The following is a 144,179-nucleotide window of genomic DNA, read 5'->3' as shown; positions in this document are numbered from 1 at the left end:
AAATAGTGAGAATCACACAGTTTCATATCTTATCTAATAAGTAAGGTGCATGTCCTTTGGTATGGCTCACATGTTCATTTTTGAACACAAGGAGACAAATATTCTATTCTTAGGGAAATAAAAGCAGGACAAGGCAGTTGTGCCCTCTTCTTAATATTCTATGCACGCACGACCTGCCAGTAGACTGCAATTATACAACAGCCACATTTGCAGATACCGCGTAGCTTGCTATTGGTAGTAGTGAACACGAGTCCAATACTAGTTTCCAAAAAGCTGTAAATAAAGTCTTACAATGAGCAAAAAATGGCAGATAAAACTGAGCACATACAACAAGATACAGCACTTACCAATTTTCATAGACGCTGCACGAATACCGTACTTTAATTCCGCTAAATACTTAGGAATGACGCTTGATACTAAGCTACGGTGGAAAGTTCACGTAAAAAACAAACGCAACGAGCCGGACATGCGACTCAAAAACTATAATTGGTTAATCGGTAACAAATCAGTGTTATCCATCGAAAATAAGTTACTTATCTATAAGCAAATACTTCGACCGATATGGAGCTATGGTGCACAACTCTGGAGATGTACTAACGCAAACAATAAGAAAGTCAAAACAAAGTGCTTAGACTAATTGTCAAAGCGCCTTGGTATTGTAGATGTACTGATATAAAGCGTGATCTAGGCGTAAACTCGGTTAACGCAGAAATATTAAAAATTGCAACAGCACATAGTGTAAGATTGCTACAACATTCTAACGAAGAAGTAGCTATGTTAACTTCTAGAGATGGACCACCAAGACGACTCAAACGCCTCAAACTCAGCGATCTTTCAAATTAGCCAATACTCTCATAGTAGTTTTGTGATTTTATATAATATATAATTTTAAGTCATATTCAAATTGCTTCTTAGTCGTTTCTTTTATTTGAACTAGTTGCAATGTATAAACAAAATAAAAAAATAAAAAAAAATGTCGATGAGTCTATAGAGGCTCTTACGAGGGCTATCATCATAATAATCAGCCTCGATATTCGCAAGATCAGGATGAAAATCTTCCAAGGCGACAAAGCGTCATGGCTCATGATGTTGACAAACCACCGGCACTACTCAGAATAATCGAGGACAATAAAATAGGGTGTGATGTCAACGCAAGGCACACCTTATGGGAAAGCTCCAATATAAATACCAGAGGTGAGTTACTCTTACAATACATTTTAAATAGCAATTTAGGCATATGCAACAAGAGCGATAGGCCGACTATTATTTTCCCAAGCTCTGGTTTCCGCGTTGGGAGGAAGTACTGTACCTTACGATAACAACAGACACATATAGTCACGTTTTGGATGACTGGAGGGTATCCGATGAGCCTTCTATGTCGGGTGACTCCTGGATACTCTTTAGCATTCACGAAAAATTCAGTATTCCTCTTCAATATCGAAATCCTAGAAGAACAGCATGGGAAAAATTTACTAGAATAGCATCAAAGGGCCTAGAAAAAGGAGGTAATAATAATATCAGCAAGATCTTAAGAACCTGAGAACACAACTAAGGAAAACTTTCATTGGCAACTCTACAAAGATATCATGAAAAGGTACAAAAAAACAGTCAGGAAAGCCAAAACTGACTCGTGGCGATCTCTCTGCTCATCGATAATAAATTGCAGAGCCTCCACTAGGCTGAGTAAAATACTATCCAAAGAACTCATCAATACTTCTTTATAAAGGAGGAAGGAAATGCTTGGACCTCCTCTGCAGAATAATCTTTGAAGATACTTATTAAAACGCATTTCCCTGGGAGTCAGCGAACGCCGACAACGGGGTATCAACCGGAACCACTGGTTAACGCAGCTGACTACCTAGGCATGATAGTAGACAAAAAGAAATTAAATACGGCAGGTCCAGACGGGATTATGCCCATAATGCTGCAAAAGCTGGAAGAACCAATGGTTCAAAGGTTTGAAAATGTATACAAAGCAAGCATTCAACTGTTTTACATTCCAAGAAGTTGGAAAAGAATCAAAGTGGTGTTCCTACCAAAACCAGGCAGAAGAACACATGATAAGGCTAAGAATTTTAGGCCTATAAGCCTCACATCCTTTATGCTAAAGGTGCTAGAAAGGCTGTAGAAGTGCTCTCTTTGCTCTTCAATGCAATTCTTAATCTCGGATACCATCCTATGTAATTCATGGAAAAAGTTGCAGATTATCTTAATAGATAAACCTGGGAAAGACTTAACACAGCCGCCTTCATACAGACCAATCAGTCTTTTACCCTGTCTTTCTAAAATATTTGAAAGAGTATTACTATCAAAGATAACTCTTTTCCTCCACGAATATAATATAATACCAATACACCAATTGGGGTTTCGTCAAAAACATAGCACGATAGAGCAAGTAAATAGAATTACTAACGAAATAAGAAAAGCATTTGAGCACAGCACTTTCCAACTATATTTCTAGACTCAGGCGTTTGATAAGGTGTGGCATGAAGGCCTTTTATATAAGATTAAAAACATTCTAACTTTAGAATTGTATAAAACATTGGAGTCTTATTTAAAAAATAGACAATTTATGGTAAAAGTGGGAGATTTCATATCTGATGAACGACAGATAAGTGTTGGTGTACCACAGGGCAGAGTTTTAGGCCTAACCTATACATCATATATACAGCAGATTTTCCAACAGCTAATAACAAATGCCACATAATAGCATCAAGAATATTAGCCGAGAATGGCTAGCCAACTGGCGTATAAATATGAAAGAACAAAAGTGTAAGCATGTAACATGTCGCTTAGACCAAAAATGTGTCCGGCAGTAAAAATGTAAAATATTTTAGTACCCGAAGCGAATGAAGTAACTTATCTTGGTCTTGACCTAGATAGAAGACTTACGTGGAGAAAACATATACATATCAGTAAAACAATTTGCATGAAGCTAAGAGCTACAAGTTTAAATTGGCTTTTATAACAAGAGCCATCGAATTGCGAATTTTTGGTCTCAAAGTTTCAAGCACATGTTGTTGTTATAGCGGATATCTAGACCCAGTTAAGGTGGTAAGTTGCACGTTAGTTGTCATCGAAATCATCTAACGGGAGGCCTAGGAAACTTGCGATGGGATCGGACCACAGAGGTCGGGTTGTTAGATAAATAGAATTCGTAGGGCATACCTTATCTGTACGGTATCTTCAATTTGAGATCACTTATGAGTGGATCGGACTGACGTAATGTTTTGCGCTTGTTTGGTAAAATTGATGCTTCGGCTGGGATGAAGTAAGCTGTAGCAGCCGCAATGACCTTAAGGAATTGACTATAAAGGATTTTAAGTAAATTTTGTGAAGCTTTGTTAATGTAAATAAAGGTGTTGTTTTCCAGAGAAATAACGAGTGCGCATTAAAATTAAATGAAAATTGTGCAACTTCGTTAAGGATATTGTTCTCCTACCGTTCCAGATTTAATTTCGACATACCACATTTATTTACTGCGTACAATTCCCCGCATGACTGGGTCCACTTCATGAATGCCATACGTCTAAAACTCTCACCCACAGTCCCACCCCGTCACGTTTCCTGGGCCTCTCATTAAATGATTTCGTTGCTAACCAACTTGAATCTTACTACCCAAACGAGGAATGGATAACTTTTACATCAACAACATGCGCGTTAAAATTGCCTAGTATCAAATAGTTCTTACCACTAGACCTATTTCACCAGATTAAAAATAATTTACAGGCAAAAACTGTCAACTGTAACTGAAAATGTAATTCAAAATGTCTAACATAGTGAAGATTTATGTATATTTATTTTTTGGTAAAGAATACAAACATATGAAATAAGTTTTAATTTGGTTTTACTTTTATCTCAATACATATCTACAATTATTTTTAAATTAGGTTTGTTTACATTTTCATCTGTACAAATAAGATTTATAGTTATACCCAACTCTTATGAACGAACAAAAAATTATGAACCGACTAAGTACAATATACCAGCAATTATAATTCTAGCTAGCTTAACCGTTGATAAAACTATATTACGCACCTGATACCTAGTTGAGTTTTTGGATCCCTGGATGTCGTTTGATGACCAGCCCACAGGATTGGCGGCGCAGAGCCCGAACTAGGTGCAAATTGCACTGCCAAAAAAGAGGTAATTTGACCGGCTTGACAAATATCCTAGAATTAAATCTTTAGTGTCTTCCTCTTTATTTCCGAAATAAGCAGTCTCTAATGAATGCAATATTTATTTTTTAAATAACAAGCCCAAATTAATACAGCAAACAAAATATGTGCCAAACGTCAACTGGTGCGACACTCTTTCAATACAATGCATCGTGCCGCAAGTCAGTGGAAATTGTTTCCGCATTCATCGTACTCTCCAGATCTGGCCCCCAGCGACTATTTCTTGTTCTCAGATCTTGTTCTTTCTTCGATGGGAAGAAATTTTCGTCAAATAAAGAGGTGATCGCCGAAATTGAGGCCTATTTTGAACCAAAGGACAAATCGTACTATTAAAATGGTATTGGAAAGGTAGAGGGTGGCTGTAATCATCTATCAGTCTACCAACCTTGAAGGGTGATTTCGTCAAGCAAATATTTTTTACTATGGTAGGCCGGGGTTTCTAAATTGATCCGTTAACTTGTGGTCCGATCTCTATATGTATGCGTTAAGGCCTGAGCTTGGGTAAAATTTGGCTGGTCGCCTCGTACATTACAGTGCAACTCTCCGTCCGTTATTGTTTTTATGTAAGTACATTAAATATTACTTTTAAAATTCTGGTAAAGTTTGAGCTTTTAATATTAATATTTTTCATTGCTTTCATACGAAATAATGCTCAAAAAGTCTGCTAAGAATTTGAAGAAGTAAGAATAAAATAAATTTGATTATGTTAATAGATTATACAAAAAAGTAATTCTTACACTGTAAGTGGTTTTATGGAAATTGTCAAATTTTTGTCGAATAAAAACAAGAGCTCTTATTCTTATCAACTGAATTAAGGGTATAGAGTCCGCCGGAGACTCTAGTGAAGTCAATGAAGCATTAGAATAATGCGGTTTTGGAATTAGAACTGTTTTAAATATATTTAATAGAAACAAAGTACCACAGCCAATGTTTAAAATTGAATTGTTGCCGAACTTTAATCAACTTAAAAAAAAAATTAAACGCATCCTATATATAATCTGAAATATTTGTTGCATCATAGAGTACTCAGATAAAAGTTCAAATCCTATTACTTCCAACAATAATAATATGCAACGAAGCTATGCAAATGTGGTGAAAGGCAACATTGTACAAATGCAACTGACGCAAAATCCTTCAAATGGAGGTATGTATTGAAACCATGATTATAAATCTTACACAGTGTATGACATAATTTATGTCTACCATGATCCAAGCTTAAATAAAATCACAAAATCAAATACTGAAAAATGTATTAAGTACAAAATAAACTTACTAAATATCTGTATATGGAATTCTAACGGTGTTAACCAACATAAGTTAGAGATTATTAGATTTTTTTTTTTAAAAAAATTATAGATGTAATGCTTATATCAGAAACTCATCTAACAATCAAAAATAATTTACCGGGATTTTGACTCTATGCTACAAATCATCCGGATGGAAAAGCGCATGGTGGTACGGCAGTGTTGGTCAGAAATCGGTTAAACCACTATGTTCTAGGATCTCATGCTACACCAAAGCTAAAAGCTACAACAATATCTCTAAAAAATCGTGGTTGTGACTTAAACCTTACGGCTATATACTGTCCACCTCATTTTAATAATACAGATAGCGAATTAAAAGACTTTTTTGGAACACTAGGTCAAAGATTTCTAGCAGGTGGAGATTACAAAGCAAAACACACCTATTGGCACTCATGTCTTATTAATCCGAAAGGACGACAGCTATACTCACTATTAAGAATAAGCATAATAACCTGGATATAATATTTCCTAGCAAGCTGAAATATTGGAGCTGAAATACAGAATTTAATGATGTAATAACTAAGGCAGCTGTATTGGCAACACCAAAAATTAACAATAAATCAGTTGTCGCTCCCCTTCAACTGATATCTGCTGTTCAAAAGTTAAAAAGGGCTTAAACGTGAAGAAGAACACAACACTGAAAAGTGTCCAACCTTGCCCAATACTGCTAACGAGTCGCTTGTGTCTATTAGGACTTCTACTTCTGAAGTTACTAGAATCATAAAACAACTGAATCCGAAAAAGGCATTAGGACATGATAATATTACTCCATAAAGGATAATTGAGTTACCAAGTATTGCTATAAATGTACTCTCCTTGCTCTTTAATCTTGGAGTCATATTTAACAAACAGGAAATTTACAGTTAAAGTAGCATACTTCATATCAGAAGAACGAGTACTAAGGGCTGGTGTACCTCAGGGTAGCGTGCTAGGTCCAACTCTGTACATAATATATACAGCAGACATTCCAACAGCTACTAATGTATTGACATCCACACTCGCGGATGACACAGCTCTAGTAAGCCATAACAAGTGTCCCATCAGAGCATCAAGAGTATTAGAGCAGCACTTAACTTTTGGGGAAGAATGGTTAGCCAACTGGCGTATAAATATTATTGAGCAAAAAATGCAAATATGCTATATATATTCTCGCTAAGATCAAAAACGTGTCGGACAGTTAAAATAAACAATGTTCTAGTACCCCAAGCGAATGAAGTAACTTACGTGGCGAAAACATATAGCGAGTAAAATAACTTGCAAAGAGCAGCAAATTTAAATTGGCTTTTAAACAAAAATTCTAAACTTAGCCTAGACAACAAAGTCCTGTTATACAATGCAATCATAAAACCGATGGATGTATGGCATTCTACTGTGGGGTACGACTTGTGCAACCAACATTGATATAATACAAAGGTTCCAATCTAAAATGCCTAGAACAGTCACTGGTGAACCATGGTACATGCGTCATGAAAACATATTCCTATGGTAAAGAAGGAGATAGAGGACAGCAGAATGAGATATATTTCTAAACTTCGGAAACATTCAAAACCATTGGCCAATGCCTTGGTAAATTCCTGCAATCAAACGCGTTTAAAAGGAAATGATCTAGAGAGCAACACTGCTCAACCACATTCTTGAGTTTCTTTAGTTTTAAATAGATTTAAGATTTGAATACTTATTGTTAGGCTTTACGAAGCAGATCCAATAAATAAATAAATATTAAAAACAGACGAGAAACAATGTTAATACATGAATCCGAACTTCTCTCTGATGTTTAATATTTCAGATTTTGTTATTTTCATCATTGCAGATTTGAAACTGTACCTGCTTAAACTTTATATTAAACAAATAAGAAAGATCTAAGTTCGAGTGAGTTAATGCCTACATTACGAACTCTGCACATGAAGCAGCAGCACATAGCAACAAGCGATAGCAGCATGCTCGTCACGCCACTTTGGTATTATAGCCGAGGACCATAAATCTTTTGTAGAAAGATTATCGTCCAAGACTCTGCACCATATAGCAGGACGCGAACTATGAGCGACTTATAGAGTTTGGCTTTTGTTCGTCGAGAGAGAACTTTACTTCTAAATTGCCTACTCAGTCCGAAGTAGCACCTGTTGGCAAGAGTTATCCTGCGTTGGATTTCTAGGCTGAAATTGTTGGTGGTGTTTATACTGGTTCCAAGATAGATGAAATTATCTACAATTTCAAAGTTATGACTGTCAACAGTGACGTGAGATCCAAGTTGCGTGTGTGACGACTGTTTGGTTGATGACAGGAGATATTTCGTCCTGCTCTCCTTCACTGCCAGACCCATTTGCTTTGCTTCCTTGTCCAATCTGCAGAAAGCAGAACTAACGGCGCGGGTGTTGAGGCCGATGATATCAATATCATTGGCATACGCCAATAGCTGTACACTCTTATAAAAGATTGTACCCGCTCAATTAAGTTCTGCGGCTCGAACTATTTTCTCCATCAGCAGATCGAAGAAGTCGCACGATAGGGAGTCGCCTTATCTGAAACTCGTTTACGATCGAACGGCTCGGAGAGGTCCTTCCCGATCCTGTCGGAGCTTTTGGTGTTGCTCAACGTCAGTTTACACAGCCGTATTAGTTTTGCGGGGATATCAAATTCAGACATCGCGGCATAAAGGCAGCTCCTTTTCGTGCTGTCGAAAGCAGCTTTGAAATCGACGAAGAGGTGGTGCGTGTCAATTCTCCTTTCACGGGTCTTTTCCAAGACTTGGCGCATGGGGAATATCTGGTCGGTTGCTGATTTTCCTGGTCTAAGGCCACACTGATAAAGTCCATCTTTTTGACGGTGGGCTTCAATCTTTCACACAATACGCTCGACAGAACCTGTCTAATCTTCTAACCAGTAGATACAATGTCACGCACATCGGGAATAAAAGTACCGGGTTATTTGAGTAGTATGATATAAGATATAATTTATTAGGTATTTATATGTATTTTTACAAAGTTTATTTTGTTATCAATAACTTTTCCACTATTTGGGTAACCAACATAAAACGAGCGTATGTAGATATCGCGCCGGATCGCTATTGATCAAAGATTCCATCAGCTGTGGTGAATTGCGCTGTCGTATTAGGGTGCGCCAGTTTTTTCCCAGGTTGTGTGAGAGGGAGGCTTAACTCATTTAAACATCCTGGGCCCCCTAGGCGAATATTTGCCTAGTATTCCAAACCCATGTAGTTGCACGTATTTCGCCGTACTGCTGATGGAGTAGCATTGATTTGACAGCAAATGTATTTAATAATCGCGTTGTAATATTGTCATATTTGTTCGAGTATGTGGAAAACAGCTTTGGTTTAAAATATATAACATGTACATATTTGAATATGAATTTTAAAATGCAAATAGATTCTTAAGAGAAGCAACTTTATTTTGGGGGTTATTTATTATGCAGCTTTTCTGTGTTATTGGCAATGGTTGCAATTTTTTTATGATATTTAATTTATGATCGGCTTATGAAGGATAGTAACTCCACGTCTGGCTCAGATGTAGCCAGAATGGGTACTCCTTAGCTCTAGATTTAGGACTTTGAAATTAAAGGAATCTTGCGAGAGCGTGGCCGTGAATGGAGAACGGCTTCGATTCATAGAGTAGAAAAATCTTCATTCATCATAATTGATGCTGTGTAGAGCCGATTTCCCTAACTCACCCATATGAGGAGCGCTTGCATAGATGCGATAAGAGCGATCTTTACTTTTTGTAAGTGTAGGTGCGTTACTTTATCGCATTGGGAGTATGGTGACCCTTTAACTTTCTTTTTGATTTTATTTATGTTTGAAAATTTACTATGTTATATTTTATGTTTTTAGTGCGTGTGCACTAATTTGGCGTTTAGTAGCCTGTCACCGCTCTAGGATTTGTTCAGAATTGGTTTTCATTATTGGCGAAAGCCATCCTGCGGGGACGAAAAGTTGTGTGTGCTTTTAATATAGGAGGAGGTTTCCCTATATCTCGAAATTTCCTTAATTGTGAATTAAGGTTTGCATTATCCTCAACTTGAGTTGGTATGGTGGTAACTAGTTCTGTAACTAGTCCACTTTGTGTTTCGCTGTGCATCGTTTGAACTTTTTGTGCCTTTGAGTAACATGGTGTCACTTGGCAATTTTTACAGTTTTGGGTTTCGGAGTTTGCTTTTGCAATTAAACCCGTGGTTTTTTTAATATGCGCCCTTTTTTGGTGTGGTAGGGGATATGTGCTGTAATGAAGCATCGTATGGTGTCTTTTGTGACAATGTAAGCAATTAAATTTGCTTTTGCAATTTGTAAATGTATGCGCATGTGACAGGCAATTTGTGCAAAGTCTTTTTGACCTGACAAAATTATTTCGTTCGCTAACTTTTAAGTTTTTAAACCTCTCGCAAAATTTAAGTTTATGCCTTCTTTTACATAGTTCGCATGATGTATGTTTTCGTTGTTCAGATGTGAACGATTGCGTTTTGTGAAAGTTTTTGTTTAAATTGTTTTTGTTACTAACTTGGGGTCTATTTAAGCATCCATTTTGGTCGTGTTTGTTCTTAGTTTTGATTATTTTTTCTTCTAACCTTTCCGCAATTTCATATTGGGTGGTGAGAAAATCTTTCATTTGTTGCCACGTTGGGCACTTTTTTCGTGATGAGAGCGATTGCTCCCATAGAAGTAACGACTTTTCTGATAATGCGGCGGTGCAAATGTTTACCAGAATTGGGTCCCAGCTGTCTGTGGGAATATTTAGTGTCGATAGAATCGACAAACAATTTGAAACAGTGGATTCTAGTTTGATGAATTCTGCACTTGTTCCTTTCTTAATTTTTGGCAAGTTCATTAGTGTCGTTACTTGCTTATCGACCAGTATTCTGTCGTTTTCATATCTAGCTTTTAGAACTTCCCAAGCCAAATTGAAATTATCGTCATTAAGAGCGAACTGTTTTACTATGACGCCTGCTTGACCTTTTGTCTTGTATCGGAGGTGATACAATTTTTGTGCTTTTGATAGTTGTGGATGGTTGATGTAAACGGCTGTAAACATGTCCCGGAAGGACGGCCATTCTTCATAACCTCCATAGAATGTTTCTGTGTCACATGCGGGCACCTCGAGGTGGATGCCTGAACTTGCCTCTTGATATTGTTGCATTTGTGGCAGCTCTACTCTACTGTGGGGAGTAGATGCAATTGCTTTTATTAGCTTTAATTGATCGGAGATCATAGCTTTCGTTTCTTCATATTGGTCTAAGCAGTTTTCGTATATTGCGTAAGCCGAGGATTTGAAATTGTGTGTATCTGAATCGTCAGCTTGGAGGCGAGTCCAAAAATATTTAAGGTTTTGGTTTTTTATTTCTAATAACGATTCAGAGTTCTCATGAATCGGTGAAGAGGCAAATCTAGTGCAGTATCGTAATATACTGTAACTTTGTGAAATAAATCTAGCAACCTGTTTTGAGCGTATAGCTCCAGGTGTACTTTGATTTTTGTTATTGTTCATTATTTTGGTTGTATGTAGAAATATTTTTTTTTAAAATGAAATAAAGGTTCCTCGGTGTGAACTGAATACTTTTTTAAGTATATAAACCTTGTTTTTTTTCGTAAATGACGGATTATTTGTTTTATTAATACTTAAATTAAATTTATTTTTTATTTTAATTTTATTTTTAAATTATATGCTTTGTTTTAAACCGCAATATTATTTTTAAATATTTTCTATATGCGTATATAGGGCACACCCTAATAATTAGCTTGTATGTACTTGTTTTTGTGCAATTGAGAGCTCGTCAAAGAGATCAATATGCTTTATGTAAGTATGCACGAATTGTTTGTGCTAATGCATGTGGGCAAAGAATATGCTGTAATGTTTTTGCTTTTTTCCCAATTCTGCTTGTTTTTGTTGACAAAGAACATCCCACTTGTTCAGAATAGAATAGATGCCAACGTGGACTTTAAAATAATGTGTATGTTAAAATATACATATATGTTTGTATGTACGTATATTTAAATGTACCATATATTGTTCAAGTTAATAATTTTTTGTATACCCGATCTTATTGTATGGTTGTTTTCACAAACTAATGTATATTTAGTGAATAAGATTTTTTTGTATTCGTTCCCACCAACGTAATTTGTGAGTTTAACTTAACCGTTCCGTTTAGTTATTTACGGAAAGTTACGATTACCTTTTTTTGAAAATTAATAAAAATTAATATTTTTAATAATTTGGTACCCAGTGTAGGGTATATAAAGAAATGCAAATTCTATGCCGTATGTAAGCATAAGGCACGCTTCTATATTTTGCAATAAAAGGAGAACACGAAATGGAATTGAAAAAAGCTACTTTGTGCTCTTATGTATGTATGTACATATGTTCATACGTAAGTAAATATGCACTGCAGTCCTGCTTATTACTTTATTAAGCATAAGGGGTACTGACGGAACTTTGTAACCAGAAAATAATTGAATTTTTCTTTATTTTTGGTAATTTGTTGTGTTTCAATTACGAAAAAGTAAGTCTATACATATATGTATGTATGTATATTTTGAAATATCGGCTATGTTCGTAAATGCATCATGACGCGCATCATGGCGATTGCATAACAAACAGAACGTTCAGAAATGCAATATTGCAACACTGCAATAATCAAGCGTTCAAAAAAGCAACACTTCTATCAACTGTCATACATAATTTCTATCAAAAAATTGTTTACTGCATTTAACTACGATGTCTGACGGAAAGTAAGTGCAAAACTGTTTTATTTTAATTTTTGTATTGGAATTTAGTTAAATTATGTTAATAATAATTGTAGATATAAATTATTATTTTTAAATTTTTAGTGAAAATCTCAGTAATGCGGAGACGCAGTTATTGCTGAGAGTACGGTTGAATATGTCCTCGGGAAACGACTTTATTGTTTTAATAAATGATTCGTTTTTAGGTATTTTTCTTTTCAAAGACAAACATTTGTACCTACAAATTTTTCTTTTTGACTTCAATACCCCTCTTTTTCTTAAATTTAAAGAAAATCTATCATTTCTTTGCTCACAAATTTCGTCTAGTGTTAGATTCAGCAAAATTTCCATTTTAGTACTATACGCGTTCAAAAATGCAAACAAATGTATCTGCAAATTGTCAAAAATTGTATAAGAAGTATCAAACGTCAAACTTGCAGTGTTGCTACTGTTGCTTATGCTGCAAGTCATGATGCATTTACGAACATAGCCATCTATATTACTCTAAACAGTATTTCGGCTTTTACCGTGTTTGGTAAAATTATATTATCTTTGGTCATATATCAATTAAATAAAGCACATAATACGCTCACTGCGTTTTCCCATAAGGGTTTTTTGGATAATATGGCTGTATATATGTATGTGTATTTAGTAAAATGCCTTTGCTCCTCTGTTGTTGGTTTGCCTGTTCGCCTTGTTCTAATTCCTGTTCTCCGCCTGGCCACCTGCTTGCGCTGTTAGGTTGTTTGTATGTTTGTATATTTGTTTTAGTTCGCGCCCGTTTGTTTCGTTTTGTGTTTGTTTTATTGTTTAAGTATTTTTGCTTTTCGCGCCCGGTTTATATTTTAAGTATTTTATTGCTTTTTGTTTCTTTCGCCCGATGTGTGGGTTTTTGTTTGTTTAAATCTTTTAAATTATTTCTGAGGTATGTTTATACATACATACATATGTATATGCGTATATATTGTCACTGCAGTTTTTTTTTGATTTTTGATATTGTTTTGTTAGGTTCACTGCACTTTTTTAGTGTTTTAAACTTTCTCGTTTCTGTAGTATTTCGTCACCACTTTTGGTTATGTAATACATATATGTGTATCTAAGAATGTACATATGTATATGTACCACTAAATTAAATAAATTTATACATATGTATGTATACACTGCACTGTTCCGCTTTTTGTCTTTTGTATTTAGTCCACTCTTTCCACTGTTCTTATTTTCCTTACGAATTTATGTATGTTTTATTTGTCAGTATAATGTGCATTTTTTTTTTTTTTTTTTTTTTGCATAGATATATTATGTGGCTGTTAATATATAGTGCCTGTCTTTGAGGCTCGAAGGACCATGTCTAATCTTCTACCCAGTAGATACAATGTCACGCACATCGGGAATAAAAGTACCGGGTTATTTGAGTAGTATGATATAAGATATAATTTATTAGGTATTTATATGTATTTTTACAAAGTTTATTTTGTTATCAATAACTTTTCCACTATTTGGGTAACCAACATAAAACGAGCGTATGTAGATATCGCGCCGGATCGCTATTGATCAAAGATTCCTGTAGCGCGCGGGACGGGTGTTGACAGCGGAGAGTTATGTTGAACGGTGTCAACGCGGCACAGTGTAGAAACAGGAATTGTGTCAACGAATGTTCTGCTTTCCCGTTGTCAATCCTTTTTGATGAGTGGGTAGGAGCACAGGTGTGGTGAGCTGCGTAAAGTGTCATCAGCTGTGGTGAATTGCGCTGTCGTATTAGGGTGCTCCAGTTTTTTCCCAGGTTGTGTGAGAGGGAGGCTTAACTCATTTAAACAGAACCTTATACGCGATGTTTAGAAGACTTATCCCACGATAGTTGGCGCAGATTTTGGGGTCTCCCTTTTTGTGAATTGGGCAGAGCACACTTAAATGCTTTCGTCCGACCATATTTTAAAAAGAAGCTGATGCATGCTCCTTATCAGTTCTTCGCCGCCGTGTTTGAATAGCTCGGCCAGCAACACATCGGTCACCGTCGCTTTGTTGTTCTTCAAACAGGTAATTGCTATTCGAACTTCTTCATGGTCGGACAATGGAACGTCTGCTCTATTGTTATCAATTGGGGAATCGAGTATGCTCTGAGCTTCGGTCACTAGATCATCTTTGGGGGTTCCACAAGAGTAAGCTCCGGTCTTGAAACCTTCTGTTAGTCCCCGCATCCCGCATTATCCCTGTCGGCCAGCTTATCAAGCTCTTCGTACTCAGGCATTTCGGCCTCTTTCTTTTTCTGTCTGAAAATGCGTCTCGCTTCCCTCTTCAACTCTCGGTATCTATCTCATCCAGCACGTGTTGTGGTCGATCGTAACTTTGCGAGGTAGGCAGCTTGTTTTTTCTTCGCTGCGACACGGCACTCCTCGTCATAACAGTTGTTCTTTTACATTTTACGAAATCCAGTGGTTTTGGTTGCAGCTGTACGTAAGGAGTTTGACGCCAAAATACAGACACACTAGGGAACAGAGAGTCAACCCTATAAATGATGGCATGCAAGATGTCTAGTCATTATACAAGGAGTCAGCGAGCGAGCACACCGACCAGAAGCAATTTTTAATAAGACGACATGGCCTACCCACCTTACAGCGCACAGCACCAGAAGGTAAATCCGTGTATATAATTTTAAACTCAAATACACGCTAAAAAAGTTGTATGTATTTAATAAACCTATAAACGTATTTACATTACACGTCAGTTCAATTATAACTCACAAAAGAGAAATAGATTTAGTTGGACGTGATTTAGAATTTTATGAAATTGATAAATTATAAACCACAAATGGATACTTTAATGACATTTGCCAAACACAACTACAGTTCAAGCAGAAATTGGAACTGAAAGTAACAACCCAGTCTGAGTTAGGTAAAATCCTTACCCATACGCTGATCAAGATTGTGTAAAACAAGAAGGAAGAAAATTATTAGGAAACGGTATAAAGTAGAAGCCCTTACAATGTCTCTATATGGTCAGTTTCTAAAAAAGGAACATATGAGGAAGGAAAGCAAAGAAAAGAGTAGTTATAGATTTCCAAAAATTAAATAAAATTACGATATCAGACAGTTATCCAATACCGGATATAACAATGGCATTACAGAATTTAGGAGTAGCTAGGTACTTTACAATATTAGATTTGGAATCAGGATTCCATCAAATAATAATTAAAGAAGAGGATAGAGAAAACACCGCGTTTTTGGTTAACGTAGCAATATACGAATTTATAATATTACCATTTGGACTCAAGAGTGCACCCTCAATTTTTCAAAGACGTGATGACGATATTATTCGTTCATTCATTGGTAAATGTGCATATGTTTATATAGACGATGTACTGATATACTCAAGCACACCCGAAGAGTATATTAGAGAATCAAAATTTTTTCAAACACAAACATAATTTTTGGCGCATCTAATAAAAAATGGGAAAATCAATGTAGATCAGACAAAGAGAGAAGTTATAGATAGATATAGAATACCGGAAAATCTTAAAGATTTGCGCGTTTTTCTAGGACTTGCTTCCTACTATCGTAAATTCGTTAAAGACTTCGCATAGATTTGTAAGCCGCTAATCATTTTTTTACGAGGATAAAACGGTAGCATTTCAAAAAACAAAAGCTCCAATATAAAAATAAACTCAGATAGTAACGCAATTAAAGCAATGAATACTATTAAAGAGAAATCAAAGGAGCAAGTAGAACTATACCAGACACTAGCAATTATGCTACAGGCGCGGAATTAAGTCAAGGTAAAAACCCAATAGCCTTTATATCTAGAGCTTTAACAAAAACAGAACAGAATTATTCAACTAACGAAAAGAAGATCTGTACGGAATAGTCGATCTAAAAATTTACACAGAACATAAATCAGTGATATTTTATATTTCCAAAAAATCCAAACACGAAACTGAAATAATTTAATAGGAGAATACAGTGCAAAATTAAAATACAAACCAGAACAAGAAAACGTAGTGGTAGATGCTTTATCGCGCCAAATTAATAGTCATCTGATAAATCTATGCACTCAGCGAAATCATCCGACATTAGAAATATTAATAATGCAAAATCACCATTTAACTCATTTAAAACACAAATTGAGATAATGCAAGCTGACGACGTCTCACTAGAAACCAACACACCATTTCCAAAACATGAACGTTTTATAATAAAATTTTCAACAACGGAATAGAGACACCAATAGCAGAATTCTGTAACCAGTCTCTAGTCTCTATTTGAGACATTTTGAGGTAAATTCTCAATTTCTGACTAGTTACTTTTCACTAAACAGTCTCTAGCGTTAGTCTCAAAACATTGCCTCAAATTTGAGATCTGATAGTTAGCAGGTCACAAAACTAAAAACAACTCTTGTTTCCATTTTGAATATACTGAATAGAGATCAACATAGATATTAATTGATTGTCGTTTTTTTATATTTTGTAAGCAGCTCAAACAAGAAAAGGTTAAAAACAAATAAATTTTACACAAATTTCTTTAATATTATGAAACAAAGTAAACATATATTTATATTTTTATTGGTAATTATGTTTTTTGACTACGGTGTAGAAAATTTAATATTTGTTATCGACATATTTATTTTCATTCAAGTGTAAAAACATCTCTGAATAATGAAATGTAATAGATTTTGTGACTGTCACTTACAGAATAGCAAAACCGTCTCAACTCTCAAAAATTGTCTCTAACTTAAAATCTCAAATTTAGAGATTTGAGACTGTATCACAGTACAGAATCGCACGGTAAAACATGTAATGAAACCTAATAGCAGCGGACAAATAAACCTCATCAGAGGAAGAAATATTCCAAGTAGTTAAGGAATATAACAAGACTACACATTCAGTCAGTGAGAAAAAACCCTTTGAAAAATCTCAAGCGTTTTGGAGATGCGAAAAAGGTGAGGGATGCACGTTTTTAAATTAAAACTCCAATTACCTGTGCGCGAGAAAGTTTGGTAAATTATACCGATAACGAAAAAAGCGTGCGTTCGGTTCAACGTATCACATACGAGAGAATTCTGTATTTCATTTCATGTAATTGCTTAGACTAAATCTTAAAACTAACGACCTAAACTAGTGGTAATGCAAGTAAGTATTACAAAGGGGTAAGTATAAATATAATCACGGAAAATTAATACTAGATCCACTTGTGAAAACAAATATGTATCAATAAACAAATGTAAAAAATGATATGAGTAAATAGCCGAGTTAACAACAGCGCGCCAGTCGTTTATTCTTTCCACTACGTGGCGGCAATTGGAATATCCCGGCGAAGCCAGGTCCTTCTCTACCTGGTCTTTTCTACGGAGAGGAAGTCTTCCTCTGTTCCTCCGGCGGGTATTGCGTCGAATATGTACTTTCAGAGCTGGAGTGTTTTTGTTCATACGTACGAGATGACGTAGCCAGTAGGGATGAGCGATATTTCAACATCGGTGATTTTATCACTGTGATTGAAAAATCGCTTATAGTCACTGCTATTGCTAGCCCAAAACATCTGAGATTGGTGATTTTTCTACATGCCACTATTTCACCGCTGATGAACAAAAATTGCGTGTGCTGATTTTTTTGGTGTTAGAGGTAGAAATTGTGATTTTGACTACTTCTTTATTTATTGTGAATATATGTGGAGATTTTTTGGTGTTAGGTTATTTAATTCCGTTGAACGATTGCTTAAAATATGTAAATATTTTGAATTCTAATTTTTTTAAATATATTAAATATTGTGAAAATGTGAATTAAAATTAAAAAAAAAACAAATAAAATGGGCAATTTTTCGAAGCAATAAGTGAAACTGATGCAAAATGCAAAGTTTGCTAAAAAGATAGAGAACATTTCGAATTTAATAATATATTACTGGATTGCTGTCCAATGAGTGGGACACATACTGCCAAAAACTTAGCCGAGCAAATACAAAAAGTTTCAACTGAGTGGGGGGTATTGTATTTGATAAAATAATATTTGCAGAGTCTGATAACGCAAGCAATATAATTGTTAAAGCGAGTACATATAAGTGCCCATGAAGTTAATACAAAAAGTAAAACAAATTGTCACACATTTCTGATAAAGCACTTCAGCAAATGAAAGATTTATGAGTTTTCAACGCAATGATGGTACCGGACCTTTGAAACTACTATCGGGTGATTTTTTAAGAGCTTGATAACTTTTTTTAAAAAAACGCATAAAATTTGCAAAATCTCATCGGTTCTTTATTTGAAACGTTAGATTGGTTCATGACATTTACTTTTTGAAGATAATTTCATTTAAATGTTGACCGCGGCTGCGTCTTAGGTGGTCCATTCGGAAAGTCCAATTTTGGGCAACTTTTTCGAGCATTTCGGCCGGAATAGCCCGAATTTCTTCGGAAATGTTGTCTTCCAAAGCTGGAATAGTTGCTGGCTTATTTCTGTAGACTTTAGACTTGACGTAGCCCCACAAAAATAGTCTAAAGGCGTTAAATCGCATGATCTTGGTGGCCAACTTACGGGTCCATTTCTTGAGATGAATTGTTCTCCGAAGTTTTCCCTCAAAATGGCCATAGAATCGCGAGCTGTGTGGCATGTAGCGCCATCTTGTTGAAACCACATGTCAAGCAAGTTCAGTTCTTCCATTTTTGGCAACAAAAGTTTGTACGCATCGAACGATAGCGATCGCCATTCACCGTAACGTTGCGTCCAACAGCATCTTTGAAAATATACGGTCCAATGATTCCACCAGCGTACAAACCACACCAAACAGTGCATTTTTCGGGATGCATGGGCAGTTGGCCACCAAGATCATGCGATTTAACGCCTTTAGACTATTTTTTGTGGGGCTACGCCAAGTCTAAAGTCTACAGAAATAAGCCAGCAACTATTCCAGCTTTGGAAGACAACATTTCCGAAGAAATTCGGGCTATTCCGGCCGAAATGCTCGAAAAAGTTGCCCAAAATTGGACTTTCCGAATGGACCACCTAAGACGCAGCCGCGGTCAACATTTAAATGAAATTATCTTCAAAAAGTAAATGTCATGAACCAATCTAACGTTTCAAATAAAGAACCGATGAGATTTTGCAAATTTTATGCGTTTTTTTTTAAAAAGTTATCAAGCTCTTAAAAAATCACCCGATACTTTGATACTCTCTGGAATTCTACATTTTATATGATTGAACGTTTTATAAAATAGGAAGATGCTGTTGAAAGTATTGTCGAGCTTAGAGATAAGGTATTACACCGAATTAATCCTGACGAATGGTTGCTGCTAAAGGATTTGTTTACTGTATTAAAACCTTTTGAGTACATCACAAAAGAAATAAGCGGCCAAAAGTATTGCACTGAATCAATGGTTCTCCCTATTGTAAATGGTCTCAAAAGCGTGTTTACTAAGTGGACAAAAGCCAATACTTACATACGTAGATCCTGTAAAATCAGTGAGTTTTGAATTACTAAATGGTATAAATGAAAGACTAGAAAATACCGAAAAGAGCAACTCTAGGTATGGCATCATTCTTTGGTCTTCGTTTCAAAAATTTCGCCTTTTCCAACCCCACAATAGCCGACATATTTAAAAATCGTATCATTGCAGATGTAAGTAGAGTAATTCAGAGTTTTCTATATGGAACTACACATATAGACTCCAATATTGCATCAAACAAGCAGCGAGGTACTTGTAATTCAAGAGCCATTAACGACGTTAAGTGTCATTTGGAAGTGCAGACGCCTTCAAATGGTAGCAGCACAACAAATATAAATATCCATATCTGTCTCCCATAGCTCGAAAAAAATTAAGATGTTTAGCGTCATCGGTTCCTGCGAACGGCTTTTTCTCAAGCTGGACTTGTTAATTTTTTTTAATGCGAATAAGTAATAGTAAAAAGTTTTTTTCAGTTACGATTTTAAAATTTATATTTATAGTGTATGTGAGCTAATTTTTTCCTTGTTCTTACTTAATTACTTTAACTTAATCTTATAATTTGAATCATATTAATCTTATTTTCAATCTAAAGAACGAAAAAACTGTTTATTTTCAAAAATCAAACAATTTTTATTCCATTTTAGATCTGAACATGTGCAATTTAAAATAAGGAGTATTTTCTTATGTTTTCATGACTAATATTAATCAGTATTAATAAATAAAAAATTCTTGTTAATTGAATATTGTTGAAAATACAAATATTCTGTTTTCATTTATGGAAAATTAAAGGTATTGCATTAAAATTTGAATCGGCGCTAGAAATAAAAAGCCAAACAATTGAAAATATTTGGACACGTCTCCAGGCTGCATATGACGCAATTGTAGATACTGACGATTCAGATCTACCAGAAAACTTTAAATCTTCTGCTTACGCCAAATTTGAAAACTGCTTAGACCAGTATGAATACACAAAAATTATGATCGCAGATCAGCTAAAATTAATTAAAGCAGTTGCACCTACTCCACCTCCGAGAGTAGAGCTGCCACAAATTCAAAATCAAGAGGCAAGTTCGGGTATGCACCTCAAGGTGCCCGCATGTGACACTGAAATTTTCCATGGTGGTTATGAACAATGGCCGTCCTTCCGGGACATGTTCAAAGCTGTTTACATAAGCCATCCGAAATTATCAAATGCTCAAAAGTTGTATCACCTCAGATACAAAACAAAAGGTCAAGCAGGCGTCATCGTAAAACAGTTCGCATTAAATGACGACAGATTCCATATGGCTTGGGAAGCTCTGAGATCAAGGTACGAAAACGAACGGATACTAGTAGATAAGCAAATAACGATATTAATGAACTTGCCCAAAATTCAAAAGGAAACAAGTGAAGAATATATGAAACTTCAATCCACTGTTTCCAACTGTTTGTCGGTTTTAGCGACACAAAACGTTCCCACAGACAACTGGGACCCAATTCTGGTAAATATATGCACCGCCGCATTATCCGAAAAATCGTTATTGCTATGGGAACAATTTCTTTCATCAAGGAAAAAAATGCCCCACATAGCAGCAAATGAAAGATTTCCTAACTACCCAGTATGAAATCGCAGAAAGAGTTGATAAAAATATAATTAAACCAAAAGGTATTTCCCAAGACCTTAATAGAAGCTTCGAAAGATCCCAAGCCAATAGCAACAACAATTCAAATAGAAGCTTCTTCAAAAATCAAACGTTCACATCTGAACAATACAAACAAACGTCATGTGAACTGTGCACAGGGGGACATAAACTTAAATCTTGCGAGAAATTTAAGAAATTAAATATAATTGACCGAAACAATTTTGTAAAGTCAAAAAGACTTTGCACAAACTGCTTATCACATGCACACATGCTTAAAGATTGTGAAATCAAATTTAATTGCGTTTATTGCCATAAACGACATCATTCGATGCTACTCATTAGCAATTTTTCCAGCTCACCCCCAAACAGCGCAAACATAAAAAGAGCAACAGGTTTAGTCGCAACAACAAATTCAGAAAACTGCCAAGAATCACCATGCTGCTCATCGGCGTTAAAAACTCAAACACTACACAGCGAAAATGAAAGTAGGGTACTACTACCCACAGCAGTCGTCTCCATCGAACATCGAGGAGAACTGTTTATCCTCAGAGCCCTAATAGACAAAGGATCACAACGATCTTTCATAGCGTCTAGGGCACAAAACAGGCTACAGTTGCCAACAAAACTGGCCAATTTTGAAATTACGGGAATGGGCGGCAGAGTAGTTCAAAACTCTAATAAAATCTGCCCCATTACCCTCTTTTCGCCCCAAGCGGATAAGCGCATACAAGCAGAAGCTATAGTCTTACCGCAACTAACAAATATGCTACTAAGCTATCATATAAATAGCAAGCATTGGCAAAAGGTTTCACACCTAAAGCTAGCAGACCAAAACTGCAACACCCCCGCACAGATAATACTCGAAGGTATTGAGAAAATTACAAAAACACTTCTGGCGCAAAATACCATTTTCGGATGGGTCCTAAGTGGACTAGTTGCGGAACCAGTTGCCACGATGACAACTCAAGTTGAGGAAATCTCCAACGAATACCTCAATTCGCAATTAAGAAAATTTTGGAAGTTAGAAGAACTCCCCCCCGTATCAATCACAACCCCTTCAAATCGGTACTGTGAGAATTTTTACAAAACCACAACTACTCGATCAAAGGATGGCCGGTACGTCGTACGACTACCACTGAAGCCAGAATTTCCACGGAAAATTGATGGAAAAAAACCTACTTTAAAAAGGCGAGCTGAAACCAGAATATGATAGGGTCGTAGAAGAATACCTCCATTTAGACCATATGGAGGAAGTCAGCGCTGGCGAAAAAATCATACAAAGTAAATACTACTCGTTTCATTTGCCACATCATGCAGTAGTAAAGCCAGACAAAAAAAACAACAAAGGTGACATTTTATTTACGGGACCCACGCTTCAGCCAGACCTAATGCTGTTTATCTTAAATTGGCGTATCTTCAAATACGTCTTCAACGGGGACGTCGAGAAAATGTATAGACAAAAGTCGTACATAAAGACGTTCAAGATTTTCAAAGAATTATTTTCAGAAAATCCCCCACTAGTCCACTACGCGACTTTAAATTAAAAACAGTTACCTTTGGCGTCAACTGTGTCCCATACTTAGCCATTCGGACACTGCACGAATTGGCAGAAAACACCAAGTCAGAATTCCCTCAGGCAACCCAGGAACGCAAACGTATGTTGGCGACATTTTGTCTGGAAGTCACAGTCTTCCACAAGCATACGAATCCTTATCACAGGTTATAAGAGCCCTCAAGACCGCAGGGTTTCCACTGAAAAAGATTACTGCAAATCATCCAGATATAGTAAAACATATACCAAAAGAAAACTTGTTGGACACTAGTTTCCTTAAATTCAAAAAGGAAAGTACAACAAAGACTCTGGACAATGGAATGAGATATCTGACCAGTTTTCACACACTACCAAGTCAATATCTGCATAATCTGCCATTACAAAAAGCCAAATTCTATCCTCTGTGGCAAAACTTTTCGACCCCGCAGGATGGCTTTCGCCAATTATGATACAAGCTAAAATCTTGATACAAGAATTATGGCTAGATGGGACCGACTGGGACGAACAAGTAAAACCACTTCGTTTAGAAAAGCGGTCACAGTTCGCGAGCAATGTAAACGATATCTCACAGATACAAATCCTACGGTGGGTAAACTACTCCCCCGAACACAAAGTCGAATTACACGGCTTCTGTAATGCCTCTCAGAAGGCATACTGTGCCACTATATATGTGCGCACACAAAGCGATGACGCGACCACAAGCCACTTTTTAGTAGCTAAAGCTAATGCCTGGTTTTCACTAGGCCGAAATAATTGATATCAAAAACTGCCTAAACGAACAGCTGAGGTTTTGGTGTCAATTGCGTTTTCATTACAACATCCAATCTGACCGAATGTCGATATTGCAGTGCCTTTCAAAAACTATCGTCAAATTTTGGTGTCAGATGATTGACCACCTGTTTTCGTTTATGTCAATTGTGAATAGGCAATTTTGACAGCTGTTAAATTGAAAATGTAATTACTTATAAATAAGTGCGTGAAAGTGTAAAAATGAATAAAAAAAGAAAAATTGCAATAGTAACTGCAGCGTTATGTCTTATAACGTCATTAAAAGTTTGGAAAATGAAAAGGAATCAGCAAAGGAAACCAAAGCAGTGGTGGATTAGACCAGGATTAAGGAATCGTTGCACCAGTGGATTTTACGCCACACTTCGATCCAAGCTGGTTTCTCAGGACCCAAAGTTGTTGAAGAACTTCCTGAGGATGACTCTGGAAGATTTCGATTTTTTAGTGGTGCGTCTTACTCCATATATTTACAAAAGAAATACACGATTCCGTGAAGCGATCTCGATAGGTGAAAGACTGGCGGTAACACTACGCTATTTAGCCACAGGTGATAACTTCTCGAGTTTGATGAGTGTTTTTCTATTGGGAAAAACTACCATCTGCCATATAGTGCATAACACGTGTGGTGCAATTTTTGAAGCTTTAAAGAACGAGTTTTTAAAAGTGAGTATTCATATCTGTTCGTTTTTAGTGAAAAAATACATTGTGGATTCTAATAAGGTTCCCAACACTCATGAGGAATGGGCAAAAGTATCGGATCATTTTTACCAGCGATGGCATTTTCCTAACTGCTGTGGGGCATTGGATGGAAAGCACATAGCGATTCAGGCGCCTGCGAACTGCGGTTCAGAATATTTCAATTATAAGAAATATAATAGCATTGTTCTGATGGCTATGGTTGATGCGGACTACAAATTTTTGTTTGTAGATGTTGGAGCTTATGGTCGTGAATCTGATGGAGGCGTTTTCGCAAGGTAAAACTATTACAAAATAATAACACTAAATGTTAATAATTAAAATGTCTTACTATTTCAACATATTCAGATGTGCTCTTTCAATGGCTCTTGCAGAAAACAAGTTAAATTTTCCGCCGCCGAAACCACTTCCACATGAACGTGATGAAATGCCATTTGTCATTGTAGCTGACGACACTTTTCCCTTAAAAACGTACTTGATGAAACCATTTAGCTTCCGCAATCAAGTTATGTCGTACAAAATATTTAATTATCGGCTATCCAGAGCCAGAAATGTTGTGGAAAATGTGTTCGGCATATGTGCATCACGTTTTCGAATACTCAGAAGACCCATGAATGTTACTCCTGAACATGCTACAGTTATTGTACTCGCGATTTGCATATTCATAATTATTTGTTAAGACGCAAGTCTATATATATATACGATAATCTGATGTAGACAAAGATACAAATGGCATTACTGATCCAGGTAATTGGCGAATGGAGTTGGGAGAAAATGGAATGCTTCCATCAGTTCGGCCAAGCAGTATTTTAGGTAGGCCAGCAGACAGCGCAATAAATGTCCGTGAAAGTTTTATGGAGTATTTCATGACTCCTCATGGAGAGGTTGAATGGCAATATAATAGGACGATATTGCATAATTCGTCTTTGTAGTACTTTCCTCTTTTATAAATATGTAATTCTATAATTTGAGTTATTTTGCAAATACAAAATATTTTCATGTTCCTTTTTTATAAACTTTCTGAAATTTAAATAAAACAAGTTTGAATTCAATTCATTTCTATACGAGTATATGTCATCTTTTATTTTATAATTATAATTATTATTTTTAGTTCAGTTTTATTTAAAGTATTGTATATAAAAAGGTACAAACGACTATCAGATGTAGATGAAATAGATGTGATTATGTTGACCTAAAGAATAAAACAGCAAAATTAGGTTTTATTAACACATAAAATTGTGCAACAGCTCTGACCTAGCTACATTCTGTTGATATTTGAATATCAACTCACATATATCCCGCTTAAATTCTTTGGCCAGTTGTGGAGATTCTTGGGCCAACTCTCGGCCATTGGATAACCCAAAATTTCCCAAATCATCCCAAGCGTCACTTTTGGTAGCTGATGTGAGGGTCTCCAGTGCACGTTCCACCACTTGAATATACTCATCATCTTTTTGAGCTCGACGTCTCCCTAAATTTATTGAAGTGGATGGCGTTGGTTGCATGTCGTCAGATAAATTTATATCTTGCGTCTCAAACAATATTGTTCGAGGGGTCAGGGTCGACGCATTGAAAACAAATAGTATTATTTTTACAGACGTATACTTGCATTAATTAAATTTGTTGTCGTGTTAGTTTCAACACGCAAGGTGGGCTCCAGGAACTTTAGAGAATTATAAAGTGGGTTCATTGTAGGCGTTCTTCCAGCACCTTGACCACTTTTTGTATGTGTCTTTCGTTTGAAGGCCGCCTAAAAGTAATATTTATAATGCAATTTGTTGTGTACTATTTCAGAATTACTTACGCGAAAAGAGCAGCGAAGGCTGTTCCATTTGGCTGCTACTTCTGAACGTGGCATATTTAATATGTCCGCTACTTCATGCCACTGAGCCTCTCGCAAATTTCGGTCTCTATAGTCATGGGAAAGAAAATTCCATGTACCTTCCCTGGACTCTACTTCTTGGATCAGCCGCTCGGTCTCTTCCGCTGTCCATTTCACTTTTATTTTCCGCACCCGCTTGTTTTTTGGAGTTTCAATTTCTAAATTCATTTCGTCCTCCATATCTGAAACTGAAAAGGTTTGGGAAAATAAATTTATTGTATTTTTCATCAAATATAATAAAAATTAAATGTGAAAAATCGTTTTTGCTTTTTATTGCTTTAACATCTGTTTGGGCGGCAAACGTAAATAATTGCCAACATGTTGGCAAATCAAAATTAGTTGTCAAATATTGCCACATATCCAATATTTATTGTTTTCATTTGACTGTCATTTGAAATGACCGTGCATTGGCAAATATGCCGGCAAACGCAAATGACAGCATATGACAACCCGTTTTCATTATTTTGACAACATTTGACGTCAAATATGACTTAGTGAAAACCAGGCATAAGGTGGCTCCTCTAAAAACGCAAAGTCTACCTCGACTTGAGCTCTGTGGCGCCCTACTACTCGAAAAATTGTGGGGTCAGCCATTTGGCGACACGTAGCCAGTGCTGACAATCCTGCCGATTTAGGTACAAGAGGGTGCAAGCCGCTGCGCCTTGCCACCATCTCTGGTGGAATGGCCCCCGATGGTTAACAGAGTCTCCCAATTCTTGGCCAAAATCGCCCATGCGCAATATAATTGCCCCAGAAAGTCGAAAAATCGATTAAGCAACATTGGATGATAATGACATGCTTGAGCGATTTTCATCGTTCCTTCGCGCCCTTCGAGTTATCGCCTACATGCTAAAGTTCATAGAGAGACTCAAAAATAAAATTAAGGGAATTCACCCAGAATCTAACCAATGCGATACATTGACGCGCCTAGAACTCCAAAAGGCAAAAGTCGCACTAATCGCATCCACTCAAATGCGCTACTTCAGCCGGGATATCTCATTATTAAGAGAATCAAAACCCATTGATAAAAGGAGTTCACTCTTGGTTCTTAACCCATTCTTGGACACGAAAGGTCTGCTTCGTGCGAATGGTAGGCTTGCTAACTCAAGCCTGACGTACAACGAACGCCACACTCTAATTATAGCAGAGAAATCCCAACTTGACACATTACTCCTCAATTATATCCACTTAATCATGCTTCACGCTGAACATCGCCTAATGCAGCATATAGTCCGTCAAGAGTTCTATATTACCCGTCTTAAGCCTCAAATAAAGAAATGCATTTTCATGTGCAAGATCTGTATTATGCACAAGCAGAAGTTGCGAACACAGATTATGGCAGCACTTCCACCGGAACACTGCAACTTCGCTCTGCCTTTCACAGTTACAGTTGTCCACTTTGCTGGGCCTTTTCAGATAAAGGCGTCCATGCTAAGGTCCCCCACTCTAATTAAAGGCTATGTGGCTGTCTTTGTCTGTTTTTCGACACAAGCAGTTCACCTCGAGCTGTGTACGAATCTGACAAAGGAGGCTTTTTTCGCGGCATTCGCTCGCTTCGTCGGACGACGCGGCTTCCCATCAAAACTGATGAGCGATAATGGTAAAACCTTCATTGGAGCCCAAATAGCCACTGAAAAGGAGTTTGTGGATTTTATCAAACAAGTCTCACCAGAAATTGTACAAAGGTATGCTCCCCAAGGTATTAACTGGCAATTTATCTCCCCAAGCGCTCCTCATATGGGTGGTTTATGGGAATCAGCAGTAAAAAGCTCTAAATCCCACTTCAAAAAAGGAACTGGAAACTACAAATTTAATTATGAACAGTTCACCACACTGCTAGTGCGAATTGAAGCCGTTCTCAATTCACGGCCACTCACAACCCTCTCGCAAGATACCTCTGACTTCACAGCCCTGACACCAGGGCATTTTCTGGCCACACCTGAGCCAGGCGTGGGGCCGCTATCCTTATTAAATCTATGGGAGAGAATAAAAATTCTCCATCACGATTTCAGCCGTCGATGGAAGGAAGAATATATAAAGGACCTTCATAAAAGGTACCGGTGGAAGAGTCCAGAAGAGTGGAGATTGTGTCATCATCCATGATGACTGTCTACCCCCACCGAATGGCGGCTTGGGCGCATAAAAAAACTGAACTACTAAAATAACCAAAAACCCGACGTAATAAACCCGCAAATAAAAAACTAGCCTAAACTAATTCGAAATCTAAAGCAATGGTCGATCTACGTGACCACCCTTTCATGCCACATAATGTGGCACAATCGCCATACACATTTTAATGACACACATTTATAACCACATTACTCCTCCCACACAGATTACAATGGATGTGGATATGCCAGCAGTGCCACCGCCAACGGTGAGGTCAGCTATAACCGTGCCACGCCCTGGGGCAACTCCAGCGCTACGAACCCCAGCGGCAACCGCCACTGCAACCGCTCCTCGTAGTGGCCCGGGACCACTACCACCGTCCTCATCACCCGTAGCTGAACCTCAGCGCAGCCGATGTCTCCTATGTCGGCGCCCCCACCGGCTACAACATTGCAGCATTTTCCGCAGCATGCAGCCCATGCAACGGCAGAAGGTTGCTCAAGCTCACGGGCACTGCCTTAACTGCTTGGCAACAGTACACACAACACAGGAGTGCACATCCGTCACCCTATGCCAACTGTGCACACCATGCTGCATCGCACCCCAAAACGGCCCGTCACGCGACAGCTTGCCACTAACCGACCGCAGCAGCCCAGTCGGCACCGAAGGTTAGTTGCTCCTCCATCGTCCAGAACAAGGCGAAATGAAGCATCCCCGCGGCGCAGGCAGCATCATTCATCAAACCGCCGCTCCACTGGCCTTGGCAGCGTTGTTGCCACGCTGCAGCAATTACAGCGACTGTTAGGCTAATATTCGCCTAGGGGGGCCGGGATGGCTAGATGAGTTAGCTCTTCCTTTTGTACACCCGACACTGAACAACAACACGACAACACACCACACTAACGCGATCCACATATGAAGACACCACACACTACTACACGCGAATATATTCCACACATGCGGTCATCACACCACAACTCTACACTACCCAACGATCAAAACCGACCGCTCGATAGGACGACCGGCCCTTTTTTACATCGATCTCGCACCGAGCGAACGTGTCACGCAGCGTCCTCATTTACACATTCCGCACATTTATTTCGTTTCTACATCAACGCTAAATAAAACGAAAAAACCCCAAAAGAAAACCATACAGTGTAACTTTTTTGCTTAAAACCAAACATTTTCCGGTGAAGTATCTAGTGGCGAGGTAAGTGGTGACTAAAACCATCAAAAAAACAATTGTGTTGAATCGGCGAAGAAGCAAATCGATTGAAATATTTTATTAGACAGTCACTCGCAGAAATGAATTTAGAGTATGATATGTCTTTCCCCCTTTTCTGTTTCGTAGCACCTTGCTTCGAGCGTGTAGCTTCTGCAGGTGTACATGGACCTTTTTCGTCAGAAATCATCTTTCGGACTTTTAGTAACTGACTTGGCTTAGAGTCTTTTGAGTCAGAGCTCATTTGAACTGAAAAAAATTTTCAATAAAACTTGATTGGTATTATAAAGTTTCTTATATGTATGTACATATATGTGATTTGTCGAAAGTAAGAGTTTCAAAGAAAATCGATAAACAGATACATTACAGCAATTTTTATATGCTGAAATTAATGAATTGAATTTCACCACAGATTGGGTATATGTATGCTCAGACGAGACTCTTTTATGTGAATAAGAGTTTTGAATTACATAAATAAACCAAAAACGCTTTTAATTGCCGCGTATAATCGTGTTTATGTGTAACCGCAAACTCTTTTAAGTTAAATAAGAGTTATTTTATTTTTGCTTCGATTTATGTAAGTCAATTTAATTGAATTTTGAAGTTATACTTCTTATACGAGTTCGGAAAAGGTTGCGATAGATTCAGGTTGCGCAACCTTGCTCAATAAGAATCTACGCAACCTTGTCTGCGGAGATGTTCGAGCAGCAAGCGAAGCGGTGACAATCGGCGATCGCTTGTTCGTTTCTTTCGGCACAGCTCGGCTTTTCTACCAACAACACAATGGTGTCATGCTTATGCTGTTGTTGTTTTAGTAGAACAATGTTTCAATTTTTGGTTGGTGACATATTCAATTAAAAATAAATTCTGTTGGGATTCGAACCTACGTAACTTTTCAAGCGCTTACCACCAACACCACCATTGTCACTTCTATTGCGTTGTCCTAATTATGGTTTGGTTATGCATGAAACAAATATACAATGGATCGCCGATTGTTACCTCTTTCCTTGCTGCTGCTGCGCATATGTATGTTTGTATGCTTGTGCAATATTGAAATTATGCTTCTCTTTCTTTCGTTTGTCTTTCATTTCTGCGAATTCTCAACTATTTTGCGTATATTTTGGTTGAAATACTCTGCGTTGGCCGTTGAAAAATTAAGGCTATACTTTACAGGATCATTTCTGTAGTTAGTCTTCATTTAAATTTTTTGGAAATCGACCCGCGATGACGAGGTATATCGTTTTATCTGACAGCGTGAGGTTTATGAACTTCATTTCTAATATTGTGTTGTGGCATATTAGAAATGAATGTTTATTCGAAAATGCGCATTATTTTTCTTTCATTTGTCTTTCATTTTTGCGAATTCTCAACTATTTTATGTGACTTTATTTCTTTCATCTCTCTTTTTTTTGTGCGAATTCTTTGAATTTCTGAACGCGCACATGCGTATACATACATTTATATGAGCATGTGCAGATACACAAGATAGGATAGAAAGATTTCTGCCTTTTAACATCGTATACTATACTTATAAATATTTGTCTACATTATTGTAAGCTGTTTCCTGACTGTAAGCTGTTTGTTGGGCGTTGTCGTATTGGTCATAATGTTGGTCTTCATGGTATGGATCGTAAGTTGTTTCGTCCGTGTCTATATGAAAGTTCCTTTGAGCTGGGGGGTGGTTGATCGTGGATGCATTCAATGGTCGTTTGCCAGTTTCTTGGGGCTTAGGGCGGTTCACATAATTTACCGCTCTTGTTCTGATGCTTTCATCCACGTCCATGGGTTGAGGAGGTTTAGGTGGCCTTGGGGGAGGATAGTTTGGTTGTTGGTTATATGGATATCTAGAGTGGTTATAGGAGTTTTGTTGTTGGTAGCTATTGTGTGGATTCGAATTTGAATTTTGATATTGCTGGGAGCTATGGGGACTCAAATTTGGTTGGCGATAAGTTTGCTGAGGGTGAGGTATATGGGCTAATTCGGGATAGAATCTTTTTTCGGGAAATCGTGAGTATAATGGTTGTACCTGCCTTGCCATGGGGGGTTGTTGTCTAGGAATGAAAGGGTTGAAACTTTGATGTCTGGGGACTGATGGTGCATTTAACACTTGGTTGTTGGCATGGTGTGCTCTAAAGCTTTGGTTTTCCAGCTTTAGACAAAGGTGTAGTGCCTCTGGTAAAGTCTTGGGTTCTTTTATACCCAGAAGCCTCGGGAGGTCACCGGAAAGTCCTCTCACAAAGGTATCCAGGGCCTTGGCACGGTAGTTGTCCGTTAGTAGATGGACTGCCTCCTCGCCAATTTCCATGCATCCTATTTTGTTAAGTATTAGGGATAATTGACTATAAACCTTCTGATAAAATTCGTTTATAGAGCTCCTTCCCTGAATAAGGCACGTCATTTGATATTCTAGAGTGCCTATGTCGCGTTTATCGGCATAGTGGGTGGTCAGACAACGGCAGATGGCTGTCCAATCCAAGGGGGTGTTATATGATTCTAATGCTATGTCCGCTTTTCCAACAATTTTGTTCCGGATTACATTTAGAATTCCGAAAAAATTTGGGGTGTCCTTTGAGGGTTCATATATCTTTATAATTCGTTCGACACTTTTTTTCCATGAGCTGAACTCAGAGGCGTTTCCTGAGAATTCTCTCAAGGATCGTACGACATCTGGGACTTTATCCATTTCAGCCATATTATTCCTATATTGCTCTTCTATGGTCTGATCTTTTATAATAGGGTTATTGTTATTGCCTAGAGTAGTCCTGACTAGCTCTGGTCCACTGGCTTCTATAGCCTGAAAAACCATAGCTCGTATCATGTTTGCCAAGTCTGGGGAGATTTGTTGGGCAGGTGGGGGAGTTGTGTTATTCCCTAACACGGGTGGTCTTATTAAATTGTTTGGATTTGCCATTTTCTTTTGTTGTTATTATCTGCTTTTTATTTTTTATAATTAATTTATCCTTTTAGATTTTTGTTTAGTTGATAAATCACTAGAGGGTCCCTTGGGTGGTGAATCGCAGTGTTTTTTTATTGTTATAGGCTGGAGGGTCCCCCCGAGGGTGGTGAATCGCAGCCTCAGTAAAATTTAATTTTATAGGCTGTACAAGCCAATTTGTTATTTCTAGATTTTAGCTATGTACCTATTTTTCAAAAACTTCCTTTATTAAAAAAAATTTTTTACTACTTATTTTTCTTTGTTTAAATTTTCCACTATTTTATATTTTTTTCACAAAAACTTTTCTTTATTTAAATTTTTCACTTTTCTGACGTATATCCAAATTCCTTCTCTAACTATTTTTATCTCATTAAATTTAGTTAAGAATAGGGTTTATATGGTATAATTAGTACTTATAATCTATTTTCTTACATTAGTAGCAGCTGCATTGTTGATAGATATGCCGGTAAGTGTGCTGATATCCTTTTTTCTTTACGGTACTCGGGAACACTTGCTTACTCCTTCCTGTTTTACTCCGGGTCGGCTGGTGTCGTGCTGTCGTTGGGGCGTCAAGGAAGTTCCACGTTTCTCTTCACGCCACTTTATGCTGATTTTATGTTGTTTTCAACAATTTCTTTGTAGTGTTATTATCTCACTTTTTGTGTGGAGCCGTTTTTATTGTGGCACACTTTTTCAAAGTCTTTCTTTCTTCGGCGTTTTTTTAAGTGGCACTTTTTTTTAAAGTCTTTATTTGTTTTTGGCACTTTATTATGGCAAATTTCTTTTAAAGTCTTTAGTTTGTGGCACTTTATTGTTGCACGTTAAAAAAAAAGGTCTTTATTTATTTCTGACACTTTCAACGCTCTTAACACTTTCAACGACTAGACTCCGCCGAGCTTATTTGACTCGGGCGCCAGTTATCGGGCTTTTTGTTATAGCTCCGAAAAAAAATGTTTCTTTTTATTTTTTATTGGGTCCGTATGACCTTCTTTATTAAACTGCTAATTGCAACTGATTTTACATTGTTTACTTAAGCTAAAAGGTAACCTTATTCTACCTGTCCCTTAACTTACAATTCTTCGGAATTGTAGCTTTAGCGGCTCGTGTCGGATGTTACTTCCTGTTGACAGCTGTAATTGTTAGCGTCAGCTATAATTTTGAATATGTTTCGTGTTAACTTGTATATTCGCCGTACGGATAAATCGCGAAAAGAAAATTAGCGGATACTTAACGTGGGTAGATATGTATGTATGTATGTGAGTAAATATATGTATAAGTTAGCAACACTAAAGTTAACTGCCATAAGCAGAATAATGCTGGATAAGCAATTAACCAATTAACATCCGGCACGCGCAGTATAAACTATAGCCAGGCTGACCAACAATAATGCAACCATTGCAACAATTGCAACAATTGCAAATCAACATCCGGAATACGCGGAATAACGCGACACAAGTAAATAAGTCAATAGTGCTAGCATAAGTAACTTTTAAGTTATAAATAATGGATAAATTGAAATTTGTAATTAGTCTTAGCAGAACATTTTGACAATAAAGGTCATTTTGACCAAAAATATACATTTTTTTAGCCGTTTTAATCTAACCTGAAAGTCTAAAAGTGCCGTTAAGAAAAAAAAGCCGCGAAAAAGACAGTTTTAACCTTTAACTGGTGACAAGCGGTCTCACGGGCCGAGCGGATTAAAGGATAAGAATAACCAACACAAAAGAGTGTGAAAAGGATAGGAAAAAAGACTTCCAGGACGCTCCAACGATACCAGCAAGGAATAGCAGCGAAAAGCCTACAAAAACAAAAAAAGTGTGAGAAGGTGTACCTCAGTACAAACACGAAACAGGACAAATACACACTCATCATGAAGCTGTATATAGTGTAAGTAGCATAAGAAATATAATTAATAATAAAAAAACAGAGAGAAAAAATTGTGAAAAAAAGTTTAGGGAAAAAAATGTGTTATTAATAATAAATAAATTATTAAGTGAAAGGAAAATTTTAATAAATTATTAAGCTACAGAAAAATTGTAAAAGAAACGTAAATATTGCCTTAGTTTTGCGAAAAACAAAGGAGAGAGATTTTTAAATTAATCAAAAACTTTATGCATTTATATTAATTGATTTATTAAGAACCAAACAGAATTCTTGTTTTAGCTATAGTGTAAGTAAATATGAATAACCAAAAAAATAAAATACGACTTGTACAGCCAATAACATAAACTAAACTGAAAATAATATGGCTTAACTCTAAATCCGGTCATTACGGACCAAACAATAGACGAACAATTCCAAAACAACACGAATGAAATGGATAAGATTTCAGACGTTGTGAGATCCCTAAGGGAATTTTTAGGAAATGCCTCAGAATTTAGTTCCTGCAAAAAAGTGTCGAATGCATTTTAAGAATCTACGAACCCTCAAAAGGGACACCTAAATATTTCGGCATTTTAAATGTCATCCGAAATAAGATAGTTGGAAAGGCAGATATAGCCTTAGAATCCTACAACACCCCCCTAGACTGGACTGGCAATTTTACAATATCCTGATTACAAGAAAGAATTTTACCTAACTACTGACGCCTCAAAGTATGCCATAGGCGCCGTTTTAAAGCAAAATGGCAAACCAATAAACTTTATATCAAGAACATTGAACAAGGACGAAGAAAATTACGCAGTCAACGAAAAAGAAATGCTTGCCATTATATGGGCACTGAACTCATTTAGAAACTATCTATACGGTACAGCAAAAGTTGTAATACATACAGACCACCAACCACTTACATACGCTCTCAGTAATAAAAATAATAACTCCAAACTAAAGCGATGGAAAGCCATACTTGAAGATTACAACTATGAATTAAAATACAAATCTGGGAAAGGCAATGTAGTTGCAGATACATTATCCAGGCCTTTTGAAGTAAACTACCTATCAGTTGCTACACATTCCGACGAAAGCTCATCACACAATCTAATTCCAGCAGTAGAAGGACCCATAAATGCAATTAAAAACCAAATTTGGATCTCGTTAGCAGATGAAGACAGCTACCAGTTTAAAATACCATTCCCGACCTACCATAGACATATAATCACCAAACCCAACTTTTCAACAGAGAATTTAACTTCACTATTGAAACGATACCTTAACCCCTCAGTGATAAATGGCATATTTACCTCTGAAGTAATAATAGGGAAAATCCAAGAAATTTACCCACTTCACTTTGATAATTATAAAAATCGTTACACGCAAACAGAAGTAAAGGACATAACAAGCGAGGATGCACAAAACGAGGAAATACTAAACGAACACAAGCGAGCACATAGGAATAGAGACGAAAATAAAAAAACAACTAATACAAAGATGTTACTTTCCAAAGATGAAAGCAAAAATAGAAAATATAATTAAACAGTGTAGAGTCTGCAAGGAAAACAAGTATGATCGCAACCCTAATAAACCACTACTATTAGAAACCCCAATACCCCAATACCCTGGAGAAATTGTGCATATAGATATTTACAGTACGGAAAAAAATTAGTTCTAACAGCAGTGGATAAATTCTCCAAATATGCTCCAGTTAAAATAATAGAGTCAAAATCAATAGAAGATATCAGAGAACCTTTACGACAAATACTTTTTGCTTTTGGTATACCCAAAACAATAGTTATCGACAACGAGAAATCTTTAAATTCAGCTTCCATACAATTTATGGTCGAAGACCAACTCGGTATTAAAATTTTTAAAACTCCCCCATACACAAGCACATTTAACGGACAAGTAGAAAGATTTCACTCTACCCTGCCTGAAATTATGCGCTGCCTTCAAACGAAACGCACACACCGCTCATTCCAAGAACTCTTAGACCGATGTACATACGAATATAACTACACCATACATTCCGTAACAGGGAAACGACCTATAGAGACATTTTTTGGCAGACGTGTTACAGTTGACCCAAAGCAGTATGAAAATGCACGACAGGAAAATATAGAAACCCTTCGGAGAAGACAGGCAAAAGATTTAGAAAACCAAAATAAAACACGAAAACCTATGAAAATATATACTCCTGGAGATGTAATTTATGTCAGAATAAACAAACGAATAGGGTCAAAACTTACAGCAAAATATAGAAAGGAAACAGTTAAGGAAGACAAATCCAGTGTAGTAATCACTGAAAAAGGACGAACGGTACATAAAAGCAACATCAGACAATAGCAGTTTTTTTTCTTTTACTTTGCAGGTTTTTTGTGCACCTAGTGTACGCAGACTTTAAAATAATAGACTATACAAATTCACAATTAGCAACATTTGATGCAGGATTGACAAGAATACAAACAGGAACCTACCGAATAATACATAAAGTAGACCTAGACGCATTTCAAATGACACTCGACGAAATGGACAACACTATTAAAACCAAGATAACATCAGAAAATCCCTTTCTACCCATCTTGATAAATGAATTAACCCTTACCCAAACTTACCTAAATAGACTCCGACCCAAAAGATTTAAAAAATCTATAGAAACAATAGGAAAGGTCTGGAAATGGATCGCGGGAAATCCCGATCATGACGACTTAGTAATTTTAGATAATTTTAGATAATCAAATAAATAATATAATAAACAATAATAAATAAAATAATTTTTGACAGGATAAACAATATTACGAGAGTATCGAATAAGATTTTAAAAACGGTACAATCTAATGAAGATGTACAACGCAATTTTGCTATAGAATTAAAATATAAATTAAAGATTGTAAAAGAAGAAATTGTTAATATTGATTATGCGATTCATTGGGCCAAAGCCGGAATCGTCAATTCGTATATTTTATTAAATGAAGAACTAGCATTAGCAAAAAAAAGTAGCCTCAAATGAAACAATGTTATTTTATATGATAGGAATACCATTAATAAACGAAGAAATTTGCGATTCAATTGTTATCAAACCCATAAAGAAAAATAAATATATTAATAAAACTCCCTATGAGGATATCGTAACCTGTAGTAAACATAAGGTATTTGGAATAAAACCAAAATGTAATGAGAATAATCATATAAGAATTTGTAACTATAAGAATGTGATAGATATTAGTAACACTACTTGTGTCCCGCAACTACTCAGAAGCGAACCAGCAGAATGCACTCAAATAAATAAACAGCACATCCCATCGATAGAAAACATCTTCCCTGGCATCATATTATTAAATCAGGATAATGCCACAATTGAGATCGATAATCAAAAAATAAATCTTGTGGGATCATACGCCGTTCAATATCGTAGTTCCACAGTCTTAATCGACAACCAAAAACACTCCTTTAATGAAATACTAACTAGCAAACCATTGCCCGCAACCCTACAGTCAAATATCCCTTCGAACAAAGAGGAAGAAATTCTCAGTCTTGAGATGATGAAGGAACTCCACATAAATAACACCAATCATTTACAAACACTGCAGACAACCCACACAGCAGCTCTAATAACAAATTTTTCATTAGTAGTTATTTGCCTGATCAGTCTAGCAACAATAAGCACTGCATCAATCATAAGGAAGAATTGTAAGACAAAACTAATAGAACCATCGAGCTACAATGTAAACGTGAATGTGGCCAATATCAAAGAAGACACATCGGAAACTCCCACGTCAACAGTGCCAATAACCCTAATAGTTTGAACAAACGAGGACGTTCGTTTTTGACGGCGGAGGAGTAAGCAACACTAAAGTTAACTGCCATAAGCAGAGTAATGCTGGATAAGCAATTAACCAATTAACATCCGGCACGCGCAGTATAAACTACAGCCAGGCTGACCAACAATAATGCAACCATTGCAACAATTGCAAATCAACATCCGGAATACGCGGAATAACGCGACACATGTAAATAAGTCAATAGTGCTAGCATAAGTAATTTTTAAGTTATAAATAATGTATAAGTTGAAATTTGTAATTAGTCTTAGCAGAACATTTTGACAATAAAGGTCATTTTGACCAAAAATATAAATTTTTTTAGCCGTTTTAATCTAACCGGCAATAATTTATATGTTTTTCCCAATGTTATGTATAAAGTGCGGAACACATAGAGCGCGACAGACTGCAAACTACATCCGTCAAATATTAAAATACACACGTTCTTATGGGCACTGTTATTTTGACAGCTGCACGACTACACGACTGCAGGCCGACAGTTGTCGTTCTCGCTAACTTCAATATCCTCCTATATTTGCCAACGACAGTAGGACGACAGTAGAGTTGACAGTAGAATGGAAGATAGAAAGGGGAGGTAGAGTGGTGATGCCACTAATATGTAAAATGTAAAATTATTCACAGCTCTAACAAACTTAACGTTATTTTACAAATAAAAGCATAAAATTGCTCTATTATATCATTTGTAATAACAACTGATAATTTATAACAAAAATACGTACCTATTTACTTTTTTTTGCATACAAATTTTCACTTTGAACAAAATATTAAAATTTCATTGAAGTGCAAGGCATTAGTATGGCCACAACGAAATTGTGTACATGCAAAATGGACAGCTGTGTTGTCTTGTGTACATGCCGGCCATTCTTATGTTGCTGCCTTCTTACGAATGTTCATGTAGTAAGATGCACAACGCCATTTTCAGTTCACTGTCGTGCTGCTGCAATCTGTCGCTGTCATTGTGTTCACCACTTAAAGGAGTAAATTTTACTCTTTGTAATTTATATAAATATATATCGGGTATATGTATATGATGTATGTATGTATATAAATTTTATTTACACATATGTATGCATGTATGGCTGGTTTTAAGTTTAAATATTTCCTCTCTTTTGTGTGTTTATGATTTGCCTTAGCTTATTTTAAGCAGTCCTGCTTATACTTGATTAAGTATAAGGGGTACCGCTGGAAATTGGTCCAAGTAAATGCTTGAAAAATGTTTTTTTTTAAATAATTTTGTGTTTTCACACAACTGTAAGCGTTTAGCGGCAATTAATTATTTATTATAAGTACGTATTACCAAACTGTTTTATTTCTTAGCGGTATTTCGGTTTTAACGGGAAATAAACCGAATACTAAAACAGTTTGGTAACAGATTTCTGTTTTTTTGCTAACGTATGGTTAGAATCGCAAATTTATCTTTGTTTTAAATTTTGGCCTTATTTAAAAACCATATATATATATATATAAATACTGATAGGAACGATACAACACACTTGTATTTCCGCCAGGGGTTTTGGGGACAGTTTGAGTGTATGTTTGTTCGTGGTCTTGAGTGTGTGCGTTTGTAGCCTCTTCTCCAAATTTGTGCGTTTGTTGTCTCTTCTCCCAGTACTTTGGCTGTGCTAATGATGTTGTTGTTGATTGTGTTTGGTTAGTTTAGTACTAATTATTAATTCGCACCCGTTTTGTTTGGTTATTTATGTATATTTGTTATTGTATTATTCGCGCCCGCTATGTAGTTTATTTCCTTATTTCGCGCCCGCTTGTTTCTTTTCAGTTTCCACTTTTTGGTTTTTTTTTTTGAGGGCAAATGTTTGCCTATTATTCACAGGTATATAATGTATGTAAATATGTATATAGTTTATATGTATATGGTTTTGATCGTTGGGTAGTGTAGAGTTGTGGTGTGATGTCCGCATGTGTGGTATATAAGTTAAAAAACGTTTAGTTATTTTTACTAAAAAAAATGTTTTCTGGGAGCTATGCTCCTTTATTGAATTCCACTTAAGAACTAAAATTTACAATTAATTATACTTAACTCTAGACCTATGTTTGCCGCTGCAACGGGTACAGAGTTTGCTGACACTGCTCTTCCCACAGGTTGCCACTACACGTGTCGCACTCTCAGCGATTTAGTGGTGTCATATTATATTACTTCGTATCATATGATATTAATGCATCATATGATACTTTTTGAATGTATGGGGTGCTAACTAGTCCCCCCTTGAAATTCAAACGTCCTCGTTTGAATCTTTAGGTGTATTGAAAATTTGGTTGAGTCCTTCTATTGCGGGTTGAGACAGTTTATTGGGTTCATCTTCTTTTTGTTTCATCAAAAGATTCTTCCCGAAAATTAGGGCGATGATTATTAAAATTACGATTAGAGTGATGCTGGTTCCGAATTTAACTCTGTTTGCTGCTTCTAACAGACTTACTTCCTTTGTATTGTTGAAGTTAAGCTGTTTCAGCATCTCCAGCGAGAGGAATTCTTCTATCTTGAGTGGTGCGGATGACGGTTGTAGGATGGCTGGTAGTGGTTTACTTGCTGTTCTTTCTTCGCTATAGAACTTTTTCCCGCTGATAGCAATGGTTATGGAAATGTAGATTCGTTGTTTATTAAAATTTCCCCGTTGTATTTATTTAAAAGTAAAATTCCAGGTCCCATTTCCTCTATAGTTGGGATATGCTGGTTGTTGGCAAACGACTTTTTAAAAGATTAATTATACAAGTATCATTTCTTAGATCTACTACATTATTGCTTAAACATATTCGTAGGGAATTGTATTTCTTACAATAATTTTCTATTCCATAAATTCCCTTTTCGCAGTTTAAAATTGTATTAAAATTTATCTTATTGATCCTCCCGTTATTTTTTTCTGTCCTAATATCTAATGTTTTACAATTTTGCTTATCTACGGTTGGGAGGCTAACAATATAAATTATAATTTTGCCATTAGTTGCAATTTTTATTTCGGAAAATTCGAGTGCATTGTCTATTACTTCTTTCACAATATTTATTTCTTCATTTGATAAAATAAAAGAGTTTATTATGTTGGCTTTTGCCCAATGTATTACGTATGCAATATTTAAAATTTATTCTTTAGTTATTTCTAATTTATATTTTAGCTGTAAAAATGCTTCAATTTCTAAACTTTTTTCATTTTGCATGGTTTTAATTATATTATTTGTAATATTGGTTATTTCGCTAATTTTGCCAATTGTAAGTTTGTTAATTAATACCTGATTATTGTTATTTTGTAAGACATTATTTATTTTATTTGAAATTATTTCGTAGTCTTCATGGTCAGGACTTCCTGCAATCCATTTCCATGCGCTACCCAGGAAATTTAATGATCTTCTTATTTTTTGTTCTACTTTGAGATTGTTAAGTTGGGCTCTTAACTGTGTTATCAAGTGGAATATGAAGGGGTAATTAGGGTTTTTGCGGATAGTTTCGGTTTTGATAGTCGATTCTATGTGGTCAAGTGTGTCCGTATATTTTTCTATGTCAATTTCATGGATTATCCTAAATGTTCCTGTTTGTAATCTAGCCGTTCCCTTTTCTATTGTTATTAATTGGGAGTTCGAGTAGTCGAGGATCTGTACTTCCGCCAGACATAGCGGTAGTAATATCTTCTTCTTAATTGGCGTAGAAACCGCTTAAGCGATTATAGCCGAGTTAACAACAGCGCGCCAGTCGTTTCTTCTTTTCGCTACGTGGCGCCAATTGGATATTCCAAGCGAAACCAGGTCCTTCTCCACTTGGTCCTTCCAACGGAGTGGAGGTCTTCCTCTTCCTCTGCTTCCCCCGGCGGGTACTGCGTCGAATACTTTCAGAGCTGGAGTGTTTTCGTCCATCCGGACAACATGACCTAGCCAGCGTAGCCGCTGTCTTTTAATTCGCTGAACTATGTCGATGTCGTCGTATATCTCGTACAGCTCATCGTTCCATCGAATGCGGTATTCGCCGTGGCTAACGCGCAAAGGACCATAAATCTTTCGCAGAACGTTTCTCTCGAAAACTCGCAACGTCGACTCATCCGTTGTTGACATCGTCCAAGACTCTGCACCATACAGCAGGACGGGAATTATGAGTGACTTATAGAGTTTGGTTTTGTTTGTCGAGAGAGGACTTTGCTTCTCAATTGCCTACTCAGTCCGAAGTAGCACCTGTTGGCAAGAGTTATCCTGCGTTGGATTTCTAGGCTGACATTGTTGGTGGTGTTTACGCTGGTTCCAAGATAGACGAAATTATCTACGACTTCAAAGTTATGACTGTCAACAGTGACGTGAGTGCCAAGTCGCGAGTGCGACGACTGTTTGTTTGATGACAGGAGATATTTCGTCTTGCCCTCGTTCACTGCCAGACCCATTTTCTGTGTTTCCTTGTCCAGCCTAGAGAAAGCAAAACTAACGGCGCGGGTGTTGAGGCCGATGATATCATATCATCGGCATACGCCAGCAGCTGTACACTCTTATAGAAGATGGTACCTTCTCTATTTAGTTCTGCGGCTCGAACTATTTTCTCCAAAAGCAGGTTGAAAAAGTCGCACGATAGGGAATCGCCTTGTCTGAAACCTCGTTTGGTATCGAACGGCTCGGAGAGGTCCTTCCCGATCAGTTTACACAGCCGTATTAGTTTTGCGGGGATACCAAATTCAGACATCGCGGCATAAAGGCAGCTCCTTTTCGTGCTGTCGAAAGCAGCTTTGAAATCGACGAAGAGGTGGTGTGTGTCGATTCTCCTTTCACGGGTCTTTTCCAAGATTTGGCGCATGGTGAATATCTGGTCGGTTGTTGATTTGCCAGGTCTAAAGCCACACTGATAAGGTCCAATCAGTTTGTTGACGGTGGGCTTTAATCTTTCACACAATACGCTCGATAGAACCTTATATGTGATGTTGAGGAGGCTAATCCCACGGTAGTTGGCGCAGATTGTGGGGTCTCCTTTTTTATGGATTCGGCATAGCACACTTAAATTCCAATCGTTGGGCATGCTTTCGTCCGACCATATTTTACAAGGAAGCTGATGCCTGCACCTTATCAGTTCTTCGCCGCCGTGTTTGAATAGCTCGGCCGGCAATCCGTCGGCCCCTGCCGCTTTGTTGTTCTTCAGGCGCGCAATTGCTATTCGAACTTCTTCATGGTCGGGTAATGGAACGTCTGCTCCATCGTCATCGATTGGGGAATCGGGTTCTCCTTCTCCTGGTGTTGTGCGTTCACTGCCATTCAGCAGGCTGGAGAAGTGTTCCCTCCATAATTTAAGTATGCTCTGGACATCAGTGACTAGATCACCTTTGGAGGTTCTACAAGAGTACGCTCCGGTCTTGAAACCTTCCGTAAGCCGCCGCATTTTTTCGTAGAATTTTCGAGCATTACCCCTGTCGGCCAGCTTATCAAGCTCTTCGTACTCACGCATTTCAGCCTCTTTCTTCTTCTGTCTACAAATGCGTCTCGCTTCCCTCTTCAACTCTCGGTATCTATCCCATCCCGCACGTGTAGTGGTCGATCGTAACGTTGCGAGGTAGGCAGCCTGTTTTCTCTCCGCTGCGACACGGCACACCTCGTCGTACCAGCTGTTCTTTTGCACTTTCCGAAAACCAATGGTTTCGGTTGCAGCTGTACGTAAGGAGTTTGAAATTCCTTATACCGAGTTGTTGACGAGTGCTCTCAGAGAGCAGGAGTGCAAGCCGAGTAGAAAATCGTTCGGCTGTCTGTTGTGGTTGCAGCTTCTCGACGTCGAACCTTCCTTGTGTTTGGTGGCGCGCGATTTTTGCTGCACAGAGGCGGGTGCGAATCTTAGCTGCAACAAAATAGTGGTCCGAGTCGATGTTAGGACCTCGGAGCGCACGCACATCTAAAACACTGGAGACGTGTCTTCCGTCTATCACATTATGATCGATCTGGTTGGTAGTTTTTCGATCCGGAGACAGCCAGGTAGCTTGATGAATCTTCTTATGCTGGAATCTAGTACTACAGATAACCATATTTCCGGCCCTGGTGAAGTCAATCAGCCTCAACCCATTAGGGGATGTTTCGTCGTGGAGGCTGAATTTACCGACCGTAGTGCCAAAGACAACTTCTTTGCCCACCCTGGCGTTAAAGTCCTTCATAAGTGCGCTCCAAGCACTCATAAAAGGCATCTTTGGTCACATCGTCCTTCTCTTCCGTCGGGGCGTGGGCGCAGATCAGCGATATGTTGAAGAACCTCGCTTTGATGCGGATTGTGGCTAGACGTTCATTCACCGCAGTGAATGATAGTACTCGGCGACGGAGTCTCTCTCCCACCTCGAATCCTACACCAAACTTGCGCTCCTTTATATGGCCACTGTAGTAAAAGTCACAAGGACCTACTCGTCTCTGTCCTTGTCCCGTCCATCGCATTTCTTGGACGGCGGTGATGTCAGCCTTTGTTTTTACGAGGACATCAACCAGCTGGACAGCGGCACCTTCCCAATTAAGGGACCGGACATTCCAGGTGCATGCCCTCAATTCGTAGTCCTTATTTCGTTTGCCATGGTCGTCATCAAAAGGGGGGTCTCTCATCCGAGGCTGGTTATAGCTCTTCACTGGGGGTGTTTTTTTACGTGGCGGGTCCCAAACCCAGCGCACAACCCTTGTAGGGAATGTTTCGCCTTCTCACTTTAGCTCGCCTTCGAACGGATGTTCTTAGGCTACCCAGAGGATACTTGGTCAAAGACCGGAAGTAGTGAGCTGCTTGAGCCATGTGTAAAAGAATCGTTTCTGGCCATTCCCAAGTGAATGGCGATCAGAGAACTTTCCTCACTTGCGTGAACTTCTACACATGACTCCATCCTCCAAAGCGGTAGTAATATTCTGAAAAAATATCGTACATATTTAGTTACGTATTCTACCTTTGTGAATTATTTGTCCTTTTTCAGTTAACACGGTACTATTTCTATCTTCCTTAACTATTTCCTTACTGTAGGGTTTACATAACTTAGTTCCTAATCTTCTATTTTTCTTAACGAATATTATTTATCCTGGTAGATATGATTTTATTTCCTTCTTATTCTTATTATGGTATTCGATATCCTTTCTTTGTTTCTCGGCTAATTTTTCTAAATTACTTTGACTAGTTCTTTCTATGTCCTCGGGGGTAAATGTAACATTTCTATGAAAAAATAGGTCTACTGGTATTTTAAGTGTTGTGGAATGAACTGAATGATTATACTCAGATACTGCTCTTTCTAAAAGTTCTTCAAAATTTCTGTGTCCACCGTTTTCTTTTATGCAACGCATTATTTCGATTAATGTAGAGTGGAACCTTTCCACTTGTCCGTTAGCTTGGCTTTTGTATGGAGGAGTAGTGTAAGCTTCTACTCCTAATTCGTCTTTCATCATAAATTTTAAAGAAGCTGAGTTTAAAGATGGCTCATTGTCGATAACTATTAATTTTGGTACTCCGAAGAAAAATATAATATCTCTTAAAGGTTTTCTGACGTCTTCTATTGCTCTGCTATTTAGGTTTTTTGTTATTGCGTATTTTGTAAATTTATCTAAAGCTGTCATGACTGTTTTTCCCTCTGTTAAAAATATATCGATATGGACTGTGTGTCCTGGATATGTTGGTAATGGAGTTTCTGCAATTTTCGGTTGATTGGGATGTCTCTCGTACTTATTTTCTTTACAAACGGTGCAGTTGGCTATTATTCGTTTTATTTTATTTAACATACCTGGAAAATATTTTGATTCGAGAAGTTGTGTTTTATTTTCAATGGCATTCCTATGTGCTCTTAAATGTTCTTTTAACATGACGTTCTCTTGTTCTTGTTCGTTATTAATATCTTCAACTAATTTTTGGGTATATCGGCTTTTAACGTTACTAAAATGAATAGGATAGATATTTTGCATCAAACCCATTATCCTTTCTCTCTGGTTCTGGTTCTGTAATTATATGTCTATGAACTGTTGGAAAAATTATTTTAAATTGATATGAAGATATTTCATCGATCTTGAAAAAATTTGGTTTTTGAAAACATTAATTGGAACTTCTGTACAAGGGATTAAATTGTGACTTGAGCTTTCATCGCTATGAATCGTAGGTGTGAGTGAATTTATTTGAATTGGTATCCTTGAAAGGGCGTCTGCAACTACATTTGTTTTACCAGGTTTGTAAGTTAGTTCATAGTTATATTCTTCTAAAATGGCTTTCCATCGTTTCATTTTACTATTAGTATTCTTATGGCTTAAGGCATAGGTAAGATTTTGATGATCGGTGATAATTCTAACTTTTTTTGAACCATAGAGGTAATTTCTAAGTGAATTATACCAAGCATTTCTTTCTCATTGGTAGCATAATGCTCTTCGGCTTTACTTAAAGTTCTCGATATGAAAGTAATTGGTCTACCGTCTTGCGATAGCACGGCACCTAATGCGAAATCGTTAGTTCAAAATCTTTATCGAAATTTGGGTGCGATAAAACTATATCCTTGGATACTAAAGTATTTTTTATTTTATTAAATGCTTCTAAGGCCTCGTTGTCTAATTCTACTTCTATTTTCTTCGAGTTCCGTTTGGAGACATGACCGGCTTCTCCTCTTAATAGTGCTGTTAATGGTTTAGCTACTTTTGCGTAATCCTGGATAAATCGTCGGTAATAACCTGACATACCTAGGAAGGATCTTAATTCTTTGAGAGTTTGTGGAACTGGAAATTTAGCTACCGCTTCTACTTTTTCGGGGTTTGTTTTTATCCCATTTGAACTGATTACATATCCTAAAAATTCTACTTCCTCTTTAGCGAATGTGCATTTGTCTAATTGGATTTTCATATTTGCCTTTTCTAACGTTTGGAATACTAACTCTATATTTTTAAAATGCTCTTCTTCATTTTTTCCAAATATAATTACATCGTCAATGTAAACGTAGCATCTTACTCCTATATGTTGTCGTAGGATATCGTCTAGTGCTGTTTGGAATGTGGCCGGAGCATTTTTTAGACCGAAGGGTAAGCGGAGGAATTCATATTTTCCGTTATTTACGGAAAATGCGGTTTTTTCAATGTCTGACTCGCGAAGTGGAATCTGATGGAACCCACTTTTTAAGTCAATAACAGTAAATAGTTTATTGTTTCCCAGGATATTTATCGGGGATCGTAACCGAATTAAGTTTACGATAATCAACGACCATTCTATACTTTTTTTCACCAGAGGCATCTGACTTTTTGTTAACTATCCATATTGGGGAGTTGTATGGAGATTTCGATCTCCTTATTATTCCATTATCTAGGAGTTCTTCAATTTGGCGTTCGATTTCGTATTTTAATGCCATCGGATACGGGTATGGCTTGGAGTAGACGGGGGTTTCGGTTGTTGTCCGGATTTCACCTTTTACGAGAGTGGTGTAGGTGAGTTTTTCATCAGGATCAGAAAAAAGGTTTGGGCATTTATCAATAATATTATTAACTTTATTTTGCTGTTGTAAAGAGAGGTGTGGAATATTGATTGCCACATTATTCACTTCGTGTGATATTCTTTGCTTTAACCTTGTATTTATACTTTGACAAATTGTCATTAAATTTTTGTCGGTATGAATAATTGCTTTTAATTCTTTAGGTGTATCGTTGCCTACTATGCCGTGAAACGACCTTAAAGTTGGCAATATGAAAAATTTTATTTTCCCTATTGTTGGTCCAAAAATGTCGACAAAGGTGTGGTGGGTAATTTCGATTGTCCCGGCAACTGATTTTACTGTAAAGGGCTTTTCGTTCAGAATTGGAATCCTAATTCTAGTGGATTGAATGTAATTCTTATTGGATCCGGTATCAATAAGAAAATCTATTGTGTCTCCGCGCCTTGTTCTAAATTCGTAATAAGGCAGCGAAGACGGCGCTAATCTAAAAAATTAATAGTATCAGGCTCATTTTTACCTGCATTATCATAATTGCTATTGGAATTGTCATCGTATATCCCGTTCAGGTCTAATTCGACTGCGTTAGTAAAAAAAATTCTATGTATTTTGTTTGGAGGGTGAGTCAGTTGTGCAGAGATAGGACGTTTCGGTGGTCGATTGTCCTGGAATATATTGGGCCTATTTTGATAATTAATTTGTCTTGACCGTATGGACTGGTCTACTTCCATTGGGGTCGGTGGTTTGGGTGGTAGGTTCGGTCTGTTATTAAAGGAGGTATTTTCTCTAGCAATATGGGGATTGTTCGGGTAATTGCTGAACCTCGGCATGAATCCTTGGTTATTTTGCATATAGTTGGGAAAATGTTGGGATATCGGTTTGTTTGGCGACCGAATGCCTGTTGGTCAAAATTTCGTCTGGGGTAATGGGAATACGTAAATTCGGGGTAAAAAGCTCTGTTGTTATTGAAATTATTAAAATTGTTATTTCGGGGAGGTCGTGGTGGTGGTTGGATAATGGGTTTTGTGGTATTGTTTGCATGATTTATTCTATATGTCATATTGTCAAGTTGTCGGTTCTCTCATGCTGAGAAGACGAGGTAAGTCGCCATTTAGTCCTCTAATAAATGTGTCAAGGGCTTTATCCCTATATGAGTTTGTCATAGTCCGTATGGATTCGTCACTTAACTCGAGACATGAAATTTTGTCTAATATAAGTGAAAGGTGTTGGTAAACTTTTTGGTAGAAGGTCGCTATGTCGCCGTAGCGTTGGACCAGAGTGGTCATTTGGTATTCGAGGGTACCTATGTTCCTTTTATCCGAATAATGCATCATAAGGCATTTTAAAGGATGGTTGGAAGTATTTGTAGGATGGGTCGTTTGCCCATAGTCTATCCTCATTTGATTTAATTGTTCAATTAGCTCTTCAGCTGTATCCGGCATTATGATAATCTTTTCTTTTAAGTTAATTAGTTTTCAAAAAAAAAAAAATTCTTTGTAATAGTACTTTCTTTGACGATATTGGAATCTTTTTGTAAAGCTTACGTTAATTTAAAGCTTTTTTTTCTTTTTTGTGTCGGATAATTAATTTCTTTCAATTCAAGTTTCGTATTTTTTTAATAATAAAATTCTTTATAATTTCTTTTTTTCTTTTTTGTGTCGAATAATTATTTTCTTTCAATTCAAATTCCGTATTCTTTATAATAATAATATTCTTTATAATAGTCTTAAAATATAATATTTTATAAATCTTACATTAGGTGTTTCCAGCTTTCCATAGGATGTTGTGATGCGCTCCGGGGTTGTCCCTTTTCTTTAACAGTACTGAGGTCCCTCGGCGGTTAAAAATCCCACGTTGTGCGTTGTAGCCGCTCGTTAGCACAGTATTTATTGTATTTTCCGTTTTTACACACTTGTTTTTGTTTTTAACTCACGGAGCCTTACTTTTTTATTTGCAGGCTTTTCTTTTTTTATTCACAATCACTACCGTTCGCCACTCGCGAAGCCTTATTTTTTGGTTTTCAGGCAATTACCACTTACGCGCGCTGGTCCCTGCTCAGGCGCCAGTTAAAAAACGTTTAGTTATTTTTACCAAAAAAAATGTTTTCTGGGAGCTATGCTCCTTTATTGAATTCCACTTAAGAACTAAAATTTACAATTAATTATACTTAACTCTAGACCTATGTTTGCCGCTGCAACGGGTACGGAGTTTGCTGACACTGCGCTTCCCACAGGTTGGCACTTCGCTGACGCAGCGCTTCCCACAGGTTGCCACTACACGTGTCGCACTCTCAGCGATTTAGTGGTGTCATATTATATTACTTCGTATCATATGATATTAATGCATCATATGATACTTTTTGAATGTATGGGGTGCTAACTTATATTCGCGTGTAGTAGTGTGTGGTGTCTTCATATGTGGATCGCGTTAGTGTGGTGTGTTGTCGTGTTGTTTTTCAGTGTCGGGTGTACAAAAGGAAAAGCTAACTCATCTAGCCAAAATTAATTAATTTTATTTCAGATTATATATATTTTTTGCCTTAATTGCAGGTTAGAACTACTTAACATAACTATGTATGTATGCTATTAAGAAAAGTAGCGATCGCAATAGCTATAAAAAATCACTGTAATTTAAAAATTGCCATCGCTCTTTTCACTGAAACTAAAAAATCGCTACTTTCTCCCGAAATCTAACGTCGACTCATCAGATGTTGTTATCATTCACGACTCCGCACCACATAGCAGGACGGAAATAATTAGTGACTTATTATTAGTCAACAGTACCTTTAAAATCGTCGAAGATGTGGTATGTGTCGATTTTATTCATGGGTCTTCAAAGGTTTGACAATCAGTTTGCCGACGGTGGACTTTATTCTTTCACACTGCACCTTCGATGTGATGTTGTGGAGGCTTATCCCACGATAGTTGGCGAAGATTGTAGGGTCACCCATTTTGTGGATTGGGCAAAGTGCACTTAAATTCCAATCGTCAGGCATGCTTTCGTATTTCCACCATATTTTACAATGAAGCTGATGCATGCTCTTTATCAGTTCTTCGCCGCTGTATTTGAATGGCTCGGCCGGCAATCAGTTGGTAATTGCTATTTGAACTACTTCTTGGCCGGGCAATTGAAAATCTGTTCCATCGTCACCGACTGAAGAATCGGGTTCACCATCTCCAGGTGTTATGCGGTGTTGGTATCTATCTAACATCGCTCATGTTGTGGTCGACCGCGACATTGCAATATAAGCTTTTCGCTTTGTCTCCACTGCCACATTATAGTCCTCATCGTACCAGCTGTTTTTTCGACATTGAGCTTGAAATGCTATGTCACTGTTCCCTTATACCTAGTTGCTGATGAGTACTCTCAGAGGATGTCTGTTGTGATTGTAGCTTCGCAACGTCTAATATTTCTTGTATTTTCTGATGTAGGTTTTTTGCTACACAAAGGTGGGTGCGTACTTTGGCTGAAACAAGATAGTGGTCTGAGTAGATGTTAGGAACGTACGCATGTCTCAAAAACTGGAAACGTGTTTTCCGTCTATCACAACATGATCGATCTGGTTGGATGGCTTAATGAATTTTCCTATGCAGGAATCTAGTACTACAGATAATTATATTTCGGGCCGAAGTCGATCAGCCGCAACCCATTTGGGGATGTTTCTTCGTGGACGCTGAATTTACCGACTGTTGTGCAAAAGATACCTTCTTTGCACAGCCTGGCGTTAAAGTCACCAAGCACGCTTTCGATATCGTGGCGGAAGAAACTCTCATAGGTGCGCTCCAAGCGCTCATATAAGTAATCTTTGATCACGTCGCCCTTCTGTTCCATCGATGCGTGGGTGCAAGTCAGCAGTATGTTGAAGAATTTCGCTTTAATGCGGATTGTGGCTAGACGTTCACTGACAGAGGTGAACGTCGGTACTCGGCGATGGAGTCTCTGTCTCCCCACAAATTCCACACCGAGTTTGCGCTCCTTTATATGGCTAATGTAGTAAATGCCTCAAGGACCTAATCGCCTCACTCCTTGTCCCATCCATCGCATTTCTTGGACGGCAGTGATGTCAGCCATCACTCGAATGAGGTCATCAATCAGCTGGGCAGCGGCACCTTCCCAATTAAGGGACCGGATATGCCCTCAAATCGCAATCCTTAAAACGTTTGCCATGGTCGTCATCCGAGGCAGTTGGAAATTTTTGATTGGGTGCGGTTTTACGTGGCGGGTCCCAAACTTAGCGCACATCCCTGAGGAAGGCTTGACTCTTGAGCCATATGTAAAAGAATCGTTTCTGGCCATTTCTAAGTGAATTTCGATCAGAAAACTTTCTTCTGCATGTGTCTCCATCTTCCTCTTCCTTTTATTGTATATAATAGCGATAGATGTGTGAAGTAGACGTGTTTTTTTGTGTTCTTCAAATTACTGAGTATACTTCTAGTAGTTTATTGAGGAAAAATAGTTTTTTTGTTTGAGACATTCAGGGAAATTGAACCACCTATGCGGACAGCAGGCCTAAAGGAAAAGATAAGTACACTTCGATTTATAATAATACATGATCATTCGCACTTACCTTTTGTGTATGCGCCAATTTGTAAAAATAAATACAGTTTTTGTCCCTACACTTAGATTGTGTTTTTTCATTATTCTGCCGTTTATTTATTTGTGATCGATCAGCTGCTCCCTTTGTCGTGTTTTCGTTTTGCTTTTGGTTTGTGCATTGCCAACCATTGAATCTCAAGTATCAGCTGTTCACTTTTTCTTTTGGTTTTCGCATTGCCAAATATTTTAGTTTTAAGTTACCCGTGCACATCGACGGGTGTTCCCAAACTATATTTTCGCTGAGGTATGGCTTCTGAAAATAGTATTAGGCGAACACCGGATAATCCTTACCGAAGAATTTCCAAAATAATGAGAACGCCACCTAATAGTAAAAATTAGGAGTCCGCAGCTGCTGGACCAAATAAGAAATGTGATTCTGCCGATCAAGTGAGCAAGGAGGGTAAGCTTGAGGAATTACGAAACGAAGAAACGCATTTTAGCAAACTGAGCAAAAAAAATTAAAGAGTTGGAGAGCATAATGGCTGGTCAAAATGGGATTAACCAAGTTATGTGCGAACTTGTGAGCAATATAGTGACATTACACGCCAAATCGGAAAAAGTCGAAAATCCATCAGGAAGAGTTTTGTTTTTTTATATTGAAACGTAATAAACGACGCAACTAGTGATAAATGTAAACTAACAAGCAATATTTTTCTCAATTTATGAAGTAAAACAATAAAATCTGTAATAACAATCTTTTCTTTTTCAAACTAAATTTAACAATTAAATATAATGATATTTGTTATTTTCTTAGATTCTTAATAGATCATGAAAGGTTGTTCTTTTCAGTCTGCGCCTGCTATTTCTAGTCTCTCCTAGTTGTCGGGCTTCACTCTTTACATGATTTTTTTAACCTTTTTAAATGTTTTGATGCTGTTTCGCGAATGACTTCCCGAACCATTTTTAAATGAAGATCACGATGCAGATCCAAATTGCGTATGTACCACTGAGCATTTACCATTTTACGCAGAACTTTGGTTTGAAATCTTTGCACAGCTTCGATGTAAGTATTACGGGCCAGCGCATCCCCATAGTTGAATTCCATATGCCCAAATAGGTTTCAAAGTTTGATTGTAGGCTAGGATTTTATTTGATGAGGGCGATTTTTTGCCGATCAACCAGTTTATTTGTGGAATTTTAGTTTTAGTTCTCAAACTTTTTTTGTATATGCTCCTTCCAATTCAACTTTACATCCAACGTCATACCAAGATATTTCACCGAGGTGGAGTACGGGATTACTTCTGTTTAAATGAGTTAAGCATCCACCCCCTCTACTCGGTAAAACTGGCGCATCCTAGTGCTACAGTGCAATTCACCACAGCTGATGACACTTCAACGCAACTCACCACACCTGTGCTCCTATCCATTAAACGAAAAGGATGGACATCGGGATGGGACTTACAATTCGTTTTAAACCATTCGAGCAACACATTCGCTTCGCCACTGCGCCGCGTCAACGTTTTGCACCTCTAACGCGATTTTCCAGTTCGACGGCATCTCGTTCGCCAGCATCGGAAGATATTACTCCGAATTGAAGTCCCACCGCTTATCTCGCCGATATTTATAATAAATAACTTTATAAAATATACATTTATGTTATAAATAAAAGTTAAATGGCTTGTGCATTTTAGATCCGTACGCATTTTTATTTACTAAAGTGAAAGTGATTAGTATGTTTGTTTGCAAATTTGGCAGCAAATTGTTCATGGTCCTTCGAGCCTCAAAGACAGGCACTATAAATTAACATCCACATATTATACATATGTATGTACACGAAACATAAATTTAGCAGTGCAGTGACACCAAAAATAAAACACATACATATGTATACACATATATAAATTTATACCTAATGCTACATATTTGCGCACATAACAAAAAGTGTGGTGATGAGAAAACAAAAAAACAAACTTATAAAAGTGCAGTAAAACAGTGCGGTAAACAAAACAAAGCAAATTAAAATATATTTATACATTATGTAATACAAAAATTACAAAAAAGGTGAAGTGACAAACACAAAAACAAATTACAAAGAAAATCAAAGCAAAAACCAAATAAAACATAAATCGGGCGCGAAATGGAAAGGCACCTAAACAACAAAGCATAAAAACGGATCAAATGGGCGCGAATAATTAAAACAAATATACAAACAAACAACAGCACAGGGAGGTAGCCAGCTGGAATACAGCACGGAGAACAAAACGCAGAACACAGGCAACACATACACCCTACAAAATACTTATACCATACAGAGTACCAAGTGAGAGTATTATGTACTTTATTTATTTGATATATGCCTACAGCTTATAAAATTTTACCAAACACGGCAAAAGCCGAAATATTGTTTAAAATAATAGATGTATATATCGAGATATGCAAGTGTAAAAATATAGAAGCTTACTTTTGCGTACTTAAAACATACCAGATTTCCAAAAGTAAAGAAAAATTCAAATATTTACTTGTTGAAAAGTCCCGGCAGTACCCTTTATGCTTAATAAAGTAATAAGCAGGACTGCTATATAAGAGCACAAAAGAGAATAACTTTTTTCAATTCCGTTTCGCACATTCCTTCTATTGAAAAATATACTTTATATACCCTACACTGGGTGCAAAATTATTAATAATATAAATTATAATTAAACTTCAAAGAAAAAGTAATCGTAATTTCCGTAAAGACCTAAACGGAAAAGTAAACTAAACTCACAAAATACGTTTATTGGAACTGATAATTCGGGTGGTGGAGCACGGTGCTCGCTCGTTCCGTTGATGTGGTTGGCCGTGGGGAAACGGTCGGTGCAAATTTATTCCACAAAAGTTAAATAAAAACCAAAAAGTTCCATATAATACATGTATTTAAATATAATATAATTGGACAAACACTTACCACGTCTGTATAGCTGTACGGTCGCAAAAGGAGAGAGCGCGCGCAATTTTTATACTCTCGCAACAAAGTTGCTAAGGAGAGTATTATAGTTTTGTTCACATAACGGTTGTTTGTAAGTCCTAAAACTAAAAGAGTCAGATATAGGGTTATATATACCAAAGTGATCAGGGTGACGAGTAGAGTTGAAATCCGGATGTCTGTCTGTCCGTCCGTCCGTCTGTCCGTCCGTCTGTCCGTCCGTCCGTGCAAGCTGTAACTTGAGTAAAAATTGAGATATCTTGATGAAACTTGGTACACGTATTTCTTGGCTCCATAAGAAGGTTAAGTTCGAAGATGGGCAAAATCGGCCCACTGCCACGCCCACAAAATGGCGGAAACCGAAAACCTATAAAGTGTCATAACTAAGCCATAAATAAAGATATTATAGTGAAATTTGGCACAAAGGATCGCATTAGGGAGGGGCATATTTGGACGTAATTTTTTTTCAAAAGTGGGCGTGGCCCCGCCCCCTACTAAGTTTTTTGTACATATCTCGGAAACTACTATAGCTACGTCAACCAAACTCTACAGAGTCGTTTTCTTCAGGCATTTCCATATACATTTCAAAAATGGAAGAAATCGGATAATAACCACGCCCACCTCCCATACAAAGGTTATGTTGAAAATCACTAAAAGTGCGTTAACCGACTAACAAAAAACGTCAGAAACACTAAATTTTACGGCAGAAATGGCAGAAGGAAGTTGCACCCAGGCTTTTTTTAAAAATTGAAAATGGACGTGGCGTCGCCCACTTATGGATCAAAAACCATGTCTCAGGAACTACTCTTCCGATTTCAATGAAATTCGGTATATAATATTTTCTTAACACCCTGATGACATGTACGAAATATAGGTGAAATCGGTTCACAACCACGCCTTCTTCCAAAATAACGCTATTTTGAATTCCATCTGATGCCTTCTCTGTATATGACGAGTATATACATTAGGAACCAATGATGATAGCGGAATAAAACTTTACAAAAATACGGTATTTGAAAAATATGTAAATGACGTATAATGAAATCTCGATTATCACTTTATCATGCGAGAGTATAAAATGTTCGGTGACACCCGAACTTAGCCCTTCCTTACTTGTTTTAGTTAGTGTTTAGTTGCGCGCGAATTGAAACTTCGAAAAAGAAGAAAAGAAATGACTGCTCTGCCGATACAGACGTGGCAAAAGAAATTGGGCGGGGGCGGCGTCAACATTCTCCGCGCCTTGCAGTATTACTGCAAATGCAGTTTACAATAAATTACTTAAAGCTAACTTAACTAACTGGCTCCTGCACTTCCTCTTCTATATCCCAGTGTCGTATTTTGGGTGAAGAGTTGTCCCACTGCCGCTGGTTGTAACTCTGGCAACATGAGCCGGTAGTAAACATCCACTCCCAATATTACATCGACTGGCGCTGCCCTGTTGGAATGGTCTTATAAGGTCTCTATATTGGCGTCGGCGTTATGAACCTGGTTGCAGTTCGAACTCTTATTAAAGCGGTTTGTGACAGCGCAAGTCTTTGTTGCCAAGTTTGTGTTGCATGCCTGTCCTTTATGATACGGCGTGCATCGGCTTGACGACGAACGTCTCTTCCACGCCTTCGTTTTGGATGGGGTGGCCGACGAGACGAATGGAGTCTGGTTCGGTCCGGACAATGTCGCTGAGACGAATTGAGTCTCAGTCGATCGTTGCCATGCCGCCAATCCGAAATGAAGTTACCAGCATGCCGAAGTCGGCGAGACGACTCGAGTCTGGCTCGATCTTGGGCGTGTGGTATGCGGGAGAGGCATCGTTGGTCAGAGCTTTGCGGATGCTTGACTGTTGACATCGGTGGACATGGTTGAATACGTCGGGCCGATTGCCAATGAATTCTCTTCCATTTCTATTGTTGTGCGTGTAGCGTTACGGCTGAAGTCGACATCCGTTCGACTTTAGATTGTGGCGATGCTTCCTCTTCATCTTCTCGTATTTCTTTGCAGCTGATACATGCTGTGCGTTATTTGTGCATGCTGTGACAATTGTATATTGTCATTTGTGGTGGTCGTACTTTGTTTGCTCGTTGACGACGCTGAGGATTATGCATGTGTTAGTGATTGGGGTTCCTCTTGTTTCACCGGTGGTTTTTTCTGGTGTTTTTTGAGCACCTGTATGAGTTCGCCCTTGACATTGAGTCGAATCTCTTCAGGTACACGTTTGATCTCCTCGTATAGTGAGAGCAAGAAGAGCTTGTCGGGATCACGATTCTTCCGTCTTTTTGCTTTTGCGGATTCTCGTTTCATTGCGGCTGCAGCATGTTGTTGGCGGCACAACAGATGCGAGTGCAGGCCGCCGTGGAATGCCCGCAGGTGTGGCATCGGATTGTGTTGTTGTGTCGAACTGATACCTGGTCACCGTTGTGCGATTGCATCCCAACGCCGGGTGCTCGAAATGCGCCACCATGTGTATAGGTGTGATTCGATGAGCCGGGCACATCATTTGTTTTGCCATCATTGCTGGCATGATCCTGTTGTTGCTGTTGATGCTGCTGATGTTGTTGCTGCTGTATAGATATAAAATTGGTATTATTTTTACTACAAATATGGTTTTGAGTTTGTTGTCGAGTTATTATTGAATTTTTCCCGTCACCTTTATCATTTATCTTCGTTTCTTCGAGGGGAACGGAACCTGTTATAATCCAACCGAACACCGTACGTTGTGCAGCGATGGATCCGAAATTTTTCGATTTTAGCGCATTTAGTATAATTTTCGGGTAAAGATCTGCTCCGATCAACAAGTCAACCTTTTGACTCGTATAGAAATTATTATCCACTAAGGGGATATTGGGTAACCATTTTAAAATTGAAGAGTTAATTGACCTGGATGGAAGCAGTCCATTCAATTTTGGCAGTACCAACGCTTCCGCTTTTAGTTTTAAACTTTTGTTACGGGGCGAGCCAATTGTGTTCGAGTATACCGACTGAACTCGTCCTGATACGGTATTATTCAATCCTGAAACTCGGGTGCTGACCTTTTTGCTTGTCAGATTTAAGCGTTTTTGTAGACTTTTGCTTACGAAGGTTCCTTCAGATCCCGAATCAATCAGGGCTCTGACAGTGAAGGTGCCCTCGTTGTGACATATGGTCACCATGGCCGTACCTAAGAGCATGCTTTGACTGGTAGGCACATTTGAAATATTGGCCTTAATAGAGGCCACATGAGATTTAGTAGAAATCTCAGTAGTGTTTGTGCTGTCAGATATCTGAGCTATATCCTCACTCTGATCCCGGTGAATCAAAGAGTGATGTCTTTGTTTACATTTATTACAATTAAACAGACTTTTACAATGTTTGACTTCATGTGAGTCCGATAAATAATTTAAGCAGACGTGGAGTCTTCTGACAGCATTTAACCGTGCGTTAGGCTGCATCTCAATAAATCTTTGACAAGTTTTCAAAATGTGTCATTGAGATGAGCACAGTTTACATTTAATATTGTTTGTTTTGGCGTGATGGGAATTGATGGGTTTGCATCCAATCCTTGACTGCAAGGTTGGAATCCGATCTTCACCATCAGCCGACTTAATCTTGGGTTGAGTACCCAAATCGCCTTTGAGGTTTGATATTTTCTCAAGCGTTTTAACCCGTTTAGTTAAAAACTTGTCTAACTCAACCCATTTTGGGATCTCTGCATCCGAATCCAGAGATTGTTCCCAAAGCGACAGTATATAATCCGGCAGTCGGATAGAACACAAATACGTAAGCTATCTATATATATGCCATGTATTTGTAAAGCTGAAATGCAGCTATTTATCTCCCGCTGTAAATTTCTGAGTTCGGTCTCAGATTCTGAAGAAATGTGCGGAAGCTTGAATAATAAATTTAATTGTGCGTTTACAAGCACTCGCTTGTTTTCATACCTACACAACAAATTATTCCAAGCCAATGCGAATCCGTCAATCGTCAGTGGCGCTTTCGAAACAATAGCTTTTGCTTCACCTCGCGTTTTCTGATTCAGATGGAATAACTTTTCGACTGGAGATAGCCTTGGGTTATTCCCATAAATGGCGGCAAATAAATCCCTAAATGAGGGCCATTGTAAAACATCGCCATGAAATATTTCGGTATCACATGGCGGTAAGTTAATGGTATACCTCACGGGTTCTACCGTTTGTTGTAACCGTTCAGGTTGAATCACCGTTGAATTTGAAGTTGGGCTTTGGTTGAAAGCCGTGAAGTTGTGCATGTGTTCGCCCATCAAGGCCGCGCAACACACATAAGCGTGGTAACTGCTTGAATATTTAAGCTTAATGTCGTCAATTGAGCTTGTGTCGGAAGGATCCACTTTTGGCAAACACAACTTGTATTCTGACTTTACCTCTGCCCACAGAGATTTCAGTTCAGCTTGCTGTACCTCAAGAGAGTAGGCACTTTGGTTATTTGCTGTTAGAGTAAAGGACTCCTCAAACTCCAGTAGAGCGTCTGCAGCTGTGATAAATGCTCTGATGGCTTCCATTGTGCTCGAAAATTGAACTGGAACTGCAAAAATGTTGCACAAAATCGGATCTAAAACTTTGAAATTAAAATTTAAAAAATATTTGCAAATATGTTGCAAAAAGTTCAAAAGTTATAGAACCAATCACGGACAAACTACAAATTAGTAGTGCGTTGTTTCTTAGTGAAGCGTGAATATTCGAAGGCACAAAAAAACATTAATAAATTTAAAACTATTTTCGCAAAGTATTTTTCGAATTTAATTAGAATGAGCTTGCTGGGTAATCGGCCCAATGCACTTGTACTTGCACTTGCAAATTTAGTGAAGTATTTCCTCAAAGTATTTTTCCAAAATTTAAATTGCTGGGTAATCGGCCCAATGCACTTGCAAGCCTAGTCTCTAAATATGTGTGTACGCAAACAAAATTGCTTTGTGCTTAATTGCCTTATTAAAATCCAAATACAAATACAGACAAAAATTCACAAGCACTTCACTTTCACTTTTGTTCACTGGGTTATTAAATTTAACACTACACTATTTGTTTGTTGCTGTCCTTCTGGGATGGCTGCTGCGCTGCTTTGCCTTTGCTGCTTTCCCTTTGCTGCTCTGCCGGTGCTGCTCTCCCTTTGTTGCTTAGCCTTAGCTATTTGGCTTTCTTGCTGTCGCTCACTTCACTTTTTCTAATTTCTCACTTCACTTGTAAATTTGTAATTTTGTTTTTTTTTTTTTTTTGTTTGCACTCGCGAAACTGCAGCTGCGTTATTGCTGCTTGCCTTTATTGCTATTAGAGCAATATATGGAAAGGCAGAGTTGAGCGACTAGACTCAAATTAACCACAAGAAACACACAAAAAACCGAGAGAGATTGTTGACGCTTCAGACGAGGTTCGTGCGTCCAAGAAATTTATACAGTAGAATCGCGAAAAAGTTAACCAAAATGTACGAAGGGTATTTTACTTTTCCGAAATATTAACTTTTCCAAAGGGGCTTCGATTTTGAAAAAAAAAACACGGAAATAAACATAATTTTGGTGATATAATACGTTCAACATAAACTTAGATTTAGTTTGTACTTTTTCACATTATACATATAAGGGCTGGTTTAAAGAAGCGGTCGAGACTTGTTTGTTTCTTTTCTTTTGTGTAATAGCTCCTGACAATTTTCGTACGCATATTAATAAGATGTGATATCTGATTTGCATCATTATTGTTTTCATACCACTTTATCAAGGTATTGATGCATTCAACTGCTTCGGAAAAACTGACTTTCTGTTGTTGCATATCTTCCTCGACAACTGGTTCTTCATCTTCATTGTTAGACACTTCGAAATCTTCATCATCTTCCGTATTTTGATCGTCGTTCCAATTTTCGATGTCTTCACTGCTGACGTTAACACCACCCACCTTGGACAATAACGATGGTACCTCTCGATGTGTATCATCGTGAGAACTATTTGATCTAATCAATGTAAGCAATGGAATTTCGTCTTCGCTGTCGTATTGATCATCGTCCCACTGTTTTATATTTTTCTAAGCTTTTATAAGCACAGCTCTTGGCAATTCATCCCATGCTAATTTAAGCAGCAAGATGGCATCACGAATTGAATGCCCTTTCAAAATATTCTCAACCGGAATGTGTTCTTGTGCTACAATGTTCCATAACAGTTTAGCCCGGTATTCTAACTTGACTAGTCTTATGGGATTTTGATCCATGAGCTGCAAAACAGCTGTCACGTTAGGTGGTAAAAGCATTGCCGCAATGTTTCCATCATCTGACTGTAACTTGTCAATTGGCTTATGTGCAGTACAGTTGTCAATCAGCAATAATGCCCTTGGTGGTAAATTATTTTCAGCAGAAAATTTGCGAACCTGACAAATATTTTGGCACACTTAAAAATTTTAAAGGATAGAAAAAATAAATTTACCTGCTTAATAAAGGAATGATGGAACCAGCGGAAGAATAGCTCTGAATTCATCCAAGACTTTTGCGAGTTAGCATATTCCAATGGGTTTTCAAACCCCTTGAAGCAACAGGGGTTTGCGGATTTACCAATTATCAATGGTTTCAACTTATGCGTTCGCACACAACATAAATGTGATTCTATCCTTTGCTATTTTTCGGCCAGGTGCCGTCTTTTCGTTTGCCGCGACAAATGTTTTATCGGGCAGGAAACGATAAAATAATCCAGATTCATTTGCGTTATAAAGCTGCATGTCCGAAATTTCTATTTCATTCATTTTTGCCCGGAAATTATGAATGAACGGTGTTATTCCTGACTTGTCCCTTGAGAGGCTTTCCCCACAAATTTTTAAGTGGCGAATACCGAATCTTTTCTTGAAATTTGCAAGCCATCCATCACTTTGAAATTGTTTTCCTGTGTGCAATTTGGCAAATTCGAGCTTGGCTCTTGCCTTTAAAATTGGACCACTCATTGCACAATTACGCTGTCTTTGGCATAAGAACCATTTATACAACCTTGCCTCAAGAACGGGATATTCCGATTTATGTAAACTTTTCTTGGTTGCAACTTCATGTGTGTTTGCCACTGCCTCCAAAATTTCATGACGTTTTTTCTTTATTTTTGAGATGGCCGCCTTAGATACATTATAATCCAACGCCAATCGATTTCCATGAATAACTTCATCGAGTTTTCTTAAAATCTCAGCTTTTTGATGCAAATTTAATCTGATTTGCAATGATTTTCTCTGCTTTGTTGGCATTTTTTAACACACTAACCATAAACAACTCGCAAGTTTAAACGCTCATGACACACTACGTATATATGTACCTCGCGATACCGACTATAATTTTTACATAGAAATTCGGGGAATACATAGCAATGAGGGGAATAACCGAGCTTGTTTTTCTTGCCAAACAAACGGTTGGGCTTGAAAAAATAGAAAAGCTCAAAAAAGTTAACCCAAAGTTAACTTTTTAGAGCAGTACGTGGACGCTCAAAATCGGTAAACTTAGCCGAAGGTTTAACTTTCTCGCGAGTTAACTTTTGCGCGATTCTACTGTAATTTTATTCGTATAACAGTGTGTGTGGTTTTTTTTTTTTTACAAAGTGAAATATTCAGTGCATTTGCCAGGTGTATTTGTTGCTGTACTTAAATGAAGTACAATACTACCTGCAATCTTGTGCGTTGATTTTGTGGGTAGAGTGCCAAAAATAAGTTTTGGTCTCCACTTCACACAGCACAATGGGTTTTGTACATAAATGATGCACAAATTAACCAATCTATTGCCTTTAAGCTTGCAGAGCACAAATCCAAAATATGTTTGGATGTAACTTGCGTGTTGCTAAATTGGGCAAATTATGCACTTTCACTTTAAATAAAAATCAACTTGTTACCTGTTATCCGGCTCGAAGGACCAATGATAATTCGGGTGGTGGAGCACGGTGCTCGCTCGTTCCGTTGATGTGGTTTACCGTGTGGAAACGGTCGGCGCAAATTTATTCCACAAAAGTTAAAAAAAAACCAAAAAGTTTCATATAATACATGTATTTAAATATAATATAATTGGACAAACACTTACCACGTCTGTATAGCTGTACGGTCGCAAAAGGAGAGAGCGCGCGCAATTTTTTTAGTTAGTGTTTAGTTGCGCGCGAATTGAAACTTCGAAAAAGAAGAAAAGAAATGATTGCTCTGCCGATACAGACGTGGCAAAATAAATTGGGCGGGGGCGGCGTTAACAGGAATGAAAACAAAAAAAATCAGTTTCAAAAAATACACATAAGTTTGTGAACACAACATACAAAAAGCTCGGATAGCAACAATTATTAATGTGAAAAATATACATTGAAGCAACGTATAAAAAATATATTAAAACATACATACATATATATCTTTTCAAAGTCCACATTGGCATCTATCCGACAATACCTCTTGTTCTTTGGCAAACAAAAACAAGCAGGATTGCTTGCAAAAAGCAAATTGATCTCTTCAACGAGCTCTCAGTTGCACAAAACATAAGTACATACAAGCCAAGTATTAGGGTGTCCATATATACCGACATATGTATATTCATTTTCAAAAAAAAAAAAAAAAAAAAAAAAAAAAAAAAAGAAAACATTGCAAAAATGGTTAATGACGACACAAATCAAAATACACCTGGAGCTACACGCTCAAAACAGGTTGCTAGATTTATATCAGAAAGAGACAGTTTAGCAAGATACTGCACTAGATTTGCCTCTTCACCGATTCACGAAAACTGTAACGAAGCTTTTTTCTGCCCCTGCTTCTTACAAGTATAAATTGCTGAGGTATACTCGTCGTGTCCAGGGTTCGTTACAATAAATTTGTAGATACTGGGGCTCCTCTGCGAATCGTACTTTATTTCATTCAACTTAAATTAAAATGTAAAATGTAACATACATATATTAATCTATGTTACAGAATAGTCTTCTGCGTTGTACTGTCGTCGCCCGGGGACGACGCTGTCAGGGTAACGGTTCTGTGTGGCCCGTTAGGGCAATACCGTTTCCCGCTCTGTTGCGCTTCTGGGCGCTAGACGGCTTACTGCCCTGTACCGCGACGATCACACGCGGCTACTTCTGCCGGCACTCGCGTTGGCTTCGCTGGCACTATCCTCTGATGTACGTTGACGCTTCCGTGTAGCCTTCCTTGCGTACACGTTGACACTCCTCTGTTACGACGACTGCGCCCGGCTATTTCTGCCAGCGCTCCTGTAAACTTCGACGACGATGTCCTGGCTTATATGTACGTTGACGCTCGTGTGCTACGACGACTACACTCGGCTACTTCTGCCGGCGGTCGTGTAGGCTTCGATGACGCTGTCCTGATGTACACGTTAGCACCCGCGTGCTACGACGACTACGTCCGGCTACTTCTGCCGACGCTCGTGTAGGCTTCAATAACGCTGCATTGTTATACCCGTTTACGCTCCTCTGCTACGCTGGAGAGGTCCTTTTAATTACTTTGCCGCGTAAAGATCCCGGATCACGGAAGACTGCGTTAGCGACCGCGATGTTAAAGGTTGAGTTGGTCAGAGGATAAACTCACTACCAAGCTCACCCTTAACAGACGGCGTTCACAAGCCAGGGTACCAAGACTAGCCAGAGGATAAACTCACCGCGTAGTCTGATGCCAAGCGTGCGTACGCTGTCACAGTCCCGTGCTGACTGACTGATCATCCATCACCTAACTCCCCAACAAGCCTGTGCTGCGTGCTAAACATTCGCAACATGTTGCGTTGGGATGGCGTATGTTGCTGGCAATGGCGTGGTTTTACCGCTGCGTATGTATGCTTGTTGTTGTTTTGTCTACTTGTCTGATTTCTCCGTCTCCGTGGTATCCCGTTGTATTGCTTGCGTGGCGTGATTTTACTGCTGCGTATGCGTTGTTGTTGTCATTTCATCTGCATGTCTGGTTTCTCGATCTTCTTGTGTTTCTAGAAGTGGCGTGGTTTTCCCGTTGTGTTATGAACAATAGGGTGTGCCTTTATGGGTTGTGTGGGCTAAATTCTGTATAGATATTTAGTTCTCACAAAACTCGGAATCGTTATTAGAAATAAAAAGTCAAAATCTGAAAAATTTTTGTACTCGCCTCCAAGCGGCTCATGACGCCATTGTAGTTTCTGACGATTCAGATCTACCATTCAATTTTAAATTATCTGCTTACGCCATATACGAAAACTGCTTAGACCAGTACGAAGAAACAAAAGCTATGATCTTCGATCAATTAAAGCTCATTAATGCAATTGCACCTACTCCCCACAGTAGAGTAGAGCTGCCACAAGTAGACAGTCAGAAGGCAAGTTCAGGCATCCACCTCGAGGTGCCCGCATGTGACACAGAAACCTTTTACGGAGGTTATGAGGAATAACCGCCTTCCGGGACTTGTTCACGGCCGTGTACATTAGCCATCCTAAATTATCACATGCGCAAAAATTGTATCATCTCAGATACAAAACTAAAGGTCAACCAGGCGAAGTAGTCAAACAGTTCGCATTAAATGCGAATTTCAATTTGGCTTTGGAAGTTCTAAAAGCTAGATACGAAAACGAAAGAATACTGGTCGATAAACAAGTAACGACACTAATGAACTTGCCAAAAATTAAGAAAGGAACAAGTGTAGAATTCATCAAACTAGAATCCACTAATTGTCGGTCGGTCCTATCGACACTAAATATCCCCACAGACAGCTGGGACCCTATTCTGGTAAATATATCCACCGCCGCATTACCAGAAAAATCGTTACTTCTATGGGAGCAATCGCTCTCTTCACGAAAAAAGTGCCCAACGTGGCAACAAATGAAAGATTTTCGCACCACCCAATATGAAATTGCGGAAAGGTTAGAAGAAAAAATAAACAAAACTAAGAACAAACACGACCAAAATAGAAGCTTAAATAGACCCCAAGTAAGTAACAAAAACAATTTAAACAAAAACTTTCACAAAACACAATCGTTCACATCCGAACAAAAAAAACATACGTCATGCGAACTATGTAGAAGAGGGCATAAACTTAAAACTTGCGAGAAGTTTAAAAAATTAAACATTAACGAAAGGAACAACTTTGTCAGATCAAAAAGACTCTGTACAAACTGCTTGTCCCATACACATAATCTGAAAAATTGCAAAAGCAAATTTAACTGCTTATATTGTCATAAAAGACATCATACAATGCTTCATTACAGCACATATCCCATCGCACCTCAAAGAAGCGCATATACAAAAAGAACCACGGGTTTAATTACAAAAGCAAATCCCGAAAACCAAAATACTAAAAATTGCCAAGAAACACCATGCTGTTCAAAGGCACAAAAATCTCAAACGCTGCACAGCGAAACACAAAATGGACTGGTTACAGAACTGGTCACCACCATACCAACTCAACTTGAGTATAATAAAAACAAATACCTTAATTCACAATTAAGTGAAATGCAAACGTTAAGAAACTTCCAATAACAAACAAAACTATAAAAGATCAGTATTGTGAGCACTTCTCTAAAGCCACAACTACTCGATCAAATAATGGCCGGTACGTCGTGCGACTGCCACTAGAGCCACAATTTCCCAATAATCCACAAAATTGGGATAAAAAACAAATTCAGAGTTACCTCTGACAGTCCAAATTAATTAAAGCACATACAACTTTTCGGCCCCGCAGGATGGCTTTCGCCAATAATGAAAAAAAAAAATTCTGTACAAATCCTAGAGCGGTGGCGGGCTACTAAACGCCAAATTAGTGCATACATACTACAACATAAAATACACAGTTGCATCAAAAAGTCGAAAAATCGACATTTTCATTAATTTTCAAAAATAAATAAAATCTCAAAAAGAAGTTAAGGGATCACCATACTCCCAATGCGATAAAGTGACGCACCTACACTTACAAAAAGCAAAGGTCGCTCTTATCGCATCTATGCAAGCCCTCCTCATATGGGTGAGTTAGGGAAATCGGCTCTACACAGCATTAATTATGATTAATGAAGATTTTTCTACTCTATGAACCGAAGCCGTTCTCCATTCACGGCCACGCTCTCGCAACTCTACTAGCAGTACGCCGAAATACATGCAATAGCATATATATATATAAAACTAGGCAAAATATTCGCTCAGGGGGCCCAGGATGTTTAAATGAGTTAAGCATCCACCCCCTCTACCCGGTAAAACTGGCGCATCCTAATGCTACAGTGCAATTCACCACAGCTGATGACACTTCAACGCAACTCACCACACCTGTGCTCCTACCCACTAAACAAAAAGTATGGACATCGGGATGGGACTTACAATTCGTTTTAAGCCATTTGAGCAACACATTAGCTTCGACACTGCGCCGCGTCAACGGTTTGCACCTCTAACGCGATTTTCCAGTTCCACGGCATCTCGTTCGCCAGCATCGGGAGATATTACTCCGAATTGAAGTACCGCCGCTTATCTCGCCGATATTTATAATAAATAACTTTATAAAATATACATTTATGTTATAAATAAAAGTTAAATGGTTTGTGCATTTTAGATCCGTACGCATTTTTATTTACTAAAGTGAAAGTGATTAGTATGTTTGTTTGCAAATTTGGCAGCAAATTGTTCAATTTCATTTCCAATATGTAAGGGGATAACACTTTTGTTAGTGAAGTTTATATGGATAGACTTCAACTCGTTTAATGTAATGTACGTAGGCATGCCGCTAGTAAACAAAATGTATAACAGTAGTCCCAGGACACTTCCTTGGGGTACACCTGTTTGATTCTGAAGTAGCGGTTGCTCAGGTAAGAGTCAATTAGATCGGTTAGATACTGTGGAAAGTGAAGTCTTAATTTGTGAAGTAAGCCATGGTGCCATACTCTATCAAACGTTTTGGATACGTCAAGAAAAACAGCTGCGCAATTGTGTTTTTTTCCATCGCATCTTCGATTGTGGTATATTGAGATCTAAATCGAAATTGATGAATGGGTATAAGTCCCTTTTCTTCAATTATGTTCTGAAGTCTTCTTATGACTACAGCTTCAAGTAGTTTAGACAAAATAGGCAACAGCGAAATTGGACGAGGCTTCATGTGCGCTTTTGCCTGGTTTTTGTACCATAATGATTTCAGATACTTTCTATGACAGTGGGACGTATCTGAGATTTAAGTAAACGTTTATTATCATCGTAAGCTTTGCTATTGGTTTTTGGCGTTAGATTTTTTAGTACATCAGCAGTCACCAAGTCGAAGCCGGGAGCCTTTTTTGGTTTAAATCTACTTTTAATAACATTTTCTACTTATTTATTTGTTGCTGATTGGATTTCACCCAGGTATTGCGATTCTTCCAGCGGTAGAGTACCATTGAACGCAAAAGGACTAAATGTTTTAGTTAGTTTCTCTTCCGCTTTTTCTTCGTCGCTTCTGGCCCAGGATCCGTTTGGCTTTCTGAGGGGTGCATACGACAATATCGGTTTCCTTGCATTTTTTACAGCTTTCCAAAGGGAATAAGTTTTTTTGTTTAGGAACAGGAGTACTTTTCCAAGCCGATTCCTGAATAGCTTTCGTAAATGTATGAACTTCATCTTCTAAGATATCTTGGGTTGTTATATTTGCTTCAAAATCAATATTTTTGTCGAGCATAACTTTGAAATACTCCCAGTCCGTATGTCTATTAGAGAGATAAGGTGGTATGTCGATTTCTCGTAGATGGCCATTTAAGATTAGATATACTGGCGAGTGGTCCGAAATTAAGGCCAATCCATGTTCCATGGTAATGAATTTCGTAGATGTTTGTCAAGTGATGAAAAAGTCGATCAGGTCAGGTAGTTTTCTTGTGTCGGAAGGCCAGTAAGTCAGCTTGCCAGTACACATAAAGTCGAGAAGAGTGATGATAGAAAATCCCTATTGGCAATTATGGTAAAGTGGACCAGCAAAAATAAATCAAAAGAATACAACGACTCTTCAAAACGCAAAGGAAAGATGGGTAGACATTGTTAAAAAGAAGAAGCCGATGGGAAAAAATTGGAACAAAACCAGATGTCATTATTATTATGTTTACGGTTGTACTCAGTATATTGTTAAACACAATTAAATTAAAAAAAAGATCTGTTTTATGCTGAATACACTTGGTTTTTTTTTAATAAGTTTTATTTGAATAAGCAATTTTATATTTCATAAATTTATTTAATATGAATATCGATGGTTGAGGCCGCGACACTCACATTCCGGGGGCGATTTGTCGGTGCTGGCGAACAAGTTGACGTGGATCGTGGTTGACTTGTATGATTAGGGCAGAGTAGCGTGAGGTGTATAAGCGAAAGTAAAACGATTGTGGCTGGGCGGCTTTTTTTTGAACGAATTGTTGATGTATTAATGAGCGAACTGCAGCTGACGAATTGAAGAGCTTTCCGGTTGTCGATTCCTTTTGTGAGTTGGGTTGCGTACGAGTGTGGTGTGTTGTAATGTCATCAGCTGTGGTGAATTAAGCTGTCGCATTAGGATGCGCTAGTTTTACCGAGTAGAGGGGGTGGATGCTTAACTCATTTAAACATCCTGAGCCCCCTGGACGAATATTTTGCCTAGTTTTGATGCATGTAATTCGGCTTCCTGTTGGTGGAGTAACCGAGGCCGCAGAATATTATCCGTAAGAAGCGATTTTGGTTTTAATAGCCAATTGTATTTTGTGTAAATATTCGTTCTTAAGGTAATAATTTATTTTGCGTGCTTTGACGACTTATTGTATTATTAGACCAAAAAAGTTGTTTGCTTTTATTAATTTTATTAGCTGTTTACAATTTATTATTTATCGGTTTGGCATACCGGTAGTTTATTATATGCCTTGTCTGTATTATCGGCAATGTTTGGACTTTATTTATTATCGGCTTATGAAAGATAGTAACTCCACGCCTGGCTCAGATATGGCCAGAATGGGTACTCCTTAGCCCTGGAGTTAGGACTGTGACAATAGAGGGATCTTTCGAGGGAGTGGCCGTGAGTAGGGAACGACTTCGATTCGTGGAGTAGATATTTTTGTATACATAATTTGAAGATTTGTATAGCAGATTTCCATAACCCACCCATATGAGATATGTGCGATAAGAGCGAGCTTTGCCTTTTGTAAGTAGGTGCGTCACTGTATCGCATTGGGAGTATGAGGATCCCTTCCTTTTGAGATTTTGTTTATTTTTGTAAATTTATGAAAAGTGTCGATTTTTGACTTTTTGATACAATTTTTTATATTTCATGTTTTAGTGCGTATGAACTAATTTGGCGTTGAGTAGCCGGCCACCGCTTAAGGATTTCTTCAGGATTATGTTTTTTTTTATTATTGACGTAAGCCATCCTGCGGGGTCGAAAAGTAGCATATATTTGAGTTTTTAATATTGTTAGACTGGATTCTGACTTTGTTTGTTCTGTCAGTTCGTGGAGTGTTGGAACACGGTGGCTTAAGTGGTAGTCGTACGACGTACCGGCCATTATTTGATCGAGTAGTTGTGGCTTTCGAGAAGCCCTTACTATACTGATCTTCTGGAATTTTGTTTAATATTGGGGGAAGTTTCCCTATATCTTGAAATTTCCTTAATTGTGAATTAAGATATGGATTTTGTTGTTTCTCAACTTGAGTTGTCATGGTGATAATTGGCTCTGCAATTAGTCCACTTTGTGTTTCGCTGTGCAGCGTTTTGGCTTTTTGTGCCTTTGAGCAACATGGCGTCTCTTGGCAATTTTTAAAATTTTGGATTTCGGGATTTGCTTTTGCTAAACCCATGGTTCCTTTTGTGTAAGCGCTTCTTTGGCGTAAGTTAGGATATAAGCTGTAATGAAGCATTGTATGATGTCTTTTATGACAATATAAGCAGTTAAATTTGCTTTTGCAATTTTTAAGATTATGTGTATGGGACAAGAAGTTTGTACAGAGCCTTTTTGATCTGACAAAGTTTTAATTTTAATTTTTTAAACTTCTCGCAAGTTTTTAGTTTATGCCCTCTTTTACATAGTTCGCATGACATTTGCTTTTTTTGTTTAAATTGTTTTTGCTTCTAACTTGAGGTCTATTTAAGCTTCTATTTTGGTCGTGTTTAATGGTCTTAATTTTGATTATTTTTTCTTCTAACCTTTCCGCAATTTCTTATAGGGTGGTGAGAAAATCTTTCATTTGACGACTTTTCTGGTAATGCGGCGGTGCAAATGTTTACCAGAATTGGGTCCCAGCTGTCTGTGGGAATATTTAGTGTCGATAGAATCCACAAACAATTTGAAATAGTGGATTCTAGTTTGATGAATTCTACACTTGTTCCTTTCTTAATTTTTGGAAAGTTCATTAGGGTCGTTACTTGCTTATCGACCAGTATTCTGTCGTTTTCATATCTAACTTTTAGAGCTTCCCAAGCCAAATTAAAATTGTCGTCATTTAATGCGAACTGTTTGACTATTTCGCCTGCTTGACCTTTAGTTTTGTATCTGAGGTGATACAATTTTTGCGCATGTGATAATTGAGGATGGTTTATGTACACGGCCGTGAACATGTCCCGGAAGGACGGCCATTCTTCATAACCTCCGTTAAAGGTTTCTATGTCACATATGGGCACCTCGAGGTGGATGCCTGAACTTGCTTTTTGACTGTCTATTAGTGGCAGCTCTACTCTACTGTGGGGAGTAGGTGCAATTGCATTAATGAGCTTTAATTGATTAATTGGAGATCATAGCTTTTGTTTCGTCGTACTGGTCCAAGCAGTTTTCGTAAATATCGTAAGCAGATGATTTAAAATCTTGTGGTAGACCGAAATATGGTTATCTGTAGTACTAGATTCCAGCATAAGAAGATTCATCAAGCTACCTGGCTGTCTCCGGATCATGTTGTGATAGATGGAAGACACGTCTCCAGTGTTTTAGATGTGCGTGCGCTCCGAGGTCCTAACATCGACTCGGACCACTATCTTGTTGCAGCTAAGATTCGCACTCGCCTCTGTGCAGCAAAAAACGCACGCCAACAAACACAAGGAAGGTTCGACGTCGAAAAGCTGCAATCACAACAGACTGCCGAACGATTTACTACTCGGCTTGCACTCCTGCTCTCTGAGAGCACTAGTCAACAACTCGGTATAGGGGAACTGTGGGACGGCATTTCAAATTCCATACGTACAGCTGCAACCGAAACCATTGGTTTTCGGAAAGAGCAAAAAAACAGCTGGTACGACGAGGAGTGCCGTGTCACAGCGGAGAGAAAACAGGCTGCCTACCTCGCAACGTTACGATCGACCACTACACGTGCGGGATGGGATAGATACCGAGAGTTGAAGAGGGAAGCGAGACGCATTTGCAGACAGAAGAAGAAGGAGGCCGAAATGCGTGAGTACGAAGAGCTTGATAAGCTGGCTGACAGGGGCAATGCTCGAAAATTCTACGAAAAAATGCGGCTGCTTACAGAAGGTTTCAAGACCGGAGCATACTCTTGTAGAACCCCCAAAGGTGATCTAGTCACTGATGCCCAGAGCATACTTAAATTATGGAGGGAACACTTCTCCAGCCTGCTGAATGGCAGTGAACGCACAACACCAGGAGAAGGAGAACCCGATTCCCCAATCGATGACGATGGAGCAGACGTTCCATTACCCGACCATGAAGAAGTTCGAATAGCAATTGCCCGCCTGAAGAACAACAAAGCGGCAGGGGCCGACGGACTACCGGCCGAGCTATTCAAACACGGCGGCGAAGAACTAATAGGGAGCATGCATCAGCTTCTTTGTAAAATATGGTCGGACGAGAGCATGCCCAACGATTGGAATTTAAGTGTGCTATGCCCAATCCATAAAAAAGGAGACCCCACAATCTGCGCCAACTACCGTGGGATTAGCCTCCTCAACATCACATATAAGGTTCTATCGAGCGTATTGTGTGAAAGATTAAAGCCCACCGTCAACAAACTGATTGGACCTTATCAGTGTGGCTTTAGACCTGGCAAATCAACAACCGACCAGATATTCACCATGCGCCAAATCTTGGAAAAGACCCGTGAAAGGAGAATCGACACACACCACCTCTTCGTCGATTTCAAAGCTGCTTTCGACAGCACGAAAAGGAGCTGCCTTTATGCCGCGATGTCTGAATTTGGTATCCCCGCAAAACTAATACGGCTGTGTAAACTGACGTTGAACAACACGAAAAGCTCCGTCAGGATCGGGAAGGACCTCTCCGAGCCGTTCGATACCAAACGAGGTTTCAGACAAGGCGACTCCCTATCGTGCGACTTCTTCAACCTGCTCCTGGAGAAAATAGTTCGAGCTGCAGAACTAAACAGAGAAGGTACCATCTTCTATAAGAGTGTACAGCTGTTGGCGTATGCCGACGATATTGATATCATCGGCCTCAACACCCGCGCCGTTAGTTTTGCTTTTTCTAGGCTGGACAAGGAAGCACAGAAAATGGGTCTGGTAGTGAACGAGGGCAAAACGAAATATCTCCTGTCGTCAAACAAACAGTCGTCGCACTCGCGATTTGGCTCTCACGTCACTGTTGACAGTCATAACTTTGAAGTCGTAGATAATTTCGTCTATCTTGGAACCAGCGTAAACACCACCAACAATGTCAGCCTGGAAATCCAACGCAGGATTGCTCTTGCCAACAGGTGCTACTTCGGACTGAGTAGGCAATTGAAAAGTAAAGTCCTCTCTCGACGAACAAAAGCTAAACTCTATAAGTCGCTCATAATTCCCGTCCTGCTATATGGTGCAGAGGCTTGGGCGATGACAGCAACCGATGAGTCGACGTTACGAGTTTTCGAGAGAAAAATTCTGCGAAAGATTTATGGTCCTTTGCGCATTGGCCACGGCGAATATCGCATCCGAACGAACGATGAGCTGTACGAGATATATGACGACATTGACATAGTTCAGCGAATTAAAAGACAGCGGCTACGCTGGCTAGGTCATGTTGTCCGGATGGATGAAAACACTCCAGCTCTGAAAGTATTCGACGCAGTACCCGCCGGGGGAAGCAGAGGAAGAGGAAGACCTCCACTCCGTTGGAAGGACCAAGTGGAGAAGGACCTGGCTTCGCTTGGAATACCCAATTGGCGCCACGCAGCGAAAAGAAGAAACGACTGGTGCGCTGTTGTTAACTCGGCTATAATCGCGTAAGCGGTGTCTACGCCAATTAAGAAGAAGAAGAAGGTAGATCTGAATTGTCAGAATCTACAATGGCGCCATGAACCGCTTGGAGGCGAGTCCAAAAAATTTTAAGATTTGTGTTATTGTTCATTATTTTAGTTGTATGTAGAAATATTTTTCAGTGTGAACTGAATACTTTTTTAAGTATATAAACGTGTTTTTTTTTGTAAAATACGGGTTATTTTTTTTTAATTATAGCGTTTGTTGTTTACTTGCTATTTAAATTTATTTATTTATAATTTTTTTTATGCTTTGTTTTCAAACCGCAATATTAATTTTAAGTATTTTCTATATAGGTATATATGCACACCCTAGTAATTGGCTTGTCTGTACTTGTTTTTGTGCAATTGAGAGCTCGTCGAAGAGATCAATATGCTTTGTACATAAGTATGCACGAATTGTTTGTGCTAATGCATGTGGGCAAAGAATATGCTGTAATACTTTTTTTTTTTGTTTTTCTTCCAATCCTGCTTGTTTTGGTTTGACAAAGAACAAGTGGTATTGAAGAATATATACTAATATGGACTTTTAAAAAAATGTGTATGTTTAAGTGCACATATGTGTATGTACGTATGTATGTAGGAATGTATGTTCAAATCTATAATTTGATGTATATTTCGTTAATCTGATTTTTAATTTTGCGTACGTTCCAATAAATGTATTTTGTAAAAGTCAATTTTACTTTGCCTTACCGTTTAGTTTTTTACGGAAAATTAAGATAAACTTTTTTTTTTGAAAATTAATTAAAATTTAAAATTTTAAATAATTTAACATATGATACCCAGTATAAGGTGTAAAATTCAAGGCAGATTCTATGGAAGAGAGTGCGAAAGCGAAGTGAGTAATGTGCAGGTATGCACCCGTATGCACTTTGTATATATGTATGTTTGTCAATTTGTACCTATATCTAGTATTTATATTGAAATTATGTATAAAGAGGAAATAAATTTGTATGTATGTTTGTTTTTTCTCTTTTTGTTTTATGTTTATGCCTTTGCTTACTTAGTTTATGCAATCCTGCTTATTGTTTTGTTTAAACATAAGGGGTACTGCCGGAAAATATTGCAAGTAAATCTCGAATTTTTCTTTGTTTGTGTGTTTGAATACACGAAGGTAAGCTAGTACATAGGCAATAAATTAATATTATTTATTATTGATATACATATAGGTTATACCAAACTGTGTTCGGTTTTTTCCGGAAAATAAACTCGAAACTTTGACAGTTTGGTAACCGTTGTTTGCTGTTAAAAAGGATTTTATAATACGGGTTTTATATTAGTATATAAAACGTATTTTTACATACTTATATACATATACGTAGATTGCCATATATATATTTCTGGCCTAATAATATAAATAGGCATATTTATCAACGAAAACGGTTTTTTTAATTTTTTTTTATTTTTTTTGTCGATTGCTGTTTTGTTTCGGCCTCATACGCATAGATCCATGATTCGTCACCTGTGACGATCTTATAAACGTCTTTAGAAGCACCGCGATCGTATTTTTTCAGCATTTCTTTACACCAATCCACACGAGCCTGTTTTTGAGCGATTGTCAAATTGTGCGGGATCCAACGAGAACAAACCTATCAAATATATGCTGGTGGAAGAAATGCATAGGCATGCCTCTATCTGAAGTTCACGTACGGCATCGATGTTTTTTGGCACAACGGCTTTTTTTAGAGGACCTTCACGGAATTCGTCTTTGAGCGAGCGTCGGCCACGATTGAATTCGTTGTACCAGTTTTTCACAGTGCTATAGGATGATGCTTCATAGCCATACAAAGATACGTGATAATCCACGTCGAAAGTTGTGAAAAATTATCGCACGAAAATGTTCACGAGTTAATTCCATTTTTTGGCCGAGATGAATTTTTTAATTCCCTGTAAATAAAACAATTCACGATTAAATGACAAAACGTTCTGAGTGATGTTATGCTAAAAATTGTCAAACTTTCCAATGGAAATGTCAGATTGCACCTGGCACACTTAGTGTTGCCCTAGGCCAGAATATATATAGCAGCCCTCGTATTTACAATAAATGAAATAAATACGCTCACTTTATTTTTCCACAAGGGGCGTTTTAGGTGTATGTATGTATTTATGTACGTGTTTGTCGCCAATTCTCTTTCTCTTCTTCCAGCTGCTTATAGGCTTCTCTAGTTTTGTCCCTCTTTCTGTGCTCCAGCAAGCTCCTTGCGCTGTTGTTTTGTTTGTAGTATATTTGTTTTAATTGTTCGCGCCCGTTTGTTCCGTTTTTGTTTAGGTGCTTTTACATCGCGCCCGATTTATGATTTGTTTTTGATTTAAGTTTTGTTTTTAGATTTCGTGCTCGCTAGGTTTAGTTTGTTAATACCATTTATTTTGTTTTTAGACACGCACTTTTAACATATGGGTAAACATATGTTTGAAATAATTTGTTTTTATTTTTTTGTTCCATAAGAAGGTTAGGTTCGAAGATGGGCAAAATCGGCCCACTGCCACGCCCACAAAATGGCGAAAACCGAAAACCTAAAAAGCGTCATAACTAAGCCATAAATAAAGATATTAAAGTGAAATTTGGCACAAAGGATCGCATTAGGGAGGGGCATATTTGTACGAAATTTTTTTGGAAAAGTGGGCGTAGCCCCGCCCCCTACTAAGTTCTTTGTACATATCTCGGAAACTACTATAGCTATGTCAACCAAACTCTACACAGTCGTTTTCTTTAGGCATTTCCATATACAGTTCAAAAATGGAAGAAATCGGATAATAACCACGCCCACCTCCCATACAAAGGTTATGTTGAAAATCACTAAAAGTGCGTTAACCCACAAACAAAAAACGTCAGAAACACTAAATTTTACGGAAGAAATGGCAGAAGGAAGCTGCACCCAGGCTTTTTTTAAAAATTGAAAATGGACGTGGCGTCGCCCACTTATGGATCAAAAACCATGTCTCAGGAACTACTCTTCCGATTTCAATGAAATTCGGTATATAATATTTTCTTAACACCCTGATGATATGTACGATATATGGGTGAAATCGGTTCACAACCACGCCTTCTTCCAATATAACGCTATTTTGAATTCCATCTGATGCCTTTTCTGTATAATACGAGTATATACATTAGGAACCAATGATGATAGCGGAATAAAACTTTACAAAAATACGGTATTTGAAAAATATGTAAATGACGTATAATGAAATCTCGATTATCACTTTATCATGCGAGAGTATAAAATGTTCGGTGACACCCGAACTTAGCCCTTCCTTACTTGTTAGGTTTTGTGTTATGCCCTTTGGTTACGTAATATGTTTTCTTTTCGCAGACCTCTTTTGATTTTTAATGTTGTTTTTATTAGGGTCACTGCACCCTGTTTTTTTTTTTGTTTTTTCACTGCACAGTTTTGTTATGCACTGCACTCTTTTATTTGGTTGTTTTTTTGGTTGTTTCTGTTCGCCACTGCACTAGTTTTTTGAGGTTTGTATCGTCTTTTTTTTTAATTTTGTCACCACGATTTTAGAGTATTTTTTTCTTTTTATTGGACGGAACCAATAGTGCCATTCGGAATGGCTCAAAGGACCATGTTTAAGGTTGTACTCAGTATTTTGTTAAGCACAATTAAATTAAAACAAAAAGATCTCTTTTATGCTGAATGCACTTGGTTTTTTTTTTTAAATAAGTTTTATTTGAATAAGCAATTTTATATTATATAATATATTTATAATATGAATTATAATATGAATATCGACGGGTGAGGCCGCGACACTCAAATTCCGGGGGCGATTTGTCGGTGCTGGCGAACAAGTTGACGTGGATCGTGGTTGACTTGTATGATTAGGGCAGAGTAGCGTGAGGTGTTATCGCGACGCAGCGTATAAGCGAAATTAAAACGATTGTGGCTGGGCGGCTTTTTTTGAACGAATTGTTGATGTATTGATGAGCGAACTGCAGCTGACGAATTGAAGAGCTTTCCGGTTGTCGATTCCTTTTGTGAGTTGGGTTGCGTACGAGTGTGGTGTGTTGTAATGACATCAGCTGTGGTGAATTAAGCTGTCGCATTAGGATGCGCTAGTTTTACCGAGTAGAGGGGGTGGATGCTTAACTCATTTAAACAATTACGAAGAAGGATGGTGCGCCATATGCAGATATCCTGCGAAAAATAAAAAGTGGCAACGGACTCGGGGAGCTGGGTTCAAACGTAACCTATATTTGGAAAACACTCAAGGGAGACTTGCTTTTAGAGCTGAAAAATCGAGCAGTTACGAAAGCCGAATCTTTCCTAAACGCTTTGAACGGAGTTGTTGGAGAAATGGCTATGATACAGCCTCAAACCCACAATTTTACTATTGCGTGCAAAGGTCTGGACGAAATAACAACTCCCAAAGAAATATGTGCAGCACTTTGCCGCAATCAAACTGGGAAAAATAAAACTTGGGTAGTCGATCTGCCGCCTTCGCGAATACTCGAATTTTCCCAGATGCTTTAAGTGCTTCCACTTGGGTCACGTGGTGCGTAATTGCTGCAGTTCGACTGACAGATCTTCTCAATGTACACGTTTTGCAACCGCGGGACATTTAGCAAAGATATGCACAAACGTTCTGAGTTGCATGCTCTGCAAAGGGGAACACTCAGTATTGAGCATGACTGGCTCCAAGTATCTGGAGATGATAAAGTCTCTAAGAAAATGAGGATAAAACAGTTAAAATTAAATCTTCGCGCAGCAGCACAGTATTTGCTAAATCAGACAATTATAGAGTAGAACACTGACTCGCCCTACTAAGTGATCAATACTCCCAGCGTCCGAAAAGCAAATGGATTGCAGACAGAATCGGCAATGCAGCAATATGGTACTGCAAAGGACAACTTTTTAAGACCTGCTCCAGAAGCTCATAACGGTTTCACATGGGCAAATATACCGGGGATATATTTTGTAAGTTGTTATGCTCATCTCAGCGCAACTATTACAGAATTTAAAGATTTCCTCTTAAGGCTGTCTTTAGAAACCAAAGGCAAAACACTGATTGTAACATCTGGTGATTTTAATGCATGGTCAACTGCATGGGGCAACAGATGTACAAACCATCGCGGACAGCTAATTCAAGAATTTCTGAGTCAAACGAACCTAACAATAATAAACAGTGGAACACAAAAAACGTATCAAAAAGGAAATAAAAGATCCATAATTGACATTATGTTCGCAAGATTCGCAAATAGTGATCATATGGCGATTATAGCCCAAATTTCGTACTCCCGAGAGCCTAAACTCCTCAGCAGAAACACTTCCCGAAAGGGAAGCTGGAACCAACATGAGATCAATGCAGACTGTTTGAGCTAGTCAGGAGTGCATCAAAGGCATCAGGTGACGATGCCGCCCACTTGATATCAGCAGTGCGAAAGGAACTGGTCGCAGCATGCGATGCAACAATTCGTAGAACAACACATCACAACCAGCAGCGGCCTGTATATGTGTGAAATGAGGAAATTTCCACGCTGAGAAAGCATTGTCGCTCAGCTATACGGCGTCTACAACGTAACCAGGATAAAACGAACGAAAATCGCCTTAGAGAAGATTTTAAAAACCACAAGAAACTCCTGAAATCGGCAATTACCGGAGCAAAAAATTATGTTTTGAGAAGCTCTATGGAGAAAGCAACTTTGACACTTGGGGAACTGGTTACAAAATCTGTATGTCTTCTTCTTCTTAATTGGCGTAGACACCGCTTACGCTATTATAGCCGAGTTAACAACAGCGCGCCAGTCGTTTCTTCTTTTCGGTACGTGGCGCCAATTGGATATTCCAAGCGTAGCCGGGTCCTTGTCCACCTGGTCCTTCCAACGGAGTGGAGGTCTTCCTCTTCCTCTGCTTCCCCCCGCGGGTACAGCGTCGAATACTTTCAGAGCTGGAGTGTTTTCGTCCATTCGGGCAACATGACCTAGCCAGCGTAGCCGCTGTCTTTTAATTCGCTGAACTATGTCGATGTCGTCGTATATCTCGTACAGCTCAAATGTTCCATCGAATGCGATATTCGCCGTGGCCAATGCGCAAAGGCCCATAAATCTTTCGCAGAGTTTTGGCAAGAGTTATCCTGCGTTGGATTTCCAGGCTGATATTGTTGGTTGTGTTTACACTGGTTCCAACATAGACGAAATTATCTACAACTTCGAAGTTATGACTGTCAACAGTGACGTGAGAGCCAAGTCGAGAAAGCGATGACTGTTTGTTTGATGACAGGAGATATTTTCTCTTGCTCTTGTTCACTGCCAGACCCATTTGTTTTACTTCCTTGTCAAGTCTGGAGAAAGCAGAACTAACGGCGCGGGTGTTAAGGCCGATGATATCAATATCATCGGCATACGCCAGCAGCTGTACACTCTTATAAAAGATTGTACCTTCTCTATTAAGTTCTGCAACTCGAACTATTTTCTCCAGAAGCAGGTTGAAAAAGTCACACGACAGGGAAACGCCTTGTCTGAAACCTCGTTTGGTATCGAACTGTATGTTGAGATTTAAAAATAAGCAGCAGCAACATTTTTAACATCTTTTATGGGAAAAGTCGTCGAAACATTATTCCAGAAACACGACCAGATTTTCCATGCCAAGCGACGAAACGAAGCAGTGTCATCCCTTTTTTTTCACGAAAAGAGAGCTTGAATAAAATTTATACTCGTTACATTGGGAAGCACTCACCACTGCGTTAAATTAAATAAAAACATCCGGGTTAATTTTCAAACACTTGGGTTTTCAACAATTTTATTTAAATTTAAATTTATTGATTTTATTATATAATATTATTAAATATAATATCGACGGGCGAGACGGCGATACTCCAATTCCGGGACACGGATCGTGGTTGAATTTAGTAATTGGAAGAGCAAAGCGTGAGGTGTCGACGCATCGTGATGTATGAATATAAAGTATCAAAATGAATGTAATGAATCTGCTCAGGGGACCATCCTTTATGCCGAGTGGGTTGATGTAGTGTGGTGAATTGTGTTGTGTACGAGTGTGGTGTCATCGACTATGGTAGTATTGAGCAGAGCTTTATTAGTGTGTGCCAGTTTTTCCGGGTAGAGTGGATGGATGCTTAACTCATTTAAACATCCTGGGCCCCCTAGGCGAATATTTCGCCTAGTATTATTCGTATGTATGTACATACATATGTAGCGTACTGCTAGTGGAGTAGCATGACGACGACCGTCGGATATTTGGTGATGGAGTTCTAATTGATATATGTACATATATTTACACCTTTGTGTAGAAAACGGCTTTTTGTTTGTTATGACTATTAATAGACGTGTAGGTGCTTGAGATAATCACCTTTATTTTGCTTGTTTATTTAATTTCACTGACAAATTATTATATTTGCGATTTTTTTCTTTTATAAGTTTATTGTGCGGTTAATTTATTATTTGATTTTTTGTATTATTGCCGATTGTTGCAGTTTTATTTTATTTTATTTTATTATTATTTTTTTTATCAGCTTATTAAGGACAGCAGCTCTGTGCCTGGCTCAGGTATGGCCAAAATGGGTGCGCCTTTGAAAACATACCCTGTGGTTAGGGCTGTTAAATGAGAGGGATCTTGCGAGCGCACAGTGAATTGACTCTTGTTTACAATGACACAATTTTTCACAATTAATTTGAAGTTTTTTACAGCTGATTCCCATAATCACCAATATGAGGAGCGCTTATGTAGATGCGATAAGAGCGACCTTTGCTTTTTTGTAAGTCCAGGTGCGTCACAGTATCGCATAGGGAACATAGTGATCCCTTAACGTTATTTTTGAGTTGTCCTATATTGTATTATAGGTGTCGATTTTTCGACTTTTTGGAAAATTTGTAATTTGACAAGTAGTAGTGCGCCACCGCTTAAGTATTCGTTCAGGATTGTGTGTTTTCATTTTCCATTATTGGCGAAAGCCATCCTGGGGGGCCGAAAAGTGTTATGTGCTTTTAATATATTGACTGTCAGAGGTAAATCTGACTTTGTTTTTTATACCAATTTGTGGAGTATTGGAAAATTTTGGCTCTAGTGGTAGTCGTATGAGGTACCGGCCATTATTTGATCGAGTAGTTGTGGCTTCAGAGAAGTGCTCACAATACTGATATTTTATAATTTTGTTTGTTATTGGAAGTTTCCTTGACTTTTGCAATTTCCTTTATTTTGAATTAAGGTATTTGTCCTCAACTTGAGTTGGTATGGTGGAAACTGGTTTTGCAACTAATCCACTCTGTGTTTCGCTGTGCAGCGTTTGAATTTTTTGTGCCTTTGAGCGACATGGTGTCATTTGGCAATTTTTACAGTTTTGGCTTTTGGTGTGATAGGGGATATGTGCTATAATGAAGCATTGTATGATGTCTTTTATGACAATATACAGTAGAATCCCGATTATCCGGATCAAATAAAACCAGGGGTAATCCGTATAATCGAAAATCCGGATAATCGATTTCAAAGAAAATCAAACAATATTTAAATTATAATAAAGTTTTATTATGTAATAAGTTTTACAAGTGTAATTTAGAAAATATGTACGATATATAAAAACCAAGCTATAACGATAAATAATGTATTACATAATGCCTATGTAATTTAAAATTTTGGTTGGAAATAACTTGTTATTGGTCTTTGACGTAAAGAATCACATCGTTTCATTGCGGCCAAGTCCCTGATGCGTTTAAGTTGTAACAACTGTATGGGATCCGATACATCTTGTCTTTCAAACCACTTAAAAGCAATATCAAGAGCTTGAAAGCTTCTGCGTGAGATGGTACGTGACATACACCCCCAGTTTCAGTCTCTTCTTCATCTTCTCTCTCGTTATTTATTATCGGACGCGAAAATAAACTTGTCGTAACATGTATCATTGCCCCGTCAAAACATTTTTAAATTAAAAATTAGAGCCGAGACGAACGAGTCAGGATAATCGGATAATCGGGATTCTACTGTAAGCATTTAAATTTGCTTTTGCAATTTGTAAATATATGCGCATGTGACAGGCAATTTGGGCAAAGTCTTTTTGACCTGACAAAATTATTTCGTTCGTTAACTTTTAAGCTTTTAAACTTCTCGCAAGATATAAGTTTATGCCCTCTTTTACATAGTTCGCATGACGTTTGTATTCTTTGTTCGGATGTGAACGTTTGTGTTTTGTAAGACCTTTTTTTTAAATTGTTTTTGTTATTAACTTGGGGTCTATTTAAGCTTCTATTTTGGTCGTATTTAATGTTCTTAGTTTTAATTATTTTTTCTTCTACCCTTTCTGCAATTCACATTGGGTGGTGAGAAAATTTTTCATTTGTTGCCACGTTGGGCATCTTCTTCTTGATGAGAGCGATTGCTCCCATGAAAGTAACGAATTTTCTGGTAATGCTGCGGTACATATGTTTACCAGAATAGAGTCCCAATTGTGGGAATATTTAGTTTCGATAGAATTGACAAACAATTACAAACAGTGGATTCTAGTTTGATGAATTCTTCACTTGTTCCTTTCTTAATTTTGGCAAGTTCATTAGTGTCGTTACTTGTTTATCGACCAGTATTCTTTCGTTTTCGTATCTAGCTTTTAGAGCTTCCCAAGCCAAATTGAAATTATCGTCATTTAATGTGAACTGTTTGGCTATTTCGCCTGCTTGACCTTTTGTTTTGTATCTGAGGTGATACAATTTTTGTGCTTTTGATAGTTGTACATGGTTGATGTAAACGGCTGTAAACATGTCCCGGAAGGACGGCCATTCTTCATAACCTCCATAGAATGTTTCTGTGTCACATGCCGGCACCTCGAAATGGATGCCTGAACTTGCCTTTTGACTGTCTATTTGTGGCAGCTCTACTCTACTGTGGGGAGTAGGTGCAATTGCTTTAATGAGCTTTAGTTGATCGGAGATCATAGCTTTTGTTTCTTCGTACTGGTCTAAGCAGTTTTTGTATATAGCGTAAGCAGATAATTTAAAATTTTGTGGTGGATCTGAATCGTCCGAATCTACTATGGCGTCGTGAGCCCCTTGGAGGCGAGTCCAAAAATTTTTGAGGTTTTGATTTTTTATTTCTAATAACGATTCAGAGTTTTCGTGAATCGGTGAGGAGGCAAATCTAGTGCAGTATCTTATTAAACTGTCACTTTCTGAAATAAATCTAGCAACCTGTTTTGAGCGTGTAGCTCCTTCAGGTGTATCTAGATTGTTATCAACTTTCATAACTTTTTTTTTTGTATTAAGATATTTGTCAAAACGAATTTAATCTTCCTCAGTGTAAACTGATTTATGTATATGAACCGGTAAAATATAATAAACTGTATACTCTTTTAAGTAAGTAAGAGTTAGTTTTTATTTATTTATATTTTAGTTTGAAAATATATTTAATTTTATTTATTTATTTATTATAATTGTGTTTTTCCTAAAACCGCACTTTTAATTTATTATACTTTTTATGTCCTTATGTAGGTATGTAGTTACACCCTAATACTTGGACTTGTATGTACGAGTTGTTGCGCAATTGAGAGCTCGTTGAAGAGATCAATTTGCTTTGTACAAATATAAGTATGCACGAATTGTTTGTGCTAATGCATGTGCGCAAAGTGTATGCTGTAATGTTTTGTGCAATCCCGCTTGTTTTTATTTGACAAAGAACAAGGAGTATTGCTGAATATTTACCAATGTGGACTTTGGATAGAAGTATAGTTATATACAATTGTATGCTTATGTACAAATATATATATTTTTTATTTTTTTTGGTATCAATAATTATTTTTTTATTACTAAAATAATCATTGTTACTTTACCGGATTGTTTAATTATTTAAGGAATAATTCGATTAACCTTTTATGAAAATTGTTTAAAATTTAACATATAGTACCCAGTGCAGGGTATAAATTCGAAGGTGAACTCTATAAAGAAAATGAGCGCGAAAACGGATAGGTAGATGTTTTCCGTATGCACTATTATACATATGTATATACTTATGTTTATAAGTATGTAAATGTTCCAATATGTATGTATGTATGTAAAGAAAATATATTTGCACCAGGTAGATACGCATATATGTATGTTGTAAGTATGTTTTTTTTGTTGCTTTTTCTGGAATAATTTTAATTATTGCCTTCGCTTACTAATTTTAAGCAATCCATAATCAGGTATAAAGGGTATTGCCGGATACTGGTGCAAGTGAATACTTGAATTTTTATTTTATTGGTGCGTTAATACTGTTTAGACTACACGAAGGTAAGCTAGTACATAGGCGTCGAAAATTTTGGTATTTGTATTTATGTATGTATGCATATGTGTATATATATTATACTGAACAGTTTTCGGGTTTTCCGGTAAATTAAACCCAAAAGTTAGCACCGTTTGGTAGGCGCATTAAATTGTTAAATGTGTCATAGGTTTTATATTCCTATATATACATACATACATATGTATGTGCATATCATATATAATATAATATTAAAGGATTTGATACGCTCACTTGGTATTTTGGTATGATATGTTTTGCAGGGTATATTTCTTTTTGCGTTTTGTTCCTCATTCTTTGCTCCAGCTGGCTACCTCCTTCTGCCGTTGTTTTGTTGTGTGTATGCAAGAATGATAGAAACAAGATTGCGCAATGACGAGTACAAATTTTGTTCGTTCTGCGCATCTACGTCACGGTTGACCAACGTACAATCAGATGACTTTCAGTTGCTTGTTTTTCTTTGCAATAAGAATCAATTTTGTATTGTAGGCATACAAAAACATGAATATCATCAAAACTTAACATCAATATATGTGAATATTAATTAAAGATATCAATATAAGTGAATATTTTATAGGGAACATTTACCTACATATTTATTTCATTGTATTTTATTTGTATTATTTAATTTTATCTCTTTGCTGTGTTTGTTTCAACCATATACATTTATGCAAATAAAAATATTGAATACTAGCTGACCCCGCAGCCGTTGTCCTGCGTGAAATTATGTGTTTTGAAATGAAAAAAAGTTGAAATTATGTTGTGTCGAAAATGATTTATTTTCGATTTTTCTACATTTTTTTTAATGTAGCGCAACTTAATAAACATGATTTTTTGATTTATGTTCAGAGAAGATGGGTTTCTAACTCGTCAACACGCCACATATACATATTTGGCCGTGTGAAAAACATAGCATTTCGCGATTTCCTTGTGTCCTGTTGATTGTCAACGCAAAGACAATTTTCCCTGGAAATTGAATACGTTTGAACTGAAATGGCTGTCCCTTCTATTCGATAACTGCGTCATAATCAGTCGGGTTTCCCTACACAGTTTCGGCGCATGCAGATTGTGAAACGTAATAATGACAGATCCAACTGTGAGACGCAATTTGGAAATTCCACTGGATAATTTACGGTTTCGTCTTCTTTGTCAAGACGATCGATCGATTTATATGAGCGCAAACCTCCCAGAATTTGACTTTGAATCTTTCAGTTTCAAGTCATTAACATCGGTATTTTAGGCAGCTAAAATTGCGCGTGCACTCAAGCAATTGCAGTTATGATAATTTGACCAATGTTCGGATAAACATTCGTGATGAATTCATCTTCCGTTGAAGTGAATTGACAAAAGGAAGGTGAAATTGATATCAAACCACTGGATGTATCAACCGAAATTTGCCCTTTTCCAATTCTTAGCGAATACAATGTAAAATGTCGTCGGCAATGCCATTTTTTCGTATCCCATAATTGATGCGAATTTAAAGGCTGATATGTCGAAATGATCTTCGCGAAAAGTATGCGAACTTCAGTGGCGTGCGAAGTAACTATCGCATTGTCCTTCGTCTGTTTCCAGTGATTATCATATTCCAGCAAATGTAAACGCTGGCATGCTTCTCAAAAAGTTGCACACACTGTACCATTCCCAATACGCAATGACTTAAAGGAAGTTGAACCGCGAGACGCACAACAGTCAGAAAACTTTCATGAATTGAAAAAGTAAATATCCTGCAAAGCGCTTTATTGCAGTTCACATACCGACCCATTTGATACTGCTGATCTCATATCGGGCAAGGCCAATAACCGCCATATTTCTTCCTTTGGTGACGTAATTACAAACGTATTCTATCGATTTCACCAATCTGCAATATTCAACATTGACATGAGTTTTGAATGTGAATTAGACAAAAGTGGCGAATATGGTACGATCCCTGTGTTGTCACCTTCGATGTGTTGTTAACGTCGATATTCATGCCTCTAAATGCTAAACGTTCTGCTATTGTCGTCTGGGTAGCGATGCCGATACAGTGAATATCCATCATTTCCCATTTCCGTTTCCGAAAGAAAAGCACATGAGTAGTGTTTCGTGCATTTATTGTCATACATACAAACCAAAGTCGGACTGTAAGGCTCGCAAGGTCCATGAACCATATTGGTTTTCACCACTTCGTATAATTCTGGATCTATCTCTGAATCAGGAATTCTCGCTGAAATGATTTCATCAATTTGATCTGGTTTAAGCACCATCCACATCCAAAGAAGAATGTGTGCGTGCGGCAAGCCTATTTTTTGCTACGCAACAGAATACATTCAGCATCTAACAGCACCAAAACATCGCAGCTATTGTTTAATAAGTCGTGCTGTGATATCGTTACGATCGCTAGCTGATTGACCGCGATCCATAATTCAGCACGTATGTCATCGCATTTTGGGAGTACTTCTTGCCTTTTCTTGGGCTGCCATACGTTGATGGCAAAAAGAACGCCGATCAACATTAGCGCGACCTCTTCGTGGCTTCGTAACAAATTTCAATATGCAATTGATCACATTGTTTGAAACACACATAAAGTTTTCACTGAATAATTTTAAATAATTGTTCCTTTGGATAGCCGGAATAAAAAAGCAAGCGATCAAAATAGAACAATTCAAATAATTTACAAATCAAAATATTGGAAAAAAACAAACAAAAATTGAAAAAAAAATGTGTATGGAAAATGTTACTTTACTTACTCCTCATTAAAAGTATAAGGTATTCTGTTTCTAAACCTTTCCCGATCCATAACAAACAACCTTTCAATTTCAAGATTGGTTCAACCGTTCTCTTCGTGTTACTAATAAACAAACATTCATTTTTATTGTAACGTTTATATGGGGGAAAAAAGGGCTGATTTTAGGGGTTTTCCGGAAATTATTCGAATTTTTCTCACCGTAAAAACCATCTTTGAACTTCAACGAACATTTAAGAAAAAGAATTGGCCAAATTGGTCCAGGCGTTATTGAGTTATGAGCGTACATACATTTTGACGATTCATTTTTATTTATATAGATTTTGTGACCAACTATCAATTTATTGTCTTATTTATTTATTTATTTTTATTTTTTTTTTTTGCTGTACATATTTTCAATTACGTTTTTATTTAAGGAACGAATCCTAAAACACATTCTAGCTCTGAAAACAATTATTTTACTTTGGCGCTACAATTTACAAAATTACTTAAGTCTAAGTGCTTCTGGACGTAATTTTTACATACATAGTATGTATATGCAAATCAGTACCATTTCAGTCGTCAAATACTGCTTGCAAGGCTTTCATATGCTCCATCAACATATCTGTTGGTTTTGAAAGTCCTCCTTCAGATAGGTGATCTACCCAAGTATAAGACGAACAATTTTCTGAATTGGCACAAATTTCGGGGTTGTCTTTACCAAGTTTGTGGCAGATGTACCCTGCCAAATTTTCAAGCCTGTCGTTGTTGAGAATCTTCAAGTCATCACTTTTTTCAATTGGGTCAGCGGAATTTAGATCAACTGACACACGTTGAAAAATATTACCTGCAAAAATATAATAAACACACATACATGCGCATAAATAAATGTAATAAATTGTTATTTAAGATTATTATTACAATAAGGATAAGAAACAGTGGTTAGTATGCAAAAACTTAGTTTGTATGTAAGTACATATTTGCATTTGTTAACTTCAATACATTTTTACATAAGAATGTTTTCTGTAGTTTTAGGTTTATAATACTATATACGTTTAATATTTTCATAATTACCGGTTAGAGATACATATGTAATTCCCTTCGAAATCTGGGGTGTTGTCGACTTCAACATTTCCTTCATCTGTAATCGGTCTTTCGTTGTGACCAAGTATATAGGAAGGCAGCCTATACTTCAACTCCTTCCTGTCAGGGTGATCGTGAAGACCGCCTTTTAACCTAATTACGCCAAACAAATTTTCTAAAACGTCCTGGTTTAAACGAGACTCCATCCTTTTCTGCCGTTCATTAGCCTCTACAGGAGTTAATCTGGTTAACGTGAGAAAAGCGCTAGGTGGCAACTTCGTTAGACTCCGCGAACTTAAACCTGCAAGAGTGTTTGGTTATAAAAGTAAAATTATTGTAATCAAAATGCTATAATTACCCATTTCAAACTGCAAATTTCTTTCGAAGCCGAAGGCTTCTGGCGCGAAGTGCACAAAAATGAATCCACTGTTTTAGTACTGTTTTATCCTAAAGGAAATGGGAAAATCTCCATTTCGTACCACTATTTTTAACACTGTTATTATTGCATCCGAACACTGCGCAACTCATTTTAAAAAATATAAAATTTCACAATTAATACTACGCGCGAAAATACAATTCGAATTTACATTCAAAGGCGCGGGCGAATAATAAGTCAACCGTGACGTCAGCAAGAACAGCGGACTGAAAACAAACATGCGCATTGCGTAATCTCTTTCTCTATCATTCTTGGTGTGTGTTTATATTTGTTGTAATGTGCGCGCCCGTTTGTTTCTTTTTTGTTTGTTTTATTGGTGTTTTAGTTTTTCGCGCATGATTAATTATTTAGTTGATGTTTTGTGTTTAGGTATCGCGCGTTAGTTTGTTGCTGTTGTCTTTGTTGAAATTGTTTTTTATTCGTTTTGTTGTCGTTGCCAATTCCGGGACAGGGATCGTGGTTGAATTTAGTAATTGGAAGAGAATAGCGTGAGGTGTCGACGCGGCGTGATGTATGAATATAAATTATCAAAATGAATGTAATGAATCTGCTCAGGGGACCATCCTTTATGCCGAGTGGGTTGATGTAGTGTGGTGAGTTGTGTTGTGTACGAGTGTGGTGTCATCGACTTTGGTAGGATTGAGCAGAGCTTTATTAGTGTGTACCAGTTTTTCCGGGTAGAGTGGATGGATGCTTAACTCATTTAAACAGAGCTATTACCCATAACAAAGAAAATCAAAAACACCAAAGCGTCTGGATTGGATGGGATACCCAACAGAGCCCTGAAGAAAGCAATAAGCTCAAAACCTCAATTATTCGCTAAAATGTACAACGCTTGTATAAAGGAAGAGGTGTTCCCCAACTCGTGGAAAGTACAGCGTTTGGTTCTGATCCCAAAAACAAAGAAACCACCTGAAGAACCTTCATCGTACCGACCACCGAGTATGCTCGATACAATGGGTAAGGTGGACGTAAATATATTAAGAAACCATTTGGAGTTAGCAATCCAGAAAGTTGGCCGATTTTCAGAGAATTGATACGGTTTTATAAAAAAGAGATCCACTATTGACCCACTACAAGAAGTCCCCGATACAGCGAAATGTACAGTAAGTGGCAAAAGATGAAGAGGTGGCACAAAAAAGTACTCCGCGCTAATTATCCTGGATGTCAAGAATGCGTTCAAGACGGCAAAATGGGCACACATAATCAAAGCCCTAGATGAAATATGATCCCCTTAATTACTCACAAACATTATAACGAGCTATATTAAAAACAGAATTCAATTTCAATTCAATTGGTTCAAAGTGTACGGACGTGTTTTTGAATTCGCTCCGTGATTCTGATTTTTGCAAAAAGTAAGCAAACAATAATAATAAATAAAAACAAAGAAACAAATAAAAAACAGCGCACACAAACTTTTAATAATAAACATTAACAAATAGTGCACAAAACAAATATATAAAAATAAAAAAATAAAACAAAAAACAAACAATAATGAGTGCTTCGCAGCCTCAACCGCAAAACCGTAGGCATTCCTTAAATGCCTACTTCAGTTTTGTCAAGCCAACAAAAGCAACTCCTGGAAAAACAAATGCAACGGCGATGATGAGTCATCGCAGCGATCAGATGAAAGAGAGACTAAGCAAGCGCAGTCAGCAGAAGCAGCAGTAAACAGCAATCGGGCAGCAACAAATCCACTGACAGCAGCCACCATGCAGGTACCGGCAACAACAAATCCACTGACAGCAGCCACTATGCAGGTACCAGCAAGCACCCGGACAGCGAAGGAAAATAATATGCAAGGTGAGAATGTACCAAGCAAAAAAGGGCCATCAGTTCTGACTGGTATTGATCGCTACATTAATGTAAAAAGGAAATTGAGTCCTATTAAAACAGCGGTCAATACCAAAAAATTTCAAGCAAACACGCCAAACACCAAAAAGCCAGAAATTCTTAATGGCACAAGATTTGCCTTATTAAGCAAAGAAGAGCATAACGACGAAGCAAAGGGTACCACCACGGTCGTGAATGCCAAACCTCACTCCAATCTATTTGCGTGAGCGTAGCTCAAATGCGCTTGTTTCAAAAATGAGCAATATAATAGGCACAAACAATTTCCACATTGTGCCCTTGAAAAAAGGTAACATAGATGGAACAAAAATTCAAACATACACTGAAAAAAGTTTCATGGAAATTGTAAAATTCTTATCAAATAATAACAAGAATTACTACTCTTACCAACTGAAGAGTTCAAAAGGCCTAGTTGTTGTCATAAAAGGTATAGAGTCTTCGATAGAGAAGCACTAGAAGAAGGTGGTTTTAGCATTAAATCAGTAGTAAATATTTTTAACAGGAACAAAGTCCCACAACCAATGTTCAAAATAGAATTGATGCCAGATTCTAACAAATTAAAGAAAAATGAAATACACCCGATTTACAATTTAAAATATTTTATCCATCGCAGAATCACCGTTGAGGAACCATACAAGAGAAATGGTCCAGTACAATGTACCACAATGACCACAATGAACTGCCAAGAGTATGGACACACGAAAGCATATTGCACTTTAGGAAGTATCTGTGTAGTATTTGGTGATCTACATTCAACTTCAAAATATACTTTTAAAAGAAAGGATTTAAATAAAAAAATTCAGTAATTGTGGAGGAAATCACACTGCTAACTACAGGGGTTGCCCTGTATACAAAGATTTAAAATCGAAGTTGTCACAGGGCATCCAAGCACGTCGTAACCAAATGATGAATATTCCATCTAATGAAAATATTAAAATCCCCGTCCATATTTCAAAACCAGTAAATCTTAAAGACAATGCTACACAAGGGAGTTATGCAAACGTGGTGAAAGGCAATACTACACAAATGCAATTGCCCCAAAACCAACCAAATGGAAGCGCTGAAACTATGATTCTAAACCTTACTCAATGTATGACACAATTTAGGGCTTCAATGTAAAATATGATTCAAGAGATAATCAAATCACAAAACCAAATGTTGCAAACTTTTTTAAGTAAAAAATGAGTGTATTGAACATTTGTTTATGGAATGCTAACGGTGTTAACTAACATAAATTGGAACTTATTAGATTTCTGGATGAAAATATGTAGTATCGATGTAATGCTATTGTCAGAAACTCATCTTACGAACAAAAACAATTTCTTTATACCGGGATTTAGACTCTATGTTACAAACCACCCAGATGGAAAGGCACATGGAGGAACAGCAGTGTTGGTTAGAAAACGTTTAAATCACCACACATCAGAATCTTATGCCACAGCGCAATTACAAGCTACAACAATAACTATAAAAAATCGCTGTGGGGACTTAAATCTGACGGCCATATACTGCCCACCTCGGTTTAAAATTACAGACATTCAATTTAAAGACTTTTTTGGAACACTAGGCCATAGATTTCTAGCAGGTGGAGACTACAATGCAAAGCACATGTATTGGGGCTCACGGCTAATTAATCCGAAAGGACGACAGCTGTATCACACTATTATAAATAAGCACAATAACATTGACATAATATCTCCTGGTAAGCCGACAAAGGAGGATGGGGTCATGTGTAGAAGTTCACGCAAGTGAGGAAAGTTCTCTGATCGCCATTCACTTGGGAGTGGCCAGAAGCGATTCTTTTACACATGGCTCAAGCAGCTCACTACTTCCGGTCTTTGACCAAGTATCCTCTGGGTAGCCTAAGAACATCCGTTCGAAGGCGAGCTAAAGTGAGAAGGCGAAATATCCCCTACATAGGGTTGTGCGCTGGGTTTGGGACCCGCCACGTAAAAAGCTCACCCCAATGAAAAACCAACAGCAACCTCGGATGAGAGACCCCCCTTTTGATGACGACCATGGCAAACGAAATAAGGACTACGAATTAAGGGCATGCACCTGGAATGTCCGGTCCCTTCATTGGGAAGGTGCCGCTGCCCAGCTGGTTGATGTCCTCGTAAAAACAAAAGCTGACATCACCGCCGTCCAAGAAATGCGATGGACGGGACAAGGACAGAGACGAGTAGGTCCTTGTGACATTTACTACAGTGGCCATATAAAGGAGCGCAAGTTTGGTGTTGGATTCGTGGTAGTAGAGAGACTCCGTCGTCGAGTACTATCATTCACTGCGGTGAATGAACGTCTAGCCACAATCCGCATCAAAGCGAGGTTCTTCAACATATCGCTGATCTGCGCCCACGCCCCGACGGAAGAGAAGGACGATGTGACCAAAGATGCCTTCTATGAGTGCTTGGAGCGCGCTTATGAAGGCTGCCCCTGTCAAAATCGTGCTTGGCGACTTTAACGCCAGGGTGGGCAAAGAAGGTATATTTGGCACTACGGTCGGTAAATTCAGCCTCCACGACGAAACATGCTCAAATGGGTTGAGGCTGATTGACCTCGCCGGAGCCCGAAATATGGTTATCTGTAGTACTAGATTCCAGCATAAGAAGATTCATCAAGCTACCTGGCTGTCTCCGGATCGAAAAACTACCAGCCAGATCGATCATGTTGTGATAGACGGAAGACACGTCTCCAGTGTTCTAGACGTGCGTGCGCTTCAAGGTCCTAACATCGACTCCGACCACTATCTTGTTGCAGCTAAGATTCGCACCCGCCTCTGTGCAGCAAAAAACGCGCGCCACCAAACACAAGGAAGGTTCGACGTCGAGAAGCTGCAATCACAACAGACAGCCGAACGATTTTCTACTCGGCTTGCACTCCTGCTCTCTGAGAGCACTCGTCAACAACTCGGTATAAGGGAACTGTGGGACGGCATTTCAAACTCCTTACGTACAGCTGCAACCGAAACCATTGGTTTTCGGAAAGTGCAAAAGAACAGCTGGTACGACGAGGAGTGCCGTGTCGCAGCGGAGAGAAAACAGGCTGCCTACCTCGCAACGTTACGATCGACCACAACACGAGCAGGATGCGATAGATACCGAGAGTTGAAGAGGGAAGCGAGACGCATTTGTAGACAGAAGAAGAAAGAGGCCGAAATGCGTGAGTACGAAGAGCTTGATAAGCTGGCTGACAGGGGCAATGCTAGAAAATTCTACGAAAAAATGCGGCTGCTTACAGAAGGTTTCAAGACCGGAGCATACTCTTGTAGAACCCCCAAAGGTGATCTAGTCACTGATGCCCAGAGCATACTTAAATTATGGAGGGAACACTTCTCCAGCCTGCTGAATGGCAGTGAACGCACAACACCAGGAGAAGGAGAACCCGATTCCCCAATCGATGACGATGGAGCAGACGTTCCATTACCCGACCATGAAGAAGTTCGAATAGCAATTGCCCGCCTGAAGAACAACAAAGCGGCAGGGGCCGACGGATTGTCGGCCGAACGAACGGCGAAGAACTGATAAGGAGCATGCATCAGCTTCTTTGTAAAATATGGTCGGACGAAAGCATGCCCAACGATTGGAATTTAAGTGTGCTATGCCCAATCCATAAAAAAGGAGACCCCACAATCTGCGCCAACTACCGTGGGATTAGCCTCCTCAACATCGCATATAAGGTTCTATCGAGCGTATTGTGTGAAAGATTAAAGCCCACCGTCAACAAACTGATTGGACCTTATCAGTGTGGCTTCTTACCTGGAAAATCAACAACCGACCAGATATTCACCATGCGCCAAATCTTGGAAAAGACCCGTGAAAGGAGAATCGACACACACCACCTCTTCGTCGATTTCAAAGCTGCTTTCGACAGCACGAAAAGGAGCTGCCTTTATGCTGCGATGTCTGAATTTGGTATCCCCGCAAAACTGATACGGCTTTGTAAGCTGACGTTGAGTAACACCAAAAGCTCCGTCAGAATCAGGAAGGACCTCTCCGAGCCGTTCGATACCAAACGAGGTTTCAGACAAGGCGATTCCCTATCGTGTGACTTTTTCAACCTGCTTCTGGAGAAAATAGTTCGAGGTGCAGAACTAAATAGAGAAGGTACCATCTTCCATAAGAGTGTACAGCTGCTGGCGTATGCCGATGATATTGATATCATCGGCCTCAACACCCGTGCCGTTAGTTCTGCTTTCTCCAGACTGGACAAGGAAGCAAAACAAATTGGTCTGGCAGTGAACGAGGGCAAAACGAAATATCTCCTGTCATCAAACAAACAGTCGTCGCACTCGCGACTTGGAACTCACGTCACTGTTGACAGTCATAACTTTGAAGTCGTAGATAATTTCGTCTATCTTGGAACCAGCGTAAACACCACCAACAACGTCAGCCTAGAAATCCAACGCAGGATAACTCTTACCAACAGGTGCTACTTCGGACTGAGTAGGCAATTGAGAAGCAAAGTCCTCTCTCGACAAACAAAAACCCAACTGTATAAGTCACTCATAATTCCCGTCCTGCTATATGGTGCAGAAGCATGGACGATGTCAACAACTGATGAGTCGACGTTGCGAGTTTTCGAGAGAAAAGTTCTGCGAAAGTTTTATGGTCCTTTGCGCGTTGGCCACGGCGAATACTGCTTTCGATGGAACGATGAGCTGTACGAGATATATGACGACATTGACATAGTTCAGCGAATTAAAAGACAGCGGCTACGCTGGCTAGGTCATGTTGTCCGAATGGACGGAAACACTCCAGCTCTGAAAGTATTCGACGCTGTACCCGCCGGGGGAAGCAGAGGAAGAGGAAGACCTCCACTCCGTTGGAAGAACCAAGTGGAGAAGGACCTGGCTACGCTTGGAATATCCAATTGGCGCCACGTAGCGAAAAAAAGAAACGACTGGCGCGCTGTTGTTAACTCGGCTATAATCGCGTAAGCGGTGTCTACGCCAATTAAGAAGAAGAAGCCGACATATTAGCCTAGTGATCGTAAAAAAATACCAGATTTAATTGATTTTGCTGTAATCAAAAATATAGATAAATCGCTTATATCAGCCCATACATGTACTGATCTATCTTCGTATCACTCTCCTGTACTAATAAAGTTATGTGAACAACCCAAAAGTGGGTTTAACTTCTTATGAAATGAATTGGCTAAAATATAAAAAATACGTGAGTAGCCACATTAATGTTGAGTACGAAATCAATACAGGAAGATATATTGACGAAAGCATAGAAGAACTCAATGATATAATAACTAAAGCAGCTGTCTTAGCAACACCAAACAAAAACTATAAGCCGCTTGGTGCCAGAAAAACTACTAACAGTGATATAAAAAAGCTTGTAAACGAAAAAAAGGTGTGAAAGGCGTGAATGGCAGATAAATCGCTCCCCTTCCACTCAGCTTCAATTGAAATCTGCTGCACGTAAATTAAAAAAAGCGCTTAAAGGTGAGGAAGAATCCAATACCGAAATGTATATAAATAAGCTGTGTCCAAATTCAAGCAAGCAAGCAAGCATTCATCAGCTTTACTATTTCTAGACGTGGCTCAGGCGTTTGATAAGGTGTGGCATGAAGGCCTTTTGTATAATATTAAAAACATTCTACCTTTAGAATTGGACAGTGTTTTAGGCCCAAGTCTATACATCACATATACTGCAGATCTTCCTACAGCTAATAATATATTGACCTCAACTTTTGCGTGTGACACAGCTTTAGTGAACTTTAGTAACTAATGCCACATAATAGCATCAATAATATTAGCCGAGCACTTAAGGTCTGTCGAAGAATGGCTAGCCAACTGGCGGGTAAATGTGAATGAACAAAAACGCAAGCACGTTACGTTTTCGCTAAGACCTAAAATGTGTCCGGCAGTAAAAATGAACAATATTTTAGTACCCCAAGCGAACGAAGTAAATTATCTTGGTATTCACCTAGATAGAAGACTTACGTGGAGAAAACACATCTCTAGTAAAATAACTTGCATGGAGATAAGAGCTGCAAATTTAAATTGGCTTCTAAATAAAAACTCCAAACTTAGCCTAGACAACAAAGTGCTTTTATATAATGCGGTCATAAAGCCGATTTGGATGTAAGGCATTCAACTGTGGGGTACGACCTGTACAACTAATATTGATATAATACAAAAGTTCCAATCAAAAATGCTTAGAACAATCACGTGTTCACCATGGAACATGCGTAATGAAAATATCCATAAAGACCTTGGTATTTCTATGGTAAAGGAAGAAGTAGAAGACATCAGAAATAAATAAATATATCTAAGCTCCGAGATCACCCAAACCCTTTGGCTAATGTTTTGGTACATTCCTGCGATCAAACACGCCTTAAAAGAAGAGATATGCCTGCGTTCTAAGGAGCAACCTATCACCAAAACTGCTCAAACACTTGCTTGAGCTTGTCTAGTTATACTCTCGCAACAAAGTTGCTAAGGAGAGTATTATAGTTTTGTTCACATAACGGTTGTTTGTAAGTCCTAAAACTAAAAGAGTTAGATATAGGGTTATATATACCAAAGTGATCAGGGTGACGAGTAGAGTTGAAATCCGGATGTCTGTCTGTCCGTCCGTCCGTGCAGGCTGTAACTTGAGTAAAAATTAAGATATCATGATGAAACTTGGTACACGTATTTCTTGGCTGCATAAGAAGGTTAAGTTCGAAGATGGGCAAAATCGGCTTACTGCCACTCCCACAAAATGGCGAAAACCGAAAACTTATAAAGTGTCATAACTAAGCAATAAATAAATATATTAAAGTGAAATTTGGCACAAAGGATCGCATCAGGAAGTGGCATATTTGGACGTAATTTTTTTTGAAAAGTGGGCGTGCCCCGCCCCCTACTAAGTTTTTGTACATATCTCGGAAACTACTATAGCTATGTCAACCAAACTCTATAGAGTCGTTTCCTTCCGGCATTTCCATATACAGTTCAAAAATGGAAGAAATCGGATAATAACCACGCCTACCTCCCATACAAAGGTTATGTTGAAAATCACTAAAAGTGCGTTAACCGACTAACCAAAAAATTCAGAAACACTAAATTTTACGAAAGAAATTGCAGAAGGAAGCTGCACCCAGGCTTTTTTAAAAATTGAAAATGGGCGTGGCGTCGTCCACTTATGGACCAAAAACCATATCTCAGGAACTACTAGACCGATTTCAATGAAATTCGGTATATAATATTTTCTTAACACCCTGAGAACATGTACGAAATATGGGTGAAATCGGTTCACAACCACGCCTTCTTCTAATATAACGCTATTTTGAATTCCATCTTATGCCTTCTATGTGTAATATATATGTACATTAGGAACCAATGATGATAGCGGAATAAAACTTTACACAAATACGGTATTTGAAAAATATGTAAATGACGGATAATGAAATCTCGATTATCACTTTATCATGCGAGAGTATAAAATGTTCGGCGACACCCGAACTTAGCCCTTCCTTACTTGTTTTTAAATAGATTTAAGATTGTTAGGCTTTTAAAACAAAAAGCAGATTCAATAAATAAAAAGATATTGCAAACAAAAAAAAAAGGCTGAGTTTTGATACGGACGAGGGTACCAAGAGCTACTCTGTCGCGAGTGGAGACCTCAGGCCCACTATTATGGAACCTCATATATGACGGGGTGCTAAGAAAACAGCAACAGACGTGAAAATAATAGCGTATGCGGACAACCTCATGGTGGTACATAGCAGTGGCCAAACAATTATTCGACGTAAGAATAAAATGCAATGAGTGCTTAAATGGTATACGCTTCTGGTTCTCCTCTGTGAGTCTGGAACTAGTGGAGCAAAAAACTGAAGTTTTACTCATAAGCACCAGAAAGATAGAAGAACAAATAGAGCTTACAATAGGGGAGTGCGAAATTATTTCACAGCCGTAGCTGAAGTATCTGGGAGCAATATTTCTAAATTGTTGATTTTCCAGGTCTAAAGCCACATTGATAAGGTCCAATCAGTTTGTTGTCGGGGGGCTTTAATCTTTCTCACAATACGCTCGATAGAACTTTATATGCGATATTTAGGAGACTTATCCCACGGTAGTTGGCGCAGATTGTGGCGTCTTCCTTTTTGTGAATTGGGCAGAGCACACTTAAATTCGAATCGTTGGGCATACTTTCTTCCGACATATTCTACAAAGAATCTGATGTATGCTCCTTATCAGTTTTTCGCCGCCGTGTTTGAATAGCTCGTTCGGAAATCCATCGGCTCCACCGCTTTGTTGTTCTTCAGACGGGTAATTGCTTTTCGAATAACCTCTCGGGGTTCTACAATCAAAAAGAAGAAATTATTGAATATAAATACGAAAATACATACAGCAGAAAAATGTGTGAAAGTACATCAAATAATAAATTTTCAGGAGGATCTTTATTTCATAAGAAAGGGGGAGCTAAAGGCTACATTACAAACTGTGGGGTCGAATCGTTATATCCGTCCACGAATCTATAAACATACGAAAGGTGATACGTCAATCGTATACGGTGATTAGCATTATATACATATACGATAGCAAAAGGATAGTAATATGTTTTACACAATAAGTTTTAAAATCTTTAAAATCTACTTTATTTTGGATCGTCTTTTAGGTCATACTAGATGTCAAACATACATTTGGTTCAAGCAGCTCACGACTTCCGCTCTTTGACCAAGTTTCCTCTGGGTAGCCTAAGAACACCCGCTTGAAAGCTTGCTAAAGTGAGAAGGCGAAAACACCCTCCGCAGGGTTGTGCGCTGGGTTTGGGACCCTTCACGTAAAAAGACGCTCAAATGAAAAATAACAACCAGACTCGGATGAGAGACCGTCCTTTTGATGAAGATCATGGCAAACGAATTAAGGATTACGATTTGAGGGCTTGCACCTGGAATGTCCGGTCCCTTAATTGGGAAGGTGGTTGATGTCCTCGTTAGAGTGAAGGCAGACATCACCGCCCTCAAGAAATACATTGGACGGGACAAGGACTAAGGCCAGTAGGTCTTTGTGGCATTTACTATAGTCGCTATATAAAGGAGCGCAAATTTGGTGTGGGATTCGTGGAGGAAGAGAGATTCCGTCGGCGAGTACAATCATTCACACCTGTGGATGAACATCTAGCCACAATCCGCATCAAAGCGAAGTTCTTCAGCATATTGCTGATTTGCGCCCACGCCCCGACGAAGAGAAGGCGCTGTGACCAAATACGCTTTCTATGAGCGCTTAGAAGGCGCCTATGAGAGCTGCTCCCACCACGATGTCGAAATCGTGCTTGTCGACTTTAACGCCAGGGTAGGCAAAGAAGGTATCTTTGACGCAACAGTCGGTAAATTCAGCCTTCACGAGGAAACATCTCCAAATGAGTTGAGGTTGATCAACTTCGCCGGGGTCCGAAATGTGGTTATCTGTAGCTACCGGGCTGTCTCTGGTTCGAAAAACCACCAACCAGATACATCATGTTGTGATAGACGGTAGACACATCTCCAGTGGTCTAGAAGTGCGTACGCTCCGAGGTCCTTACATCGATTCGGACCACTGTCTTGTTGCAGCCAGACTTCGTACCTGCCTCTGTGCAGAAAAAAACGCACGTGAACAAACACAAGGAAGGAATCTTTGCCCCTACGGTCGGTAAATTCAGCCTCCACGACGAAACATCCCCAAATGGGTTAAGGCTGATAGACTTCGCCGGGGCCCGAAATATTGTTATCTGTAGTACTAGATTCCAGCATAAAAAAATTCATCAAGCTACCTGGCTGTCTCCGGATCGAAAAACCACCAACCAGATCCATCATGTTGTGATAGACGGAAGACACGTCTCCAGTGTTTTAGACGTGCGTACGCTCCGAGGTCCTAACATCGACTCGGACCACTATCTCGTTGCAGCTTAGATACGCACCCGCCTCTGTGCAGAAAAAGACGCACATCAACAAACAAAAGGAAAGTTCGCCGTCGAGAAGCTGCAATCACAACAGAGAGCAGAACGATTTTCTACTCGACTTGCACTCTTTTTCTCTGAAAGCACTCGTCAAGAACTCGGTGTAAGAAAACTCTGGGACGTCATTTCAAGCTCCTTTCGTACAGCTGCAACCGAAACCATTAGTGCCGTGTCGCAGCTGAGAGAAAACAGACTGTTTACCTCGTTTTGATCGACCACAACACGTGCGGGATGAAATAGATACCACGAGTTGAAGAGGGAAGCGAGACGCATTTGCAGACAGAAAAAAAAGCGGCCAAAATGCGTGAAAATGAAGAACTTGACAAGCTGGCCGACAAATTTGTATGAAAAAATGAGGCAGCTAACAGAAGGTTTCAAGACCGGAGCATGCACTTGTAGAACCCTCACAGGTGATCTTTTGACCGATGCCCAGATTCTTATCTTAGTGTAGCATTACTCATGTATAAATAGAGGTAGCATACATGCTTGCTTCGTCTTTAGTTATTGTTGTTTAGATTTGTTAAGCAGTAAAAGTGTATGAAGAACGTTCCGCTTTTGTGGAACCAAACATATATTGTTTATATTTCAGTCCAAAAATAATTGGCATAGTACAGGCTACAGAATACGACAATTTCTTTGGATCTCTCGGTACTACATTTTCTTGTAGGAGGTGATTAAACCCAGTGGAAGGGTGCTGAAATTGTGATGGTACCTAAACCAGGTATAGCTGAGAACGAAATGTCTTCATATATACCAATCACTTTATGTAAGCTTTCAATCTATACGAACATGTCTTAATGCGCTACGTACAACCTTTCTAAAAAAAAATTAAAAACAAAAATAAAACAAAATAAACAAATATTGAAAGAAGTGCATTAAGTGCAAGCTTTATGCAATAACGCCGAAAGTGTTAATCAAAAAAAAAAAAGTGCGAAATAAACAACAAAAGAAACAAAAACACATGAGCGTAATGAGAAGTACATAAACCGTTTCATCCGATACAATGTATTAACTGCCAATAATATGAGCAAACCAAATCATATTGCACTCTACGCAGTAGATAGAAAAGCGCATGGTGGCACGGCAGTGTTGGTTACAAATCGGTTAAACCACTATGGCTAAATGAGTTAAGCTTCCCGCCCTCACGCGCCACTACACCACACAACACACCACTCACAAGCAACACTGGCCCATACACCACACCTGAAGACAGCAGTTTCCCCACACACCACACATCCATTGGAAGCAGCAGAAAACACCACACACACACCAATACACGCAGCTGCTAATCCACCACCGCCCAACGAGCAAAAAGCTTCGTCCTGGAAGTGAACCGACACTTCGATCACGAATTTCGATCAGAAAACATCGGCGGACGTTCTACCTCTTTCGTTTTTTTCGGCAAGCAGCTCAACCTTCCTTTTTTTGGCATTTTCTCCGTCTTGTGGTCGGCAGCTCAATCATCCGGTTACATCTGGTGATCTTCGGCGCGCAGCAGTAATTTATATTTCATAAATCTACAACCTCCACTGGTATCCGACCAGGGAGTACATTCAGTTCATTTTTTTTACAAAGATACATACACTGTCCAGCCTCCACTGGTATCCGACCAGGGAGAGTTTTATTATAACCTGTTATCAATAAAATTGTAATCTACTTTAATTGAAAATTGTGTTCTGAAACCTTCTTTCCGGAGTAAGGGAAAAAGTAAGTGGTAAATTATATATGGTCCTTCGAGCCGGATCAAAAGAAAATTTGTTGGATACTAATTTCCTTATTTTCGAAAAGGAAAGTACAACAAAAACTCTGGGCATCCAATGGAATGCGATATCGGACCAGTTTTCATACACAACTGAGTCCATATCCGCACTATCCGCCATTACAAAACGCCAAATTCTCTCCTCTGTGGCAAAACTTTTTGACCCCGCAGGATGGCTATCGCCAATTATGATACAAGCCAAAATCCTGATACAAGAATTATGGCTAGATGGTACCGACTGGGACGAGCAAGTAAAACCACTTCGTTTAGAAAAGTGGTCCCAGTTCGCGAGCAATCTAAAAGATATCACACAAATACAAATCCCAAGATGGATTAATTATATCCCAGAGCACAAAGTCGAACTACACGGCTTTTGTGACGCCTCTGAAAAGGCGTATTGCGCCACTATATATGTTCGCACACAAAGTGACGAGGCGACTACAAGCCACTTACTAGTTGCAAAAGCAAAAGTGGCTCCTCTAAAAACCATAAGTCTACCACGACTAGAACTATGTGGTGCATTACTACTTGCCAAACTAGCATCCATAGTGCAAACCCAACTGAATATGGCGAAAAATAAATTATATCTCTGGTCCGATTCCAAGATTGTATTAGCTTGGTTGGAAAAACCACCACATGCATGGAAGACGTACATCTCCAATCGAACGTCTCAAATTCTTGACCTAGTGGGATCAGCCACTTGGCGACACGTAGCCAGTGCTGACAATCCTGCTGATCTAGGTACAAGAGGGTGCAAACCTCTGCACCTTGCCACCACCACCCTCTGGTGGAATGGCCCCCGATGGTTGACAGAATCTCCCGATTCTTGGCCACAATCGCCCATGCGCAACATTATTGCCCCAGAAAGTCGAAAGATCGACTCCTTTCACACAACATTGGATGATACTGACATCCTTGAGAGATTTTCATCTTACCCCGGGCCCTCAGGGTAATCGCTTACATGTTCAAATTCATCGAGCGACTCAAACTTAGAATCAAGGGAATACGCACAGCATATTCCCAAGGCGATACAGTGACGCACCTAGACTTACAAAAAGCAAAGGTTGCTCTTATCGCATCTACTCAAGCGCGCTACTTCAGCCAAGAGATATCGTTACTAAGAGAATCGAAGCCGATTGACAAAAAGAGCTCACTTTTAGTACTAAACCCATTCATAGATACGAAGGGTCTACTTCGTGCAAATGGTCGGCTTGCCAATTCAAGCCTAACGTATAACGAACGTCATCCCATTGTTATACCAGAGAGATCGCAACTTGCCACATTATATCTCAACTATGTCCACGTACTATTATTACATGCAGAACACCGCCTCATGCAGCAAATAGTCCGCCAAGAGTTTTATATCCCTAGACTCAAGCCAAAGATAAAGAAATGCATTTTTTCGTGCAAGATTTGCACTATGCATAAACAAAAGATGCGAACACAGATTATGGCAGCACTTCCACCGGAACGCTGCAACTTTGCTCTGCCCTTCACTATCACAGGTGTCGATTTTGCTGGGCCTTTTCACATAAAGGCGTCCATGCTAAGGTCTCCCACAATGATGAAAGGCTACGTGGCTGTCTTTGTCTGTTTTACGACAAAAGCAGTACACCTCGAGCTATGTACTAATCTGACAAAGGAGGCTTTCCTCGCGGCATTTGCTCGCTTCGTCGGACGACGTGGTTTTCCGTCAAAGCTCATGAGCGACAACGGCAAGACATTTATAGGTGCTCAAAGAGCCACCGAAAAACAGTTTGTGGACTTTATCAAACAAGTGTCACCTGAGATTGTACAAAAGTACGCTCCCCAAGGCATTAACTGGCAGTTCATCCCTCCAAGCGCTAGTCATATGGGTGGTTTATGGGAATCAGCGGTAAAAAGCTTCAAATCCCACTTTAAAAAAGTAGCTGGAAACTACAAATTTAACTTTGAAGAATTCACAACATTATTAATTCGTATTGAAGCCGTTCTCAATTCACGGCCATTGACGACACTCTCGCAAGATCCCTCAGATCTAACAGCTCTTACACCAGGGCACTTTCTAAAAGGAGCACCCATTCTGGCCATACCTGAGCCAGGCGTGGGGTCGCTATCCTTATTAAATCTATGGGAGAGAATAAAAGTTCTCCATCACGATTTCAGCCGTCGATGGAAGGAAGAATATATAAAGGACCTTCATAAAAGGTACCGGTGGAAGAGTCCAGAAGAGTGGAGATTGTGTCATCATCCATGATGACTGTCTACCCCCACCGAATGGCGGCTTGGGCGCATAAAAAAACTGAACTACTAAAATAACCAAAAACCCGACGTAATAAACCCGCAAATAAAAAACTAGCCTAAACTAATTCGAAATCTAAAGCAATGGTCGATCTACGTGACCACCCTTTCATGCCACATAATGTGGCACAATCGCCATACACATTTTAATGACACACATTTATAACCACATTACTCCTCCCACACAGATTACAATGGATGTGGATATGCCAGCAGTGCCACCGCCAACGGTGAGGTCAGCTATAACCGTGCCACGCCCTGGGGCAACTCCAGCGCCACGAACCCCAGCGGCAACCGCCACTGCAACCGCTCCTCGTAGTGGCCCGGGACCACTACCACCGTCCTCATCACCCGTAGCTGAACCTCAGCGCAGCCGATGTCTCCTATGTCGGCGCCCCCACCGGCTACAACATTGCAGCATTTTCCGCAGCATGCAGCCCATGCAACGGCAGAAGGTTGCTCAAGCTCACAGGCACTGCCTGAACTGCTTGGCAACAGTACACACAACACAGGAGTGCACATCCGTCACCCTATGCCAACTGTGCACACCATGCTGCATCGCACCCCAAAACGGCCCATCACGCGACAGCTTGCCACTAACCGACCGCAGCAGCCCAGTCGGCACCGAAGGTTAGTTGCTCCTCCATCGTCCAGAACAAGGCGAAATGAAGCATCCCCGCGGCGCAGGCAGCATCATTCATCAAACCGCCGCTCCACTGGCCTTGGCAGCGTTGTTGCCACGCTGCAGCAATTACAGCGACTGTTAGGCTAATATTCGCCTAGGGGGGCCGGGATGGCTAGATGAGTTAGCTCTTCCTTTTGTACACCCGACACTGAACAACAACACGACAACACACCACACTAACGCGATCCACATATGAAGACACCACACACTACTACACGGGAATATATTCCACACATGCGGTCATCACACCACAACTCTACACTACCCAACGATCAAAACCGACCGCTCGATAGGACGACCGGCCCTTTTTTACATCGATCTCGCACCGAGCGAACGTGTCACGCAGCGTCCTCATTTACACATTCCGCACATTTATTTCGTTTCTACATCAACGCTAAATAAAACGAAAAAACCCCAAAAGAAAACCATACAGTGTAACTTTTTTGCTTAAAATCAAACTTTTTCCGGTGAAGTATCTAGTGTCGAGGTAAGTGGTGACTAAAACCATCAAAAAAACAATTGTGTTGAATCGGCGAAGAAGCAAATCGATTGCAATATTTTATTAGACAGTCACTCTCAGAAATGAATTTAGAGTATGATATGTCTTTCCCCCTTTTCTGTTTCGTAGCACCTTGCTTCGAGCGTGTAGCTTCTGCAGGTGTACATGGACCTTTTTCGTCAGAAATCATCTTTGGGACTTTTAGTAACTGACTTGGCTTAGAGTCTTTTGAGTCAGAGCTCATTTGAACCAACTCCGGCGCCCCGAACAACCACCGCAATAACACCGTCAACTTCCGCTCGTAGTAGCGTACGAGCCCCAACTACAACACCGTCATCACCAGCGGAGCCCCATCGCTTACGTTGTCCCCTTTGTCGCCGCCCCCACCGACTGCAATACTGTGGGCTCTTCAAGGGGTTGTCACCAATACAACGCCAGCAGGTAGCACAGGCGCATAGGCATTGCCACAATTGTCTGGCGCCCACGCACACAACTCAGGAATGTGATTCAGGGGCTTTGTGCCACATCTGTGGCAGGCAGCATCACACGCTGCTCCACCGTACTCCGAGACGTGAGGTCGGTCGGCCACCTGCACCTCGCAGCCGCGGCACAACCAGACCGCAGCCAACTACCCGTGTGGCACGTCGGCGAAGACCGGCACCTCCCCCTGAGTCCCGTCAATGGCGTCAACGCAATATATCCTCGATAAGGCGTCATCAAAGGCCGCCCCATCGACGTACATCCGGGCTCAGCAACGTTGTGGCAACGTTGCAGCAGCTTCAGCGACTGCTAGGCTGAACATTCGCCTACACTATGTTCTAGAATCTCGTGCTACACCACAGTTAAAAGCTACAACAATATCTCTAAAAAATCGGGGTTGTGACTTAAACCTTACGGCTATATACTGTCTACCTCGTTTTAATAATACAGATAGCGAATTAAAAGACTTTTTTGGAACGCTAGGTCAAAGATTTCTACCAGGTGGAGATTACAAAGCAAAACACACCTATAGGCACTCACGTCTTATTAATCCGAAAGTACGACAGCTATACTCACTATTAAGAATAGGCATAATAACTTGGATGTAATATCTCCTAGTAAGCTGAAATATTGGAGTGATAGAAAAAAAATACCAGACTTAATAGATTTTGCTGTAGTCAAAAATATAGATAGATGGCTTATGACAGCTGATACATGTACAGACTTATCATTTGATCATTCACCTGTATTAATAAAGTTATACGAACAGCTCATGATATTTGAGCCAAAAGTTTCTCTAACATCTCATAAAACTAACTGGTTGAAGTACAGAAAATATATCAGCAGCCACATCAATATTTATTGCAAAATAAATACAGAAAGAGACATTGATGAAAGTATAAGAGAATTCAATGATGTAATAACTAAGGCAGCTGCATTGGTAACACCAAAAAGTAACAATAAATCAGTTGTCTTCTACTGAGACCTGCTGTACGAAAGTTAAAAAGCGCTTAAACGCGTAGAAGAACACAACACTGAATATTATATAAAAAAAAACTGTGTCCAAATTCTATGAAGCAAAACTCCCTTCGGAAAGCCCAAAAGTCTTTCAAGCCACCAGTAGATTCCAACATGCCTCTAAGACAGTTGAATTGTAATTGGGCACGTAGTGATGAGGATAAGACAGATTGCTTTGCAAATCACCTAGAAAAGGTATTTCAACCCAATTGCCCAAAGAACAACTTAAAGTTGCCAACGTTCTCCAATAACGAGTCGCTTATGTCTATTAGGACTTCTACTTCTGAAGTTACTAGAATCATAAATCAACTAAATCCGAAAAAAGCATTAGGACCTGATAATATTACTCCAAAAATTATAATTGAGTTACCAAATATCCTTGCTCTTTAATGCGATTCTTCGTGCTAAACATGGCACTGTAGAGCAAGTAAATAGAATTACGAACGAAATCAGGAAAGCATTCGAGCACAAAGTGTACTGTTCAGCTATTTTTCAAGATGTAGCTCAGGCGTTCGATAAGGTCTGGTATGAAAGCCTTTTATGGAAAATCCAAAACATTTTGCCTTACTAATTACATACAACTTTGGAGTCATATCTAAGAAACAGGAAATTTGCAGTTAAAGTAGCATACTTCGTATCGGAAGAACGAGTAATAAGGGCTGGTGTACCTCAGGGTAGCGTGTTAGGTCCAACTCTGTGCAAAATATATACATCAGACAACAGCTGCTAACGTATTGACATCCACTTTCGCAGATGACACAGCTCTAATAAGCCGTAAAAAATGTCCCATCAGAGCATAAAATAAATAAAGTTTCTAAAAGAAAGCAAAGCTGCTATATGGGACTGTTTGGAAAACGCATTCCAAGGTAAGCCACTCTTGGGTAAATCCTACTGTACGCGGGCGAAAATAGGCGGAATCTATTTCTACAACTGCTACCTCCCTCCGAGTGTACTACAAGATGTTTATGAACAGATCCTCGATGAATTAGTCCAGGACGCCCTTACTACTACACCAAATGTGATAGCAGGCGACTTGAATGCGTGGGCAATTAAATGGGGTAGTAGCAAACAAGCGGGGTAATGCTCTGCTCAAAGTGTTCGCCTTACTAGATGCTGTGCTGCTCAATACCGGAGGTAGAAATACCTTCAAGAAGAATGGCCGTGGATCGATTATAAATATTACGTTCGCCAGAAGCTCACTGGCTCTATCTGCACGTTAGAAAGTGTGCGTCTTCTACACACATAGCGATCACCTTTCCATTATGCTTGAAATCGGCAAGCAGCCGCGAAACCAAGGCAGTCTGAAAAAGTCACGTAAAAAGGGACAGAAGGCGGAAACGCTAGATGAGAGCATCTTCGACCTCATGCTGGATGCAATATTGGGTAGCTTGACCGACTTAGACCGACAAGCTGAAATGTTGGTGAGTCACGTAAGTAAAGCTTGCGTCGCGGTCATGTGCAGAAAAAGACAAAACGAACCCTGAAGGTCTGCGCACTGGTGGAAAGAGGAGATTAACGCACTAAGAACCGAGTGTCATAAAGTAAGACGCCTCTCCCAAAGAAGCTTAGGTATGCCAGAAGTCACGAGACTGCGAGAATACTTTAAATGAAAACGAAATGCGTTCAAAAAGGCTATAAAAAGAGTGCGTATCGACCGTTTTGTATGGTCGATAAGATGGCCAAAATATTGAAGAATGTGATCTGAACACTTTTGGAATGTCAATTAGAAGGAGAGCTGCCTGGTATGACTGAAAACGAATTTGGTTTCCGGAGACATCGTTCCACAATAGATGCAGTCGGAAAATCGACGGGCATTGCAGCCAAGGCCATAGGGGAAACCAGGTGGATGCATGGCGATAAAAAATATTGCGCAGTTGTCACACTTGACGTGGAAAACACTTTTAATTCTGCATCTTAGCCACTTATAATTAGGGCACTTGAGGCAAGAAACACTCAGGGGTATCTGCTAAGGATAATTAGTAGATATCTGTCTGATAGACTGCTACTTTACGACACTGATGCCGGCCCAAAAAACAACGTGGTAACAGGTGGAGCACCGCAGAGCTTCGTATTGGGTCTGTTACTTAGGAATGTACCGTCGAATAGTAGCGTTAAGCCTACCGCTGCCAAAAGAGGCTCAAATAATTGGATGTGCGGACGACATTGCTGTGACGATCGTTGTGAAAGAACCCTCCCAAATCCAAAACTTCTGCAATGCGACTACAGCAAAAATTGAGGATTGGCTCACGGAAACTAAGCTGCAGCTGGCCGGAGAAAAAGCGGAAGTGGTACTTATCACGAGTAGGAAAAACTAGAAACGGTCACCTTAAATATCGATGGATACAGCATTACAACGCAGAACTCCCTGAGATACTTTGGCGTTATGATTGATACGAGGCTGAATTTCACAGCGCATGTTGAAAAAGCCTGTGGCAAGGCAGCTACAATGTCAGTGGCCCTGTCAAAAAAAGGCTAAACCTGGTGGCTCTAGTCAAAGTATAAGAGCTCTACTGCCTAAAGCCAGTTAGTCAACAGTGATGTATGCGGCCCCTATATGGGGAAAAGCACTGCGCCAAAAAACAAGTGACAATAAGGCAAAGGCAGTGACCAGGCTACGTGAGATCAGAGTGGCCTGTGCATTTAGAACGGTCTCACAGGAAGTGGCCAGTATCATATCTGGTCTTATGCCGCCGGATTTAACGACCTTAGAGTTAAGTAGAGCCTACCTAAAATCTAAAGCTATGAATAGGCGTCTAAGGGCTGACGAGCGAAAAAAGGAGAGACAGCTGAGCCTGGAAGTATGGCAAAGACAATGGGGCGCGGCAGAAAAAGGAAGATGGACGCATAAGCTCATTAAGAACGTATCAGCCTGGATAGAGAGACAGCACGAGGAGACAGACGCAATTCTTGACAGGCCATGGCTGTTTCAGGGAAAACATCTACAAATTCGGCCACGACGATGACACAAAATATTCATTCTGTAGCAGTGTCGATAAAAACGCCGAGCATATCTTTTTCTTCTGCTCGAGATACGAAGGGGAGAGAACTACCATGCATGCTGCAATCAAAGCTGGTATGGCCGAAAATGAAAGAGTGGGCCGCAATAGCGATTCAAGAACTCAGGAAGAGAACGACAGCGAGGAAGCTTAAGACCTGCCGAATAATCCCACAAGGAGTTTGTGAAGAGGCATTCTTGCCCAGCTTGGTCCTGCGAAATAATACCTAGTGGCGGTCACGCAGAGCCAAATACAAGCTAAAGCAGCCGGAGTTAAGGGTTTAGTACGTAGGCGTACTGCTCTGCAGGTCTAGTAAAGTTAAATAATACTAATTGGGCGTGATCCCGAAAGAAGTGTATCATTAGCGGGTAATATTAATTGTGCGCAAAAAAAAAAGATCTTAACATGTCTCTTGTTAAAACTGAGATAAATTCAGTTTTGTTTATTCGCATATTCGATTCAGTTTCGCATATTTACGCAAGATCGGTTATAATGACAACACTTTGGCAGCCATGTCATTAGATTATAACATTGAAACTATTACAGCCGATTTTACGAAACTATTTTAATAAAAAATAAGAAAGAACGTCAACTTCGGTTGCACCGAAGCTAAATACCCTTCACAGGTGCATTTCTGTTAGAAACTATGTGTTCAGTTTGTATGGAAGCTATATGTTATCGTTAACCGATCTGATCAATTTCTTCGGATATTACATTGTTGCTTTAGAAAATAATATATACCAAATTTCGTGAATATATCTTTTCAAATATGAAAGTTGTCCATATAAGGACTTGATTCCCATCGTTCTGTTTGTATGGCAGTTATATGCTATAGTTAACCGATCTGAACAATTTCTTCGGATATTACATTGTTGCCTTAGAAAATAACATATACCAAATTTCGTGAATATATCTTGGCAAATGTGAAAGTTATCCATACAAGAACTTGATTCCGATAGTTTAGTTTGTATGGCAGCTATATGCTATAGTTAACCGATCTGAACAATTTCTTCGGAGATTACATTGTTGCCTTAGAAAATAATATATACCAAATTTCGTGAATATATCTTGTCAAATGTGAAAGTTATCCATACAAGAACTTGATTCCGATAGTTTAGTTTGTATGGCAGCTATATGCTATAGTTAACCGATCTGAACAATTTCTTCGGAGATTACATTGTTGCCTTAGAAAATAATATATACCAAATTTCGTGAATATACCTAGTCAAATGTGAAAGTTTTCCATACATGCATTTGATTCCGATAGTTCAGTTTGTATGGCTGTTCTTACAAATGAGCAGCTTCTTGAAGAGAAAATGACGTTAGCAAAATTTCAAAACGATATCTTAAAAACTGAGGGACTAGTTCGTATATATACAGACAGACAGACAGACAGACAGACGGGCAGACAGACGGACATCGCTAAATCGACTCAGCTCGACATACTGATCATTTATATATGTACTTTATAGGGTGTCCGACGATTCCTTCTGGGTGTTACAAACTTCGTGACAAACTTAATATACCCTGTTCAGGGTATAATAATTAATTTCAGTATCACCATTCGACTTAATTTTTATTTAAATGGTCTTGCTTCGTAATTTAAATATTAATTAACTATGTTTACGTTTTTTATCAGCTGATTTGCAAGAGAAAAATTTTGACGACAAAAGTGATATGGAGTACGAGGTTATAGTAAATACTATACATATAAACAAAATCTGATGAATACGTTGGTCGATGGTATTCACTACGTTTAAATTCGGTCACAATAGTATTCTTTTTGAAAAAAAAAATTGGCTTTATCGCGAAAAATTTAGCTGTCCTTATGATTCCGATGATTTTCAAGCACCATATCCTCACCTTTTAATATTTTCATCAGTTGAAGAGCTAGAAGGTCGTCCAGAGCGAGGTATGTTTTAAATTTGTTTATAGATGTAATTAGAAAATGTGACATATTGTAAACTATTAGTGATCTCACTCATTAATAAAAATCAGATAATAATTTTGTTATCTAATTTGCTTATTATTTTTTAAAATAGTTTACAAATAAAACATATTAACAAAAATCATTAATAAAAAAATCAAAAGATGATTGAAGAAGTCATCTTGTCTGAAACTTTATTTGGTATCCAACGGCTCGGAGAGGTCTTTCCCGATGCTGATGGGTTATCTACAACTGCGAAGTTATGACTGTCAACAGTGACGTGGGAGCACGATCCTGACGGAGCTTTTGGTATTGCTCAACGTCAGTTTACACAGCCGTATTAGTTTTGCGGGGATACCAAAAAAAGCTTCGAAATCGACTAACAGTCGAACTTTTCACGGGTATTTTCCAAGATTTGGCTTATGGTAAATATCCAATCAGTTTGTTGACGTTGGGTTTCAATCTTTCACACAATACACTCGATAGAACCTTATATGCGATGTTAATAATGCTCTGCCACTCACTATATCACCTCGGGGGGTTCTACAATAGTATATACTCAAGCATTTCGGTTTCTCTCTTTTTTGTCTGCACACGCGTTTCGGGTCCCTTTTCAACTCTCGGCATCTATCCTATCCCGCACGCGTTGTGGTCGATTGTAATGTTGCGAGGTAAGCAGTCTGTTTTCTCTCCGCTGCGACACGGCACACCCCATCGTATCAGCTGTTCTGTTTTTTTTTTATGCCATCCCATAGTTTCCTTAAACCGAGTTGATGACGAGTCAAGTCGATCAGCCTCAACTCATTTGGGGATGTTTCATAATGGAGACTAAATTTATCGACCGTTGTGTCAAAAATCTTATTTTGCCTACTCTGGCGTTAAAGTCGCCAAGCTCGATTTTGACATCGTGGCGGGGGCAACTTTCATAAGTGCGCTCTAAGTGTTCATAGAAGACATCTTGGGTTACATCGTCATTCTCTTTCGTTGGGGCATGGGTGCAAATCATGTGATATTTTAACGAAATTCGCTATGATGCGGATTATGGCTAGACGTACATCCACCGGGGGTATGACTGTACTCGGATATGGAGTCGTTCTCCCACAACGAATTTGGGCTTCTGTGTATTGCCACTGTAGTAAATGCCACAAGGACTTACTTGTCTCAGTCCTTGTCCCGTCTATCGCACTTCTTGGACGGCGATGATTGCAGCCTTTACTTTTACGAGGACATCAGCTGGGCAGCAGCACCTTCCCAATTAAGGGAGTGAAAATTCCAGGGCATGCCCTTAATTCGTAGTCCTTATTTCGTTTGCCATGGTCGTCATCAAAAGGGGGGTCTCTCATCCGGGGCTTGTTGCTTCCTTTCATTGAAGCGTTTTTGTCGTGGCTGGTCCCAAAACCAGCGCGCAACCCTGGGAGGAATGGTTCGCCTTCTCCCTTTATCTAGAGGATACTTGGTCTTAGACCAGAAGTCGTGAGCGGCTTGAGCCATACTATATGTAAAAGAATCGCTTTTGGCCACTTCCAAGTAAATGGCGCTCATAAATCTTTTCTCACTTGCGCGAGCTTCTACACATGGCTCCATCCTCCAAATTCATATATACGGAGGAATATATTTGAATAAAAAAAATTATTAATTAAGAAGAGGGTAAAAACTATCATTTAATATTTCCATAATACCAATTTATGAGAATGAAAGTTCTGAGAACGATCTCTCAAATAAATTAATTACTTTAGTAGAATCGGAAGTAATTCATTCCAAATGGAATGTTTATTTATATCACCAATAAAACAGAAAAAAAAACATTTCCTAAATGATTTATTTGTTTCAAACAACAACAATATATCAAAGCAAACATAATGAATTTTTTAGATATATACACTTTTTAAATAACTTAAGGTCACAACATTCAAAAATATCTTTCAAAGAAAGTAAAGGTAAATATTAATAAAAAAAATTACAGCACAATATAAATAATGAGAATTTTGCAATTTATAGTAAAATAAATTAACATTTACTTTTCCGTATCGATGTTAAAGCAAAAGTTAGAATAAATTATTAAAGACCAAATTGTTCAAACCAATATCCATATCCAATGTAAGCAAATAATTTTATTAATAACGAAATTCAAAACGTGGAACAAAAATAAACAGCTAGGGAAAGTAAATGTTTCATTTGTATCTTAAAAATTGACCTCAAAAAAGAATCTTTAAGTTCTTACCGTTGGTGGGGGAAACATAAAGATCTTTGCTAGAGTGAGAATATATTATTCTAATTTATATTTGATATTTTCATTGCTTATATACAATTTTTAAAACTATCTTAAATAACTAAATATATGTGTATGTGTATATGTTGGTATGTATTGCAGCACATTGTTTATGCTGCTTGATAGTGGGTTGATTTTAAGTTAACAATTTAATACATGTGTGTGTGTGTTTAATATTATTTGTTCCGTAAATTTATGACTTGTGTTTGTATTTTTATTGGATTCGCATTGGATGTAAATGCTTGTGCATGTTTATGTACATATCTATGTATGTATGTATGTATATTAATATATAAACATATATTAATTTTTAATTGCATTTCGGCTTTGCTGATAAGTCAGCATGTTCAATGATATTTGAACGGTAAAAGTCCAAGTTGTAAAAGTTGTTGCAAAAAATCATTAACTGATAGCGGCAGTCCGAAATAAATATTATTAATCGATTAAAAATATGAACGAAGCAAGAAAAAACGTTAACTTCGGCTGCACCGAAGCTAATATACCCTTCACAGGTGCATTTCATTTAGTAACTATGTGTTCAGTTTATACGGAAGCTATATGCTATGGTAATCCGATCTGAACAATTTTTTCAGAGTAATCCATGTCAAATTTCGTGAAGATACCACGTCAAATGCGAAACTCTCCATACAAGCCCTTGATAGCAATCGTTCGGTTTGTATGGCAGCTATATGTAATAGTAAGCCGATCTGAACAATTTCTTCCGATATTACATTATTTCTATGAGCAATAACTCATACCAAATTTCGTGAATATATCTTGTCAAATGCAAAAGTTTTCCACACAAAAACTTTTTTCCGATCGTTCAGTTTGTTTGGCAGCTATATGCTATAGTTAACCGATCTAAACAATTTCTTCGGAGTTTACATTGTTGCCTTAGAAAATAATTTATACCAAATTTCGTGAAAATATCTTGTCAAATGCAAAAATTTTCCTTACAAGAACTTGATTCCGATCGTTTAGTTTGTATGGCAGCTATATGTTATAGTGGTCCGTATATATACAGACAGACGGACATGGCTAAATCGACTCAGCTCAACATACTGATCATTTATATATAGTATATTCTTTATAGGGTCTCCGACGCTTCCTTTTGGGTGTTACAAACTTCGTGACAAACTTAATAAACCCTGTTCAGGGTATAAAAACCAGAACGGATAGATATCCAATGACAAACCCGGAGGCAATACTTTGAAATTTAGGAAAGCCAAAATATTTTTCCAAAATGGACTAGATTCCAGCATAGGAAAATTCACCAAGCTACCTGGTGAAAAGAAAAGCAGAACTAACGGCGCGGTTGATGTGGCCAATGATATCCATATCATCGGCGAACGTCAGCAGCTGTACACTTTTATAAAAGATTGTGGCTTCCAATTTTATTCTGCAGTTCCAATTATTTTCTCCAAGAGTAAATTGATGAAGCCGCATGAAAGGGATTCGCCTTGTCTGAAACTTTTTAAATATTTTTTCATCGTGAGTAGAGCCACTGTAGCCAACAACAACATCGCGAATTTTGAGCTTGTAGTGCCATTTGAGCTTTAATTGCTTATATATGATTTCTGGAAAAGAACGCTTCATGATTTTTTATTCGGGATTCGGCGAGTTTTATTTCAGTGCCATCCACGTAACCTACACAAAATGGTAGTTCGTTGAACGTTTCTCGTACTATTAAAGAGCGCTCAGTATTATCTGGCCAATATATATATAAATGTAGTTGTTTTAAAAATGTTTTCAATACTCTGCGAGTAATAAATATTTGTTAACGTTCCTCCGTCACCAATCCCAAAACTTAACTCAATTTTTCGTGTCGATGCGCTTCCTACAGAAGAGCCCAATCTATATAAAACGACAGCTAGCTGTCTGTCAATCGGAATTTCTTGCTACTACAAGTGAGTAAATTGAGTTCGGTCTACACGCAGCATTTGACGGAATCGATTGTAATCCATTGTGGTTAAAATATCATCGCACCACTGAATTGACTTTGGAACAATATTTTGTACACCTCTACGACAGTTTAGTGTAATGAGCAAATCATCATATACCTCGTCAATGGTATCCTCTACCAAATCTTCATCATCCCTGAATATGTTTTTAAATAATTTGAAAGCTAGTTCCATGGAGGATGGAGTCATGTGTAGAAGTTCACACAAGTGAGGAAAGTTCTCTGATCGCCATTCACTTGGGAGTGGCCAGAAACGATTCTTTTACATATGACTCAAGCAGCTCACAACTTCCGGTCTTTAACCAAGTGTCCTCTGGGTAGCCTAAGAACGTCCGTTTGAAGGCGAGCTAAAGTGAGAAGTCGAAATATCCCCTACATAGGCTTTTGCGCTGGGTTTGGGACCCGCCACGTAAAAAACAGTACCAATGAAAAAGACAAAAACAGCCTCGGATGAGAGACACCCCTTTTGATGACGACCATGGCAAACGAAATAAGGACTACGATTTGAGGGCATGCACCTGGAATGTCCCGTCCCTTAATTGGGAAGGTGCCGCTGCCCAGCTGGTTGATGCCCTCGTGAAAATAAAGGCCGACATCACCGCCGTCCACGAAATGCGATGGATGGGACAAGGACAGAGACGAGTAGGTCCTTGTGGCATAAAGGAGCGCAAGTTTGGTGTGGGATTCGTGGTGGGAGAGAGACTCCGTCGCCGAGTACTATCATTCACTCCGGTGAATGAACGTCTAGCCACAATCCGCATCAAAGCGAGGTTCTTCAACATATCGCTGATTTGCGCCCACGCCCCGACAGAAGAGAAGGACGATGTGACCAAAGATGCCTTTTATGAGTGCCTGCAGCGCACTTATTAGAGCTGCCCCCGCCACGATGTCAAAATCGTGCTTGGCGACTTTAACGCCAAGGTGGGCAAAAAAGGTATCTTCAACATCAGCAGTCGGTAAATGAAGCCTCCTCGAGGAAACATCCCCAAATGGGTTGAGGCTGATCGACTTCGCCGGGGCCCGAAATATGGTTATCTGTAGTACTAGATTCCAGCATAAAAAGATTCATCAAGCTACCTGGCTGTCTCCGGATCGGAAAGCCACCAACCAGATCGATCATGTTGTGATAGACGGAAGACACGTCTCCAGTGTTTTAGATGTGCGTGCGCTCCGAGGTCCTAACATCGACTCGGAGCACTATATTGTTGCAGCCAAGATTCGCACCCGCCTCTGTGCAGCAAAAAACGCACGCCAACAAACACAAGGAAGGCTTGACATTGAGAAACTGCAATCACAACAGATAGCCGAAAGATTTTATACTCGGCTTGCACTCCTGCTCTCTGAGAGCACTCGTCAACAACTCGGTATAAGGGAACTGTGGGACGCCATTTGAAACTCCTTACGTACAGCTGCAACCCAAACCATTGGTTTTCGGAAAGTGCAAAAAAACAGCTGGTACGACGAGGAGTGCCGTGTCGCAGCGGAGAGAAAACAGGCTACCTACCTCGCAACGTTACGATCGACCACAACACGAGCAGGATGCGATAGATACCGAGAGTTGAAGAGGGAAGCGAGACGCATTTGCAGACAGAAAAAGAAAGAGGCCGAAATGCGTGAGTACGAAGAGCTTGATAAGCAGGCCGACAGGGGTAATGCTCGAAAATTCTACGAAAAAATGCGGCGGCTTACAGAAGATTTCAAGACCGGAGCATATTCTTGTAGAACCCCTAATGGTGATCTAGTCACTGATGCCCAGAGCATACTTAAATTGTGGAGGGAACACTTCTCCAGCCTGCTGAATGGCAGTGAAAGTATAACGCCAGGAGAAGGCGAACCCGATTCCCCAATCGATGACGTTGGTGCAGACGTTTCATTGTCCGACCAAGAAGATGTTCGAATATTAATTACCCGCCTGAAGAACAACAAAGCGGCAGGGGCCGACGGATTGCCGGCCGAGCTATTCAAACACGACGGCGAAGAACTGATAAGGTGCATGCATCAGCTTCTTTGTAAAATATGGTCGGACGAAAGCATGCCCAACGATTAGAATTTAAGTGTCTTATGCCCATTCCACAAAAAGGGAGACCCCACAATCTGCGCCAACTACCGTGAGATAAGCCTCCTCAACATCGCGTATAATGTTCTATCGAGCGTATGGTGTCAAAAATTAAAGCCCACGGTCAACAAACTGATTGGACCTTATCAGTGTGGCTTTAGACCTGGAAAATCAACAACCATGCCCCAAATCTTGGAAAAGACCCGTGAAAGGAGAATCGACACACACCACCTCTTCGTCGATTTCAAAGCTGCTTTCGACAGCACGAAAAGGAGCTGCCCTTATGCCGCGATGTCTGAATTTGGTATCCCCACAAAACTAATACAGCTGTGTAAACTGACGTTGAGTAACACCAAAAGCTCCGTCAGAATCGGGAAGGATCTCTCCGAGCCGTTCGATACCAAACGAGGTTTCAGACAAGGCGACTCCCTATTGAGCGACTTCTTCAACCTGCTTTTGGAGAAAATAATTCGAGGTGCAGAACTAAATAGAGAAGGTACCATCTTCCATAAGAGTGTACAGCTGCTGGCGTATGCCGAGGATATAGATAACACCGGCCTCAACACCCGCGCCGTTAGTTCTGCTTTCTCCAGACTGGACAAGGAAGCAAAGCAGATGGGTCTGGCAGTGAACGAGGGTAAGACGAAATATCTCCTGTCATCAAACAAACAGTCATCGCACTCGCGACTTGGCTCTCACGTCACTGTTGACAGTCATAACTTTGAATTCGTAGATAATTTCGTCTATCTTGGAACCAGCGTAAGCACCACCAACAATGTCAGCCTGGAAATCTAACGCAGGATAACTCTTGCCAACAGGTGCTACTTCGGACTGAGTAGGCAATTGAGAAGTAAAGTCCTCTCTCGACGAACAAAAACCAAACTCTATAAGTCACTCATAATTCCCGTCCTGCTATATGGTGCAGGGTCTTGGACGATGACAACAACTGATGAGTCGACGTAGCGAGTTTTCGAGAGAAAAATTCTGCGAAAGATTTATGGTCCTTTGCGCATTGGCCACGGATGAGCTCTACGAGATATACATTATATACGACATTGACATAGTTCAGCGAATTAAAAGACAGCGGCTACGCTGGCTAGGTCATGTTGTCCGGATGGACGAAAACACTCCAGCTCTGAAAGTATTCGACGCAATACCCGCCGGGGGAAGCAGAGGAAGAGGAAGACCTCCACTCCGTTGGAAGGACCAAGTGGAGAAAGACCTGGCTTCGCTTGGAATATCCAATTGGCGCCACGTAGCGAAAAGAAGAAACGACTGGTGCGCTGTTGTTAACTCGGCTATAATCGCGGAAGCGATGTCTACGCCAATTAAGAAGAAGTAGAAGTTGTATGCTCCTCTGTGCATCAATTTTAAGTACTTACCAGTAATAAAGTTGATCTGCTCCAAATAATTTTCAATTAAATGACTGACAATTTTGATTTTGCCCTTTGTTGAGGTATTTTTGCTTTTTAATAAAATTGAATCAGCTGTTTCGGAATAAAACTTACCATACTACAGAGGTAGAACAAAAAGTATGTTCACAGTTAAGCCTCTTAACGAAGTATCAACTAACGAATTACCAAATTAACAGGTTTCGGTCTGAATACTTCTAATATATAGATCAGCTCCATCGATAAAATATTGTTTTTCCCTAACTACTTACGAAAACGAAAAAGTGCCAAAACTGGAAAACAAATTAAATTGTCATGAGTAAACAGAAAAAATATTATCCCAGTATACCCCAATGCCAAACATCTTGTGACTGATAATGAAAATGTGTTGGTAGCAACGTAGCAAAGGCAGTGTGTAGAGCTGAACACATAGAGAGCGACAGACTGCAAACTACATCTGTCAAATATTCAAATAGACACGTTCTTATGGGCAGTGTTATTTTGACAGCTGCACGACTACACGACTGCAGGCCGACAGTTGTCGTTCTCGCTAACTTCAATATCCTCCTATATCTGCCAACGACAGCACGACGACAGTAGAGTTGACAGTAGAATGGAAGATAGAAAGAGGAGGTAGAGGGTGATGCCAAATGATGTAAAATGTAAAATTATTCACAGCTCTAACAAACTTGAAGTTATTTTACAAATAAAAGCATAAAATATCTATATTATAGCTCTATTATATCATTTGTAATAAAAATTGATAATTTAAAGCAAAAATATTGACCTATTTACTTATTTTTTGCATAAAAAATTTCATTTTGAACAAAATATTAAAATTTCATTCAAGCGAAAGGAATTAGTATGGCCACAACAAAATTGTGTACATACAAAATGGACAACTGCGTTGTTTTGTGTACATGCCGGTCATTGTGTTGTTGTTGCTTCTCAAAATGTACATGTAGTAAGTTGAACAACGACGTTTTCAGTTCACTGTCGTGCTGCTGCAGTCTGTCGCAGTCATTGTGTTCACCACTTGTAACAGACTTCAATAGCGTCGTTAACGAGAACGAAACACTATCCACCTCTATACTACATTCATACGCATCTGTATATACTGCAGAAGCAACCGCAGTCTACCACGCTTGTAAAATAGCAACGAAAAGCAAAGGGAAATGGCTTATCTTTAGCGACTCACTCTCAACTCTGCTATCGGTAAAAAACATTAACAATAACGATACCGTGATATCCCAAATCAGAGATATATTAACTTCCAATGCTACAAAAATTAAGTTGATATGGATTCCCAGCTACATCGGTATAAAGGGAAACACCTCGGCAGACGCAGCAGCAAAACTTGCCACCAACTCACCGTTACACATAACAATCAGCTTTAACAAGAAAGACCTAAAAAACACAATCAATAAAGTAAATCGGAAACTTATGGATGAACATTGGCAAAATAAAAACCACAACTACAAATGCATGAACCCAAACTTGGTTCCTCCAATCTTCCCAACAACAATTTCAAGACGAAACATCATAATATACACTCGCTTTCGCCTAGGGCACACACGGATAACGCACAAGTATCTTTTTCAAAGAGGCTGCCCACAAACTTGTCAATTCTGCAACGATGAGATACTTACTATCAAACATATCGTCACAAGCTGTACTGCAGTAAACTCAATAAGACAATCTATAACAAACCGCACAATAAAGAACTTCTTACAGAAGTAAACGAAGAAAACATAAAGAGATTTATATACATTATAAGCAAAATTAGATTGTACTTTGAAATATAAATGTTTTACTAATATCAAAACCATAATAACGTAAAGCTGATGGCTTAACCGCTAGTGCTATATGTATATATACATAAATTGTAATTGTAATTAATTACCTTTTTCAATTTTATTAAAAAAAAAAAAAAATGCGCTTTTTCTCGAAACGACATTTTTTAAAATTTCTGACTTCATAACTCAACGAAAAATTAACCAATCGACTTAAAATTATACAATGACCAACGATCTTTTCGATTGGTTGAAAATTGTTAATTTGGCATTAAAAAAAACGACAATTTTTTACCTAAATAAACGAAATTTTTTTTCTGAACGACGCCATTTTGTTAATTTTTGATGTTTTTCCAAAATCGTAAATTATTTTATAGCAAATTCCTTTAACTTTAATAACTTTTTTGAAATTTTTTGTTTCAGCTACTCATTCGGCTTGAATCATGTCAGCGGTTTTTTGGCACCTCCGAAGACAGCACCCACCTCCGTTAGTTTCAATATTTTGGTAAAAAAAAATTATTACAGCTGAAAATATACGTTATAATGTCCAAAGAACTTAAAAGTATTCTATAGAGTACTTTCTTTAAAAAAATTTCACGAAAATCGCCTTATTTTTCATGGGTTTCACTGGTATAGCCCCTTAATAGAAATAAAATCAGGCTTAAACTTTTTAATAGAAAACAATAACGAACAAAGAAATATTAATTTTCAGTTAGAAAAAATTAAATCCGAAATCTGTTGTTGAAGACTTTTTAAACAGAGAAGTTTACAAAGAGTTATAAGCAATTACAAATACAATTAATTTTCTTAAAAATGGATAATCTTACTCTGGAACTTTAAACTTGAACAATATTCACGAGTTGATTTAAAATAAAATTTTTCATGTTCCTATCATAAATACATTACAATATTCGGATATACATGAATGCGGTAATCACAATTTATAAATATCGTACCATTAATAGTTAATGTAAATTATATAATTTAATTCCGAAAGCCTACAAACATGGAAAATTACAAAATGATATTAGAATAGAAGAATGTGAAAAAATTTGTAAGAGTATCTACTTGTGAAAATTATGTAGGAATAAATATGTACATATATGTAAACAAGAATTGAAAAATAATTGCACCATTCCTTTACTAAATGAGGGCAAGGCATATTGTATTATACATATGTAGTTCAAGAAAAGTATGTGCCATTATTAATATTAGATCGCGGCAATATTATATTTGAAGGAAATTATATATAGACCGTCCAAAATGTTACAGGTTCAAAATTAATTTAGTTTAATATTAGCATCACTTTAGGTAATAAGACATATTTTAGTCATGATCAAAAAATAAAAAATATACTCATGATATTCTGTTGGAATAAACAAATAAAATTATGAGAATACCAGAATCCAAATCCAATTATAAATTTTCTAATATTCTCGAAAATGTATAAATACCTATCAGATTTTAAAGGCAAAAAAAAGGACATCTTTTTTGTTTTGCGGCGACATGAGTAAAATAATTTTATTAAATTTAATGACACATTATGGTACAACTTTTGAAGTATATTAGAAAAAGTTTTCAATGAAAAATATTAATAAATAAGCCTGTGACGGTGAATCTCCAGAAGCGCCTTGAAAAAAGTGGTTTAGCGGTGAATATTATAATTCGTTACCGCAGGGGTGGGCATATTAGCCCTCAGTAGCATTTTGCACCATTCGAGCACGCGTGCACATTTTGAGGGCTAGATGAAGAGGGAAATGAGAGCAACGTATTTACCACTCCATGTTTACAAATGAGAGCGCGCGAGTTAACAAACTGTTGTTTGTCGTGAGTAAAAGAAATTATATTTATTTGGGCAGTACACTTATTTTCGTGTTGCCTGTTTTATTCATAACATGGGTAAACACAAAATTTGACTATAACTTCAAAGCAGTAAATTTCCATTTTTTTAGGTCGTAATTAGACGAAAACAAATATATGCCATGAAAAAGTTTGTTTTTTTATTTGGGAAACCGCTTTAACGATATTTTTTAAAATATGTTGCTTTAATTTTTAATTGAAAATGAAATCACTTAAAGAAACATTTTTATTATTTCTATTAAGTTTTACTATCAAAATAACTTACAAATATAGTATCCCACCATGTTTTCATTGTATTGGCCTTGATAACGTTGTTCGACGCTCATAATGTCCTGGTGAAAACGTTCTCCTTGCACCTCTGAATACGCTCCCATGTTGTTTTTGAATTTATCTAAATGAGCATGCAGCATATTTAATGACATTCTGCAGCCCATGGCCTCAAAATCTTGTAGCGCATTTTCAACTAGGTTTTCGTAGTTTTCGACTGTGTTATTTCCTAAGAATCCAGAAACGACTGCTTTGAAATTGTTTCAACTCGCTTTTTGAATACGATCCAGCAACGTTGGAAATTTTTGATCGCGAAAATCTGTCTGATTTGCGGACCAACAAAAACCTCAGCTTTAACCTTTGCTTCGGATAACTTCGGGAAATTTTTTTTAAGTACTCAAAATCTTCTGAGATTTGATCCAGTTTGTTAACAAATTGTTTCATCAACCCTAACTTAATGTGCAGAGGCGGTATTAACACTCTTTCTGCCTCAACAATTGGCTCAAATTTTACGTTTTCTATTCCGATACAAAGGTCTGTTTTTCAGGCCACGATCGTTGAGTATAATGCTTAACATCCGCTTTACTATCCGATAAGCACAAATATCACGGATACTTTGTATATCCGCTTTGAAGTCCCATAAAAAAACCTACCATTTTAAAATCTCTAATTGGCTGCCAGTTATACTCGCAATACTTTACAGATTCGAGCAAAATTTTAGCACTTTCATAATTTTCTTTAAGATATAAGAGATTTATTTCCGTTATGTAATAAAACAGTTTTTAAGCTTTTGGTAGAACTATCGATAATTAAACGCCATTCGCTAGGAACACAAAGTATGCTAATTCAGTGGCGGATCCTAATTAGGGAAATTTACCCAACCCCCCCTACCACCAGTAATCCCCATGAAATATTATACACTTGTGCCAACGGTTTTTCCGATCTTCAAAGCACTTCAAAAAATCATTTTTTTTTATCTTCTTCAGCTCCTCCTTCGATGCCGTCTTTATCTCGTCAAGAGAAGCGTAACGTCGTCCTTTCATGGGCCTATTCAGTTTAAGGAAGAAGAAAAATTCACAGGGGCCAGATTTGGGAAATACGGTGGCTGCGGCATCATTAATGTGTTGTTTTTGGGCAAAAAGTTGCGCACAAGCAACGATGTGTGAGCAGGGGCGTTATCGTGGTGCAAAGCCAATTTTTGTTCTTCCACAAATCGAAGAAAACTGTCAGCAAACTGTCGCGATACTTTTTGAACACACCTCGAATATGTCTCATACTGTACAATTGGTACTATTAAGTATAAAAACATTCGACGCATGGTGACTTTTCATTTAAATCCGTTTATCTCGCCAAAAATGCCTCAACTTGACTGTCCAATAAAATCACGCTATGCCCAGCTGATCGGGATCATCTATATAGTAACTATAAGTTTCCCAAGTTACCCATTTCATTTTCGTCAATTTCTGTGAAGTTATACCTTATTCTGGAAAATAAAGTGCCCAATTTTGAATACCTAAAATGGTAAGTAATACGGCTGTGTAAACTGACGTTGAGTAACACCAAAAGCTCCGTCAGGATCGGGAAGGACCTCTCCGAGCCGTTCGATACCAAACGAGGTTTCAGACAAGGCGATTCCCTATCGTGCGACTTTTTCAACCTGCTTTTGGAGAAAATAGTTCGAGCCGCAGAACTAAATAGAGAAGGTACCATCTTCCATAAGAGTGTACAGCTGTTGGCGTATGCCGATGATATTGATATCATCGGCCTCAACACCCGCGCCGTTAGTTCTGCTTTCTCCAGGCTGGACAAGGAAGCACAGAAAATGGGTCTGGCAGTGAACGAGGGCAAGACGAAATATCTCCTGTCATCAAACCAACAGTCGTCGCATTCGCGACTTGGCTCTCACGTCACTGTTGACAGTCATAACTTTGAAGTCGTAGATAATTTCGTCTATCTTGGAACCAGCGTAAACACCACCAACAATGCCAGCCTAGAAATCCAACGCAGGATAACTCTTGCCAATAGGTGCTACTTCGGACTGAGTAGGCAATTGAGAAGCAAAGTCCTCTCTCGACAAACAAAAACCAAACTCTATAAGTCACTCATAATTCCCGTCCTGCTGTATGGTGCAGAGTCTTGGACGATGTCAACAACGGATAAGTCGACGTTGCGAGTTTTCGAGAGAAAAGTTCTGCGGAAGATTTATGGTCCTTTGCGCGTTAGCCACGGCGAATATCGCATTCGATGGAACGATGAGCTGTACGAGATATACGACGACATCGACATAGTTCAGCGAAGCGGCTACGCTGGCTAGGTCATGTTGTCCGGATGGACGAAAACACTCCAGCTCTGAAAATATTCGACGCAGTACCCGCCGGGGGAAGCAGAGGAAGACCTCCACTCCGTTGGAAGTACCAAGTGGAGAAAGACCTGGCTTCGCTTGGAATATCCAATTGGCGCCACGTAGCGAAAAGAAGAAACGACTGGCGCGCTGTTGTTAACTCGGCTATAATCGCTTAAGCGGTTTCTACGCCAATTAAGAAGAAGAAGAAAATGGTAAGTATCGATGTTGTTTCGATTTTACTGTTCATTTTTGTGCGTCGTGAAATTTCACTGACATTCAAACTAGTGTTTACATAAAGATTGAGGTTAGGTTTGTTTATTCAACAATAGTAGTAGCCAATTTTGCATATAGAACCCGAGTTTTAACTTGCCCTCGTCCTCGGAACCCGGCGATTTCCGACGATAACAGCTGATCCGGAAACGCCTGGAAATCAGGCACGGAAATTTTCCCGGCTCTGTCGGGAAATGTTCCAGATTTTTATTCACATTTTGTAGAAAAAAAATATTCGGCTGGGCTTGAACCCTAGCCAGTGACCTGCCATCTTAACCACTACGCAACGGGCGACTTTGAAATGTAGATCTCAAATATGATAGACCTTCGCTAAGCTGCTAAGCCGGTTTGACAGACAATGAAGAAAATGAATCTCCGAATGGAGAAATGCACTACGATAGGGACTGGTGGATGTGCGGTCATGCTGTCAGCTATCGGAGCAGTCAACGAAATTCGGAGAGAAGCAAAAAATGCTGGCATGACTCCGTGTTTCTCGCACAAACTCAACAACAGTATTTCAAAGTCAGTGAAAGTACGATTAATCGAAAAACTTGCCAGTGCCATACGAGAAGTCCACAAATTCTTCAAGAACTCATTTCCAAAACGTGTGACTGTATTAGCAAAGATACTTGGTGAAAAAATTGTCCAGTTGTGTGAAACAAGATGGTTCAATTTGTTGCGAAGTTACCGTTGATCATCGAAGCTATGTCAAAAATCAGTGAGTGGAAGAACAGAGAAACAGCAGGCAAAGCAACAATTCTCATATCGGCTTTGTGCAAGTTCGAATTTATCGTCGGGCTCTTTTGTCTCAGCGACATTCTATCGCTCACCCATTCGCTCAGCGTAGTTCTTCAAAAGAAAGCAATTGATTTGGCGAAGGCGTCAAAAATGATTGGGAAGTTGCTTGCCACGTTGGAAAAAAATAGGTAAAAAGTTGATGAAATATTCCGATTGATTTATTCAGAAGCCAAGAAAATGGCGGAAAAACTCGATGTTGACGAAGCGAAACCGAGAACATGTGGTCGACAAACGAAACGCGAAAATTACGACGTGAAAACTTGCGAAGATTACTACAGGGTCTCTGTCTACATAACTCTGCTGGATACCATCAAAGAAGATTTGGAAGCTCGTTTTTCACAAGAAGTTTTGGATGGTTACCAATTGAGTGTGTTGTTCCCAGAAAAAGCAAGTCTTTTAAAAGAAAACGAAATCGATGATCTAATCGGATAACTGATAAAAAGATACAAGAATCTTCTGGATGATGAAAAAAGCGTACAAAAATTGAAATTCAAAGGTGAATTAAGCTACTGGCAATGTCACTGGCAGCAGCAACAAAAAATTGAAGGCAGCGAAACTCCATTTGTCGACATATTCCCAACAATCCACTCCTATCTCCGAGTATTCTGTACACTTCCCGTAACAAACGCGAGCTCTGAACGTTATTTCTCTTATCTTCGCCGCATCAAAACTTGGCTTAGGACGACCATGCTTCAAGACTAGTTGGATTAGCGTTACTTCATATGCAATATGACATCGAAATCACCGCCGAAGAAGTCATCGGAAGATTCGCAAAACTTGGCAGTCATCGTTTTGCGTTATAAAACACGCAATGTAAAAGGATTTTTCTCTTTGAATTTTTAATAAAATGAGCCACTATGTAATGCATGCATATGGTTGACTTTTCGATTATAATCACTTTGTTTACCTAAAAATTGGAATTGATAACTTTTGTTTCATAATTTGTACTGTATTTCTCTCGCAGTAATAAGTTTGAAACCCAAATCGAAGGATAAATTCAATTGCCTCCCCCAAGAATCGTCTCTGGATCCGCCACTGGCTAATTTGAAACCCTTTATGTCATTGCAAAAGCAAAGTCCATCTTCTTTTGTGAAAAATGTTGAGAATGTTTCATGCCTAGTCCGCTGATCCGTTATATTGACATCATCAAGCTAATTCCACTATTTTAAGCAAGAGCCTAAAAGCTCTGCTTTACTTTTTGGGAAATTTAAATCTCCAATCAAATCATTAAAATCTTCTGTGGTGAAGAAATGATGTTTTGGTTGTTCTGGTGTCGGTAAAAACTCCTTATCGGAATTACTTTTATGAGAACTAAGAGATGAGTTACTTTTTTGCGATAATTTTATCGCTGGCTCAGGTACGGGTCGTGTCAAATCGTGTGAAACTGAAGCAGAAGAAGATTCAAGGTCAGTATATTCGATCGGTTTTACATTTTTGCCTCTACGTCTTTTACTCGGATACACAATGCAAAAGTAGCAGTCGTTATCGTGATCTTTTGGTTCTCGCCAGATTCTTGGTATTGCAAATTTCATAAACCTTTTCTCACCTCGATAACAACCTAACATATAGAAATAGAAATTAATATGTCTATTACATTTAATTCACCGTTTAATGAAAATTTCTTTACAATAACTACAAGCAATATGTGGAGCCCATGTCTTGTCTTGATTCCGAACAGGGCAGTCAAAATATGCTTCCTAGGCTTCACAGAGAACGTGAGATGCATTTAGTTCATATTTTACATCTCGAACTTTAATAAATTGCCCACATACATGTATAAAAAAAGGCATCAGCATCACTTTTACACTTTCGCGACGACATTTTAAGCTATTCTAGACTTGTACAAAGCATCTGAACATAATTAGTAGTATTACTATAAATTTTACAAAAGCAAACTTTATACGAAAAAAGATATTTTCTTTTCGTTTTGGTTCTTAATTAATCAGAAAATCATAAAATAAACTTTAGGACAAACAACGAAAATTTTTTTGTAGAGTCGTGTAATTTCTTACTGACTACATTTCATAATCTTAGTGCTATTTACATATACTTACGCGAATGTTTGCTTACTTGCTAGACCAAAGATAGTTTTATTATGCTTATCGGTTTGTCGTTTTGGAATTCTGTCTTTTGTGTATATAATGCGGGAATTTTATTGTTTGTTTAGGTTAAGTATGAAATTTATTTAGGCTACCTTCAGCGTCGTTAACTCCGTTCGTTCTTAGAATAAAGCGTCCTCGCTACTTTACTACTATTTGCTGTTGTTGTAGATGGTTCATTTCGATCTCAAATAAGCCATCTATTTGCCCTTATCTGTTGAGAATTCTAACATTTTGGCAATATTTCCAGAGGTGAACTAAACCGTAAATGGTTGCTACGAAGGTAAGAAATGCTATTATGATTATTAATGCGTACCGCACTGGATTTTCTTTGACAGGAATTAAAAACGTTGAAAGTTCTTGTATGTTACTGAACTTGTAGCTTGATTTTGAGTGAAGAATACAGAGTACTTCGAGTTTTTCGCTGTGCTGTTAGTGTACGATTTATCTAATTTGTTGTTGAAGGTTGTAATATTTAATTCCATCAATGTTTGTGAATTCTGAAAAATGAATTAATTTAGGGCCAGATATAGGCATATTATTCCAATAATGCTCATAATCTGTCAAAGTGCAACCGTTTTTTAGGATTTGGAGTGGAGCGTTATTTTCGTGAATTGTTTCACATTGTTCCGGATTATCATTTAGTATTTTGATAGTGCAATTATCAGAGGATTCTGATTTACAAATAAAATTGCTGAATAAATTCTTGCGTTTTGAAATTTTTTGATAACTATTACATTTTGCTATCTTAGGATCTAGAATAATTTTACCATGCTTATGAGCTAAAGGGTATACATTAAATAATTTACATTTAGTTTCGAGTATTGGGTGTTTGTAAATTGTAATTATAGCCTGCTCTAAATAACAGATATGGATATCAAAATATTCCAATATATTAGTGGAAGATCCAACTCCTCATGGTTTATTAATTCATGCACATCATTAAAATTAAGTGTGCCAGAGTAAAAATTTTTATTTTGCTTGACATTAATAGTATTATTGTAATTCGTTACAAATGTCTCCTATTATTAAATTCTCATTAATTGCTTTAGGATCGAGTGTTTTAAGAATTCTTTCAAACTGTGAATTAATGCTCTTTTGTTTGTTATTATTTTCTATTAGCATATTAATTGAAGTTTTTATTTCGATAAGGTCGTCATGATCTGGTGTACCAGTTATAAATTTGAGTACAGAACCAAGAAAGTTAAGAAATCTTTTGGGCCTATAAATATTTGGCATAAGTTGATTTTTTAATGTTTCTATTTTATTAATTAATATTTTTGTTTCGGGCTGTTTTTCTAAATTATAAGAAGATCTCATTATGTCTTCATAGGGCGCAAGTATTTTTGATAAATTTGAAATATGATATAAAAAGGAACTATTTTTATATATGTTTAAGGGGTCAGTTTCTACGAGAACATATTTTTTGTTACTTAAATCTATTATATTGTCACATAATACGATAGGGAAAAGTAAAAAGAAAATTATTCCGTACATGCCTTTACTCTCATGGTATCCTTATGGATAATCCGTCCTTTATTAGTCGTTAAAGTCTTTCCGTTATCTTTTTTTATAACGTGCTTCGCGTATTTTCTTACGTTTTTATTACGCCTGTGCGTCTCGGAAAATATTACGACTCCTGGATTACAGTTCAGCTGCTTTCGATTGCGATTATGATGGCGCAAGACTCTTTCCTGGTTTTGTTGTATTCGTTCTTGGATGTCGGGATACACCCTTTGATTAAAAAACACGTCCTCGAGTTTCTCGTTGGTAACGGAATGTATGGTTTTGTTGCAGAACTAGATGTGTTATTAACGTTCGCAACAACGTGCTGATCTCCAGGTTTGTAAGTGCTTTTAGCACCATATTCTTTGATGAAATTTGTCCATCTTTTTAATTTTGGGGTTTTTTTCTGATATGGCAAAAATTAAAGATTGATGATCGGTGTATATAGTTAAGTCTGCTATGCCATATAAGTAATTTCAGAGTGTCTGTAAGGACCACTCAATTGCGAGTACCTCTTTCTCATTTGTAGAGTAATTCTGTTCGGTTTGATTAAGTGTTCGTGAAATAAATGATATTGTTTTTTTATTTTGTGATAATACAGCTCCTATTGCAAAGTTACTACCGTCTGTGGTAAATTCAAAGGGTTTGCTGAAATTTGGTTGGAAAAGTTCAACCTGAACTTGAAGTTCTTCTTTTATTCTACTTAATGCTGCTATTGCAGGTTCATCTAATGTGATTTTAATTTTTGCGCTTTGATTTTTATACTCTCGCAACAAAGTTGCTAAGGAGAGTATTATAGTTTTGTTCACATAACGGTTGTTTGTAAGTCCTAAAACTAAATGAGTCAAATATAGGGTTATATATACCAAAGTGATCAGGGTGACGAGTGGTCCCGTCCCCTACTAAGTTTTTTGTACATATCTCGGAAACTACTATAGCTATGTCAACCAAACTCTATAGAGTCGTTTCCTTCAGGCATTTCCATATACAGTTTAAAAATGGAAGAAATCGGATAATAACCACGCCCACCTCCCATACAAAGGTTATGTTGAAAATCACTAAAAGTGCGTTAACCGACTAACAAAAAACGTCAGAAACACTAAATTTTACGGCAGAAATGGCAGAAGGAAGTTGCACCCAGGCTTTTTTTAAAAATTGAAAATGGGCGTGGCGTCGCCCACTTATGGACCAAAAACCATATCTCAGGAACTACTTAACCGATTTCAATGAAATTCGGTATATAATATTTTCTTAACACCGTGATGACCAAATATGGGTGAAATCGGTTCACAACCACGCCTTCTTCCAATATAATAATAATTTTGAATTCCATCTTATGCCTTCTCTGTGTAATATATACATTAGGAACCAATGGTGATTGAGGAATAAAACTTTACACAAATACGGTATTTGAAAAATATGTAAATGAGTGATAATGAAATCTCGATTATCACTTTATCATGCGAGAGTATAAAATGTTCGGTGACACCCGAATTTAGCCCTTCCTTACTTGTTTGATATTTTACCGTTGTCTCCTCTGGGAAACGTGGTAAGTGGTTTAACAATGGCTGCAAAATTTTTTATGAATTTTCGATAATAGTTTGCGAGACCTAGAAAAGATCTAAGCTCCTTCAGTGATGTAGGAGTGGGAAAATTTTTATAGCTTGTATTTTTACGGGATCGACGGTGATTTTATTGTATTTAATTATGTGCCCCAAATATTCTACTGAGTCTTTAAAGAAGTGTGACTTTTCATTGGAAATCTTCATGTTAGCTTGACGAAGTGGATTTATAATAATGCGTATGTGCTCGACATGCTCTTCTGGAGAAGAAGAGTAAATGAGAACATCGTCTATATAAACATAGGCAAATTTGCCAATATATGGTCTCAGGATTGACGCAGCATTTTTCAGTCCAAAAGCCATGGGAAGAAATTCATATTTGGCTCCATTAACACTAAAAGCTGTTTTCTCTCTGTCAGATTCTTTAATAAGAATCTGGTGAAATCCAGATTCCAAATCTAAAGTTGTAAATATTTTTGCATTATCAAGATTTTGTATTGTTATAGCTACATCAGGTGTGGGGTATCTATCTGTAATAGTTTGAGCGTTTAGCTTTTGAAAGTCTACAACCATTCTGCGTTTAAGTTTCCCTTGTTCGTCAGTACCTTTTTTAGCAAATGTCCAAATGGGTGAATTGTACGAACTTTTACTCGGTTGGATTATTTCACTTTCTAAAAGTTTATTTATTTCTTTGTTAATAAAATCATTATCAGATATAGGGTACGAATATGGTTTTGTCGAGATAGGATCTTCAGAGTTCGTCCTAATTGTGGCTTGTACAGTGATAGTGATAGCAGATAGTAATATTGAGTTAGTACCTTAATTTTGTTACATTATTTTTTCAATTTCAGATCTATATTTTTCATTGCTTACTGTATGTATAATAAATTTTTCGCAAAATTTCTCTTTTTTCTTGGCCCTATATTTATAACTGAGCTTATACTCGATAAGATTAATCTCTGCTTTGGCTGTTCTGAGTCCCTGTTCGCCCAGAAACATATCAATTTCTTCTAATGCATCAGTTTCAAAAAATGTAAGGAGATTATCTAATACTGATACCATTTTTTTTGGATTTTGTTATTAAGAAACCATGAAGAGTGTTTCACTTTCATAGGTTTAATTGGAATAGACTCACCGATATTGCATTTAGAGCTTAAATCGTTATTTGTTGTTCCAGTGTCGATGAGGATATTAACTGCTTTGCTGGTATCCTTGCAGTGGCACGGCAATTCATTCACTTGCTTGAGAAAAACAAAGCCTGTTTTATATTCATACCCCAGAATCTATAGTTGACTTTTGACTGAAAATATCGCCCAATGTATGGGATATATAGTACAATTGAAATTCAGAGATAATCTATTCCGTTGAATCAAAAATTGGTTGAATCAGGTCAATTCTATCCTGGGACCTAATATGTCTAATATACATAAATATTTTCGAACTTCCGATTGACTTTGTATTACATATATCGGCCAATATTTGAGATATCACAATGATAATTAATGATAATTATAATTGCAGAGCGTGTTATACTCATAACATAGTATCTTTGTACCTAAAATAGATGAAATTGGGCTTGCCCCATATAATTGATATCAGGATTTTCGAACATCCGACTGACTTTATTCCATTTTGTTTGTTGCACTTAGTTCCACTGGTTATGTGGGGGGTATACTTACGCTGACTTTTAATATGTATGCCTTTTTGTTTTTATTTAAATGAAAGATTTAAAATTTTTGGAAAATAGAAATTCAGCAATTTATATATTTCTCTTGAGGGCAAAACTTCTAGATATTCACAAAACTTCAATAATTTCACATAACTTTATATTTTTATTAAACTGTTCACTGCTGCTGCTACTGCACCACCACACACGCGATCGGAAGGGGATTCCAAATTTGAACCACAAATTCGAACTAAAATTAATTAATTAAATTGGGGGCACCCCGATCTGACCAATCCTTTTTGATCGGTTGGGTGGTGAAAATTATGGAAACAACGTGTGATGCGGTCGGTGGCAGTATTGACATGACCCGTCGGACATACACTCCAAAGTAGCGTGCATGTCTGCCATGCACGTCATGCAGTGGCTCTAGCGATCTGTTGGCGCTGAGCAGGCGTCATGGTCTTGAAGATCGTGCTTCACTTCTGGAAATAGGGTCGATGCCATAGGCTGAATCGTGGCGGTACATATTCCTCGAAATGCTCCTCGCTTGCATCCCTGACTGGTGGAACGGATAACTGGCTGGACGGGCTTGTGGCCTTTTCAATGCGGCCTAGTCGCCATTCGGTTGGGGGAAGGCATTCGTGCTGTATGATGACACATTCGCCCGCACTGGGTTCCTTCTGGATCATTTTCCATCGATGTCTCTTATGGAGATCTTTTAGGTAATCTTCCTTCCATCTAAGGCATGATGAAGAATTTTAACCTTTTCCTATCGGTTCATTAAAGAGAGTGAGTCTCCGAGCTATCCGAGAGCTTCTCTGAGGAAGTGTGCAGGTGTATGGGTTGTGAAATCGGAAGGATTTTGCGAGAGTGGAGACATAGGTCTGAAATTTAATACGGTTTCTATCCGAGTGAGTAATGTAGTAAACTCCTCATAATTGAATTTATGATTACCAGCCGTTTTCTTTAAATGGGACCTAAATCTTTTTACTGCTGATTCCCAAAGTCCATTCGATCCCTTGGGGTGTATATTTTTTTAATCAATTTCAGGGGAGACTTCTTGTATGAAGTTTTAAACTCTTTCTTGGTAGCTCTTTGAGCTCCTATAAAGTTTTTCCCATTGTCGCTCATAATCTTTGAGGGAAATCCGCGTTGTCCGACAAAGCGTGCAAATGCTGCGAGGAAAGCCGCAGTTGTCATATCTGAACAAAGCTGGAGGTGTACTGCCTTTGTCGTAAAACATACAAAGACAGCCACATACCCTTTTCTAAATGAAGAAGACTTTAACATCGAGGCCTTTATCTGGAAAGGTCCAGCAAAATCAACCCCAGTGATGGTATATAGTAGAGCATAATTGAAGCGTTCAGGTGGTAAAACGGCCACGATCTGCGCACGCATTTTATGTTTGTACAAGGTACATTGTTTACACATAAAAATCGTCTTTTTAAGTTGTGGCTTTAGCCGCGGTATATAAAATTCTTGTCGGACCATTTGCTGCATCAAGCGATGCTCACCATGTAGTGTAAGCTGGTGAAGATATGTTAAAAAGAAAAGAAGTAAAACGGGATTTCTCAGGTATAATAATGGGATGCCGTTCGTTGTAACTGAGGCTGGAATTCGCTAATCTTCCATTTGCCCTTACTAATCCCTTAGTGTACAAGAATGGATTTAAGACGAGAAGAGAGCTTCTCTTTTCGAATGGTCGTCTTTCGAGCATCTTTGTTTTCTCTCGACTGAAATAGCGAATTTGGGTGTATCTGATGAGACTAACTTTGGCATGTTGCAAGTCGGAATGCGTTAGAGTGTAGTGCTGGTGAGGTGCAGTGGCTTGCAACCTCTTCTCTCAAGATCCGCTGGGTTATCTGCACTTGCAACATGTTGCCATTGTGCTGGATAAACAGACCAACAGAGACATGTAATTCTGCGTGTACCCATTGAGGGATTCGAATTTCTGATACAGTATGCAAGTTGTTAGCAAATTGAACCCATTTTGTTAAACGTACAGGTTGTACCTGTTCACCCCATTCAGTGCCATTTTGCCACAATTCTTAAATGAGGATTTTTGCTTGAATCATTATTGGCGAACGCCATCCTGCGAGGTCGAAAAGTTTTGCCACCGAGGAAAGCATTTGGCGTTTGGTTATGGCGGACATTGCAGATATTGACTCAATTGTATATGAGAATTGATCTGTTATCGCATTCCATTGAATCCCTAGGGCTTTTGTTGTACTGGCTGTTTCAAATTTAATGAAATCTGTATCTAATAAATCTTCCTTTTTTATGTTTTTTATTATTTCAGGACGATTTGATGTAACTTTCTTTAAGGGGAATCCCGCTGAATTTACTGCTTTGATCACTTAAGATAGTATTTGTGTTTGTAACACAGAAGTTGCAAAGGGCAAATTTGTTTCACACGTTTTTGTCACTGATCGCCAAATAGGGTGCGCAATTGATGCCAAAGGTGACGATTTTAAGTTTGTAGTCGCTGATTGGACTATTACTTGATTTGCAGAAGACTATACGCTGGAAATCTTGGCCATCTTTATGTACTAGAATTTGTCTGTACATTTTCTCAACATTCCCAGTAAAAACATATTTAAACATGCGCCAATTTAGTATTAGCAGCATGAGATCAGGTTGTAAGGTTGGGGCAGTGTATAGTACGTTGTTGAGTGATTTGCCTGAACTCGTACACTTTGAGGCATTGAAACACACTCCTAATTTTGTTGTGATTTTATCAGGTTTATTACCCCATGATGTGGCAGATAAAAAGATAAATATCTACCTTTAGATATGATTGAGGTCTAGATATTCGTCCATCACATTATCATATGCTGATTTAAGATCACTTTTCTTTATCAGGCTTTTTTCCATGCTTAGGAATTGCTGGACTGCTGATAATCTAGAGTGGTCTAGAGCTATGGTTTCAGGAAAAGTTGGTTTGAAAGGTAGTCGCACAACATAACGACCATGTTCGTTTCTTGTTGTTGTGGACTTGTAATAGGCTTCGCATGCCTGGTCTTCTTCTGAAAGTTGAGTAACCTGAGATAATTCTTCTACTTACCAGAATTTTTTGAGTTCATTATTTAAATATTCGTTTGAAATATTTTCAGCTTCTGTTGTAAAATAATTAATTTTTTCTGTGACTTGGCCACTTAATATTAAAATATTGTATTTTGGGCTAACAATTTATAGGATATTTTTTCTATACCTTCAAGAATTATTTGTGGTATTAAGTCACTACCTAATAAAAAATCGGTTTGTGATGGGGTATGGCAGTTGGGATCTGCTAATTTGAGATATGAAGAATTATACAATTATCCCATTGCTCTTTATTTACTGTCTTTTTCACAATATTTTGCTTGACAGGCAATTGGGCTTTAATTTATTCGTAAATTTGTTTCGATCTCAAAAACGTTGGGATCTGCTAATTTGAGATATAAGAACTTTTTATTTACTTCATGGCTTGTGCCATATATCCGCATTTGGGGAGACTATGGTGATTTTGTTTGAACTTTGTATAATTCTTCCGCCCATTCTCGAAATTTGAAAAATTGATTTTTTAACTGGCAACCTTAGCTTTGAGAACCTTGATCTATTAATGCTCTTAATTTGAATAGTTCTCCTCTGTGTTCAATAGGGATGACCGCAGTGGGTAAAAGCATTTTGTTTTCATTTTCTGAATGAAGAGCTTGCATTTTTGCTTCCCTTTTTTCGGGATTAGATATTTTGGGATTACCACTTTTGGTTATAGTGACTAACCCGGTGTTTTATGAAATTGATTTTGCTTCATATTTTGAAAATTTGTAATATGAAGCAATGAGTGGTGTCTTCGTTGACAGTACGCACAATTGAATTTGCTTTCTCAGTCTTTCGTGAGAATTGGATAGACAGTTGATGCAAAGCTTATGTTGTCGGACAAGATTGTTCCTATCTGAAACAGACATTCTTTAAACTTCTCGGAAGATCTTATATTGTGACCTTCTTTACATATTTCACATAATGATTGCCAAAGATTTGTTTGATTTGACACAAATGTTTGACTTCTTTTAGCGTGTCTATTATATCGTATATTATTGCTGGCTTGGGGTTTAAAAAAGTTTTTATTCGAGTCATTTTGATTATTTTTTGGCTTGACTATTTTTTTTTTGTCAACTCGCTCAGCTATTTCGTAATGAGCCAGGTTAAAGTTTTCGTCATTTAAAGCGAAACGCTTGACGATACTGCCTGCTTCCCCTTTTGTTGTGTACCTGAGATGGTACAGCTTTTGAGCTCGTGAAAGTTTGGGATGATTTATGTATACGTCAGTGAACATGTCCCGAAAGGACGGCCATTGATCATAACCTCCGTGAAAACCTTCAGTAGCACAAGCTGGTACTTTCAAGAATATACCAGTATCTAGGTCTTCTTTTTGAGTCGTAACTACTCTCGGAGGAGGTGTAGTGGCTATACATGGCCTTAATAAATGTATTTGGTCTAATATCATTGCCTTCGTAATTTCGTATTGTTCGGGGCAGTTTTCATAATTAGCTGACGCCGAAGCTCTTATATTTTCTGGGAGTTCAACATCGTCAATATCAAGTACTGTATCGTATGCTGCCAGAAGGCGTGCTCATATGCTATCTATGCTTTGAATTTTTAAATTTAGAACCAATTCTGTGTAGTCATTAATAGGGGAAGCTGAAAATGTTGTGCAGTATTTAATAAAACTGTCACTTTCAGTTATAAACCTTGACACTGAATTATCTTTGGTTCTTTTTTGTTTGGGACCCTACTTTGAGCGTGTAGCTTCTGCACGTGTGCTTTGTGATTTATTATAATCAGCCGTTTTGAGAATTTCCTATAATAGTGGTGCACTTGCTTTTCTCTCTTTTGATTTCTCAGATTGCATTTATAGAATTAAATTGTAAGCTTTGAGCTTAAAAATTTTGAAGATTTCAACTATGCGCAGGATGAGATACAATAACAATCGGTAGCCGGTATACTGGTATAGTGACGAAATTGCCAAGCTGAGGAAGCTCTGTCACTCAGCTAGACGTCGGGCACAGCGAAACCAGGGAGGGGAAAAGGAAATCCGCCTCAGAGAAGCATTTAAATGCCAAAAAAGCTCCTGAAGTCAGCCATATCCGTAGTAAGAGATCCTGTTTCGAAAAGCTATATGAGGAAGCGAACATAGACTCTTAGACCCAGTTTATTTATTAACATGTACAATGCGTGTATATTAGAAGAGGCGTTCCCCGATCCATGAAAGATTCAGCGCCTGGTTCTACTCCCAAACCCAAAAAGCCACCAGAAGAACCCTCGTCATATCGACCTCTTTGCATGCTCGACACGATTGGGAAAGTCTACGAAAGCATTGTAAGAAACCGCTTGGAACTAGCAATCCAAAAAGCCGGCGGATTATCAGAGAGACAATACGGCTTCATAAAAATGAGACCCACTATTGACGCACTACAAGAAGTCGTCGATATTGCGAAATGTGCAGTAAGTGACAAAAGATGGAAAGGTGGCACAAAAAAGTATTGTGCGCTGATTACCATGGATGTCAAAAATGCGTTCAACTCAGCAAAATGGACAGAAATAATTAAAGCCCTGGATGAAATACGGGCCCCTGAATACCTGATAAAGGCACCAAGAGCTACTCTATCTCAAGTGGAGTACCACAAGGCTCAGTGTTAGACCCACTATTATGGAACCTTATGTATGACGAGGTGCTAAGAAGACAGCAACCAATAGACGTGAAACTAGTAGCTTACGCGGACGACCTCATGGTGGTAGCAGTCGCCAAACAATTAGCCGACCTGCGAAATAAATGTAATGAGTAATTAAATAGTCTACGCCAATGGTTCTCTTCTATGAGTCTGAAACTGGCGAAGGAAAAAACAGAAGTTTTACTGATAAGCACTAGGAAGATAGAAGAACGAATAGAGCTCACCATAGGGGAATGCAAGATTACCTCGCAGCCGCAATTGAAGTATCTGGGGGTAATATTAGATTTCAAATTAAAATTTAAACTTGGAGTATACTTCCGTCAAGGCAAACAGAATTTATAATGCCCTATCGAGAATGATGGCCAATAGAGGCTGTGTGCGTTCCAGCCGGCGATTCTTATTAGCGAAAGCAATGAGTTCCGTAATACTGTATGCAGCACCAGTATGGATACAGGCAATGGATATAAAAGCGTATGCAAAAAAATACTTGCAGTGCATAGGCTTTCTGCAATTCGGGTAATAAGTGCTTTCCGGACTATATCAACCGACGCTGCTGAAGTATTAGTCAGCATGCCGCCCATTGACATCCAGGGAGATGAACTCGAGCGTTTATATCAATTATCAACGCCTAAAACAGTATCGGTAAGGCCAGAGGAGAGAAACAAGAGTACTAAAATGTGGCAGGAGCGGTGGAATTCCTCATCCAAAGGGCTCTGGACCCATCGACTTATACCGGACATCCACTCGTGGATAGACAGACGACATGGGGACTTAGATTTCTATCTGACCCAAATACTTAATGGACATGGATGCTTTAGAAGCTACCTTTTCAGATTCCACAATGACATTAGTCCGAACTGTCCGACGTGTACAGAGTATATAGAAGACTCTGAACATGTATTATTTCATTGCCCTCGATTTTCGAAGGGAACAGCTAAAAACCCACTCGGTGGTAGTTTTACGGTCGATAACTTGACGACACTCATGTGTCAGTCGACTGATAAATGGAAAGCTGTCAGCGAAGCGTCAATTTAAAAATAAAATTAGAATGAAATATTTCTCAGCTTGAATAAGGTCTTTGTTTTCTCCCCACCAGTGGTAAGAATCTAAGAATCTTATTTAAATTTTAACGTTTGATCATACAAATCAAACAGTTTGATTCTACAAGTCAAACATCAACATTTAAATATGCAAACAAATGCTTTGTTAATTGCATCTGCATACGTTGGCTCAAAAAAAAAAGCGAAAAGAAATTTACGATAAGTAATAGATGAAACACCCCCTTCACAGGGTTGTGCGCTGGGTTTGGGACCCGCCACGTCAAAAACAGTACCAATGAAAAAGACAAAACAGCCTCGGATGATAGGCACCCCTTTTGATGACGACCATGGCAAACGAACTAAGGACTGCGATTTAAGGGCATGCACCTGGAATGTCCGATCCCTTAATTGTGAAGGTGCCGCTGCCCAACTGGTTGATGTCTTCGTTAGAGTGAAAGCTGACATCACCGCCGTCCAAGAAATGCAATGGACGGTACAAGGACAGAGACGAGTAGGTCCTTGTGACATTGACTACAGTGGCCATATAAAGGAGCGCAAGTTTGGTGCTGGCTTCGTGGTGGGAGAGAGACTCCGTCGCCGAGTACTATCATTTACTCCGGTGGATGAACGTCTAGCCACAACCCGCATCAAAGCGAAGTTCTTCAACATATCGCTGATTTGCGCCCACGTCCCGATATAAGAGAAAGACCATATGATCAAAGATGCCTTCTATGAGCGCTTGGAGCACACCTATTACAACTGCCCGTGCTTGGCGACTTTAACGTCAGGGTGGGAACGGAAGGCGTAACAGTCGGTAAATTCAGCCTCCACGAAGAAACATCTCCAAATGGGTTAAGGCTGATCGACTTCGCCGAAATATGGTTATCTGTAGTACCAGATTCCATCATAGATAAATTCATCAAGCTACCTGGCTGTCTCCGGATCGAAATACCACCAACCAAATCGATTATGTTGTGATAGAGGGAAAACACGTCTCCAGTGTTCTAGCGTACATGCGTACGCTCCGAGATCCTAACATCCACTCGGACCACTATCTTGTTACAGCCTCGACGTCGAGAAACTGCAATCACAACAGATAGCCGAACGATTTTCTACTCAGCTTGTGCTCCTGCTCTCAGAGAGCACTCGTCAACAACTAGGTATCGTCAACAACTAGATATAAGTACAACTTACGTACAGCTGCAACCGAGAATGGAAAAGGACAGCTGGTACGACGAGGAGTGCCGTGTCGTAGCCGAGAGAAAACAGACTGACTACCTCGCAACTTTACGATCGACCACAATACGTGCGGTATGGCATAGATACCGAGAGTTGAAGAGGGAAGAGAGACGCTTTTCGAGAGAGGCCAAAATGCTTGAGTATGAAGAGCTTGACAAGCTGGCCGACAGGGGTAATGCACGAACATTCTACGAAAAGATGCGGCAACTACTAGAAGGTTTCAAGACGGAGCATACTCTTGCGGAACCCCCAAAGATGATCTAGTGACCGAAGCTCAGAGCATACCAAAATTATGGAGAGAACACTTCTCCAGCATGCTGAATGGCAGTGAAAGTACAACGCCAGGAAAAGGCGAACCCGATTCCCCAATCGATGACGATGGATCGGACGTTCCATTGCCCGACCACAAAGAAGTTCAAGTAGCATTTACCCATCTGAAGAACAACAAAGCGGCGGGGACCGATGTATTGCTGGCCGAGCAATTCAAACACGGCGGCGAAGAACTGATAAGGAGCATGCATCAGCTTCTTTGCAAAATATGGTCGCACGAAAGTATGCCCAATGATTAGAATTGCTCTGCTCAATCCACAAAAAGAGAGACCCCACAATCTGCGCCAACTACCGTGGGAGAAGTCTGCTAAACATCGCGTATAAGGTTCTTTCCAGCGTATTGTGTGAAAGGTTAAAGCCCACCGTCAACAAGCTGATTGGACCTTATCAGTGTGGCTTTGGACCTGGAAAATCAACAACCGACCAGATATTCACCATGCGCCAATTTTGGAAAAAACCCGTGAAAGAAGAAGCGACCAAAACTTTTCGACAGTTTTATACCGCGATAATACGGTTGTGTAAACTGACGTTGAGCAACACTTAAAGCTCAGTCAGGATCGGGAAGGACTTCTCCGAGCCGTTCGATACCAAACGAGGTTTCAGACAAGGCGACTCTTTATCATGCGACTTCTTCAATCTGCTGCTGGAGAAAATAATTCGAGCTGCAGAACTTAATCGAGGAGGTACAATATTTTGTAAGAGTGTACAGCTGCTGGCGTAAGCGGATGATATTGATATCAAAACCGGTCGTCGCACTCGCGACTTGGCTCTCACGTCACTGTTGACAGTCATAACTTTGAAGTTGTAGATAATTTTGTCTATTTAGAAACCAGTATAAACAATGTCAGCCTGGAAATCCAACGCAGGATAACTCTTGCCAACAGGTGCTACTTCAGACTGAGCAGGCAATTGAGAAGTAGAGTCCTCTCTCGACGAACAAAAACCAAACTTTATAAGTCACTCATAATTCACGTCCTGCTATATGGTGCAGAGGATTGGACGATGGCAACAACTGATGAGTCGACGTAGCGAGTTTTCGAGGGAACA

At 38.6% G+C, this 144,179-nt stretch overlaps 1 protein-coding gene, 1 long non-coding RNA gene and 2 pseudogenes across 2 annotated transcripts; 1 reads left to right on the top strand and 3 right to left on the bottom strand.

The window, feature by feature from the left end:
• Positions 1–25,333: 25,333 nt before the first annotated feature.
• Positions 25,334–134,404, bottom strand: LOC126763974 (uncharacterized). Its single transcript, XM_050481751.1, has 5 exons — positions 134,282–134,404; positions 26,091–26,356; positions 25,892–26,036; positions 25,541–25,753; positions 25,334–25,478 (listed from the first exon to the last, which is right to left on the bottom strand). Exons 2-4 carry the CDS (start codon positions 26,346–26,348, stop codon positions 25,569–25,571), a joined length of 588 nt encoding a protein of 195 aa, XP_050337708.1. The 5' UTR covers positions 26,349–26,356; positions 134,282–134,404; the 3' UTR covers positions 25,334–25,478; positions 25,541–25,568.
• On the top strand, positions 30,656–30,827 carry LOC126764759 (small nucleolar RNA U3; annotated as a pseudogene).
• LOC126763904 (jerky protein homolog-like) lies at positions 60,940–62,515 on the bottom strand (annotated as a pseudogene).
• On the bottom strand, positions 88,277–93,804 carry LOC126764013 (uncharacterized). The gene is made up of 3 exons (XR_007667773.1): positions 89,465–93,804; positions 89,098–89,407; positions 88,277–88,870 (listed from the first exon to the last, which is right to left on the bottom strand). It is a non-coding gene; the product is annotated as an uncharacterized LOC126764013 (long non-coding RNA).
• Positions 134,405–144,179: the final 9,775 nt, after the last annotated feature.

This window comes from Bactrocera neohumeralis, unplaced genomic scaffold (assembly GCF_024586455.1).
Source record: "Bactrocera neohumeralis isolate Rockhampton unplaced genomic scaffold, APGP_CSIRO_Bneo_wtdbg2-racon-allhic-juicebox.fasta_v2 cluster09, whole genome shotgun sequence".
In the NCBI taxonomy this organism is placed as follows: Eukaryota; Metazoa; Arthropoda; class Insecta; order Diptera; family Tephritidae; genus Bactrocera; species Bactrocera neohumeralis.
The sequence above is the reverse complement of the archived record's forward strand: the minus strand, read 5'-3'. Positions and strand labels throughout refer to the sequence as shown.

What these genes read in the sequence shown, in the direction of transcription:
- LOC126763974 (XM_050481751.1), bottom strand. Translation starts at nt 26,348, where the DNA reads ATGGAGGACGAAATGAATTTAGAAATTGAAACTCCAAAAAACAAGCGG. An exon ending in GCCTTCGCTGCTCTTTTCGC is followed by an intron (nt 26,037 to 26,090) that starts GTAAGTAATTCT and finishes TATTACTTTTAG; the next exon opens with GCGGCCTTCAAACGAAAGAC. An exon ending in AACAAATTTAATTAATGCAA is followed by an intron (nt 25,754 to 25,891) that starts GTATACGTCTGT and finishes AAATTTAGGGAG; the next exon opens with ACGTCGAGCTCAAAAAGATG.